This window comes from Podarcis tiliguerta, assembly GCF_965153285.1.
Source record: "Podarcis tiliguerta genome assembly, chromosome: 4".
Classification (NCBI taxonomy): domain Eukaryota; kingdom Metazoa; phylum Chordata; class Lepidosauria; order Squamata; family Lacertidae; genus Podarcis; species Podarcis tiliguerta.
The window spans coordinates 8668124-8789512 of record NC_139537.1 but is presented as its reverse complement, the minus strand read 5'-3'; the positions used below and the strand labels follow the sequence as shown (position 1 = coordinate 8789512).

At 46.4% G+C, this 121389-nt stretch overlaps 2 protein-coding genes and 1 long non-coding RNA gene across 3 annotated transcripts; 1 reads left to right on the top strand and 2 right to left on the bottom strand.

Annotated features, from left to right (window-relative positions):
* Positions 1-5067: 5067 nt before the first annotated feature.
* CAPN5 (calpain 5) lies at positions 5068-102154 on the bottom strand. Its single transcript, XM_083436500.1, has 13 exons — positions 102051-102154; positions 77696-77872; positions 57279-57410; positions 30323-30531; positions 27979-28171; positions 27107-27300; positions 23022-23099; positions 15555-15750; positions 12442-12564; positions 11107-11303; positions 9134-9255; positions 8723-8859; positions 5068-7523 (listed from the first exon to the last, which is right to left on the bottom strand). The coding sequence occupies exons 2-13, from the start codon at positions 77855-77857 to the stop codon at positions 7341-7343; spliced, it is 1926 nt and encodes a 641-aa protein (XP_083292626.1). The 5' UTR covers positions 77858-77872; positions 102051-102154; the 3' UTR covers positions 5068-7340.
* OMP (olfactory marker protein) lies at positions 43834-45715 on the bottom strand. Its single transcript, XM_083436927.1, has one exon. It carries the CDS (start codon positions 45189-45191, stop codon positions 44712-44714), a length of 480 nt encoding a protein of 159 aa, XP_083293053.1. The 5' UTR covers positions 45192-45715; the 3' UTR covers positions 43834-44711.
* On the top strand, positions 50850-103722 carry LOC310675924. Its single transcript, XR_014510322.1, has 2 exons — positions 50850-51117; positions 103608-103722. It is a non-coding gene; the product is annotated as an uncharacterized lncRNA (long non-coding RNA).
* Positions 103723-121389: the final 17667 nt, after the last annotated feature.

Here is a 121389-nt window from a genome sequence, read left to right as displayed (position 1 = left end):
AACAGGTGCTGCTGGAAGTGCAGAGAGGAGGGAAAACCCACTTGTGAGCACGCGATCTGGATCAGGCCCAAGGGGGATCCAGCTCAGGGTCCTGGTCTCACAGTGGCCAGACAGAGGCTCATTGGAAACTCATTGGGCAGGGCCTGATTTCAAACAACTGTGTTCACATTGTATTAGATCCACATTTTGGGATTACTTGAACCCCCTGGTTCCTTTCTGTTATCTTAATTTATGCACGTCAATAAAGTCTTCATCTCCGATTACCTCCAAATTTAAACATTCTCCACAATCTTACGTTTTAAAAATCCTGCTAATGTATAACTTCTTTACAATGCTTTTGTACATATGCAATAAACATTGTCCATTATATATATATATATATATATATATATATATATATATATATGTTGTCGTCTTGATTTCTAGGTTTCCTAGTTAATTTGGCCATTTCAGCATACTCCATTAATTTGATTTGCCAATCTTCTTTAGTGGGGACGTGTTGGGCTAGCAATATCCATGCGGCCATTGTAGCCCACATGAACAGATTCTTCTATTCTTTAGGTATATTATCCATACCTGTAATACCTAATAAAAAAGCTTCTGGTTTTTTGACAAAGGTCATTTAAACATTTTTCTCAATTCATTATAGGTCATTTCCCAGAAACTTTTAATAACCTTGCATTGCCACCACATATGATAAAATGCACTTTCTGCTTCTCTACACTTCCAACACTTGTTTTCTCTTGTTTTATACATTTTTGCCAATTTAACCGGTGTTAAATACCATCTATACATCATTTTCATGTAGCTCTCTTTAAGTGACGTACAGGACGTGACTTTTATATTAATCTTCCATAATCTTCCCCAATCTGTCATCTGAATATTATGTCCCACGTTTTTTGCCCACTTTATCATAACACATTTGACCTCTTCATCCTTGGTTTCCCATTCCAACAATATATTATGCATTTCTGATAATAATTTAATATCACTTTCTATTATTTCTCTCTGAAAATTTGAAGTTTCAAGTGTAAATCCTTTCTTTTTTCATTCTTAAGTACTTCATTTAATTGAAAATATTGTAACCAATCTCTTACCTTTCCATTTACTTCTTTAAATTCTCTGAAAATCTTTAAATGAAGCGAGGTACCAAACTTTGTACAATGAAAGATAACCTGTGGAGCTTTGTGTATTCAGCAAATATAATGTCTCTGCATCTTAAAAAGCAGAGACATCATCTTGCCAACAAAGGTCCGTCTAGTTAAAGCAATGGTTTTCCCAGTAGTGATGTATGGAAGTGAGAGCTGGACCACAAAGAAGGCTGATCGCCAAAGAATTGATGCTTTTGAATTATGGTGCTGGAGGAGACTCCTGAGAGTCCCATGGGCTGCAAGAAGATCAAACCTCTCCATTCTGAAGGAAATCACTGGAAGGTGATATGTCATGCAGGTCATTGTCTGTAAAATTTTATTTTCAGTTTTCAGTTTATGAAACAATTCTATATTCTCCCACCATGCTGACGAAGAATTCTATGAAACAGGAGTCAAAATCCGGACTCTCTGTTCAGTGTTGGACGTTGTTGTTTAGTCATTTAGTCGTGTCCGACTCTTCGTGACCCCATGGACCAGAGCACACCAGGCACTCCTGTCTTCCACTGCCTCCCGCAGTTTGGTCAAACTCATGCTGGTAGCTTCAAGAACACTGTCCAACCATCTCGTCCTCTGTCGTCCCCTTCTCCTTGTGCCCTCCATCTTTCCCAGCATCAGGGTCTTTTCCAGGGAGTCTTCTCTTCTCATGAGGTGGCCAAATTATTGCAGCCTCAGCTTCAGGATCTGTCCTTCCAGGGCTGATTTCCTTCAGAATGTTGGTAGCCAGTCATTGGAAAGGAAATTATATCCCAACAAAAGGGGAATGGTTAATTAAACTATGTGACTAAACTATGTGACTACCTGGAGTTATCAAAATTGACGGATTTAATAAGGCATAAACCCCAAACTATAATACAGAAACAATGGGAATGCTTAAATGAATATTTATACAAGCAGGGCTCAAATACGAAAGTTTGGTTGTGCTTAGACTAACCTTGTGGAGAATATAGAGAACATAAAGATTTGATGGATTATGAAAGAACCTAAGGAAGAGAAATGATTGGAGAACAGATGGAAAGGCGAGCAAGATAACTAAGAGACGTGCGGTGAATGCGGTGGAAGTCTTTTATAATGTTTTAACTAGGATTTATATATTGTAATGTTTGAAGCATGAATTTGGTAATATTGGTTATGAAAAGTATTTTTTTCCCTTTCTTTTTTTTTTTAGTCTGCATTTTGGAAAACATGTACATAAATGTGTTTACAGTGTTATGTATTGTTCTTTGTTTCTTTGTCTTTTCTTGTAAAATTCAATAAAAAATAAAATAATGACTTTTCGGCCGCTGTTAGATCTGCATTCGGACAAGGAGGAAGGCCAATGTTGGGTTCAGACCGAAGCGATGGGCAAATGCAAAACAAAAACAGAACCATCTCCTCCCAACAAGCAATATTCCAAGCACAATAGCTCCACAGTGTGGGCAGAAGTGGGAGACACTACAAATTGAGATTGACTGCAATGGTTGGGCTCTTTAACCATTTTTAAATTATGACTCTTATTCTTGTTGAGAAGGAAGACAGCATGGTTGCTGTTACAGCCCACCTCCGAATCCCTGGAAATGCAGAGAGGAGTTTTCTGTTGCTTTGCAAACAGCGCTGTATATATTGGACAAACAGGCCAAACCCTACGCCAAAGGATTAAGGTAAAGGGACCCCTGACCATTAGGCCCAGTCGTGGCCAACTCTGGGGTTGCGGCGCTCATCTCGCTCTACTGGCCGAGGGAGCCGACATACAGCTTCCAGGTCATGTGGGCCAGCATGACTAAGCTGCTTGTGGCGAAACAGAGCAGCGCACGGAAACGCTGTTTACCTTCCCGTATGCGGAAAAAGGCCGGCTCCCTTGGCCAGTAAAGCGAGATGAGCGCTGCAACCCCAGAGTCGTTCGAGACAGGACTTAATGGTCAGGGGTCCTTTACCTTTTTTATATATAGAGTGCCTCCATTCTGCATGGACTGGTTGCATGTCAACATGTGCAAATGGCTTGAGATACCTCTTAGGTCCATAAATTACCATCTAGCATATAAAGGTAAAGGTAAAGGGACCCCTATTAGGTCCAATCGCAGACGACTCTGGGGTTGTGGTGCTCATCTCGCTTCATTGGCCGGGAGAGTCGGCGTACAGCTTCCGGGTCATGTGGCCAGCAGGACTAAGCCGCTTCTGGCGAACCAGAGCAGCGCACGGAAACGCCGTTTACCTTCCCACCAGAGTGGTACCTATTTATCTACTTGCATTTTGACGTGCTTTCGAACTGCTAGGTTGGCAGGAGCAGGGACCGAGCAACAGGACTCACCCCGTCGCGGGGATCCAAACTGCCGACCTTCTGATCGGCAAGCCCTAGGCTCTGTGGTTTAACCCTCAGCGCCACCCGTGTCCCTCATGCCAAAGGATAAATGGACACAAATCTGACATCGGGAATCACAATACAGAGAAGCCAGTAGGAGAACACGTCAATCTCCCAGGACATTCAATACAGGATGTCAAAGCAGTTGTCGTATTACAAAAGAATTTCAGGAATAGACTTGAAAGAGAAGTTGTTGAATTACAACTTAACACTAAAGTGAAAACTATGGAGAGACTTGGTCTGAATAGAGATATTAGATTCTTGTCTCATTACATATGCGAAAGCAGGGGTCAGCAAACTTTTTCAGCAGGTGGCCGGTCCACTGTCCCTCAGACCTCGTGGGGGGCCAGACTATATTTTGAAGGGGGGGGAAATGAACGAATTCCTATGCCCCACAAATAACCCAGAGATGCATTTTAAATAAAAGGACACGTTCTACTCATGTAAAAACACCAGGCAGGCCCCACAAATAACCCAGAGATGTATTTTAAATAAAATGACACGTTCTACTCATGTAAAAACAGGCTGATTCCTGGACTGTCTGTGGGCTGGATTTGGAAGGCGATTGGGCCAGATCTGGCTCCCAGGCCTTAGTTTCCCTAAAGTAAAGGGACCCCTGACCGTTAGGTCCACTCGCGGATGACTCTGGGGTTGTGGCGCTCATCTTCCTTTATTGGCCGAGGGAGCCAGCGTACAGCTTCTGGGTCATGTGGCCAGCATGACTAAGCCGCTTCTGGCGAAACCAGAGCAGCGCATGGAAACGCCGTTTACCTTCCCGCTGGAGCGGTAGCTATTTATGTACTTGCACTTTGACGTGCTTTTGAACTGCTAGGTTGGCAGGAGCAGGGACCGAGCAACGGAAGCTCACCCCGTCTCGGGGATTCAAACCGCCAACCTTCTGATTGGCAAGTCCTAGGCTCTATGGTTTAACCCACAGCGCCACCCGCATCCCTTAGTTTGCCTACCCGTGCGCTAAAGCTATTTTTGGTCATTTGCATACTATCCCTTGCTTTTTCCTGTAGGTCTACAGTCATCAGCAGGTTTAACATTCCCATTGAGTCAATCACCCATCTCCTACTACCCTCCAGAGAAAACCCACGCCCCACCCTCCCACTATATATATATATATATATATATATATATATATATATATATATATGTAGTTTTGTAGTAGTTTTATGCAGTCTTTATGTAGTTTTATGTAGTTGTATGTAGTTTTGTGGTAGTTTTATGTAGTTTTTCAATTTCATTGTTCCGCAAGGGACAATGACAATAAAGATATCGTAATCGTATCGTAATCGGTCTGGTGACTTCTGTTTCAGTGTATCTGAAGAAGTGTGCATGCACACGAAGGCTTATACCCAGAACAAACTTGGTCTCTAAGGTGCTACTGGACATTTTTTATTTTTTTATTTTGACTGAGTCAGACCAACATGGCTATCTATGTGAACCCAGTGCTGCAAAGTTGAGGGGGTGATTTTAGCTCAGCCCTATTCACACATCCGTCTTGAAACACTCTTCTTGTGTGCGTGTGAAAATGATGTGTGAAAGCGTGGAGGGGAAGAAAGAAAAAAAGAAAACTCAAAGTCAAGTAATTTATTGATAAGACTCAGCGATTTTTTGGCTTTTAATTGCAAATCTCATACAGCCAGTCAATTTCAACATTTTCTAAAATTGCAACTTCTCATTAGCACATTTCCTCAGTTTGCATTCATACACGTCACGGGGCATTTATTGGATAAAGTGCGAGTGATAAGACTTCATAGAGTACAAAAAACAACTGATGGAACCAGCAGGCCTTAAATCAGAAACATCACCTATGGATCACACGCCCGATCCCGATTGTCATTCTCCTCTCTGAAAACAATCTCAGTTTTACTAAGAAATGACAGCTTCCAAGTACCAAAAGCCCAAATCTTATGTCCCTAAAGAATGGGCGGAAACAGCGAAGGAAGTTTTGGCTAGAATAATAAACATTTGAGCCGCTCTTTTCATTTAAAAACAAACAAACCCCAAAGTAAACATCTGAAGGTATTTTTGGTCCCAATAAACAGATTAAATTGAAAGCCCTATTGATGTTATGGCTTATTTATTACGGGCAATATTCCCACCACACACACAAACACACCACCCTGAAATGCACAAGCTGGAATTAAATCTGTGGTTGATTTCTCCAGATGGAATTCCCTCCCATTTCAATGCAGAAGCACATTTTGCCAAGGCTCTCCAAAATGATCACCTTTTAAAAAAAATCAAAATCAAACCTTCCTTGCATATAGAAATCTAGCACGCAGAACATCAGAGAGATAGCCATTCTTGCTCATGAGGCTAGTTTTCTACAAGCAGGGAGTGTCTCTTATATGGGAAATGATCCCTCTACTGCCCTGGTTTTGCTGCCGTCTGAAATCAACAGCAGGCACGTTCCATATGGTTGCAGTATGCGACACCAAGGGCGCACAGGAAGATGGGAAGGTCTATCTAGATCAGTATTGTCAACACTGACTTGGCAGCTGCTCTCCAGGCAGGGATATTTCTCAGCCCTGCCTGGGAACTGAACCCGAGACCTTCCGCATGCAGAGAAGATGCTCTAACCACTGAGCCATACCACCGCTTGCTATGTTAACTGTAAGTGGTAATGGAAGTTCAATGTTTTTTGGAAGTCAAGTGCAAGCCACACAAGTTGGTGGGTGTCTCTGCACCTTGTAGTAGCGACTTACATAGTTCCAACTATGCACCGTGTGAAATACTTTCTTTCGCCTGGAACCTCTCTACATCCATCTTCATCGAATTGTCCCCAAGTTAAAAGAGAGGAGGAAAAACTTCACCCCATCCATTTTCTCCAGACTGTGCATTTTATACAAAAACTTTTCACCCCTCTCCCACACGGAGACTGCCAACAGGTCCTGCATATCCAGACCATTCTATATTCCCTTTATGAGACCCACCTCCCCCTTTTTGCTCAGGATTTCCCAGGAAATGGCGATGCTTATGTAGCCGGGCAGCTGAAATCCTGAACCAATTCTGCAACCTCTGGCAATCATGGACTCTCTGTCTAAATATTCACCTCTCGTTTTGTACAATTGCATTCTGGGTTTTTGCTACTCAACAGGTGCGACGGACATGAGCCACTAAAAGCTCCGCCGTTCTGCTACAGGAAATATGGCATTCTGGGATTTCAGTTGGCTTTGCTCGCACGTTTGCACCCATGAGGTCTAGAGCCTTGATCTCTTTTGGAAGAAAAAAACAGAAATCTAAATCAGAGTACGAGACTTTCCAGACTTATCGGCTTGCCACAAAATCACAACACAGATGCAAGTCCTGGGCAGAGAATTTGCCTGCCCCAACTTGTTCATGGAGGGAGCATCGAAGCAACAAATTCCTGGTGTTTCTTCCTGAGCATCCTTCAAGCGAGGCCTCGTCTCCTCCCTGCCTTTTCCCACCTTTGGGGACAGCACCCTCGGGGATATGGGAATTAAGAAATGAGCCCTTCGCCCAGGTTGGCAATATGTGGTTTTTTCCCCAGGCTGGGTACAAAGCCCAACCCCAGCCACGCATGTGCGCATGAGAGACAGATTTCTCTGTGTAAACATACAGCCCCGAGTGGGACTCCTTTATACTGCCCAGAGGCCCAGAGCTGGCAGTAAAATTACGCCCGGGACTTGTATTTGAAAACACTTCCCCACTTCTTGAAAAGGCACCGTTGTATAAAAATCAAAACAAAACTGAACGCGCTGGTCCCCTTTTAAAAGTGAAGGCATGCACAGTACATGATGCAGGTACAGATATAGATAAACGTATATGCTGCATATTGCGAGATCGGATGTACAGATGGCACGGAGGGAACCGTTCTTCTTTTAGATGTTAGTCAGGACGTTGCTGGTGAGCAACTGCACCTTGAGGGTCCCCGGAAGCTCGTTGACACGTTTGCTGCCTTTGTCCTCCAGGTGGAGGATGTGCATCGACAGAAGGTTGTTGGGGTCACCTGCAAGGCTCACCTGGCCCAGAAAGGTGTCGCTGATAAGGTTATGGTCCCAGACCTGGAGGGAAAGAAGCAAAGGTTGGTGGACCATCGGAGAAGGAAAGCTCCCACAGACCAGGGCTGCGTGCATCCGCTCGCATCCATGGTGGACCTAGCACACCTCGACCAACCAAACTCTAAAAAACTAAGCATCTGTTGGGTGTAGTGAAGGGTTAACCTTCTGTGCCTCGGAGCTGAGGGGAAGGGCTTACCAGGGAAGTAAGCCAGGATGTGACGTGAGCAGTTTGGAATGCTGTCTGAGTTCAGTGGAAATCGAAAGTGCAGTCTGCTAACTGCGTAGCCGAAGAGGGACGCAGAAACATGCAGTTGCATTCAGATGGAGTTTGATCTGTAAATACTTGTTTTTGGAACAATAAAGTGACTTTAGAAACAGAAGCAAAGTCTTGGAGAATCCTCTTTTCATCACACGCTGTTGTGCTATTCTGCTGATGATTTTACGACCTGCAGAGGCTCGCAAGAGGAGCGTGCTGGACGCCAGCAATAAAGCCATAAATCTATCGAAAGAGATTTATCGGAGCCAGGTCAATTCAAGAGCATCTAGCCCTCATGATTGAAGAGAAAAGCTACACATGGTTAAAGGTAAAGGTAAAGGGACCCCTGACCATTAGGTCCAGTCGTGGCCGACTCTGGGGCTGCGGCGCTCATCTCGCTTTATTGGCCGAGGGAGCCGGCGTACAGCTTCCGGGTCAAGTGGCCAGCATGACTAAGCCGCTTCTGGCGAACCAGAGCAGCGCACAGAAACGCCGTTTTCCTTCCTGCTGAAGCGGTACCTATTTATCTACTTGCACTTTGACGTGCTTTCGAACTGCTAGGTGGGCAGGAGCAGGGATCGAGCAACGGGAGCTCACCCCGTCGCAGGGATTCGAACCGCCAACCTTCCGATCGGCAAGTCCTAGGCTCTGTGGTTTAACCCACAGCGCCACCTGCGTCCCTGCACATGGTTAGGCTGCGATAAAAAGAACAGCCTTCTTAGTCCGCAGCGGAAGCTGAAAGAACTACAGTAGCCTAGGAAAGCAATGTGTTCGAGAAGGAAGAGGGTGGGGAGAGTGATGAAAATTAAAGGTTTTGGAAGCTGGATTCATTCTGTGGCTCATCGCCACTTCTGCGGAATCGTGCCACGGATGAACAGCCTTGGCTGCAGCTTCACGTGGATGTGCCTGCTATAGTACTATGATCCTTTGATAAAGGAAATCTCACCTGAATGACAATGGGCTGGCCGGGCTTCTTGCGGTAGAAGAGGCCTTTCACATCAAACTCTGGCGTCACAGTGCTTTTCACCACCGGTGAGCGGATCTTCTCGCCTTCACATTTAATGATCACGTAGGGGTCCGCGCCTGAATTAAAACGACGACAATGGTTGCTGAAGCCCCGAGTCCAGTTTGTCAGCAGCCCAAAGCTCCCCTGCTCTTTTGAAATGACTCTCCCCCTCTCCTAGCTGTCAACGTTTCCCTTTTTTCAAGGGAAATTCCCTTATTCCGAATAGGATTCCTCGCAAGAAAAGGGAAAGGTTGACAGCTGTGCCCCCTCTCCTCCTCCTCCCCCCCCTGCAGATTCTGGGCGTGTCGCGTGGGTGTGGTTGTAAATGGGGGTTGGATCGGGGCCCTGCACCTTCTTGCGAATCCTGGTTCTTCAGCCCGGAAGCCGAGACGACGTGGACTTGAGACACCATCTGCGGGTAGCCACACATCCCGCTCCAGCAGGTGTGGGGGGGCTCATCCAGGGTCAGCTCCCTACAGGGTGGATAAAAATCAATGATTTTTTAAAAAGAAAAATAAATAAAAATCGGATTTTTTAAAAAAATTAAATCAGATTTTTAAAATTTAAATCAGATTTTTAAAATAAAATCCTTTGGGGGGGGGGGGAAATCTTCCTAAAGATAGTTTTCTATTTAAGTTACATTATAGGCTATTCATCAGGAAATAAGGGTTTGTTTAAAGTTTTTCATGTGTTCCAAAACTCAGTCTAAGTATTTTTTTTCTGGGGGAAAAATCGTTTAACCACATCAGTTAACAAACATGGATACATGTGCTATAATTTTATTGTTTTAGTTAAATAAGTTGTTAAAATTGTTCTTAAGGAAATGGTTATTTTTCTCCTTCCAATCAAGCACAGCAGAAAAGTTGTCCAAATAGAAACAACAATTTCATAATTACCGTATTTTTCGCTCTATAAGACGCACCAGACCACAAGACGCACCTAGTTTTTGGAGGAGGAAAACAAGGAAAAATATATTCTGAATCTCAGAAGCCAGAACAACAAGAGGGATTGCTGCACAGCGAAAGCAATGATCCCTCTTGCTGTTCTGGCTTCTGGGATAGCTGCGCAGCCTGCCTTCGCTCCATAAGACGCACACACATTTCCCCTTACTTTTTAGGAGGGAAAAAGTGAGTCTTATAGAGCAAAAAATACGGTACCTGTCTTTGTGTTTCTAATAGCATAACCAAATCAGTAATTTTTGATAAAACCGTAAAAACTACTCTTTGGAAAATTTATTCTTCCAAAAATGAAACCTTCATCTGGTTGTAAATATTAAGATTATAGCAGCAAGAATGGGTCTTTCTATAAAAAAAATATGATTTAAATCAAGTCTTATTGACTAGTGATTTAAATCAAGTCTGAAAATTTATTATTCCAAAAACGAAACCTTCATCTGGTTGTAAATATTAAGATTATATAAAAAAAGATTTAAATCAAGTCTTACTGACTAGTGATTTAAATTGATTTGATTTAAATCCACTTTCTGTAAAAATAATAATAATTAAATCAAGTCTTATTGACTGGTGATTTAAATCAAGTCATACTGACTAGTGATTTAAATCAAATGCATCCATGGAACTGGCGGAAATGACTGGCAGAATTCGAGACCAGGGAGAGGAGTCGGTGGAAGAAGACTGGAAAAAGTTTAAAGATTATTTACAGAAATACTGTAAAATTAATGAATGTTAGAACAAAGTTGGAATGAAGTTATGTGGCTTTAGTAGAAATGTTATAAGGATTTAAGTATAAATAGATTAATGGAACTTTAAAGGTAAAATAAGGTTAGAATGTGTTATATATAATTATATATAATTATATATAATTATATATAATTGTAAGATAGATAACAGAGGAAGATGGAAAGGAATTGCTGAAACATTTGACAGAAGTGGAATACAAAAAGGGAGGTGTGAGGAGGTCGGTGAAATAAGTGAATGAAAGATAAGATATTGAAATTGTTTGAGTGTTTTAAATTGGTTTTGTTTGGTTTTGTTAGTTTAATGTGTTTAGTGTTATGTAGTGTCTTTATATTGTATTGTTCTTTTTTTGTTTTTGTTTGGTTTTGTAGTGTTTAAATTGTTCAAAAAGCAATAAACATTATTTAAAAAATAATAATAATAAATCAAATGCATCCTGGTTCCCTGGAAAGAGGAAGGAGGGGGAAGACACCTGACAGATGTCAGTGACTTTGCCCCAGAACTCCAAGAATCCTCTATTATCAGAGTCCCACTAAGTGCTGGGTGGGCAGGCGGACAGGTGCAAATATGGTCCCAGCCAGGATCAAATGGCTACAGGAATCCTCCGCTCCATCGAGAGCAGCTTACTGGCAATCGGAAGGCACATCTGTGAACACCCTGAGGAGGAACTCTCCCACGTGGCCGGCCTCGAAGGTGGTGGGGATGATGACGTAGCGCCCTTCCTTCAGGTCTGTCCTCAGGAAGACAATGCGGGAATTGATGTAGATGGAGCTGGCAACCTTGGGCTGCAGCGTGTGCATCCGGTAAGTCCGATTCAGCTCCACCTGGGCAGAATAAAGCACAGGAAAGAAAAGAAGAAGAAGAGAGTGTGAAACTACGGAACTCACTGCCACATGAGGCAACCCAGGTGGCTTTGAAAGAGGACCTTTTATCTACCAATCAGCAGATAAGGTTAAAGAAGAATGGGAATGTCATAAAAATTATTTGATGGAATTTGGTCCCAATAATAACACTTGTCTGTGTCTATATTCATTTCACAGACAGAAAAATAATTTCATAGCCCAAGGTGGGGACGAATAATGAAACATAGATTAAAAACAGTAATACTCTAGTTGACGTGAAACAGCAAAGTGTAGACGGAAGTCAACAAATCAACAAATCTGAATATATTGAACACTGCTTACTGTCGATTGATATTTTTATTTTTTAAATAGTTTTTTGGTTTTGCTGTTTGTTTGTTTTTCCTTTCCTTATCTCTCTCCCTATCTTTTGATGTTTATTCTTTGTGATGTTATTATGTTTTTATATATACAGTGGTACCTCGGGTTAAGAACTTAATTCGTTCCGGAGGTCTGTTCTTAACCTGAAACTGTTCTTAACCTGAAGCACCACTTTAGCTAATGGGGCCTCCCGCTGCCGCAGCGCCACCAGAGCACAATTTCTGTTCTCATCCTGAAGCAAAGTTCTTAACCTGAAGCAGTATTTCTGGCTTAGTGGAGTGTGTAACCTGAAGCATATGGAACCTGAAGCGTATGTAACCCAAGGTACCACTGTAATATGGAACACCCTTCCACCTGATGTCAAAGAGAAAAACAACTACCAGACTTCCAGAAGACATCTGAAGGCAGCCCTGTTTAGGGAAGCTTTTAATGTTTAATAGACTATTGTATTTTAATTTTTTGTTGGAAGCCGCCCAGAGTGGCTGGGGAAACCCAGCCAGATGGGCAGGGTATTAATAATAATAATAATAATAATAATAATAATAATAATAATAATAATACATATTTATATAGTTATCATAGATTTCTTTTATTATGTACACTGTAACAATTATTTCAGTCTAAGAATATCCAATGTAAAATAAATCCATCTTTTTGATGTTCTTCTTCTTCTTTTTTTACTAACGGTGAGAAGCAACAAGCAGAAACAGGCCAGCGGTTCACACAAACACACCCTGCTGACCTTATAGATGTCGAATCCGATAGCCAGGTTCTCCCCCTTTCCCTCCTTCCGATTGGTCTGTTTCGGCTTCTGTTGGATGCAAATGAGCACTTCGTCTTCTGTTTTCTTCACGTCAAAAACGTACTGGGCGGGAAAGAAAAGCAATGGAATATGAGACGGGTTTAATTTTGAGAGGGGGGCAGTTGGTTGGCAACCTCCAAGCCAGGGGCTCCAGCGCCCACCGTTCCCTGGCGCGCCTTCTTGGCTAAGAGTAAAGGTAAAGGTAAAGGGACCCCTGACCATTAGGTCCACTCGCGGCCGACTCTGGGGTTGCGGCGCTCATCTCGCTTTATTGGCTGAGGGAGCCGGCGTACAGCTTCCGGATCATGTGGCCAGCATGACTAAGCCGCTTCTGGTGAACAAGAGCAGCACACGGAAACGCCGTTTACCTTCCCACCAGAGTGGTACCTATTTATCTACTTGCACTTTGACGTGCTTTCAAACTGCTAGGTTGGCAGGAGCAGGGACCAAGCAACGGGAGCTCACCCCGTCGCGGGGATTCAAACCGCTGACCTTCTGATCGGCAAGTCCTAGGCTCTGTGGTTTAACCCACAGCGCCACCCGCACTTGGCTAAGAGGCTGAGCTACAAATCGGGGAATTCCCGGTTCAACGGAGGTCTCAGGCCGTTTCCCTGTCTCTACCCAGCCTGACCTCCGGAAAGGGTTGTAGTTCAGTGGCATAGCCTTCGCTTGGCATGCAGAAGGTGCCAGATTCAATACTTGGGTTCTCTAGGCATGGCTGGCATAGATCTCCGGCCTGAAACCCTGGAGAGAGCTGCTGCCAGTCTGTGTGGGTAACGCTGAGCTAATTGGGCCAATGGTCTGATTCTGTATAAGGCAACTTCCTACGTTCTCACGTTCCTTGCTTAAGCTGGCCCCAGGCTCTCAGTCCCAAGCATAGGCAAACTCGGCCTGCCAGACGTTTTGGGACTACAACTCCCATCATCCCTAGCTAACAAGGATGATGGGAATTGTAGTCCCAAAACATCTGGATGGCTGAGTTTGCCTATGCCTGCCCTGTACTTTCTAATAAGCTGAGAGCTGTTAGGAGACTCCTGTTTCTCTCCCAGATTTGCGATTCCTAGGGTAGTTTCACAGCCAATCCGCCCTCTCAGCACCCTTCAATCAATCAATCAGTTTATTACGGTCATAGACCGGCGGTCTAAAAATAGCTAAAATACAAAATTATAAAAGCAAAATACAATCAATATAAAAGCAAGCCAGAATTAGAGCAGGGAGATAAGAATTGGTGACCAGCAGGTTAAAACAACTAGAATTACAAAATAAAATAAAAATATAGATTACTACATAATAATGTACCCATGTGACTTCCCTCTCATCATCTCTTAGTCTTAGAGTTGTTGTTTACATTGCATCTTACATAGCTCATCCTTAATGTTCTTAATACGGTTAATTTTTTCCAGATTTTCCTCTACAAACTTAATCTATACAGATTGAGGTTGAATCCTGACAAGAAAGAAGTACTGTTCTTGGGGAAAGGAGGCGGGTGGGTGTGGAGGACTCCCTGGTCCTGAATGGGGTAACTGTGCCCCTGAAGCACCAGGTGTGCAGCCTGGGAGTCATTTTGGACTCACAGCTGTCCATGGAGGCACAGGTCAATTCTGTGTCCAGGGCAGCTGTTTATTAGCTCCATCTGGTACACAGGCTGAGACCCTACCTGCCTGCAGACTGTCTCGCCAGAGTGGTGCATGCTCTGGTTATCTCTCGCTGGGACTACTGCAATGCGCCCTATGTGGGGCTACCTTGAAGGTGACCCAGAAACTACAACTAATCCAGAATGCAGCAGCTAGACTGGTGACTGGGAGCGGCCGCCGAGACCATAAAACACCGGTCTTGAAAGACCTACACTGTCTCCCAGTACGTTTCCGAGCACAATTCAAAGTGTTGGTGCTGACCTTTAAAGCCCTAAACTGCCTCAGTCCAGTATACCTGAAGGAGCGTCTCCATCCCCATCGTTCTGCCCGGACACTGAGGTCCAGCTCCGAGGGCCTTCTGGCGGTTCCCTCACTGCGAGAGGCCAAGTTACAGGGAACCAGGCAGAGGGCCTTCTCGGTAGTAGCGCCCGCCCTGTGGAACGCCCTCCCATCAGATGTCAAAGAGAAAAACAACTCCCAAACTTTCAGAAGACATCTGAAGGCAGCCCTGTTTAGGAAAGCTTTCAATGTTGAATAGGTTATTGTATTTGTGGGATGTAAACACAGGAGCGGTCAATAACAACATTCCTAGAGTGTACATGTTAGAACACAGGGAGGGATGTCTGTATAGCAAGCAGGTAAACTTCCTGGGGACGGACTTCCTCCGCATGTGACCAGAGGTGGGTGTGGCCTCACCTGTGCAGGTAAATGATAAAAGCACAGGGCAGGCAGCCATCTCTCTCTCTCTGCCATCTTCCTTCGATGAGGAAACATCTAAGGATGCTCTCTTGGCTCTCAGCCAAGAGAGGAGATAAGGATTATCTTGCTACAAGATAGATTCTAAGTTTATGTAACTTTTTTTAAAGCTGCCTGCCTTCTGGGATCACATTGTGAACAGAACGTGAGTAAACTCTTTTATGCTTTTATGAAGACTGTGTTGTGTCTTGTATTTTAAGAGGGAACAAAAGGGGAAATTACCAGAGTAATTATTATGGAGGTTCTAGCGAACCTGTGCAGACGTTACTGTTGCGAACTTAAAGGGGAATGTCATAAACTCAGCTGATATTTTGGGAACTTGTTAGCACAAGTTGGATTAGGACATAATCTCACAATGTATCCTCTCCTGCACCCCTGAACATTCCCACAGTATTTTAGTGTTTTGTTGGAAGCCGCCCAGAGTGGCTAGGGAAACCCAGCAAGATGGGCGGGGTATAAATTAGAATTAGAATTAGAATTATTATTATTACTATTATATTATTACATACCAATGTGAGCTGCGGAGAATCCTGCTGCCTTCTTTGCCCTTTGCAACCTGAGTCGTTGCAGACAGCGGAAGGTAGTCTCAGTGGCAGAGACAAGAATTTCCCCCCTTAGGAACACCTTGCTCCCCCTCTCACCTGCCACTCACTGCCGCCTCACCTGTGGGTTCTGCAGGAAGGTGTCCCTGTTGTTGACGCAGCCCCCACAGCGGTTCTTCAAGGGGTCTTCGTGCTTCGTCCAGGCCCCCCGCAAGACCACCTCTTCCCAGGTCTTATGGATGCTCAGGTACGACGTGTTGATGAGGCGGCACTTGATGATGTCGGTGAAGTACCTGCAGAAGTCTTCGAACGTCATCCTGCGGTGGGGAAGAGTTCGAATCTCGACTCAGGACCGCAATACCTCAAGCACAGCCTCTTCCCATAGGAACCTACCCGGACCCTGAGATCATCTTCCGAGGCCCTCCTTCGTGTGCCTCCTCCTCGAGAGGTCCAAGAGGGTGGCAACACAAGAACGGGGCCTTATCTGCAGTGGCTCCCCGTCTGTGGAATGCTCTCCCCAGGGAAGTTCGCCTGGCACCTCCATTATACGCCTTTAGGCACCAGGCAAAAACATTCCTTTTTAACCAGGCCTTTGGTTGATTTGATTGACATCGTATGCCCTTTCAAAATTTAGGGTGTGTGTTTTTTTGGGGGGGCTATTGGGTTGTTGTTTTTATTTTCATTAGGTATTTTGTGGTTTTATATCTTGATTTTATTCCGTGAACTGCCCTGAGACCCCCGGGTATAGGGCAGTATATAAATTCAATCAATAATAAGTAAGTAAGTAAAGAGTTCGAATCTCGACTCAAAGCCTGGCCAGGTTAAACGGGCCTTGTATCCCTTACTTCTGGTGTGGCGCCACCTTTAAGATACTTCAGCTAGCTGAATCTGACCCAGAAACACTATCTGAGGACGATTGCATGAGAGTCTTCATCTTGAGGTCGTGGGTTCGAGCCCCAGCATGGGCAAAAAATTCCTACATTGCAGGGGGTTGGACTAGATGACCCTCGTGGTCCCCTCCAACTCTACAATTCTATGATTTTGTGACCTGCAAAATGGCTATTGATGGCTAGAAGCCACAATAGCTCTGCACTGCTTCCACAGCTGGAGGAAGCAATGCTTCTGTATACAGTAGTACCTTGGCTCCCAAATGCCTTGGTTCTCAAACACCGAAAACCCAGAATTTAGTGTTTCAGTTTTCAAACGTTTTTCGGAAGCCGAACATCCGATGCGGCTGTCAGCAATTGTTTCCGGGGCGCCTGCACCAATCAGAAGCTGCGCCTTGGTTTTCGAACATTTCGGAAGTCAAACGGACTTCCGGAACGGATTACGTTTGGAGCTTTGTTTTTGCTATTTATTTTGCGTTTTTGTTTTTGAGGCATTTTCGGTTAATTTGTTTTTGTGACTGTTTGGAGCCCAGTTCAGCTACTGATTGATTGATTATGTGACTACAGAAATGGATAAAAGCCCCCCATCCAAACAACGACTATCATCAGTGAGGGTAGGAAAAATACTGAATTTTAGTTTTTATCATCTACAACACTGTCTTATTTATCTTATAGCACAGTACGTTGATTATTGCTTTCATTTTATGGATCAGTGGTCTAGTTAGATAGTAAAATTCATGTGAAATTGCTGTTTTAGGGGTTATTTTCAAAAGTCTGGAATGGATTGATCCGTTTTGCATTACTTTCTATGGGAAAGCGTGCCTTGGTTTTGGAACGCTTTGGTTTTGGAACGGACTTCCAGAACGGATTAAGTTTGAGAACCAAGGTACCACTGTACCCGTTGCTGGAAATCACAGAGCCCTCCTGCACTCAGGTAAGCTTTTTATAGGCATCTGGTTGGCTACTGTGACCGAGTCTAGCCCTCTAACCACTGCTCCGCGCTGTCCTATTTTGCGAGAGGGAAACCTCCCTCTATCCACTTTCTTGACAATGTACATCATTTTTGTACATTTCCGTCACATCTCCCTTTAATCATCCTCCCCCCGCAACCTAAATTAAAAAGCCCCGACTTTTTAACTTCTTAACTTTTTAAGAATGGAGTGGAAGTAATTTGAAGACTATATGTCAAAGTATTGTGCGAAAAACTGTTGGTTAAAGCAGAGTTCCGTGCCCAGCGGAAGGATGAGGAGTACGTGCTGCATACTCTTGGTTGCTTTATTTACAGTTCAAAGCAGTTATATTACAGAAAGACATCTTGCCTCTGCCGGAGCAGAGGAGCATCCTCTCTCCTCGACAGCTTGGAGAGAAAACAACACAGTGAAAAACAGGAAACCAGTGTACGTCACATCCAGTCTCCCTTTCCCGTGAGAAACTCCAACAGTACAGTACAGACTGTGGAATGTAAACACCTGTCTCGTGACAAGCCCTTTCGCTGCACAGTGAAGGAAAACAGAAACCAACATCCTCCCCCTTTCTGTGAACATCACTGGGCAGCGTGTTCGTACAATATCAGTACAAACCCAACTTCTGCACATAGGTACAGTGTTGATCCCTTGATACAATCTTGGATAATACATCAGCAGGAATTTTATTACCTGGCATATAGGACACCGTTACGAGTCCCTTCTGAATACATTCCTTAGCATGCTGCAATTTTAATTGCAAGTGCTTCGTGCTTTGCTTACAACCTTCAGACTTCAGCAAAGCCAAACATGCTTTGTTGTCCTGGTAAACCTGGATTGGACATTTGACAGGAATTTTCATATCTTTGCACAATTGTATCAACCATTCACAATCCTTAAGTGAATAAGACAGTGCATTCAGTTCAGCTTCACAAGTACTTAAGCTAACTGTTGTTTGCTTCTTGCATGACCAATCAAACAGACCCTGATTGTACATGTAGCAAACTCCAGACGTACTTTTCCTGTCTTCAGTGTCACTTCCAAAACTTGCATCTGCAAATATCTCAAGACCACCAGACTTCTGATTGTTAAATCTCAGTCTGTAATGCATAGTGCCTTTCAAATACCGCGCTATGCGTTTCAGAGCTTTCCAATCCTTGACACTAGGATTGTTGACTTGTCTGCTTAGCAAATTACAGCTAACAGCAATGTCTGGTCTTGAACATCTGGCAATGAAGTTTAGCTTGCCTAGCACACTTCTGTACAGTGTAGAGTCAGAAAATGCTTCTCCAGTGTCATCTACCTGATAACCTGTTGTCATCGGTGTGTCTACAGGGTTAGCATCCATCAGGTTTAGTTTGCTTAACACATCAGCAATTTTCCGTGACTGGTGTACTAGAATGTTACCATCTTGATCTCTTTCTATTTCCAGAGATAGGTAGTTGTTTACCTCACCAAGATCTTTCATGTCAAAGTGCTCTTTCAGTTGAGCTAGGGCGTTATTGTACATTGCGACATCTTTCCAAAAGAATAATAAATCATCAACATAAAACAAACAGTACAGTTTCTTTTGCCCCTCCTCTTTGACAAATACACATGGATCAGCTTTCCCTTGCTGAAAACCTAGAGAAAACAATACTTCAGTGAGTTTTGTGTGCCAACACCGTGCACTTTGTTTGAGACCATAAAGGGATTTCTTCAGAGCACAAACAAATCCCTGTTTTACCTGTACGCCATCAGGTGGAAGCATATAAAGTGATTCATCCAGAGATCCGTACAGAAAAGCTGTATTAATATCATGGTGACTAATGTGTAGATTTTCCTCTGCAGCTAGCTTGAGCATAAGCCTAATGCTTTCATACCTCACTGTGGGTGAGTAGGTCTCGTGATAGTCTTCACCTGGTACTTGTGCAAAACCTCTGGCTACCAATCTGGCTTTGTGTCTGACTATCTTGCCATTTTGATCAGTCTTCGCTTTGAAGACCCATTTGCTTCCAAGCAGTTTCATTCCTGGAACTACTGGAACTAGCTCCCATGTTTTGTTCCTTTCCAAGGAATCAAGCTCAGCCTTCATGGCATTTAACCATGGTTCAGCTTCCTTTGAATCCAAACCCTGGATTTCTTGGAAACTTGAAGGTTCAAATACCTTCTTGGAGCTTTTAACAGCTGTTACTGCTATCGTAGCAAATTCATCAGCAAATCTCTTTGGAGGTTTGCCTTTTGTGGCTCTCTGTGACCTACGAATTAGCCTTAAGTCTTCAACACTCTCCTCTTCCTTCTTAGGAGAAAAGCGACCTATTGTGAACAATGGTTCTTCCAATTCTTGATCAGAGCTTTCAGAGGGTCGCATAGAGGCTTTCGCACTCTTGAAATCCTCTGAATCACCCGATTCAGTTTCAGATTCAGACTCAGAACCTTCATCAGTGGGTGTGGGTTGTTGTGGTTGCTTCTGACTATCCTCAGTCTCATCACTGTCATCAGGATAACATTGGAAAATTCCCACATTCTCCCCCCACTTTGCATTGTATTCAACACTTCTCGTGAGCTTAATTGTCTTAGAGTCAGTCATCATTATTCTGTAAGACCCTTTCTGATAACCTAGAAAGATACCATGCAATCCACGCTTGTCTAACTTTGAATTTTGTGGTGAATGAACCCACATGTCAGAACCAAAAATTTTCATGTGTTTGATGTATGGCTTCTTGCCAAACATCTTCTCATAGGGGGTACAACCAATCGCTGAAGATAACCTGCGATTGTAACTGTAAACAAAACACGAGAGAGATTCGGCCCAATAACTCTCTGGAAGATTGGCATCATGCAGCAAGGTTTTTAACCCTTGAAGCAATGTCTGATTTGCCCGTTCCGCAAGTCCATTCTGCCATGGCGAGCGAGGACTAGACAAATCGTGTTGAATTCCTTTCTCAGTCAGAAAAGCTTCAAACTGCTGAGAAGTGAATTCTCCCCCGCGATCACTGAAAAGAGTCTTTATCTTCTTACCATGCACATTTTCCAACCAAGCACAGAATTCCTTGAACCTAGGAAAAGCCTCTGATTTCTGCTTGAGATTGTACACAAAAATATATCTAGAAAATGCGTCAATGAGAACCATGAAGTACCTATTTCCACCCAAAGAGGGCGCTAGTGGTCCAACCAAATCAGCATGAATAATCTGGTATGGTTCCGTAGCTTGCCTACTAGACACCTTACCTTTCGCAGCCATTTTCACCTTGTTTGCTGCGCATGCTTTGCACTTCATGTGGTACCTGCAGGGTCTAATAGTCATACCTTCAACCAAGGCAGGCATTTTAGATACTGCCTCAAAATGCAAATGACCAAATTTTCGATGAAAATCATGAATACATCCTGCATGCAAACTTTTGTTAGAACCTGCAATGCAACAAGTGTCATCCTGCACAACATCATCATAATACAAAACAAACAAACGATCAACATATTCAGCATGCAATTCATAGTCATTTTTCTTTGTGATGATGCACTTCTTGTTCTTGAAGGAAACGTCAATGTTCCGCTCATTCAGTTGTCCAACGCTGAGCAGATTATGTTTGGCGTCTGGCACGTAAAGGACATTCTGTATCGATAAGTCCAAACTGTGAAGAACAACAGTTCCGTAGCCTTTACTGGGAATAGTGTGGTCATCCGCCTGGTGAATCGCACCTTCCTGCGGTGTAAAAGACACAAAAAGTCTCTTATCGTTGCACATGTGGTGGGTCGCCGCCGAATCAACAACGAAGAAAGATCTAGACGTCTTCTGGACCTCTGCAACCTTTGGAGTGAAGCGTGAAACCATAGCCTTGTGCTGCGTTGTCCTAGACACCGGACCTTTGCCTTTGCCTCGGCCTTTTCCACGCGATGAGCTTTCGCTGCGCTGCTCTGTCTTGGCCCTGGGATATCTGCATTCCCTCTTCATATGGCCTAGACGTCCACACGAGTAGCATTTCACTGCCTTCAAAGCTTTGGCGCCATCTGGTGGTTCCACTGCACTATGGGATGACGTCTGTGAAGACTCCCCCTTGCCCATGCAGCTAGCACCCCGGCGATCTGCTTCATTTAACACCACGGCAGTAACAAAGTCCACTGTTAGCTGAGCTGTTGGCTGCACAGCAATCTGGGTTGCAACAGACTCCCAACCTGAACCCAAAGATTGTAGTATCATGAAAGAATACACAGCCTCTGGAAAGTTGAGTCCTCTCTGTTGCAGCTCATGTCTCAGATTTTGCATCTCCATCAGATGTAAACGCACATCTCCACCTTCAGCAAGAGCCATATTATGCAGCTTGTTAAAGTAAAACATAGTAGATCCAGCTTCTGTCCTTAAGTGAGCCTCTCTCAAAGAATCCCAAATTTCTCTGGCTGAGGTCTTATCACGCAATAGACAGAGCTCTTCTGGGGATACTATCAATGTAAGTGTTCCCCGTGCTTTGGAATCCTTAACTTTCCATGCATCTGTAACTGGAGCTGGGGGGGTTTCTGTAATGACCTCAAACAAACCCTCTTTCCGCAGAATTGCCTCTGCATACAAAACCCAGTCGGCATAATTTTTCTTGTTGAGCTTAGGAATCCCACAAGCATCCTGAAGGGCCATCATGACTCTGGCATTAGCCTTCAGCGTCATATATGCTGCTTTAAATCTTGCTGCGTCACTGCTGCACCTGCTTTATTCCAAAAGCGCACTTAAAAGTTACTTTCGATTTCCCCAGCATAGTAACTTGAGCCTGGGAGCCATTTTCCTATTCCCGGCAAAACGGCTTTAACAGTTCAAAGTCCAGCCATAAAGCCATTAACTAGAAGCTGGCAGGCTGCCCGGAGCAGTAGCAACATACCTCATCAATCATGTTTATGCGCAGAGCAGATTCCAATCCGATCTGTCCCTCTGCATTCCGATCCTTTGCCGGCACTCCGATTCGACTTCTGGGCCCATAACCACGTGTTGGTTAAAGCAGAGTTCCGTGCCCAGCGGAAGGATGAGGAGTACGTGCTGCATACTCTTGGTTGCTTTATTTACAGTTCAAAGCAGTTATATTACAGAAAGACATCTTGCCTCTGCCGGAGCAGAGGAGCATCCTCTCTCCTCGACAGCTTGGAGAGAAAACAACACAGTGAAAAACAGGAAACCAGTGTACGTCACATCCAGTCTCCCTTTCCCGTGAGAAACTCCAACAGTACAGTACAGACTGTGGAATGTAAACACCTGTCTCGTGACAAGCCCTTTCGCTGCACAGTGAAGGAAAACAGAAACCAACAAAAACAACATGCTAATAGGCTTAGAATAAAAAAATGTTAGCAGTAACAAAACCCATAAAGAAAGAAGGAAAAATCAGAATTTAACAAAAATAATTTATTATGGAATGCAAGGGGAAAAGGTGGAAAGAAATATAAAGAAGTCAAATTGCTGTGGAGGAAAGTAGAGAGTTGGAGGTGGGATTTATAATTTAGTGTATAATTACGTAGCTGTTGTGATTTAGATATTATATTTTATGTGAGGGAATCATTGGGGATTTTGGTTATTATGTATATATGTTAAGTTTCAATAAAGACCTTTGGAAAAGAAATTTAAAAATTAAAAAGCCCGTTTCTGCGTCAAAACCCAGCACCCCCGTAACAAACTTAAATCTGGGATTGGCAGCTTTTGTACTGAGGAAAAGACCTGATAGTTGCGCTGGGCTATGATGAGAGAGATAAAGAATCATCCGCTTTTGCTTCATACGCACAACTCACCAAAACTCCCCATCGTCTTGGACAGTCATTCCCAGTTTTTCTCTTTCGCTGTTGCTGACTTTCTGCCATTCCTCCGAGCTGTGGAAACGACAAGAGGACGCATGAGGGGAAACACAGAAATCATATTAACCATGGTTACATATTTAGAAATCATATTAACAATGGTTACATATTTAGAAATCATATTAACCATGGTTACATACAGTGGTGCCATGCAAGACGAAAAGAATCCGTTCCGCGAGTCTCTTTGTCTTGCGGTTTTTTTCGTCTTGCGAAGCAAGCCCATTAGCGGATTAGCGGATTAGCGCTATTAACGGCTTAGCGGGCTTAGCGGATCAGCTGATAAGCGGCTTAGCAGAGCCCATAGAGAAATTCGTCCTGCGAAGCACCTCCAAAACGGAAAATCCTTTCGTCTAGCGGGTTTTCCGTCTTGCGAGGCATCCGTCTTGCGGGGCACCACTGTATTTAGAAATCATATTAACCATGGTTACATATTTAGAAATCATATTAACCATGGTTACATCTTTAGGTACCAGGCGAAAATGTTTCTTGTCGTGATTAAATGGGCACAAGATGTAGGTCACAACGCTATGGTGGAAGATTGGGAAAAAGTATGGAAAACTGATTTAAAATTTACAGATTGTTCCTATAGAAGGAGAATTACATGAAGATGATGTACAGATGGTACACAACACCAGGGCAGTTAGGGAAAATGTACAAGACTAGTTGAAATATATGTTGGAAGTGTAAGGAAAAGGAGGGGACATTTTATCATATGTGGTGGGATTGTAAGGTAATTAAAAAAATTTGGGAAATGATATACAACGAATTGAAGAAAATGTTCCATTTAACATTTGTTTAAAAAACCTGAAACATTTTTATTAGGGATTGTAGGGAATGATCTGCCAAAAAAGCTGAAAAACATCTTCATGTATGCGACAACGGCCACGAGAGTTTTAATAGCACAAGGATGGAAGACTGAAGAAACCCCAACTAAAGAATCATGGCAAGAAAAATTGATGGACTATGCAGAACTGGCAAAACTGACATATAAGCTACGGGACAAGGATAACTGTGACTTTAAAGAAGAATGGGAACCCTTTACAAAGTATTTGAAGACGCAACAAAGCAAACTGGACTCCTTGGCTGGCTTTGAATAAACATTCACAAACTTCTTATTGATAATAATCAGCTAAATAGTTTCAGGATCTATACAACTGTGTAACATGCAGAAAATAGCATTATTGGAGAAACCAAAGACTGGAACTGAGGGAAGTTGCGGGGTGGGGGTGGGTGGGTTCTGTGGGGGGAGGGAGGAAAAATGGGGGGGAAATAAGGATGATATGTTTCTGGAGAATACGTTTTGTTTTAATTTTGAATAAAAAAGTTATTAAAAAAATAGAAAAGAAAATGTTTCTTGTCAACCAGCCCTGTGGCTGATTAACATTCATTGTCCTTTTTCTTTTCAATTTTTTTTTACCAACAACCAAAACACAAACAGTGAAAACAAACAGTGAAAACCTGCAGGCGGCTGATACATTGAGTATACATAATCAATAATAACATATTCAAATCAACCATATGTACAATTCTATATACCTTAACACTCCTCCCTCCATAAGGTTTATTTAACTTTCAACATTTTAATTGCCCCAAATTGTTAAAGCCTGCCCGAATAATTCAGTATCTTCTCAAACCAATCCTCCTCCTTCTCACTGACCTTAAACCCTTTCATTTTATGTATCTTCGCAGTTAGATTCTAAGATTATAATATTTTTCAATTTTTCCCTCTGTTGGTTGATGCCTAGCTCTTCTGCATTTTTCCAATTACTCGCTATAACCTGTCTGGCTGCAATTATCATCAATTTTAACATTCATTGTCCTTTTAAATGTTTTTTTGGGGGGGAGTATGGGGTTTGGTTTGGTTATTGTTATGCATTTGGCCTTTTTATTTGGTGCATTTATGCGGAGAACTGTCCTAAGATCTTCGGATGAAGGGCAATATACAAATTTAAGTAAGTAAGTAGTTATGGGTTGTTTTTCTCATACATATTACTGTTTTTTCCCATGTATAAGACTATATTTCCCCCCAATTTTTTAAAGTTTAAAATTGGGGGTTGTCTTATACACGGAATGTTGCAATGAAATATATAAACAAATTTATTTCTTAATTTTGGGCTCAAAAAATAGGGGGCGTCTTATACATGGATGGGGTCGTCTTATACACGAAAAAATACGGTACATGTAATTTTTTATTGATTTCAATGAAACAATGGCTGGGTGTGTGTGTAGGTGTGGAAACAGCTTATATCTATAGTATTTATAATGTCTGAGGAACAATGAAGTTGGGGTCTGGGACCACCAGCAGTCCACAACATGCTTCCAGGGGGGCAGTGAGACCACAATGAAAAATATAATATGATGGGATGCCTCTCTCATGTCCAGAGGAGGGCAACCAAAATGGTCAAAGGCCTGGAAACGATGCCTTATGAGGAACGGCTAAGGGAGCTGGGCATGTTTAGCCTGGAGAAGAGGAGGTTAAGGGGTGATATGATAGCCATGTTCAAATATATAAAAGGATGTCACATAGAGGAGGGAGAAAGGTTGTTTTCTGCTGCTCCAGAGAAGCGGACACGGAGCAATGGATCCAAACTACAAGAAAGAAGATTCCACCTAAACATTAGGAAGAACTTCCTGACAGTAAGAGCCGTTCGACAGTGGAATTTGCTGCCAAGGAGTGTGGCGGAGTCTCCTTCTTTGGAGGTCTTTAAGCAGAGGCTTGACAACCATATGTCAGGAGTGCTCTGATGGTGTTTCCTGCTTGGCAGGGGGTTGGACTCGATGGCCCTTGTGGTCTCTTCCAACTCTATGATTCTATGATTCTCTCTCTCTCTCTCTCTCTCTCTCCTTCCACACAGCGAAATAAATGCCAGCGAGAGAAAAAAACAGCCCAGCATCATTTCTTCCCTGACAGGCTAGTCTTCTATGTGCGGGGAGGTCAATTTTTATTAATTTTTTTTTGTACGGAAGGACAGTGTGCTGCCATCTGAACTGGTTTGTCCCTCTGAGAAAGATTTATTGCTCAGAGAAATAAAGTCCAGCAGGCTTCCCTGCGCGTAGCCCGCATTCCAGACCACAAAGCAAAGCAGAGTAAACACACAGCGTTCAGGAGCCGGGCTTTCTGTCTCTGTGCATCGGTGTGCATAAATCAGGCTCTCAGGCAGTGTTACTAAACTAAAAGCAGTTTATTTACAGCGTAGCTTAACCATTATCTAGTAACGCACAGAACATCGCACAAACGTGTCTGTACATAGTTGTATATATAAGGGCTGCTGGTCCCTTATTTTCAAATCTGTAAGTTGACAGCTATGCTTCAAACCACCACAGAACTCCCCATGACGCTGGAAGCTCAATGGTTTAATGAACCCATCACCCAGGTTATTGAGGCTTGCACCGTATTTCAGCCATATCAAACCTGAATGGATATCAAACCTGACACACATACTGGAATCATATGTCTAGATGCTGGGTTCTGGCCTTAAAACTGCCCAGACTCTGCCAGCTTCAAAGTTGATTGTCTTCCCAAACAGTGATGGGCTCAAGAAGCTTTGTGAAAAAGATTGATTGAAATGTTGTTTGAAAGAAAGGTTAAGATTAAGAGTGGTAAAGTGCAATATAAATCTAAGAAATGTGAGATGTAGTGAGATTACGGAGAATTGTCAGATAGGCTGGTAGAAGTCCAAAAGATGTTGATGTACAAAGCAAATGTTAAATTTGGACAAAATATTTATTGGAAATTGAATAAAAATTATTTATTTATTTTTTAAAAAAAACCAGTGATGGGCAAGTTACAACCCCCACAGATTGGGGATTGCACCAGGCATCTATAGAACTCCAGTTCCCGGCACAAATCCGACAGTGCGCTGAACTCAGCCTCAGTAGAGGCCAGCGCAATGAGACTTTCTTGCTTACAGGAGAACCCTGCAAGCTCAGGTTCTCCTCATAGTCCCATCAGTAGGAACGTGGCCAAAGCCATTTAGACAAGGTGGCCCCCGTTTCAGGTAGACTTTCCCAGACATACTCACGTGTCACTCCAGGGTCCATTCCACTCTTTCTCCCCCCAGGGGTTTCTCAGCCTGATCATATCGAGCTTTTCGGACTTGAAGTAGGACAGCAGGCCGTGGCCCAGGCGGACTCTCCTCACGTCCGTCACAGCGTAGGCGTGTCCTTTGACCAGGCCGCAGTCCAGCCGGGCTTCCATGTCGGCCGCGGAGGTGGCCTTGCCGAGGGGACAAAGGAAGCACAAGAATTAAACGGTGCGCTTAGAAACATCCGCCCAAGGGACACTGGCATGGGGCTAGGGGATTTTAATGAGCCAGAATGAAAAAAAAGCTCGGCAACGAATTATTTCAGCAAATACCTCAGTGCCAAGGCGTCAGAAAAAGTGAGGCAGAAGAACAGGGCCTAATCAGTGGTGGCACCAAAACTAGAATGCCATTCTTGAAAGGGGAATAAATAGCATTCTGCCTTCTGGTGCCTGTTAAAGACTTCACCAGTCCCCTGCCTCTAATATATTTAAAGTTTTTTTGTTTGTTGGTGGTTTTTACGTTTCATTTTACTTTCGCAACATGCTACTACCAGACTTTTAGAAGACATCTGAAGGCAGCCCTGTTTAGGGAAGCTTTTAATGTTTAATAGGTTATTGTATCCTAGTAATCTTAGGGTTGCGGATTCGAGTCCCAGGTTGGGTGGAATATTCCTGCTTTGCAGGGAGTTGGACTAGATGGCCGCTGTGGTCCCATTCAACTCTACAATTCCGTGGTTCTGTGGACACCAGTCCTTATGGGTTAAGCAAGGCTTACATCTTGCGCCAGATTCTTGGGAACCGCTTAAGATTCAGGAGACGATCAGGCCCACCCTCCTGCGGTTACGGCAACAAGAACTGCCGGCTGCTTACTTTTATGGAACAGCTGATGAGACCTCCCCGGTTGTAGACCTTCAACACCCGCTCAAAGAGGATGTTGCGTTTGGCTTCGTCGTTCGCATAGCCGCCTTCCAGCAGGTCGATGGGTTCGGAGACACCGCCGGTGAAGTCCACCAAAGCGTCAGCTGTGTTGCCTCCGTCTAGGGCCTCGTAGCATCCCGAGAGTCTACGCAGTGAGGAAGAGGAGAATAAGTTCAATAAGTTCAATAAGACTAAGTTCAAGAAGGACACTGACAAACTGGAACGTGTCCAGAGGAGGGCAACCAAAATGGTCAAAGGCCTGGAAACGATGCCTTATGAGGAACGGCTAAGGGAGCTGGGCATGTTTAGCCTGGAGAAGAGGAGGTTAAGGGGTGATATGATAGCCATGTTCAAATATATAAAAGGATGTCACATAGAGGAGGGAGAAAGGTTGTTTTCTGCTGCTCCAGAGAAGCGGACACGGAGCGATGGATCCAAACTACAAGAAAGAAGATTCCACCTAAACATTAGGAAGAACTTCCTGACAGTCAGAGCTGTTCAACAGTGGAATTTGCTGCCAAGGAGTGTGGTGGAGTCTCCTTCTTTGGAGGTCTTTAAGCAGAGGCTTGACAACCATATGTCAGGAGTGCTCTGATGGTGTTTCCTGCTTGGCAGGGGGTTGGACTCAATGGCCCTTGTGGTTTATTCCAACTCTATGATTCTATGATTCTAAGAACACGGGGCGCAACAAAGATTATGCCCTGTTTGTGGAGTGGCATGATGTAAGCCAGGGGTCAGCAAACTTTTCCAGCAGGGGGCCGGTCCACTGTCCCTCAGACCTTGTGGGGGGCCAGACTATATTTTGAACAAAAAAGATGAAGGAATTCCTATGCCCCACAAATATCCCAGGGATACATTTTAAATAAAAGCACATATTCTACTCATGTAAAAACACCAGGCAGGCCCCACAAATAACCCAGGGATGCATTTTTAATAAAAGGACATATTATACTCATGTAAAAACACACTGATTCCCGGACTGCCCGCAGGCCGGATTGAGAAGGCAATTGGGCCGCATCCAGCCCCCAGGCCTTAGTTTGCCTACCCATGGCGTAAGCTCAAGACTATGCCACATAAAGGTAAAAGTTAAAGGACCCCTGGATGGTTAAGTCCAGTCAAGGTGATTATGGGGTTGTGGTGCTCATCTCGCTTTCAGGCCGAGGGAGCCGGCCTTTGTCCACAGACAGCTTTCCGGATCATGCGGCCAGCAGGACTAAACCGCTTCTGGCGCAACAGGACACCATGATGGAAACCAGAGTGCAAGGAAATGCCGTTTACCTTCCCGCTGCAGCGGTACCTATTTATCTACTTGCACTGGTGTGCTTTCGAACTCCTAAGCTGGCAGGAGCAGGGACAGAGAAACGGAAGCTCAATCCATCGCCAGGATTCGAACCGCCGACCTCCTAATCGGCAAGTCCAAGAGGCTCAGTGAGACCACTATGCCACATATCACGCCCTCTAATAGGAAACACAGCTGGCGGAAATGCTTAGAGGCAAGAGGCATTGCAAGTTCAGCAGCAGAGATCGTTCTGCACATTAGGGTTAATTCTAGTCTCAGGGAACCAAGAGGGAGGCGATGGCGATGCTTAATAGCCAGGCAGAGCAGCGTTCGGATTGGCTGCATCGTTCTGAGGGAGTCTTTCCTCTGTACGTCTGACTGAATGTCTTCCTGGCTACGTACAAGGCCTGAACCACAAAAGATAAAAACCTCTGTTTGGTTCTCCTCAAATTTTACTGTATATTGATTTGTTCAGTTTCCTCAGCCAAGTTGCCTTCGGGATTTATTTTCTTTCTGTGTCACTGAAGTGACTTTGTTAACAAGAGGGAAATATGAGTTTGCATCTTTTTAATTTTTGTCAACGGTGTATCCAGGGCGACACACTGTCAGGGCATGATGGTCTGGGTGCCGAGACAGGAATTGAGGTATTACAGAGAAACATGATGGCCAGAAAAGAAATAGCCAAATGACCTTTTTTTAAGAAAAGATGACTGGTGGGGCAGTGCGAGGGAGAGGGAAAGATACTAATGCCAATGTCCCAATAAGCCACCTGCCCCTCAAAATAGGGAGAATGCTGCCTGGTTTTCACAACCAGAGGAACACAACAGGTAGCTGCCAAGTCAGACCTCTGGTCCATCTAACTCAGTGAGGCCTACACTGACTGGCAGCAGCCCCCCAGGACTTCAGGTGGGAGTCCCTGGCCGGAAAGCTTCGTGATGGGCGATTGGGGATTTCAACCCTGGTCTCGCAGGTCGTAGCCCAGCTACTCTAATCACTAGTCCACGCTGCCTCACTCACTTGGCGTAGGCCTTTTCCACCAGCGCGCACCACAGCTCGTTCTTGGAGTTGGAGTGGCAGTAAATGAGCTGGTTGTGCAGCGTGGGCAGGCGGTCGTCAATCACCACGTCCACCCAGTCGCCGAACCGCCAGAACTGGAAGTGGAAGATGCCGGCATAGTTCTCCGGCTTCTCAGCTGACCACTCTTGCTCCTTCCAGTCTGGGATGACCTGCGTCGGGGAGAAGGAAAGAGACAGGTTAGGTACCTATGCCGTCCAGCAGAGTTTGCCAGCATTTTTTTTCGAATTAAAGTGCATGATATCACTAGAGTGGGGTACGTTTAACTGAAGGAGCGTCTCCCCCCCCCCGATCGTTCTGCCCGGACACTGAGGTCCAGTGCCCAGGGCCTTCTGGCGGTTCCCTCGCTGTGGGAAGCCAAGTTACAGGGAACCAGGAAGAGGGCCTTCTCGGTGGTGGCACCTGCCCGGTGGAACCCCCTCCCGCCAGATGTCAAAGAGAAAAACAACTGTCTAACTTTTAGAAGGCATCTGAAGGCAGCCCTGTTTTGTTGTCGTTTAGTCATGTCCGACTCTTCATGACCCCATGGACCAGAGCATGCCAGGCTCTCCTGTCTTCTACTGCCTCCCACAGTTTGGTCAAACTCATGCTGGTAGCTTCGAGAACACTGTCCAACCATCTCATCCTCTGTCGTCCCCTTCTCCTTGTGCCCTCCATCTTTCCCAAAATCAGGGTCTTTTCCAGGGAGTCTTCTCTTCTCATGAGGTGGCCAAAATACTGGAGCCTCAGCTTCAGGATCTGTCCTTCCAGTGAGCACTCAGGGCTGATTTCCTTCAGAATGGATAGGTTTGATCTTCTTGCAGTCCATGGGACTCTCAAGAGTCTCCTCCAGCACCATAATTCAAAAGCATCCATTCTTCGGCAATCAGCCTTCTTTATGGTCCAGCTCTCACTTCCATACATCCCATTCCATACTGGGAAAACCATAGCTTGAACTATACGGACCTTTGTTGGCAAGGTGATGTCTCTGCTTTTTAAGATGCTGTCTAGGTTTGTCATTGCTTTTCTCCCAAGAAGCAGGCATCTTTTAATTTCGTGACTGCTGTCACCCCTGTTTAGGGAAGCTTTAAAAGCTTGACGGACTATTGTATTTTAATATTTTGTTGGAAGGCGCCCAGAGTGGCTGGGGAAACCCAGCCAGATGAGCAGGGTATAAATAATAAATTATTATTATTACTATTATTATTAGTTGTTTATTTATTGCATTAACATTCCGCCTTCTTCTCCGAAGAGCTTGAGGTGGCAGATGTGGTTCTTCCTCCTCCTCACTTAATCCCCCGCAACAACAACCCTTCGAGGTAGGTCGAGAGGCAGCGTGACTGGCGCATGGTGTCTGAGTGGAGATTTGAACCCCGGCCTTAAAAGGTCCTAATCCAACACTCTAACCCAGGCATAAGCAAAATCGGCCCTCCAGATGTTTTGGGACTACAACTCCCACCATCCCTAGCTAACAGGACCAGCGAGCAGGGATGATGGGAGTTGTAGTCCCAAAACATCTGGAGGGCCGAGTTTGTCTAAGCCTGCTGTAACCACTACACCACATGGGGTCCTTAAGTTACAAGGGCAAGAGGGAATTCTATTAGTATGCTTCCAGAAAAAATCCCATTAATGGGAGTTGGAACCTTGCACAGTTAATATAGAATGTGCGAGGGAATGTGGAATATTTATCACATAAATTTACTTATTTTGTTTTTCAGATTAAAATTTTACAATCACATATCCAACATACAACATTAAAAACAAGATTCCAAAGAGTCACCTGGGCTTCCGTCCTCCCCTTTGTGGGTCCTGTTGATAATCATTTCCTCCCCCATCTTTTATAACAATCCAAATCTTTTACCTCTCCATTGTGTCCAAAATTCACCATTAAACTACAGTGGTACCCCGCAAGACGAATGCCTTGGAAGACGAAAAACTCGCTAGACGAAAGGGTTTTTCATTTTCTGAGGTGCTTCGCAAGATGGATTTTCCTAAGGGTTTGCTTTGCTAGACAAAACGGCCCTGCCTCTCCTGTCATGGCGACGGTCACCGCACGCACGCACGCACGCTCGCTTCCCCGCTCCTCCGGCTCCCTCCAACCTTCCGGCTGACGGCCGACCTTCCGGCTGCCTCGCGCCGCTGCCCACCCCCCTCGCGCGCTCTCCTCAGAGAGCCGTTGCCGCCAGCAGCCACGTTGCAGCCAGAGTCGCGCTCCTGAGCCCCGCCGCCCTCCAGCAGCCGCGTTGCGCGGTGGCCACAACGCGCGGGTGAGTCTGAGGTACCGGCTGCGGCAGCTGTCCTGCTTCTCCCCGCCCCTCCCCGCCGTTGTTAGTGTTTAAATGCAGTGGTGCTTCGCAAGACGGAAAAACTCGCACAACGAAAAAACTCGTGGAACGAATTAATTTCGTCTTGCGAGGCACCACTGTACAAGTGTTATTCCAATCCTACTAATGATTTTAACTGTTTACAATGGTTTTTAAGATAAATTCCATCAACTTGATCTGCCATTCTTCTCTGGATAGGGACTTTTTCTTCTTTCCAATGTGCAATATTTAAGGGAGCATTCTTCCTTGCCCATCAGCCTTCGAGCAAATCATCTTCTACATTAATCCTATCAATCGATCGCCAGTGTTTCTTTCACATGCTGTACTTACTTTCTGCCTGCAGGTGGCTCCAGAAAGCCCCATTTGGAGGCTTGCTGGCAAAAGGACACAATTTGGGGAAATCTTAAAAACAATGGGGAACCGTGATAAAATTTGTGCTTCTTCTCAACGTGCTCCATTCCATCCCCAACACTGGTCAGCTGGTATTCTGTAGACACTGAGCACACTGAGCCTTCACTGTTTTCCCTAAAGATTTGTGTTTCTGTGTTCCTGCAAATTTTGGGGTTTGCTGACCCGTAACAATGCCTTCCTTTTGTGTGCTGATGGTGCTACAGAAGCATTGATATTCACCTCTATGTCAGAAATAAAAGGGGGGGAGTATATCTGTTTCTAAGAAGTATTTGGCTTCATAATAATAATAATAATAATAATAATAATAATAATAATAATAATAATAATTTATTATTTATAGCCCACCCATCTGGGGTATTTATTATTATTATTTATACCCCACTCTTCATCACTCTTCGTCACAGCTTCGTCACACTGGCCACGTGACCCGGAAGTGTCTTCGGACAGCGCTGGCCCCCGGCCTCTTTGAGTGAGATGGGCGCACAACCCCAGAGTCAGACACGACTGGCCCATACGGGCAGGGGTACCTTTACCTTTACTATACCCCACTCTGGGCAGCTTCCAACTGAATATTAAAAACAATACAGCATCAGACATTAAAAACTTCCCTAAACAGGGCCGCCTTCAATTGTCTTTGAAAAGTAAAATAGTTGTTTATTGCCTTGACATCTGCTGGGAGGGTGTTCCACAGGGCAGACGCCACTACCGAGAAGGCCCTCTGCCTGGTTCCCTGTAACCTTGCAGTGAGGGAACTGCCAGAAGGCCCCTGGGGGCTGGACCTCCGTGTCCGGGCTGAACAATGGGGGTGGAGACACTCCTTCAGGTCTACTGAACCGAGGCCATTTAGGGCTTTCAAGGTCAGCACCAACACTTTGAATTGTGCCCGGAACCGTACTGGGAGTCAATACAGATCTTTCAAGACCGGTGTTATATTGTCTCGGTGGCCACTCCCAGTCACCAGTCCGGCTGCTGCATTCTGGATTAGTTGTAGTTTCCGGGTCACCTTCAAAGGTAGGACTACTGCAATGAGGCATAGAGTACTCCAAGCAGGAGATAACCAGAGCATGCACCACTCTGGGAAGACAGTCCGCAGGCAGGTAGGGTCTCAGCCTGTGTGGAGCTAGTAAACAGCTGCGCTGGACACAGAATTGACCTGCACCTCCCTGGACAGCTGTGAGTCCAAAATGACTCCCAGGCTGCACACCTGGTCCTTCAGGGGCACAGTTATTCCATTCAGGACCAGGGAGTCCTCCACACCAGCCCACCGAATAGGACCATAAACTTCATGGACCACCTTAAGCCTGCCTTATCCAATCAGATCATAGAATTGTAGGGTTTGATGGGACCCCAAGGGTTTCCAAGCAGAGGTTGGGTGGCCATCTGTCATGGATGCTTTAGCTGAGATTCCTGCATTGAAGGGGGTTGGACTAGATGATCCTCAGGAACCCTTACAACTCTACAATTCCCCTATTCTATGATTCTATACCACCATCATCTGAAGTGCAGCTGGTCAGATTTAGTGAACAGTCTATGGCCGTTGCTGCAGCTGCATGGTGTAATTCCAAACCCCAGGGAATCCACTGGATCCCTCCCTCCAGGAAAGCATTTCACAGTAGGTGGGAGACCTTTTACGTTTCTCAGGAACTGATCTCGCTGGCCTCTATTTTTGTGACACTTTTAATCTCTTCCACCTGCCATGCTCGGCTTGTTAACTTGGTCTCTTTTTCCAGGCGGGTCAATTTTGCATTGTTTTTGCAAGATGCCTTGGGCTCGCGAAAGGCATTGCATTGGGGAGAAAAACAACCAAGCAGTATTGGAATTGGAATTGAACTGAAATACTTTATTGTCACTTGTACAACTTGTATACAGTGAGATTGCACAAGCACCCCCCACTCAGCTCTCTTAGTCTTAATTCCCCTCGTTTACTGATGCACACCCACCAAACCCAAAAGTCAGTTGCCCTGTTGTTATCTTTTCATTCAGCAGCCTAACAGCCCACGGATAGAAGCCGTTCTTTACCCTGTTGGTGCGACTATCATGCTTCTATATCTTCTGCCCGAGGGCAGGAGATCAAGAAAGTGCCGGCCAGGGTGTGAATCATCCCTGAGAATTTTCCTCACTCTCCTGAGGCAACGTTCTTCCGCTATTTCATCCAGCGGAATCATGGGACAGTCCATAATATTTTGTGCTGTATTCACCATCCTCTGTAGGCACTTCCTATCAGATGATGTCAAACCAGCATACCACCCTGTGATGCAGTAGGAAACGACACTTTCTATTGTGGACCGGTAAAAGGAGATCATCAAATGTTGATTGACATCGTTCTTCCGCAATACTCTGAGGAGACGGAGTCTCTGTTGGGCTTTCTTAACCACCTGGGTTGTATTTGTTTTCCAAGTAAGGTCTTCACTAAGGGATGCGGGTGGCGCTGTGGGTTAAGCCACAGAGCCTAGGACTTGCCGATCAGGAAGGTCGGCGGTTCGAATCCCTGCAACAGGGTGAGCTCCCGTTGCTCAGTCCCTGCTCCTGCCAACCTAGCAGTTCGAAAGCATGTAAAACTGCAAGTAGATAAATAGGTACCGCTCTGGCGGGAAGGTAAACAGCGTTTCCATGCGCTGCTCTGGTTCGCCAGAAGCGGCTTAGTCCTGCTGGCCACATGACCCGTAAGCTGTACGCCGGCTCCCTCGGCCAATAAAGCAAGATGAGCGCCGCAACCCCAGAGTCGGCCATGACTGGACCTAATGGTCAGGGGTCCTTTTACCTTTACCTATGCCTGATTGGCAGAGATGGCCTTGCTTGTTACTGAACTGCGAATGGCTCCAAGAATCTTTTTCAGCCGAAGGGCAGGGTAAAAACACTTTTCTTGACAGCGCCAGATGTACTAGGAATGACTGGCTGAAAAGTTCCCAGCCCTCTCTCAGGAAGATCTAGATAAAAGGAAATCTGGAATCGCTAATAGCTTCTGGCGGTCAGAGAAAGGGGGCAAATCGATTGTAAACGTAACCCCTGAAAGGTCCATTAGTCCATTAGCTACTGATGCATTGTAAATACAGAAGAAATATGCCCCACTCAATGCCAGAGAGAGGCATACGGAGAAGAAATCTGTTTAATATTGATGCCAATATCCAAGAGCCATATATTAATAAAGGGGGAGAAAGATGCACTGCATGGGTGGGTGTGTTTCAATTAAAAACAGAGCTCTGCACTCTTGCAACCGTTCGCTAAATGCAAAAATATTTGAGCTGTGTGTCAAAGGACAGCCTTAACACGGTGAAATGGAGCAAATCGCTAAAAAAAATCAAATCAAACATAAATTTAAAAATGATTTTTTGGTGTAAGAAAACAACAACAAGACTTTTTAAAGTATCGCTTTCTAAAAGAACCCCAATCTAAAATTAAAGTGAATTTAAGGCGTTTTTAATGTTTTAAGCAAACGACTACCATGTCCCAGGGAGGAAACCAAAACGTCATCTCAGATTGCTAAAGGAATTCCTCTCCTCTAGGAAGGAGAGTTTAAAGTGAATGCACTGATCTTTTTTTGCACGGCAATCGTTGCGTGGCGAGTTCCCACCTCCCCCTCAGAAATAAAGACACAAGACAGCAGTATTTTAGGTTAAAGGGCGAAATAGGCCACAACTTTATTGATTGCAGGAATTGAGCGGTATTGGCTTAGGCATTGGTCCTATTGACTAACCGGCTTCAGCCTGATTGCGTGAAGACCGGCAAGGGTTAACCACCAGTAGGGGGAGTCCTGCTGATGCACATCAACCAGACCTCCCCCGGGGTCACCGCTCGGGAGTGTGCCTTAGGCCCACACTCCCATAGGCTTCAGACGGGGCAACACCCCCCAGAATCCTTTCTCGGACTACCCTTCGATATGGGGGAAAGTGATGGCGCTTCCCCCCCCATCTGCATAACAATACCCTTACCAATGCCTAACCGCCAATGCCGAGAAAGTTGTGACAATTTGCTACGAGGTAGGCGAAAAACCCAATGGCCGATGCCAATTTGCCGAGTGGAAAAAAATTCGTACCAGGCCCCTTGATGGCGACCAACCGAAGTCCATAGCAAGGTCAAAGGGAAACCTTAAAGGCCGGGCGGGTGGGAAAACCTGATCAGCTGGAGCGTGGGAAAAGGCAAATCTTCGACCGCGCCTAAATAGCGCGGGCCACGCCTCCCGGGCCAGCCGATTGGCTGGCAAGGGAGATGAAACGTCCGAGGATTCCCCTAGTCTCGCGGGGGCTATGAGCCAGCCCCTGCACACGTGGGGAGGGCGTGAAGCCCGCAACCCCACCTCCTCTCAAGCTCGGAAGTGGCTTTGTGACCACGACCCCTAGAAACCCAATGAGCCACATCTGCATCTCAGGGGCAAATGTTGCTGCAGACCAAGGATGGGGCAAATCTGTGCCACTCCAGATGTGGGTGGATTACTAGAAATCCCATCCATCCCACCCCCCAAGCTAGCATGGTCAATGGTCAGAGATTCTGGGGCATGGAATTGGTGGAAATGACTGGCAGAATCCAAGACCAGGGAGAAGAGTCGGTGGAAGAAGATTGGAAAATATTCAAAGTATAATTACAGAAATATTGCAAAATTAATGAATGTCAGAAGAATGCTGGAATGAAGTTATATGGTTTTAGCAGAAATGTTATAAAGAATTAAGCAAAAACTGATTGTTAATAGGCCAAAGTGGAAAATCTAAGGTTAGATTGTGTTAAGATAAATTATAGAACAAAAAATTGAGAAAGATAGAAAGGATTTGCTGAAATAGCTAATTGAACTAGAATACAAAAAAGGGAGGTGTGAGGAGGTCGATGAAACAAGTAAATGAAAGGTAAAGATATGGAAATATTGGATGTGTTTTTAAATGTTTTTGTTTTTCTTGTTGTTTTGCTGTGCTGTTTTTTGTTTTTCTTTTTATTTTCGATGTATTGTAAGGTATTGTTTTGTTCTGTTAAATTTTCTATTGTTTCTTTCTTCTTTTTTCTGTAACTATTAAACCTCTAATAAATATTATTTTTTTAAAAAAAAGAGATTCTGGGGCGTTGCATTTATTTATTTAAATACATACCGCTTAGCACTGTGGCCTCTAAGCAGTGTGCAATAAGTGTAAAATCAGTTGGAGCCATAAAAAATACTTCTGCTGTCTTCAAGAAGTGTCAGAAGTTCAACAGGGAGAGAGGGCCTGTCAAGGCTTCCCCCCTCAAAATAATAATAATAACGGGAATTGCAGAATGCTGAGACTTGTTAGGTAACCCCTCACACGACTACAATTGCCGGGGGAAAACTGATTTTAATAAATAAATACAGAATATTTGTTACTTAAGAGAAGTGTTGAAGCTGCAGAGAGATCGAGGGAAGTCAACAAATATAGCAGGGATTGAAACTAGTTTTCCGGAACAGAGAGATAATGACTTAAAGAAAGAAAGAAAGAAAGAAAGAAAGAAAGAAAGAAAGAAAGAAAGAAAGAAAAGAAAGATTATAAATGCATTTCTTTCTGAGAACCTGGCATATAGGATCTTCAAATTACTGTTTGTATCCTTTGAATAATTTTGTGTACATGTTTTTTTTTGTGCTCTCCCTCCCCTTCCCCCCCTTTTTATATTTTCCCTTTTTATGTATTTTTTACTTTTGTTTTTGAATACTTGGATGTAATGTTTAATTGATGCTTTCCTTGTGATTTTTAAAAATGAAAGAAAGGGTTTTTTTTTTGTTTTTTAAATACAATTCCCGACATTCTCACATAAAAAATCTCTGAAATCTCTGGTGGAAGCTACAGCCGGAATGCTTCAACGGTACCATGCGGATGTGAGCTCAGAAGGGCTTTGGAAGCAAAATATCCCCCCCCCCATGCCCCCTCCCCTAATCGCAAACCTCTGCATTCAAGGTACCTGACTACCAGACAAAAAACAAATAAAATAAAATCTACATACAGCAGTGTTTTGTGTTTTGCAGGCTCCTATGATGTAAGTAATGTGCGCCACCTGCTAGCCTGTCCCCTAAAATATCACTGGTTTGCTCATGTCTTCCGTTCCTCCAGAGAGAACGGCTAGAATGGAAGGGCAGCGTTCAGTTAAGAAACTTCCCAGTGGCAAAAGTTGCCTGGAAGGTTGTGGTTCATGCCTGGAAGGTTGTGGTTGGGTCTCTGCTACCCAAGGTTTAAGCAGAGGCTGGACAGAACATCTTTCAGGCATGAACAGCAGCCTCGAGTGAATCTGCTCCCTTCCCGCTCTACGATATACTAAGAAAACCTATAGTTGTTACAGCCATGGTTGTTTTTCAACCACAGGACAATTCCAGTGTCATTTTTAAATACAGTGGTACCTCGGGTTAAGTACTTAATTCATTACGGAGGTCTGTACTTTACCTGAAACTGTTCTTAACCTGAAGCACCACTTTAGCTAACGGGGCCTCCTGCTGCCGCCGCGCTACTGGAGCCCAATTTCTATTCTTATCCTGAAGCAAAGTTCTTAACCTGAAGCACTATTTCTGGGTTAGCGGAGTGTGTAACCTGAAGCGTATGTAACCTGAAGCGTATGTAACCCGAGGTACCACTGTACAAAGGCAGCACGCCGATATTCTGAAACGAACAAGGGACAGTCAAAAGAGGATCTCACCCTTATAATAAAAAAAGACCACTAGCTGGAAATTGCGTTCCAAATAATAATATATATATATTTATCTTTTATTACAATATTTTTTTTACACAAAAAGGTCATTCTGAAGGAAGCTTTGAGAGTACAGGCTGGTACATTGCAGATGGGCGCATTTAAATGCAATGCCGATATATTTAAAAAGTGCAATTGCCATAGATTGTTGTGTCATTTGAGAGAGGATTGTGACCCCAAGGCAAACCACCCTCAGCACAGAAGTTAGCAGAGCCAAGCTTCACGGCGCCTTTCCTTTCCAATTATTTCCCGGAAGGGCTAATTGTTTCTCGAGCAAGCAAACGATGGCCGGCCGAAGACCGCGGAACTTTTCAAGGCACACGAAAGCCACCGGTTCATGAACGCCATTCCTTATAAAGCGATCTAGAAGCTCACAGAGACACTGGCAGAAATTGAAATCAGCAGCTGAGCTGCAGAAAGCCACAGATCTAGGAGGGCCCACACTCTGCGAAGGGAGGTGTTGAGCTAATGGCCTGCCGCCCCCCCCCCCCAAGCCACAGCACCAAAAAAAGTACCGTATTTTTTGCTCTATAAGACTCACTTTTTCCCTCCTAAAAAGTAAGGGGAAATGTGTGTGCGTCTTATGGAGCGAATGCAGGCTGCACAGCTATCCCAGAAGACAGAACAGCAAGAGGGATTGCTGCTTTCACTGCGCAGCGATCCCTCTTGCTGTTCTGGCTTCTGAGATTCAGAATAATTTTTTCTTGTTTTCCTCCTCCAAAAACTAGGTGCGTCTTGTGGTCTGGTGCGTCTTATAGAGCGAAAAATACGGTATATATACATCCAGGTGCACATATTGCAGCCGCATCTCGTGGCACCACAAGGCAACCAAGGACATGGTGCTACGGAAGCCCATTCAGGACAACTTTTGCACACACACAAAAAGCAAGGAGAAAGTTTTAGGCTCCTCCCCCTGGCCTTGGAAGACTCCGCCCCTAGGGGCTTTGCAAACAAACAAACAAACAAACAAAGCACTTGGGATGCAGGTCCATGGCGTAAAATTTGCATGTGTTAATTCAGGTTTCCCTAACCTCGGCCCTCCAGATGTTTTGAGACTACAACTCCCATCATCCCTGACCACTTGTCCTGCTTTGGGGGGAGAGGGCGACATTGCATTTTTGACATCCTGCCATTGTATGCAAGAGCATCGTGCCTCCTTCCCTAAGCCAGGCAGAAGCTTCCCAGGTTTGGGGAAGGAGGTGGAAGGCTTTAATACTTTCATACTCTAATTTGCTGGGAACATTTTGGGGCCTAGCTTAGTCCCCCTAGTTAACTGGACACACAGCACTGTTAAGAATGGTGTTGGCAAGCTGGAAAATGTGCAAAGACGAAGATGATGAAGGGTCTGGAAACAGAGCCTGATGAGGAACGGTCGAGGGAGGTGGGTAGGTTTGGCCCAAATAAGAGGAGACTGAGAGGTGATAAGATAGCCATCTTCAAATATCTGAAGGATGGAGCGAGCTTGTTTTCTGCTGCTCCGGACGGCAGGACTCGAACCCAGACCCGTGGATTCAAATTACAAGGAGATTCCGACTCAACATCAGGAAGAACTTTCTGACGGTAAGAGCTGTCCCGACGCTATAGTTCTACGACAAGGCAGCCTCCTGAGTTTATAATTATAATTTTTTTAAAGGGGGGCAGGAGATCTGGGGCCCTGTTCCCATGGGTCACCCCTAATAACTCCTCTGTTCCGAAGGCTCTTTTTACCATATGTGGTGGGAATGTAAGAAAGTGAAAGGCTTCTGGGAAATGATATATAATGAATTGAAGAAGATACTAAAATATACATTTCTAAAGAAGCCAGAGGTCTTTCTGTTAGGAATTTTAGGAAATGAGATAAAGAGAAAGGATAGCAATTTTTTTCAATATGCAGTGACAGCTACAAGAATGTTACTGGCTCAGAAATGGAAACAACAGGAAATAGCGACAATGGAAGAATGGAGAAGGAAGCTGTTAGACTATGCTGAGTTGGATAAAATGACTGGGAAGATTAAATACTTAAGAGACCAAAAGTTCACCGAGGACTGGGGAAAATTTGTGGAATACAGTGGTGCCCCGCAAGACGAATGCCTCACAAGACGGAAAACCCGCTAGACGAAAGGGTTTTCCGTTTTGGAGGTGCTTCGCAGAATGAATTTCCTATGGGCTTGCTTCGCAAGACGAAAATGTCTTGCGAGTTCCTGTGATTTTTTTTCGCTCCCCACCCCCTTTTTCTAAGGCACTAAACTGCTAATAGCCTTTTACCAGCTAATCCGCTAATCCCTTAAGCCTTTAATAGCCGCTAAACCGCTAATAGCGCTAATCCGCTAATCCGCTAATAGGGTTGCTTCGCAAGACGAAAAAACCGCTAGACGAAGAGACTCGCGGAACGGATTCTTTTCGTCTTGCGAGGCACCACTGTATCTGGAAAGTATAAGTGAGGGACAAATAATGCTAGAGGGATTTAAAGAAGCACTGTGAAATGTGAGAAGTATTGTTAAAAGGGAATAGAAAAAGAAAGGTTCAAATAATGACACTACAAACCTAAGAAATGTGTAAATTAATAATGACTATGAACGATTTACGGAAAAGCTGAAGGAAGTCCAGAAAAGAAATACTTTTTGAAAAATTGGGTGTGAAATTATTGTGTGTTTTTGTTTTTGTTGTAAATTAATAAAAATTATTTATATATATAAAAAAACAACTCCTCTGTTCCACCGTCTTTCTTTACTTTCCTTCGACCCACTCTGCACAAAAAGGGGGCAACGACTTTGTCACAACCTCACAGGAAGCAGAGCGGCAAGGATCTGCTTCCATTTGGCCTCAGGGAAGGATGCTCACGCACAGGGAAGCCTTGCTGGAAAAAACAAACCGCCACTGAGGCCTCGCGGGACAATGAAAGATCTTTGCTTTTGATATTTTGAAAAAACACGAGAGCGGAATATACATGCTCTTTTCCGTTTCTCCAACTGGGGAGGGGATCATATTCCAGTTTCTTCAAGGGGATTATCAAAAGCTTTGAGCGACTGAACACCTGCGGCCAGGGCGGTTGGGAAAATGTCTCAAAGATTAAGAACTTAGGGAGCCGCCTCATGGCAAGCCAGAGCCATCTAGCTCAGAAATGTCTGCACGGACTGGCAGCAGCAGCAGCAGCAACTCTGCAAAGGTGTCAGGGAAAAAGGCGGTCCCAGCTGTACCTGAAGAAGTTGAGGATTGAGCTAGAGCCGTAAGGAAACAAACAAACAAATAAAAAATAAATACAGCCACAAGGGAATGGATGAATGAATAAATAAAAACCCAGATTCCCTGGCAGAAGGATTCTCAGATGCACAGAAATATTGGTTTTTATAGCAGCAGGCTTCAATTTCTGCCGCCCGCCTAAAGAATAAATTTCCAGGAAGTTCCAACAGCTCCAATCTGCAAATGCTTTTAAAAAAGAAAGTAGTTTTATATTTATAAGATTTCATACACCTTATGCCCCTGGGGCAGGCTCTCCTGTTTCCAAAAGGCAGGGAATAATTTACTCTTAGGGGTACAGGAGAGGGGAAATGGGATCTTGGGGGGGGGGGACAACAGATCACCAGGAAACCAGGTTCTTTTCTCTGAGCCTCGGCTCCCAATTTGCAAAGCGGTACCTACTTCAAACCTGGACAGCATCTTAAAAAGCAGAGACATCACCTTGCCAACAAAGGTCCGTATAGTAAAAGCTATGGTTTTCCCAGTAGTGATGTTTGGAAGTGAGAGCTGGACCATAAAGAAGGCTGATCGCCGAAGAATTGGTGGTTTTGAATTCTGGTGCTGGAGGAGACTCTTGAGAGTCCCATGGACTGCAAGAAGATCAATTTCTGAAGGAAATCAGCCCTGAGTGCTCACTGGAAGGACAGATCGTGAAGCTGAGGCTCCAATACTTTGGCCACCTCATGAGAAGAGAAGACTCCCTGGAAAAGACCCTGATGTTAGGAAAGATGGAGGGCACAAGGAGAAGGGGACGACAGAGGACGAGATGGTGGGACAGTGTTCCTGAAGCTACTAACATGAGTCTGACCAAACTGCGAGAGGCAGTGGAAGACAGGAGTGCCTGGCGTGCTCTGGTCCAGGGGGTCATGAAGACTCGGACACGACTAAACGACTAAACAACAACAACCTACTTCATGCTAAACACTGCGGGGGTTGGGGGGGCTACATATCTGTAACACTCTATGTGATAAAAACGCTCTAATTGATGGTTGCCGGGGTGGGGGTGGGGAGATGAAAAGAAATACGTCAACAAGTCTTCATCACTGGACTCTTCCCCTTTTACCCCTTACTTTAAGCTATATCTGCCCCTGCATTTCGCCCAGAACCCATGAGGACTAGCAGCTTGCTTCAAAAGAGGCAAAAGGAAAATAAAAATCTGAACGGTCCCATGTATGAGGTCCTTAGCTCCACTGATATACCCTTTGCTCTGGAGGGTAGTCAGAGCTGTGCAGATGCGCAGCTCTCCCGGTGTAAAGAATCGGGGCAAGATGGGAGTCGGCCACCCAGGGGTGCCCTTCCTTCATCCAGCCCGGCTGCGTTGCCGTCTGAGATTGCCAAGGGGTCTTCTTGCAGCGGCGTTGCGTGGATTTCTCGACTCGGCAGTCTGTCTGCGCCCGTGTGCGCGTCCGTCCGTCCCAAAGCTTCAAAACAGAAAACGCACCTCATTTCCCGGCAGGAAACTTTGCCGCCTAAGCTGCTTCTCTGAATCCTACGTTGAAAGCGCGTCGAAAAAGCGTGACCTTCCAAGTTAGAGAAGCAAAGAAATAAATAGAAGGAAATGAGCAGACTTCCCAAATTGAGGCAGGCACCTGTGGCAAGCAGGAGAAAATAAGCTGTCACGGTCTCCAAGGTGCAATTTTGTTTTAGAAAACGAGAAAGCAGCCACAGAGTCGATAGCAGAGGGGAGCAAACAGGAGAAGTTAAGGAGGTTGGGAGGGCAAGAGAGGCCCGACTCAGACTTTGAACACAACTGAGCACTTGAGCTGGGCTGGTTCCAGGCCGTCTGTGTACGCCAGGAGGAAATACATGACTTTCCGGATCCTGGCCAGCTCCACCAGCCTCTCCCCAAACTCCAGAGCATCAGCCTCGTTCCAATCGACCTCCTGGGCGCCTGCCTTCTTCCAGAAGACGGCCACAGGCTCCAGGAGTTGCCTGCGCATGAGGTTGGTGAGATCCGGCGTCCAATGCTGGGAGGTGCCGATGACGGTGACCTTTCCGGGCTTCTCCAGGACCACATTCCAGCGCAGGAAGCGGAGGCCGTGCTGGCGTGAGAAGTCCAGCCGGTAGACGAACTCGTTGGCTTGCAGAAGCTTCTCCCCGTCTTGCGGTTTCTCGTTCCTCTGCTGGAGGCTCTCAACGCGCAGCCGCATGCATCGGGTCAATTCGACATCCTGCACCAAGTGCAGCTCTAGCTCGGCCGCCTCCGAAGCCATCGAGGCCCTCGGTTTGCCCTCTCCTCCCTTCCCCTCGGTCGTGTTCTTCAGCACTGCCTCTCTGTCTTACTCCAAGCGTCCGAGACGTACGAAGAAAAATATGACACTGTTTGCAAACTCTTCCCCACTCTCTCTCTCTCTGGCCGGCCCTCCCCTGTCCCAGCAGTGCTAGGCAACCTGCTTCGGTGACGCGAAGCACCCTCGGGGGCTTTCCTCTGGGTGCCCGCGCCTCATTTGCAGGCAAGGGACGGATCCCGACGCTGTGCGATAAATCTATAGGGGATGCAGCCTCTGATGTCAGCTTCCCTGGCAACGCGCCTAGTGACCGTTCCCAAATGAGGCATGTGGCATTCTCGGTCAGGTTGAAAAGAGGTCTCCTATGCGCCTGCCTCTCGGGATGGGGCAGGGGCTGGGGGCATATGCTGGAAATTCAGGAGGGGGTAGCAGGTTTCCTCTCTCCTCACCCCGTATGGCATCGAAGCATGTAAAGAAGCCTAGGCTCATGCTGGAAACAGCCCCATATTCTTTCCCCTGCGTCCCGTTCATCTGACGCTTTCCCCAGCATTGATAATTTTAGACTGCAGGCTCCTTATGTCAAACCCTGACATGAAACCAGAATTGTAATAATAATAATAATAGTAATAATATGAATGTTAGAATGACATCGGATTGAACGTAAAAGGTTATTAGCAACAAAGTGGTGAAGGAGAATAGAAAATTTGAAGGTTAAAAGGTGTAAAATTAAAAGGCTTAATATATTAAGATATTAAGAAGATCAAGATATATTAAGAAATTAAGATTAAGATAAAGATTAAGTTAAGATAGAGGGAAGGGATTTGCTGATTAAATATATGAACTGGAATACAGTGAGGGGAGGTGTGGGGAAGTCTGGGAAATAAGTAAACGCAAGGAATACTATGAAAATGGAATTGTTTTTATTTGTTTTTTTTCTTTTGTTTTTTTTTCTTTTTGTCGTTTTGTATTTTTGTATTTTTCTGTTGTTTTTTCTTTTTATGTAAAAACCCTAATAAAAATATTATAAAATAATAATAATAATAGTAATAATAATAATACCTTGGGTTACGGGTGCTTCAGGTTGTGCAATTTCGGGTTAGCTGAAACCTGGAAGTACCGGAATGGGTTACGGCGCTTGCACAGAAGCGCTAAATCGCACTTTGTGCATGTGCAGAAGCGCCGAATTGCGACCTGTGCATGCGCAGACACGGAGCTGCAGGTTGCAGACGTTGCAGGTTGCGAACGTGCTTCCCGCACGGATCATGTTCGCAACCCGAGCGTCCACTGTAATAATAATAACAATAACAACAACAATAATTCATTACTTATACCCCACCCATCTGGCCAGGCCTCCTCAGCCACTCTGGGCGGCTTCCAACAGGATATTAAAAACACAACATCAAACATTAAAAACTTCCCTAAACAGGGCTGCCTTCAGATGTCTTCTAAAAGTCAGAGACTTGTTTATTTCCTTGACATCTGGTGGGAGGGCGTTCCACAGGGCGGGTGCCACCACCGAGAAGGCCCTCTGCCTGGTTCCCTGTAACTTGGCTTCTCGCAGTGAGGGAACCGCCAGAAGGCCCTCGGCGCTAGGCCTCAGTATCCGGGCAGAACGATGGGGGTGCAGATGCTCCTTCAGGTCTATTGGGCTGATGCCGTTTGTATTGTAGAATATTGTTGAATTGTAGAGTTGGAAGGGGCTCTAGGGTCATCTAGTCCAACCCCCTGCAATGAAGGAATCTCAACTAGATCATACGTGACAGGTAGACGTCTAACCTCTGCTTAGAAGCCCCCCAAGGGAGCAGAGTCCACAACCTCCCACTATCAAACAGTTCTTGCTGTCAGAAAGTTGAAATAAATAAATAAATATTGTCCAGTAGCACCTTAGAGACCAGCTAAGTTTGTTCTGGGTATAAGCTTTCGTGTGCATGCACACTTCTTTAGAAAGTCAGAAAGTTCTTCCTGATGTTTCGTCGGAATCTCCTTTCTTGTAGCCTGAAGCCATTGGTTCGGGTCCAACCCTCTGGACCAGGAGAAAACAGGTTATGATGCGATAATCTTTATTGTAATTGTTCCATACAGAACAACAAAATTGAAAAATCTACATCAGACATTCAAAAACCAACAAGCCTGCTATCCCAGCTATCCCAACCTGGTTAGTCCCCAAAAAACTCTGATACCCCATTTTTAAATACAATATACTCCCATAAAGACTCCTTACACTGCATTTAAAACCAAAATCACATTTGGGTAGAAACTGTTTCTCAGGTGGCTAGTCCTAGTCTTTATAACCCTGGACCTTCTTCCAGAAGGCAGAAGCTGAAAGAGATCATTTCTGGGGTGCGCACTATCCTGCGCTATCTCTGCCGCTTTCTTATGGCACCTGGAAGCATAGATTTAATCTAAGGTGGGAAGGGTGCACCCAATTATTCTCTCCGCAGTCTTTACAACCCTGGACAGCGTTGTTTTTCCCCTGACCGTGCAGCTCCCAAACCACACACAGAGACCATAGGTTAATACACTCTGCACAGTACAATGGTAAAATGCCGTCAACAGGTCCTTTGAGAGATTGTTTTTCCGGAGGATTCTCAGAAAATATAACCTCTGCTGTGCTCTCTTCATCAGGTTAGGTCATCTCTCAGCTCCATCCCCAGAAATCGAAACACTGAGACCTGTTCCACGCACTTCCCCTCAATAATGAGTGGCTAAATATTCAAGAAGAAGAAGAGTTTGGATTTGATATCCCGCCTTTCACTCCCTTTAAGGAGTCTCAAAGCAGCTAACAATCTCCTTTCCCTTCCTCCCCCACAACAAACACTCTGTGAGGTGAGTGGGGCTGAGAGACTTCAAAGAAGTGTGACTGGCCCAAGGTCACCCAGCAGCTGCATGTGGAGGAGCGGAGACGCGAACCCGGTTCCCCAGATTACGAGACTACTGCTCTTAACCACTACACCACACTGGCTCTCAAGGTGTAGATCAAGGTGCTTGCTCAGTTGCTGTGCTTGCTACCGGACCAAGAGCAAATGTTTGGGAACATGTTCTACTGCAGGACAGTCCTGTGAGGCTGGGGGAAAAACAACTCTCGAAGCGGAAACAGTCTCTCGATCATCTCCATCATCATATACTTCTCTAGAGGCCCAGATGATGGCTGTGAGATAAGGAAAGTTGCATCCCTGAGGGAGGCGTGATGCAAAGGCTTTACGGAGAGAAATGTCTCAAACAGCCTCACCTGTTGCTCTCCAACACAGGCGCTCCAGATTGTCCTTTGGCCAGCGGGGCTTGCATTCGCCAAATTTAAATTTGGTGACCAGCTGATGGGTGCTGACTTCTAGCCCGGTTGGGAACCCACTGCATTCCGGATCTTCCAGGCAGCGATCCCAAAACAGGGGGCCGAATAGAATAGAATAGAATAGAATAGAATAGAATAGAATCATAGAGTTGGAAGAGACCACAAGGGCCATCGAGTCCAACCCCCTGCCAAGCAGGAAACACCATCAGAGCACTCCTGACATATGGTTGTCAAGCCTCTGCTTAAAGACCTCCAAAGAAGGAGACTCCACCACACTCCTTGGCAGCAAATCCCACTGTCTTGCTGTCTCTTACTGTCAGGAAGTTCTTCCTAATGTTTAGGTGGAATCTTCTTTCTTCTAGTTTGGATCCATTGCTCCGTGTCCGCTTCTCTGGAGCAGCAGAAAACAACCTTTCTCCCTCCTCTATGTGACAACCTTTTATATATTTGAACATGGCTATCATATCACCCCTTAACCTCTTCTTCTCCAGGCTAAACATGCCCAGCTCCCTTAGCCGTTCCTCATAAGGCATCGTTTCCAGGCCTTTGACCATTTTGGTTGCCCTCCTCTGGACACGTTCCAGTTTGTCAGTGTCCTTCTTGAACTGTGGTGCCCAGAACTGGACACAGTACTCCAGGTGAGGTCTGACCAGAGCAGAATACAGTGGCACTATTACTTCCCTTGATCTAGATGCTATACTCCTATTGATGCAGCCCAGAATTGCATTGGCTTTTTTAGCTGCCGCGTCACACTCTTGGCTCATGTCAAGTTTGTGGTCAACCAAGACTCCTAGATCCTTTTCACATGTACTGCTCTCAAGCCAGGTGTCACCCATCTTGTATTTGTGCCTCTCATTTTTTTTTTGCCCAAGTGAAATACTTTACATTTCTCCCTGTTAAAGTTCATCTTGTTTGGCCCAGTTCTCTAATCTGTCAAGGTCGTTTTGAAGTGTGATCCTGCCCTCTGGGGTGTTAAGACAGCGCTAACTGAGTACTCTGGAGCACAGCTGATCCCGCGAGGTTTGGTCCCCATTGATCACCAGTGCTTGGGTCTTCATGGTTATGTCAGGTGATTGACAGGTGGGCGCTCTGCTCAACAATAATTTATAACCTGCCCATCTGGCTGGGTTTCTCCAGCCACTCTGGGCGGCTTCCAATGGAATGTTAAAATACAATAACCTATTAAACATTAAAAGCTTCCCTGAACATGGCTGCCTTCAGATGTCTTTTAAAAGTTTGACAGTTGTTTTCCTCTTTGACATCTGGTGGGAGGGCATTCCACAGGGCAGGTGCCACTACTGAGAAGGCCCTATGCCTGGTTCCCTGTAGCCTCACTTCTCACAGCGAGGGAACCGCCAGAAGGCCCTCGGAGCTGGACCTCAGTGTGCGGGTAGAACGATGGGGGTGGAGACACTCCTTCAGAGCCACAGACTGAACCTGGGACCTTCTGCATGCAAAGCAGGTGTCCTAACATCTCAGCTAAGGACCATGCCTAGGCCAGAGAGATGCTTTTGTTCCCCCCGTTAGTCCGTTCTCACACACTGAAACCCTGCAGAGCTGCTTTTAATTAGAAACACTATTTATTTTATTTTATTGGTCGAGTTGTGTTGTGAGAGAGTGAGAGGAACTGTTAGGTGGAGTCAGATAGATAGTTGGGATAATCAGTTTGAAGTTGTTAGGAACAAATAGGTCAGTAAAGAAACTAAGATTAAGAAACTGACAAGAAGAATTAACTGAAACCTTAAACTTGTTCATGCTTATAAAAATAAACTTGATTATTTGTTAATGTTAACAACTGTCTGGACTCTGTGTGTACCCGAGGGAAACGGGTTGGTGGCAGCGAAGAGACAATCACAGTCGTGGCACAGGGATCAATAGACCGTCAAACGTCCGAGGACCCTGTGTGATCGCCACACAGAGCAAAAAGTTTCCAGCCTCAACCCCCTCCAGCAAGTAATACGAAAAGATTCCCGAGAGGCAAGCGATGCTCTCTGCTCCCACCAGGAGAGCGAAGGGATTGGAAAGTTAGCATCGAGCAAACAAACAAAACAAAACAAAAATCGGGTTGCCGGGGGAGGGACGGCAATGTCTGAAATAATGAGTTCCTCATGGGTCCTCTTCTCTTCTTTGAATGGAGTCTCCTAGGACCAAGAGACCGGAGCAGATTGGGAGGCAATTTGCGCAGCTGAACTCAATGCTCAGGAAGGAAGTCAAACAGGGGGAGGAGCCAGGCAGTGATTGGCAGCTGGCGCAGGAAGCGCATAATGTCACAAGTAGAGACAACACCTTGCCAACAAAGGTCTGTATAGTAAAAGCTATGGTTTTCCCAATAGTAATGTATGGAAGTGAAAGCTGGACCATAAAGAAGGCTGATCGCCGAAGAATTGATGCTTTTGAATTATGGTGCTGGAGGAGACTCTTGAAAGTCCCATGGACTGCAAGAAGATCAAACACATCCATTCTTAAGGAAATCAGCCCTGAGTGTTCACTGGAAGGACAGATCGTGAAGCTGAGGCTCCAATCCTTTGGCCACCTCATGAGAAGAGAAGACTCCCTGGAAAAGACCCTGATGTTGGGAAAGATGGAGGGCACAAGGAGAAGGGGACGACAGAGGAGGAGATGGTGGGACAGTGTTCTCAAAGCTACGAACATGGGTTTGACCAAACTGCGGGAGGCAGTAGAAGACAGGAGTGCCTGGCGTGCTCTGGTCCAGGGGGTCACGAAGAGGCGGACACGACTAAACAACTAAACAACAACAACAACAACCCTGCTAAACGATAATAACTCGGCCTTCCAGAGTCAAGCAGCTCTACTCCAGAGATGGCCAATGTAGGAACATAGGAAGCTGCCTCATACAGAGTCAGAAGCTAAAGGGACGCGGGTGGCACTGTGGTCTAAACCACCGAGCCGCTTTGGCTTGCCGATCGGAAGGTTGCCGGTTCGAATCCCCGTGACGGGGTGAGGTCCCATTGCTCTGCCCCAGCTCCTGCCAACCTAGCAGTTCAAAAGCACGTCAAAGTGCAAGTAGATAAACAGGTACCACTGCAGCAGGAAGGTAAACGGCATTTCTGCGCGCTCTGGTTTCCATCACGGTGTCCCGTTGTGCCAGAAGTGGTTTAGTCCTGCTGGGCACATTACCTGGAAAGCTGTCTGCGGACAAATGCTGGCTCCCTTGGCCTGAAAGCAAGATGAGTGCCACACTTCATAGTCGCCTTTGGCTGGACTTAACTGTCCAGAGGTCCTTTACCTTTTCTTTTTTTTACAAAAAACAGACCACTGATAACGTAAAGGACCCCTGACCATTAGGTCCAGTCGTGGCCGACTCTGGGGTTGCAGCGCTCATCTCGCTTTATTGGCCGAAGGAGCCAGGATACAGCTTCCGGGTCATCTGGCCAGCATGACTAAGTCGCTTCTGGCGAACCAGAGCAGCGCACGGAAACGCCGTTTACCTACCCGCCAGAGCGGTACCTATTTATCTACTTGCACTTTGACGTGCTTTCAAACTGCCAGGTTGGCAGGAGCAGGGACCGAGCAACGGGAGCTCACCACATCGTAGGGATTCGAACCGCCAACCTTCTGATCGGCAAGTCCTAGGCTCTGTGCTTTAACCCACAGCGCCACCCGCGTCCCTAGACCACTGGTACATCTAGCTCAATGGTGTCTGCACTGACTGCCAGCAGTGGCTCTCCATAATTTCAGGGATAGAGCAATTCTAGAAACACTCCCCTCTCGCAAAGGAGGGCATCAGGTTGCCAAAGGATGATCACAACCAGTGGCTCTCAAACTTTTTCAAGCCACCATAAATTCATCCCCGGTGCCTCCAACCCGTAATAAGAAGCATTATTCGGAATAGAGTGACCCACTAAGGCATGGGTAGGCAAACTAAGTCCGGGGGGGGGGGATCTGGCCCAATCACCTTCAAAATCCGGCCCACAGACGGTCCGGGAATCAGCGTGTTTTTCCATGAGTAGAATGTGTGTTTTTATTTAAAATGCATCTCTGGGTTATTTGTGGGACGTAGGAATTCATTCATTCCCCCCCCCCAAAAAAAAATATAGTCCGGCCCCCACAAGGTCTGAGGGACAGTGGACCGGCCCCCTGCTGAAAAAAATTGCTGACCCCTGCACTAAGGTAATAACACAAAATAATTCAAAACAGTAACAATGCATTGGGCATTTATTCGAAAGCCAGTTAAAGTTGTTTAGGTTTACTCAGCAAAACTGATGAACTTGATTTGGCAGTAGCAGGTTTTCAAAGTCTGCTAGTCATCTGCACGTCCCAAGATTCTTAATCTCAGCATCGTGGCTTCAAGACCCACGTTGGGTATAAGATTCCTACATGTCAGGGGGTTGGACGAGACGACCCTCGTGTACAATTCTGTGATCTGACGGACACATCAGAATCACAATTTGCTAAGTGCGGACAGGCAGAAAACCAGCGTTTGTCCACTAGAGGGCAGCAGCTGCCACAAGCATCTTTTCCAGTGGGGGTGAAGATAACAAGCAGGAACAGGCTTTTAAATTATATTTTTGTTCGGGCGCCTTGGGCACTTCAATTTCTGGTGCCGGAGGTCATTGCAACCTCTAGTCCTTGGCAGCCTTTTGACTCTGTGTGAATCCGTCTGTTTCCTTTGAAAGCCCTTGCAAAGTTCGAAGGCTGAGGCTCGAAAATTAAACAGTGAAACAAAGAATAATCCACCGAGCCTCCGGCTCTCAGTTTGGCCAACAAGACGCCCTTGTGGGAATCGCACCATCAGGACCTGAGCACAACAGTGCTCTTCCCTCCGGCGACAGCTGGTAGAGAATCTCAATCTCAGGGCTGTGGGTTCGAGCCCCAGATGGGCAAAATATTTCTGCCTTGAATGGGGTCGGGATAGATGATCGTAGGGGGTCCCTTCCACCCGATAATTCTATGATTCCCAGCAAGAAGTAAAGCTTTCAGGAGGGGGCACGTTCCTTCCTCTTCCCCCTCTCTCACATACAACCCAGCAAGCAAACAATTCATACAGAGTCCTGTGGGATTTGGGGGCTGTGAGTTAAACCACAGAGCCTAGGGCTTGCCGATCAGAAGGTCGGCAGTTCGAATCCCCACGACGGGGTGAGCTCCCGTTGCTCGGTCCTTGCTCCTGCCAACCTAGCAGTTTGAAAGCACCTCAAAGTGCAAGTATATAAATAGGTACCACTCCAGCGGGAAGGTAAACGGCTTTTCCGTGCGCTGCTCTGGTTCGCCAGAAGCAGCTTAGTCATGCTGGCCACATGACCTGGAAGCTGTACGCCAGCTCCCTCGGCCAATAAAGCGAGATGAGCGCCGCAACCCCAGAGTCAGCCACGACTGGACCTAATGGTCAGGGGTCCCTTTACCTTTACCTGAATATTCCTTAGCCAAGAAGAAGAAGAAGAAGAATTTATTGTTTATAACCCATTTAAACTGTTTATATGGCTGAGGAAACAGGGGCTGCCTTCAGATGTCTTCTGAAGGTTATACAGTGGTAAATTGGGTTACAAACTTAATTCATTCTGGAGGTCTGTTCTTAACCTGAAACTGTTCTTAACCTGAAGCACCACTTTAGATAATGGGGCCTCCCGCTGCCGCTGCATGATTTCTGTTCTCATCCTGAAGCAAAGTTCTTAACCTGAGGTACTATTTCTGGGTTAGCAGGAGTCAGTAACCTGAAGCGTCTGTAACCTGAAGCATCTGTAACTCGAGGTACCACTGTATAGTTATTCATCTCCACGACATCTGATGGGAGGGCGTTCCACAGGGCGGGTGCCACCACCGAGAAGGCCCTCTTCCTGGTCCCCTGTAACCTGGCTTCTCGCAATGAGGGAACCGCCAGAAGGCCCTCGGAGCTGGACCTGTGTCCGGGCTGAACGATGGGGGTGGAGACGCAACTTCAGGTCTACTGGGCCGAGGCCATTTAGGGCTTGAAAAGTCAGCACCAACACTTTGAATTATGCTTGGAAATGTACCTTATCTACAGCAGTCTGGAAGGGCGCAGTGTCTGAGCAGTGCATAATGAAGATTGTAGTGCGTGTGTTCATGTGCTGATGTGTATCTGCGTAGCCCCCACTCCTTCGGCACATGGCTCACGCAGCGGCAGCTGTGGGCAGCCGGCCAACAAACAGCCAACAGACAAACGGAATAATCTAGTTGATGGGATTCAGGGCGGATAATGTGGAGGAAGGGCAAAACAGAAAGCCTGGCTAGGATAGGCATTACAGGAAGAGCAGGAAAAGCATAACTCTTTCATCGAAACCACGGGAGACTCTGAATCCGGAAGACCCATCGCAGGCAGGAAGAGAAGGCTTAACTTTTGGCATCAATGCAGTCGCCTCCACTGGAACGGTCTTTGCCAGCCTGGGCTTTTCCGGGTGTTTTGGATAACAGCTTCCATCGGATCCAGGCAGCACACTGAAGAAGAGTTTGGATTTGATATCCCGCCTTTCACTCCCTTTAAGGAGTCTCAAAGCGGCTCACATTCTCCTTTCCCTTCCTCCCCCACAACAAACACTCCGTGAGGTGAGTGGGGCTGAGAGACTTCAGAGAAGTGTGACTGGCCCAAGGTCACCCAGCAGCTGCATGTGGAGGAGCGGGGAATCGAACCCGGTTCCCCAGATTACGTGACTACCGCTCTTAACCACTACACCACACTGGCTCTCTCTGATGGCTCACTGCTGATGGAAGTTATGGTCCAAAATTTCTGGACGGCACCGCTTTGGCGAAGGTCGCATTCAAAAACAACAACCTCCGAACTGTTCTTAAAATCTGTTGTTTTTATCTGTATTTTATCCCCTCTGGTGAAAACAGGAAAGTCCTGTTCCATCCCTTTCACAACATTTCTCTGATGCAAATAGGGACATCCTATTCCATCCCAGCCAATATTTCTCCAGTGAAGGAAAAGCGGGACATTCTGGGATCAATCAAGAAACTGGGATAATAATAATAATAAAAATTTATTATTTATACCCCACCCATCTGGCTGGGTTTCCCCAGCCACTCTGGGCAGCTTCCAACAAAACACTAAAATACAATAACCTATTAAACATTAAAAGCTTCCCTAAACAGGGCTGCCTTCAGATGTCTTCTAAAAGTTTGGTAGTTATGTTTCTCTTTGACATCTGATGGGAGGGCGTTCCACAGGGCGGGGGCCGATACCGAGAAGGCCCTCTGCCTGGTTCTGCCTGGTAACTTGGCTTCTCGTAACGAGGGATCCGCCAGAAGGCCCTCGGAGCTGGACTTCAGTGTCCAGGCAGAACGATGGAGGTGGAGACGCTCCTTCAGATATACTGGACCGAGGCCGTTTAGGGCTTTAAAGGTCAGCACCAACACTTTGAACTGTGCTCGGAAATGTACTGGGAGCCAATGCAGATCTCTCAGGACCGGTGTTATGTGGTCTCGGCGGCCGCTCCCAGTCACCAGTCTAGCTGCCGCGTTCTGGATTAGTTGGGATGGCTTTTGTAATTCTGGGGCTGTGCCTGGAAAATTGGGGCACTTGGAGGGTCTGGTATTTCAATAATTTCATTGGGTCTTTGGATGCTGGACAACACGGTCCTTTGGTCTGATCCAGCCGCATTCTTCTTATGTCCAATTCCAAAATTCTGTTGCATCTTATCTGAAGGAGTCTGGGCCCAATCACAAAGCCATCAAAAGTAGGACAGGATTGCAGGGAAGCTAAAAAGAGGGCAGAAGTCTTTCAGACCCTGTCTTTCCTCCCCTGGCATTGTTCTGGCTTTGGAGAGCCTTCAAAACATTTCCAGACTTTCCTTCCCACTCATGAGGACTAGAGACTTGTGTTTTCAAAACAAGAAGCGGTGGAGATTTGCAAGGAGCCGGGTTTTGTGGGCTTAAGCCCACACAGCTCGGCTTTGCAAGAAGTGAAATGTGCCTTGACAATGAATCATAGAATCATAGAGTTGGAAGAGACCACAAGGGCCATCGAGTCCAACCCCCTGCCAAGCAGGAAACACCATCAAAGCCCTCCTGACATATGGTTGTCAAGCCTCTGCTTAAAGATCTCCAAAGAAGGAGACTCCACCACACTCCTTGGCAGCAAATTCCACTGTCGAACAGCTCTTACTGTCAGGAAGTTCTTCCTAATGTTGAGGTGGAATCTTCTTTCTTGTAGTTTGGATCCATTGCTCCGTGTCCGGTTCTCTGGAGCAGCAGAAAACAACCTTTCTCCCTCCTCTATGTGACATCCTTTTATATATTTGAACATGGCTATCAGATCAGCCCTTAACCTCCTCTTCTCCAGGCTAAACATGCCCAGCTCCCTTAGCCGTTCCTCATAAGGCATCGTTTCCAGGCCTTTGACCATTTTGGTTGCCCTCCTCTGGACACGTTCCAGTTTGTCAGTGTCCTTCTTGAACTGTGGTGCCCAGAACTGGACACAGTACTCCAGGTGAGGTCTGACCAGAGCAGAATACAGTGGCACTATTACTTCCCTTGATCTAGATGCTATACTCCTATTGATGCAGCCCAGAATTGCATTGGCTTTTTTAGCTGCCGCGTCACACTGTTGGCTCATGTCAAGGAGTCTGGGCCCAATCACAAAGCCTCCCCTGGCATTGTTCTGGCCTTGGAGAACCTTCAAAACATTTCCAAACTTTCCTTCCCAATCATGAGGACTAGAGACTTGTGTTTTCAAAACAAGAAGCGGTGGAGATTTGCAAGGAGCCGGGTTTTGTGGGCTTAAGCCCACACAGCTCGGCTTTGCAAGAAGTGAAATGTGCCTTGACAAGGCTCCTAAAGTGAACAAGCAACACCCCAATTTCCAAGGTTACCTTTTGCCACAGGGCTTCTCTCGATGCCAGGGAGGAGCAAGCAGCCACAAACCAGCAGTTCCCCACCTGGCCCTGGTGCAAGTCGTGAGAGCTGATTCCATCCACAAAGAGGTGGGGGTCGTCGCAGATGTCCTGCACGGAGAGAGGAGAAAGAAAACACGAGATGAAGAAGAGGCACGGCGGCCCAGGGTCAACAATACTGAGCTGCAGTGGCGTAGCGTGGGTTGTCAGCACCCGGGGCAAGGCAAGTAATTTGCGCCCCCTAACCTGTGGATTTTAGTAGGGGCAGAGAGCTGCGAGTGCGAGCGCCCCCCCAGATGTTGCGCCCGGTGTGGCCAGCCCCCCCTGCACCCCCCACGCTACACCACTGCTGAGCTGGGAGGATCAGCTTCTCTCCCAAATATTTGGAAGACCCTGAAACATCCTGTGCCAGAAACCAGATTCCTGCGCAATAAATAAAAAAGCATCATCTCAGCACAGAGCAGGGAACATCTGCTTAGGAAAATGCCGAGCAGGGAACCCAAGTCGCCGTTTGACCTCCCTTCCTCCGCTTTCCGGACAGTTTTGACAAAGAACGTAAGTGAGCAGAGACGCAACATCAAGGGACTGAACTAGGCTCATTTGAAAAACGTCGTATACATATGGCTGTATTTCACCTCATCCATCCACTGTAATTATTAAGTTTGCAGATGATACCACCATAATGGATCTAATTACAGGTGGAGATGAATCAGCGTACACGGGGGAGGTTCAAAAAGTGTCTAAATGGTGCCTAGAGAATAACTTGCACCTGAATATTAGCAAGACAAAGGAGATGGTGTTGGACTTTCGGAGGAAGAGAGGGGAGCTAGCCCCGTTGTATATCGGGGGGGGGGGGGCTGTGTGGAGACAGTCTCTTCCATTAAATTCCTGGGTGTTTACCTTAGTGAGGACCTGACTTCGAAATATTTTTTTGCTCTATAAGACGCACTTTTCCCCTCCTAAAGAGTAAGGGGAAATGTGTGTGCGTCTTATGGAGCGAATGCAGGCGGGAGGCTCAGTGCTCCCTTTAAAGAACCGTGTAGAGGGTGTGTGTGGCTCTTGGGGCTTAGAGCCACACACTCCACCTGCTCTTTAAAGGGAGCGCGGCTATTGGGGGAGCCTTAGCCGCGCGCAGCCTCTCCCAGGTAGGGAATGAAGGCTCCCCTTGCCCAGGAGAGGCTACGCGCGGCTAAACAAGAAGCCAGAACAACGAGTGGGATCGCTGCGCTGTGATCCCGCTGGCTGTCCTGGCTTCTGGCTTAGGTGCGCGCAGCCTCCGCAGAGTATGGGGAGCCTTAATCCCCGTGCCCTGCGGAAGTTTGCGGGGCTATCCAAAAGCCAGAAGAGCTAGAGGGAGCGCTGCGCAGTCCACTTTCTCAAGTTCTTGCCCGTTAGTTTTTAGCTGAATTGGTGAGCCACTAACAATTTAAATTTAAATTTTGCACCTCCACGAAACCTCAGCGCAGGCGATGGATACTTAAGGGAGATTACCGTATTTTTCACCCTATAGGACGCACTTTTTCCCCTCCAAAAATGAAGGGGAAATGTGTGAGCGTCCTATGGGGCGAATGCAGGCTTCGCGCACCTCTCCGCAAGCAGCAGGAGCCCAGCGCTGGGCTCCCGCTGCTTGTGGAGAGTTGCCTGCATGCTGAAGCCTGCGTGCGCTGAGCTCAGTGCGTCCAGGCTTCGCGGACCTCTCCGTAAGCAGCGGGAGCGCTCCCGCTGCATGCGGAGAGTTGCCTGCATGCTGAAGCCTGCCCACGCTGAGCTCAGCGCGTCCAGGCTTCGCGGACCTCTCAGCAAGCAGCGGGAGCCAGCGCTGGGCTCCCACGGCTTGCAGAGAGCTGCCTGTTTGGGGGCTGGGGTCGGGGGAAGCTCGGGCTTCTCCCGCCCCAACCCCGCGCCTGGGGGGGAAATAATTCCCCCCCCCCTTTATTCCCCCCCCCAAAAAAACTAGGTGCGCCTTATGGGACGGTGCGTCCTATAGGGCGAAAAATACGGTAATTCAATCCCTTCCTCATTTGCTTAGCCTTCGATTCTTTGCTCCATGTCACAGGGATGCAGCGAAACAAGCCAATAATATTTTGCAAATTAATTAGCAGCCCGCCAGCTGACATCAGCCAAGTTTTAGGCAATTTATCCACCGATCAAAGCTTGCAGCCCTAATAACTGGCATTCCTCTTTACAAGACCTTCCCCTTTGCAACAAGGATTGTCTTACAGGTGGCAAACTAAGGCTGGGAGTGGACCTCCCACCCAATGCCATACAAATAAACCCTGCGATGAATTAATTTCCAATCTAGGCCATAGCGGCTCTGAATGACAGAGAAGTCACTTTCTAACAGCAGACACTGCAATCCAAACCACGCACCACGAATGATGAAGAAAAAAATTTGCCCTCTCCAGGATATTCTCTTCAAGCATAAAAAAACAACAACAGAAAAACCAGCCCCTGCCCAAGTCCAATTCAATCATTCTCTTGCTGGCTTGTGTCAAGGTCTCAGGTCGCAGAACAAGACAAACAGACGAACACAGAGATTGCATATTAAGTTTGGGATGCTCGGAAAGAAAGCTCTGTTTTCCATCAAGCAGGCATTACGAGATGCAAGGCTCTTCCAAGCACCGCAGCCAAGATGGATCGCCTCCTCGGAACCACACAAGGCTAATTGAAAGAGAAATGTTATGATCTGGCAGCAGAAGGGTTGCGCAGCTTTATTGCACTGATAGTCACTCCCCACCGGTGCAAGAAGGGAGCATTTAGGCTGCCTGAATTTCCTTAAGGATGTAAACCGAGCCGGCTGGATTAGGCCCATGGCCTATCTGGTCCAGCATCCTGTCCAAAGGGATTGCCTGCATTGCAGGAATTTATGTCTAGGTTGGAGGGGGGTTGCCCCTCCAGCAGATATCGTGCACATGCAGCCCACTACCAAAACCAGCACAATCACCTTTGTGACTTTTGTGATTTGTCCCCACAAAACACTTCACCACAGTTTCTTCCTGTCTATTCAAAGGGCCTCTGCCGCACGATACCAAATGTAAGAATTCACTGATAAATGTATTTGTTTACTGGCTCACTGGGAAAACTTCAGAAATTCATATAGACATGTGAGCTCAGCTACTCAGCAGCCCCTCTGCCTGAGTGATAATCCCTGGCATCCTGATACCTGAGTGCCATACAGGTAGCCATTCCAGAAATAACAAACCCAGATGAAGACAAAAGAGCGTGATTAACTTGACTGGGAAACAGGGAAATGTAAATATCTTTTTTGTTACACTTGATGAGTGTTTGGTGGAGGGCAAGGAGAACCATGGGGCAGGGTCCAGGATGCTCAGATTACTGCCACCAGATCTCCCCTTTCATGATGTAACCGTGATGTAGTTTTTTTTGGGGGGGGGTAACATGGGGACGCGGGTGGCGCTGTGGGTTAAAGCCTCAGCGCCTAGGGCTTGCCGATTGAAAGGTCGGCGGTTCGAATCCCTGCGGCGGGGTGCGCTCCCGCTGTTCGGTCCCAGCGCCTGCCAACCTAGCAGTCCGAAAGCACTCTCAGGTGCAAGTAGATAAATAGGGACCGCTTACTAGCGGGAAGGTAAACGGCGTTTCCGTGTGTGGCTCTGGCTCGCCAGAGCAGCGATGTCACGCTAGCCACGTGACCCGGAAGTGTCTTCGGACAGCGCTGGCCCCCGGCCTCTTTGAGTGAGATGGGCGCACAACCCTAGAGTCTGTCAAGACTGGCCCGTACGGGCAGGGGTACCTTTACCTTTACCTTTAACATGGGAATTAGCAGCTAATAAAAGTTTGGGGGCTCTTTTGTTCAGGGCTTCCATCTTGTTCCACCTTGTGGCAAGTGGGAGTCCTGTCGCGACAGTCTTCAATAAAGACCAAGCCTACTGGCTGCTGTTTTGCTCTGGTATTCCTGGCTGGTGTCCTTGTTTTTTGTCCAAGGGAGCCCTCAGATTTCTCCGTTAACACCTGTGGGAAACCATCAAGCAGGATTCATAGAATTGTAGCGTTAGAAGAGACCCCGAGGGTCATCTAGTCCAACCCCCGGGAGGAATCTCAACGAAAGCATCCATGGCAGATGACCATCCAGTCTTTGCTTAAAAACTTCCAGGGAAGGAGAGCCCACAACCTCCTGAGGGAGCCCGTTCCACTGCCGGACAGCTTTTAGTGTCCGAAAGTTCTTCCTGATGTTTAGTCAGAATCTCCTTTCTTGTAACTCGCAGCCACGGGTTCGAGTCCTACCCTCCAGAGCTGGTGAAAACAAGCTTGCTCCATCCTCCATGTGACATCCCTTTAGATATTGAAAGATGGCCATCATATCTCCTCTCAGTCTATGTTTACCAGATTTTTTCCCAATGAATCCGGGACACTTTTTTTTTTAAAAGTAGCAACAGGGAGTCAGTAGTGGGGATGGTGAGGCAAAAGACCCCGGGCCCAAGCACACATGCATATTGTATAAAGGTGCACAGCCCTTCTTTCGCACCCTGTGAAACATAAACGCGCAGAGTTTTAAAAAAACTGGACAAAGGGACGCAGCTTGCTCTGGACCGTGTCCAGAGGAGGGCAACCAAAATGGTCAAAGGCCTGGAAACGATGCCTTATGAGGAACGGTTAAGGGAGCTGGGCATGTTTAGCCTGGAGAAGAGGAGGTGAAGGGGTGATATGATAGCCATGTTCAAATATATAAAAGGATGTCACATAGAGGAGGGAGAAAGGTTGTTTTCTGCTGCTCCAGAGAAGCGAACACGGAGCAATAGATCCAAACTACAAGAAAGAAGATTCCACCTAAACATTAGGAAGAACTTCCTGACAGTAAGAGCTGTTCGACAGTGGAATTTGCTGCCAAGGAGTGTGGTGGAGTCTCCTTCTTTGGAGGTCTTTAAGCAGAGGCTTGACAACCATATGTCAGGAGTGCTCTGATGGTGTTTCCTGCTTGGCAGGGGGTTGGACTCGATGGCCCTTGTGGGCTCTTCCAACTCTATGATTCTATGTGACTCCTGAGCCTTCCCTGATCTCCTGCCCCCTTCCCCCTTTGTTTTGACAGATCGGGGGAGGCTCAGGAGTCGCGGGAGGGCGGGCGGCCATTGCCCAGGAGGGGCACAAGGAGCGTGGTTTCTGTGCCAGGCAAGGTGCAAAGCCCTTCTTTCCCACCCTGTGAAACATAAATGTGCAGTTTTTAAAAAACTGGGCAACGCCCGCCTGCCCACAACTCCTGAGCCTCCCCTGATAAGTCAAAACAAAGGGGGCGCAGACACATCATATGGGGACTTCTTGAGAGGTAAAATGGCGGGCACCACGGCAGCAAGCAGCTCCTGAAGCCAGCCAGAGCCAACTGCGCTACCAGGCTGGCTCCGGGCTGCCGGGGCTGCCACTGCCACGTTTTCCGGGGACAGATTTGCAAATCCGGGGGCGTCTGATAACCCTATCTCAGTCTCCTCTTTTCCAGGCTAAACATACCCAGCTCCTTCAACCGTTCCTCATCAGGCTTGGTTTCCAGCCCTTTAACCATCTTGGTCTCCTTCCTCTGCCCACCTTCCAGCTTGTCAACATCCTTCTCAAATTGTGGCACCCAGAACCGGACACAGTATTCCAGGTCTGGTCTGAGCAAGGCAGAATAGAGTGGGACTATACCTTCCCTTGATCTGGACACCAGACTTCTGTTGATGCAGCCTAGAATAGCATAAGCTTTTCTTTGCTACTGCACAAGAGCCTTCTCCATCCTTTGTGGCTTTCAGAAAATGGTACCCAGAAGCACTGTTGCCTCCAAATAAGGAGGCGGCAAAACATAGCCTCTGTGCATGGAGGTTTTATTGAACTACCCTGGCCCTGAGCTTCACAACTGGGCGGAGAATTATTGATTTATTCTGGCATTTCTCTCTCACCTTTTCCTCCAAATTACTCAAGGGAGTAAAACTGGTTCTCCCACTCCCCAATTAACCCCACCCCCCGCCCAACAACCCTGCCAGGTAGGTTATAAGCTGAGAGGCAGTGGCTGGCCCAAGCTCAACCAGTGAGCTTCATGGCCTGCAGGGTGGATAAAAATCAATGAAATTCATTTGGCAAAGAAAGAATCTGTGGGATTTTCATCCCAGAGGGAGACCCAAACCTTTGGCTGCTGGTCTACAAATTAACACAAAAAGTTGTGCCCTTTCCTTTTGCATCGGAAAACATCCCTTAAAGTAATTTCACGTGGAAAAGATGCTGAAGGATGATGTATGTGTGCCTCCTGCGAGCGCATCTGTTTTGAGCATAATGGAAAGCCAAGCAGAGGAACTGCAAGGAGGAAAATAAGGAGGAAATATGAAAACCAGGAGCCAGTTCCTCCTACGCAGCCTCAAAGGATGTACACTGGGGAGCGTAGCAATCGTTTGGCCCGACAGCTTCAAAGTCTGCCATGGGGTCCTTGCAAGGACGGGCTGGTCTTCTTTTGAAAGCATTTCTGCTGCTTTCCTTTTTTTAAAAAATAAATAAATAATGCTGTATTTTAATGTATTTTTAATCTTTGTTGGAAGCCGCCCAGAGTGGCTGGGGAAGCCCAGCCAGATGGGCAGGGTACAAATAAATTATTATTATTATTATTATTATTATTTGGTTGAAGACTTTATAACAGAAATATGCAATAGATGTTATTCATTCTTTAACTAAATACGCGCTTAAACTTTACTTTCTCTTAGAATGTTAAGAAAAGTGAATAAGACGGACTATAGCTGGAAATTGTTTTAGTTTAATAATGATATTGGAAAGCTGTTACTTTTAATTACAAGGAAACTCAGAAGGGAGGGATTTGAGGAAGTCAACCAGGATGTTTAAAAGGTTGGATTTGTGAAGAATTAAGTTTGTTGTTATTGTTTATCTGTTTGTTGTTCCTTTTTTCTGTTTTTGTGTATCATTTTGCTTTGCGGTTTGTGTTATCATTGTGGAAAATCTAATAAAAAAATTTATTTAAAAAAATAAATAAATAAACTTCACTTTCTCTGTGTTATTTGACTGACTATAAATTTCATTTTATAAAAACATCCTACTTATTACACTGAAGCTCAGTCAAGACCTGCCAACGTATTGATCTTTTGACAGTGTTCTTTTACATGCGCTTGGTATATATCCCACACTCTGATAAATTTTACATCTGCAACGTCTCTTAGCCCCGCTGACAGTCTCCCCAGCTCAGCATACTCTCTGATTTTGTTTGGCCATTCTGATTTAGATGGAATATCCTATCCCTTCCAGCCTTTTGCGATTAGAATTCTGGCAGCAACTGTAACATACATAAAGACCCTCCTGAAGTTTTTGGGGGATTTCATTACCCATAATTCCTAGCAGGAAGGCTTCAAGGGTTTTTTAAGGGCATTTGAACATTTCCTTAAACTCGTTATAAATCATTCCCCAAATTTTGGGGAAATGGGTTTCTGCTGCTTTCCGGCACCCGTTCCAAGACTTTGAGACGGGGCAGGGTGCAACCCAACGTTTGCAAAGTGTCCTCACTGCCGCACACCTGCCTGCAAACCATAGCTGTCAACTTACAGATTTGAAAATAAGGGACCAGCAGCCTCAAAAATAAGGGATCAGCAGCCAAAATAAGGGATTTTCCAAGCACAGGTATGTTCAACTTCTGAGCCCCTCCAAGCCAAAGGCAGAAAGCCCAGCCAGCAGCCAAACGAAGCCTCAAGCGGTGGTTCCCACAGCACAGCAACCCGGCAAAGGGGATGCAGCAAGGAAAACCACCATCACCTCTCCGCTGGGAAGCGCTGAGCAAAGGCGAGTCCCCAGGCAACGCGGCCGATTTGATCGGCACAAGGCATGCAAGCTCTACCCCCCCAGTCGTTCTTAGACTCCTTATTGGGTGAGCAACGCAGCCAAGCAACACAGTTGGAGCCTCCCTCCTCCCTGGCCGGCAGGGAGGGAGGGAGAGGAGCTGCTTCCTTTGAAACCCGGGAAATTTAAGGGACATCATCAATAAGGGACAGCAGCGGGACACGGCGTTGGGATATGGGGCTTTCCCGCCCAATAAGGGACGGTTGACAGCTATGCTGCGAACATGAATATACCTGTCTTGTTTTTAAAGTAGGCTTTCTGAACCTGCTGTTAACTCTGCTCCGCTAGGCGGGTTGCACACCTCGGCAGGTGTGAAATGCAGGAATTCATTTCGCTCCGGGCCTCTGATCCTCTTCTTTGCTCTCATCCATGCATGAAACCACTCAAATTAACACCCTGCACAGCCCTTCGCTTGGCTGAGCCGTGCGCCTTTGCTGATAACGCTGCTCCGCTTTTGCGGCTGTGCATCTCACCTTGGCTTCTCACCAAGGCATGCACAGCTGGACGGCAAAAGGATGTTCGGCACACACTCGATTAGCAGCAATGCGCCCTCCTCCCCACATCGAGGTCCCCGAATGACCTTCACTCTCAGGACGCCGAGCTCGCCTTGCCAGAAAACGCAGCTGCAGCCGTTTAGTGTGAGCTGTCCATCAGTCCCAGATTTACATCACAGAATCGTAGAATCGTCGAGTCGGAAGGGAGCCAAGGGTCCATCTAGCCAAACCCCCGACAATGCAGGAAGAAGAAGAAGAAGAAGAAGAAGAAGAAGAAGAAGAAGAAGAAGAAGAAGAGTTTGGATTTGATATCCCGCCTTTCACTCCCTTTAAGGAGTCTCAAAGCTAACATTCTCCTTTCCCTTCCTCCCCCACAACAAACACTCTGTGAGGTGAGTGGGGCTGAGAGACTTCAGGGAAGTGTGACTGGCCCAAGGTCACCCAGCAGCCGCATGTGGAGGAGCGGAGATGCGAACCCGGTTCACCAGATTACGAGACTACCGCTCTTAACCACTACAACCACACTGGCTCTCAGGAATCACAGGCTCAGTCCACTGAGTTTTTCCCTTTGATAAACAACCTGGGGTTCCCCAAAACAACTCATACCAGACAAATCTCATTTTGTAATGATGGTGTTACAAGCTTGGTGGATCAGGGGGATGCTGTATCTTGATTTCAGTAATAATAATAATAATAATAATAATAATAATAATAATTTATCATTTATACCCCGCCCATCTGGCTGAGTTTCCCCAGCCACTCTGGGCGGCTCCCAATCAAGTGTTAAAGACAGTACAGCGTTACATATTAAAAACTTCCCTGAACAGGGCTGCCTTAAGATGTCTTCTGAATGTCAGGTAGTTGTTTATTTCCTTGACATCTGATGGGAAGGCGTTCCACAGGGCGGTTGCCACTACCAAGAAGGCCCTCTGCCAGGTTCCCTGTAACTTGGCTTCTCGCAGGGAGGGAACTGCCAAAAGGCCCTCGGCGCTGGATCTCAGTGTCCGGGCAGAACGATGGGGGTAGAGACGCTCCTTCAGGTATACAGGACCAAGGCCGTTTAGGGCTTTAAAGGTCAGCACCAACACTTTGAATTGTGCTCGGAAACGTACTGGGAGCCAATGCAGATCTCTCAGAACCGGTGTTATGTGGTCCCGGCGGCCGCTCCCAGTCACCAGTCTAGCTGCCGCATTCTGGATTAATTGCAGTTTCCGGGTCACCTTCAAAGGTAGCCCCACGTAGAGCGCATTGCAGTAGTCCAAGCGGGAGATAACCAGAGCATGCACCACTCTGGCGAGACAGTCCACGGGCAGGGAGGGTCTCATCCTGCGAACCAGATGGAGCTGGTAGACAGCTGCCCTGGACACAGAATTGACCTGTGCCTCCATGGACAGCTGTGAGTGCAGAATGACTCCCAGGCTGCGCAGCTGGTCCTTCAGGGGTACAGTTACCCCATTCAGGACCAGAGAATCCCCCACACCTGCCCGCCTCCTGTCCCCCCAAAACAGTACTTCTGTCTTGTCTGGATTCAACCTCAATCTGTTGGCCGCCATCCATCCTCCAACCGCCTCCAGACACTCACACAGGACCTTCACCGCCTTCACTGGTTCTGATTTAAAGTAGAGGTAGAGCTGGGTGTCATCTGCATACAGTAAGGCTTTTGACAAAGTGCTCTGTGATATTTTTGTGAACAAGCAGGCAAAATGTGGGTTGATTTGTAGCTGGTTGACTGACCGAACCCAAAGAGCACTCATTGATGGTTCGTCGTCTTCCCGTCTTATGGGCAGTGCTGCGTACCGTACTTTTCCGTGTACCTCGGGTTACAGCCGCTTCAAGCTGCATTTTTTCGGGTTACGGACCCGCCGAAACCCAGAAGTACCGGAACGTGTTACTTCTGGGCTTCAGGGGTCATGCATGCGCAGAAGCACTAAATTGCGCTTTGTACAGGAGCAGAAGCACCAAATCCCAACCCACGAGTGCGCAGACGCGCCACTGCGGGTTGTGAATGCTGCAGGTTGTGAACGTACATCCCGTACAGGTCATATTCGCAACCCGAGCGCCACGTAATAATACTAGGCTTTCCCCCTTTAAAATCATGCTTAAAAAGTGGGGGTCATCTTATATATGCATAGGGCGGACGTTTAATTGGTTGCTGCCGCGGCTGCCAGCGGCTGTTGTGCGTGTTATTGGTTGCTGCGTCAATGGGTGTTGTTGATTGGCCAAGGCTGCGGCAATTGGGCGGGCGATTGGCGAGGGGACAGATGAGAGGCGGAATTCGCAACATATGCAGGTGAGCATTCCCACCTAATAAAAGCTCAACAACCCCCCCCCCAAAAAAAAAGGTCAACAACTTTTTGCCCTCTCCCCCCATTTTCTGAAATTTCAGTCCCCCAAAATAGGGGGCGTTTTATACATGGGGGCGTCTTATAGACGGAAAAGTACGGCATAGCCTGCTCTAAAACAACCCCCAAAAAGAATTTGGCACACAGGCTCTCTGAGCTCTCGAGCCAGGAAAAGCTGAATTGGATCAGCCTCTTTAATAAAAATTATGCAAACTGAACAAGTTTGCAGAACTAATGCTATAACTTTTTTTCGGGTGCCATGGTTTCCTGCCTCTTCCTTTTGGTGTGTGGAGCAGGGAGGACACTGGAAATCTGCAAATAGATTTCCCGTTCTCTGTAAAACTTCTTTTCGAAGGAGCTGAGGGACCAGACGGGGATGGAATCAAGGGCCTGTTCGGCTGTAGCACCAACCTTGTGGAATATCCTCTCCAAAGAGAGATTCTGTAAGCTCCACCTACTGGATATCTCAAGCATCTCATAAAAACCTCATCTGTTTACCCAGGCCTTTGAGGGGATTCTTCTGTCCAGTCGCTGGTTTGCTGCTTTACAACAGCACTTTTAAAAACAGCGCGTTCGATGGCTTCTTCCATTTCTTATGTTGGATTTTATTGCATTGCATTTTGAATTCTATGCACCACAGAGTTTGGGAATCGCTGCTCTGGTGTGTGTGTGATAATGCAGTTTAGTTACAGGATAAAATCTAAACTGTTCTTTAGATTAGGGGAGTCTCTACAGTACATGGCCGTGGAATGAACCAGTTATCTCCTTGGAACATCAAGCACATGGTCTGTCCTGCGTCTAAGGCTGTGTAAAATAAGCAGCTCTGTCCCTGAAGGAAAAACTCTCCCAAAATTATGCAGGTTTTGCCACCACCACACTTATACACACACACACACAAAAAAAAAATGTTATTTTTTATTATTTACTGTAACTTTTTTTATTATTATTATTATTATTATTATTATTATTACCTGCCTTTTTCCCTAACAGGAAAAGATAAAAACAAAAAGAGGTAAAAACAGGTAAAAAACCCCCACCACACTTATACACAAATAAAAAAAAAATATTATTACTGTAACTTATTATTATTATTATTATTATTATTACTATTATTATTATTTACTGTAACTTTTATTATTATTATTATTATTATTATTATTACCTGCCTTTTTCCCTAACAGGGAAAGATAAAAACAAAAAGAGGTAAAAACAGGTAAAAAACCCCCACAATAATTGAAAAGCAATTAAAACACACACACCTATACACACACACAATACAAATAATCACAATGTAAACAGCACGGCCCCCATCACCAGCCCTGTCATTAAAAGCAGTCCATTCGCAACTGTCTCAGAAAAAAAACAGGGCATCCCATTTTCCCACACGCGATCATGGCAGCCATTTTGGGTGTTGCGATCCCACTCCTCAAAAAAGCACTTTTCCCAGGGCGAGATCATGGAGTGGGTCACGTGACTCGTCTGGAAGCGCGTCCCGGAAAACACGTGTCCCAGTTTTTGGTGTGGAAATGTTGGAGGGTGTGCAAGGCAGTCTTCACCTGCTAGCAGAAGGACAAGAAGGAGGGAAGGTCTGGCTTTTACAGGGAGGGAGTTCCAGAGTTACCTGGGAGGAGCCACCACCAAGAAGGCCCTGCCTTGTGTCCCTAACAAGCATGCCTGTGAGGGTGGTGGGACCGAGAGAAGGGCCTCCCCATGAGATCTCAAAACCTGGGCCGGTTCGTATGTGTGAATACAGTTTCTCCCCTCCCTATATATCTACACTTGCCTTGATAAGGAAGAAGCATGGCCCAAACTGTTAACCTTTTTAAAGTTAATCTTCCTGGGACAGTTGTTCAAGGCAAGGTCTCCCAGCGAAAAGGACGTGAGCTGTTTTCAGCAGTTCCCAGAAACTGCCCCTCCTTCCCAAAGTGGTGGAAAATTTGCAAGATGACAAATGTGTTTGGCTTTTCCCTGCAGGGCGAAAGCAGACTTTGGTCCTTCGGTTTGTATCAGCCGAGGTTCCGAGAACTGTGCAGGCTCCACGTTCTCAGGTATGTTGAAAATCCTGTTAGACCTGAAGCTGAAGGAATGGGCAGAATCAACTGATCCCTGTGGGAGGTACGTGCCCAACAGGTCATCCTTATCCATTTCTGGACATCGCCGGGTTTCGTTTGTTTTGGCAACTTTCTCCTTCGTTATTTCAACACCAGTATTGGCAACACTGAGCCGCTTAATGCTCGGTCAGAGGATTTGTCGACCTAGAATCATAGAATCATAGAATCATAGAGTTGGAAGAGACCACAAGGGCCATCGAGTCCAACCCCCTGCCAAGCAGGAAACACCATCAGAGCACTCCTGACATATGGTTGTCAAGCCTCTGCTTAAAGACCTCCAAAGAAGGAGACTCCACCACACTCCTTGGCAGCAAATTCCACTGTCAAACAGCTCTTACTGTCAGGAAGTTCTTCCTAATGTTTAGGTGGAATCTTCTTTCTTGTAGTTTGGATCCATTGCTCCGTGTCCGCTTCTCTGGAGCAGCAGAAAACAACCTTTCTCCCTCCTCCATATGCCATCCCTTCATATATTTGAACATGGCTATCATATCACCCCTTAGCCTCCTCTTCTCCAGGCTAAACATGCCCAGCTCCCTTAGCCGTTCCTCATAAGGCATCTTTTCCAGGCCTTTGACCATTTTGGTTGCCCTCCTCTGGACACGTTCCAGTTTGTCAGTGTCCTTCTTGAACTGTGGTGCCCAGAACTGGACACAGTACTCCAGGTGAGGTCTGACCAGAGCAGAATACAGTGGCACTATTACTTCCCTTGATCTAGATGCTATACTCCTATTGATGCAGCCCAGAATTGCATTGGCTTTTTTAGCTGCCACATCACACTGTTGGCTCATGTCAAGTTTGTGGTCAACCTAGACCAGTCTAGTCCTTCAAAAGGGGGAATGAGGTCTACCTCACCCTTGGCCAGCTTATTTCCTCCTGCTCTGGAGGGCAGGACTCGAACCCATGGCTTCAAGTTACAAGAAAGGAGATTCTGCCTAAACATCAGAAAGAACTTTCTGACAGTAAGAGCTGTTTGACTGTGGAACAGACGCCCACAAGAAGTTGTGGACCTTCCTTCCTTGGAGGTTTTTGAGCAGAGGCCTTCTGCCATGGATGCTTGAGTTGAGATTCCTGAATTGCAGGGGGTTGGACTAGATGGCCCTCGGGGTCCCTTCCAACTCTACAATCCTATGAATTCACCTTCAGCACTTGATCGTTCCTTCACAGCCACAATGGTGTGTGCCCCAAACCTGACGCCCACATCAAATTTCAGGTGTGGTGAAGGTGGGTATCAAGTTTTGGACCTGGGACCGTCATGCAGCATGTAAAACACGAGCGCTGCTTGAAGTTGCAGCCTGCAACTGCTGGAGGTCACTAGGTAAGCTGAGCTAACAGACAACCTCCACATACCCATGCCACCCCGATCTCTGAGCTGCCCCCCTCCTGCCCCCAAGAGAGCCACTTTCCAAAGACACCATTTGCCTAGGGCAGGGGTCTGCAACCTTTAAGACAAAAAGAGCCACTTGGACCCGTTTCCAAAGAAAAACAAAACTGGGAGCCGCAAAACTCGTCATTATAAAAATAACTTTTTGTCACTTTTTTTTATTATTTCTTTGTTTGACCCCTCAGAATTACTCCTCCTCATAGAAATAAACGTTAAATTAACAAGTTGTGTGTGTGTGTATTCTTCACTCCCCTTCAAAACAGTGACCAGCGTACATGCCCCCTTTCAATGCAGTGACCAGTGTACATGCCCCTTACAATGTAGCGAGCGGGAAGGTGACGTCAGGACGGTGCGCGACTAACGCACGCACCGCCCCCATGCGACGTCACAGCCAGTACAGCGCCCGCCACAGTGGGGAGTGTCGGGGCGCACAATGCGCCTCCTCCCCTCGCTAGTATCCACCCCGGAGCCGCAGCAAAGGTGTAAAAGAGCCACATGCGGCTCCGGAGCCGCGGGTTGCAGACCCCTGGACTAGGGAGCTTATAGCCAGGGCTGCTGCAACCAACAGCTGTTTACGATTACGATTACATCTTTATTGTCAATGTCCCATGCAGAACAATGAAATTGAAAAACTACATAAAACTACTACAAAACTACATAAAACTACCACAAAACTACATAAAACTACTACAAAACTATATAAAACATTCAAAAACCCCTAAAAACTCTAAAACCCCATTTTAAAATACACTATACTACAGAGACCCCTTATGCCGCGTTTAGAACCAGAATTGCATTTGGGTAGAAACTGTTTCTCAGGCGGCTAGTCCTGGCCTTTATAACCCTGTACCTTCTTCCAGAAGGCAGAAGCTGAAAGAGATCATTTCCGGGGTGCGCACTATCCTGCACTATCTCTGCAGCTTTCTTATGGCACTCGGAAGCACAGATATGATCCAAGGTGGGAAGAGTGCACCCAATTTTTCTCTCTGCAGTCTTTACAACCCTGGACAGCATTGTTTTTTCCCTGGCCGTGCAGCTCCCAAACCACACACACAGACCATAAGTTAGTACACTCTCCACAGTACAATGGTAAAATGCCATCAACAGGTCCTTTGAGAGGTTGTTTTTCCGGAGGAGTCTCAGAAATAACCTCTGCTGTGTTTGGGAAGCAGAGACATGAGAGGGCATCGAGGAGGGCAGGAAAGAGCAAGGGACAGAGGCTAGAATTTCCTGTGGCACGCCTGAACACCATTCAAGGCACCCCAGGGTTGAAAACCACTGGGCTAGACCAACTCTGTGTTAAAAAGATGCCTGAAAACGTGACACAAAGGCTGGAAACGTCAGTGCTTCCTTGTGGAAATCAGTTGCAGATGACCACAGCAGTGACACAGCTGGTAGCTTCGAGAACATTGTCCAACCATATCGTCCTCTGTCGTCCCCTTCTCCTTGTGCCCTCCATCTTTTCCAACATCAGGGTCTTTTCCAGGGAGTCTTCTCTTCTCATGAGGTGGCCAAAGTATTGGAGCCTCAGCTTCAGGATCTGTCCTTCCAGTGAGCACTCAGGGCTGATTTCCTTCAGAATGGATAGGTTGGATCTTCTTGCAGTCCATGGGACTCTCAAGAGTCTCCTCCAGCCCCAAAACACAAATATGGCCAGAAATAAGGATTTTCTGGTCGGAATGTGGCATGTAGCTCCCACAAGGGCCAGTTGATTCTGCCCACTCCTTCCGCTGCAGGTCAAACGGGATCTCCAGCATACCTGAGAACGTGGAGCCTACACAATTCTCAGAACCTCGGCTGACCAAAACAACAACAACAAAAAACAACGCTTGCTATCGCCCTGCGGGGAAGAGCTAAGGACATTTCTCATCGTGCAAGCTTTTCAAAGCTATGGGAGGTGCGGGGAGGGGGGAGAGATTTCCTAGAAACGACTAAAAGCAGTTCATGTCCTTTCGTTGAGAGACCTCGCACTGCACAACTGACCCTGGAAGATTAATTAAAGAGGTTAAGACAGAAAGGCGCTTGCCACTGTTATCAACGCCAGTGTTATCAATGGTGGAGCGGAAAACACGCTACTTTAACAATATATTCAAAACTATCGCTGGAACCGGCTTTCCTTTATCAAAGTGCTGGTACGAGCTCGAAAAATTCAACGATCCCGTCGAAGATACTGCACGAAGAGGGCTTCTGCTAATAGTCTTTTGGCCGCGAAACCTCGTGATTCTGTTCATCTTTATCCCCCCCTTTTTTTGCATTTTAAGAACAGTCTGCGGTGGCTAATCTACTCCAGAGGCCTGTTCTCACAGCGGCCTCTGTTTCTCATCTTTCTCAATACCAGTCACAGCAGGAGTGCGCTGCCTTCCCAGTCTCAACACATGCCCAGAGGCGCTCTGCTCTTGCATGCCAGTTTCTGAAAGCAAAACATCAATAGCTCCAGAAATGCCACAAATTATCCTAGCCCTTACAGTGCCGTGAGTAGCCCAGAGACTCGGAAAACCAGGTTCAAAAATCACCTTGCCGTTGGTCACTGTCTCTTGGCGTGATCTACCTCACAGAGTCGTGAGGGAGTTAAAGCGCCACACGTTCCTAAGCTTCTTCAACATGTTGCGAAAAAGACAGGGGACCACGTTGTCCTAAGAAATTTGGCTTCATTTTGCCCTCCTGCCTTCCCAGATATCCTTAATATTTCAGAACTGTCGTCATTTTTAATCTTGCCCCACCTCCAATAATAATCGTCTTTTCTTTGGCCTAAACAGTGGTTCTCCACCTGTGGGTCCCCAGATGTTGTTGGACTACAACTCCCATCATCCCTGAGCTCTGGCCTTGCTAGCTAGGGGTGATGGGAGTTGTAGTTCAACAACACCTGGGGACCCACAGGTTGAAAAAGGCCCTAACACGTAGCACTTTTTATCTCCTCGTTTATTTTTCTCTTCTTGGCCAGCAGCTCCCCACATCAACACTGGGGAACAGGTTTCCGTACTACAACTCCCATCGGTCAGTTCTGCCAGCTGTGGATGATGGGAGATGTAGTCCAGAATACCAGGAGGCAGTCCTGGACCTCTCTTTTGCTATGGCTCTCCCTCTGAACCCTTTCCAAGACTTTGGCAACGTCCACAGTGGCACGGGGAGCCCCAACGGCGGGGGGAAACCCCGAAACGAAAACCATCCTTGAGAGAAGAAAAGGGGTTTCTTCACAGCCACGGGAAACGCTCTGACGCACCAGTCAACAATGAGGCAAAAAGTGACTCCAATTGCTCCAGCTTCCACTTCCCTCCGTGCTCCCTCTCCTATCCTTCACCAAACCAGACAATTATTGCCTTGTCCTTCTTGAAATTCAAGTGCTTTGTTCGTCTGGGCGAATTTTGCAGCTGAGGCAAGAGGAGGGGGGGGGGAAGAGTGTCTCTCTTGAGAAATGCACGTTTATGCAGTTTGCCGGAAAGCACATCAATTCAGAAATCAAATTAAAGCACTAAGCTCATTTAGAGACACCCAATTGGTGCCCAAATGACCCATCCTAGGAAAACGTAATGTGAGCAATTGTTTTGTACGGTTTCACTATTAGGCCCAAGAGACTGCCTGAAGAAGCAATCTTTTCCAGGTTGGTACCCTGCAGATATTAAGGGACGCGGGTGGCGCTGTGGGTTAAACCACAGAGCCTAGGGCTTGCCGATCAGAAGGTCGGCGGTTCGAATCCCCGTGACGGGGTGAGCTCCCGTTGCTCGGTCCCTGCTCCTGCCAACCTAGCAGTTCGAAAGCACATCAAGTGCAAGTAGATAAATAGGTACCTCTCCGGCGGGAAGGTAAACGGCATTTCCGTGCGCTGCTCTGGTTCGCCAGAAGCGGCTTAGTCATGCTGGCCACATGACCCGGAAGCTGTACGCTGGCTCCCTTGGCCAGTAAAGCGAGATGAGCGCCGCAACCCCAGAGTCGGCCACGATTGGACCTAATGATCAGTGGTCCCCTGTACCTTTACCCTGCAGATATCAAGGACTACAACTCCCATCAGCCACAGCCAGCATGGGCAATGGTCAGGGATGATGGAAGTTGTATTCCAAAATACCTAGCCAGGTTAAGGAAGGCTGCCCTATGGTCAGGATCCATCATCATATCCATGTGGTGGAGAGGCAAGATTGCTGAAGAACCCTACAGCACACAGCAAAACGCCAGAAGAGATTCACATGCATTGTCAGTAATATGCTAGGTCAGTGCTGCCACCCCATACTGCAGGTGGCAAGACTGAGGTTGAAAGAACGACGGCTACTGCAGGGGTCTGAACTAGGAAGTTTTTAACGTCTGATGTTTTATCATGTTTTTAATATTCTGTTGGGAGCTGCCCAGAGTGGCTGGGGAAACCCAGCCAGATGGGCGGGGTATAAATAATATATTTATATTTATACAATGGTAGCTCCAGTTGCGGGATCCATTCCAGAGCTCCGGACGGATCCCAAGGAATTTGCAGCTGGAGGTGCCTGTTCTGCGCATGTATGTGCAGCGAAACCCGAAAAAGTAATTCTGGGTTTGCTACGTTCGCATCCTGAAGTTAATGTAACCAGAGGGTTACGTAACGTGAAGTACTATACAGTGGTGCCTCGCAAGACGAAAAGAATTCGTTCCGCGAGTCTCTTCGTCTTGCGGTTTTTTTCGTCTTGCGAAGCAAGCCCATTAGCGGCTTAGCGGATTAGCGCTATTAGCAGTTTAGCGGCTTAAGGGATTAGCGGATTAGCTGCTAAAAGGCTATTAGCGGCTTAGCGGGCTTAGTGGATCAGCTGATAAGCGGCTTAGCGATCAGCTGTTAAGCGGCTTAGCGATCAGCTGTTAAGCGGCTTAGCAGCTTGGGGAAAAGGGGGGGAGGGGGAAAAACCCCACAGGAACTCGCAAGACATTTTTGTCTCGCGAAGCAAGCCCATAGCAAATTCGTTTTGCGAAGCACCTCCAAAACGGAAAACCCTTTTGTCTAGCGGGTTTTTCGTCTTGCGGGGCACCACTGTATTTATATTTATATTATTTATATTTATATTTATATTTATATTTGTTCTTTAAAACATAAAGCAGTATAGAAATGGAAATAAATAATAATAATAATAATAATAATAATAATATTCCATTGGGCGGGTGCCACCCCCTAGACATTGTGGTGACCACAGCCTAGTTTTAAGGAGCCATTTGGCAATGAGATTATACACCTGAGTTTCTAACACTGACTGCGGAGCCAAATGTACCTTTCTGACAAATTATCTGCCATGTTGGCCTTTATGGCTTTGCATCAGCTTTGAAGCTCCCGCCGTCGTCGCCTGATGTTGCTGCGACACCAGGGGACCAACATGCCAAACCTCTCCCACGAGGAGTAAGGGAGGTCAGGATCAGGCCCACGAAGCAGGAGCGCCCATAGTATTACCGTATCTCTCTCACACAGACTTTCATGACACCCTGAACCATTTCCCCTTTCCCTTTTTTTAAAAAAAATGCTTTTTATTGAATTTTCTTTAACATAAACAAAACAAAATAAATACAGTAAAATTCTACAATCGTATGTCCGCTTATTTTCTCAGCATTCTGTTGAGCACAGACTTCCCTCCCTCCCTTCAACAGGCTTTCATATTAATCTTTATTTTTTCACATTCTTAATAACACCCTATTCACACCATAAGATTTATTTTAGTCCTACTACAGTCTTTAAACTTCTACAGTTGCTACTTATATATGCCACAAATTTACTCCACTCTCTTCTGAATTTTGTTTCCTCTTGGTTACGGATCTGTGGGTCAGTTTTGCTAATTCCACATATTCAACCATTTTTGTCTGTCACTCCTCTAATGCTGGCAGTTCCAGAATTTTCTATTTTTGGGCTACTAAGTTTCTGGCGACAGTCGTAGCATACATGAATAATCTCTGGTCTTCTTTTCTTATTTCATCTCCTATCAATCCCAGCAAAAAAGGTTCCGTTTCTTGGGGGGAAGTGTATCTGAACAATTTTTTCAATTCATTGTAAATCATATCCCCAATTTTTTTTCAATTTTCTCACATGTCCACCACATATGGTAGAAATCTCCATCCTTTACTTTACACTTCCAAAATGGTTTACTACTCATTCTGTACATTTTTGCTAGCTTGACAGGTGTTAAAGACATCATTTTCAAGGTAGTACACGCCGTAAATTTTAAGCCTTCATTCCACAATTTCACCCAAGCATCATATTCGATGTTATACCCATTTCCCCATTTCCTTTTAAAAGCATCCCCGCAAAGCTTCACCTTACCTTTGGCCGTTTCCATTGCACACCTTGAATTCGGGACTTGTAGAAGAGGGAGTCGTCGTTCGCCGGGAACAAGGGGTCCTCAAAGAGGGTTTTCCTCCTTTGGCAGTCTTTCTTCAAGGCAGCATAGCGCTGGTTCTCATATGGCTTTACGGACGAGAACATCGTTCCCGGCAGCCTCTGCAGGGAGAGAAGGAAGAGGGGGACCACGTGAGAGACGGGCAGGGCCGGATTTAGGTTTGATGAGGCCCTAAGCTATTGCTATTGAAGGGACGCAGGTGGCACTGTGGGTCGGACACAGCTAAATGACTAAACAACAATTATTTATACCCTGTCCACCTGGTATAGTGTCCCCGGATTCATTGAACAAAATCTGGTAGCTTTCATCTAGCGAGTCTGTTGGTAGAAGTTAGCCATTGTTTCCCAAACTCTGCTCAAAAACCAAACTAACCCAAAGCCCTACTTTAGGAGTTGGGGGAGAACTTTTAAGCCTTTCCTGAGACTTCTCTGATGAAGTTTATCTTTCTCCCATCACTACGAATTACGACATGTTTATAGCAACCAAGAGGCTTTGGCTGTTAGCTTCTGTGTGTATATGTGTGCCTTGCTCTGTTTGGAAACAGGGCGCCGTGAGTTTGTTCAGCGCCGTTCTTATTGATCTGGAAACACCCTGAGTTCGGGGTGTGCTCTTAAAAAAGATAACATTTCCCATGAAGAAGTGGAAGAATGCAGTGACTCAGTGCGGTGGACTGTCCTGTGTTTTACAGCGTGGGAGGGAAGAGGGCACACAGAGAACTTGTCTCTCTTGTGTACACTCCAAGTTTCCTTCTTTGTTGACCTGTGTTTGACTAGGAGGAGGGAACGGGGAGCCTCCAGGCAGTCTCTGCTTTTCTGCAGATCGGAACGGCAATATTTGCAGCCGGGGCTGAGCAAATGAACAAATAAATGATTGTAATCTCCCTCCCGACACTTTCTTATGGCGTAAAGAAATACAGTGGTACCTCGGGTTAAGTACTTAATTCGTTCCGGAGGTCCGTTCTTAACCTGAAACTGTTCTTAACCTGAAGCACCACTTTAGCTAATGGGGCCTTCCGCTGCTACCGTGCCGCCACCACACGATTTCTGTTCTCATCCTGAAGCAAAGTTCTTAACCCGAGGTACTATTTCTGGGTTAGCGGAGTCTGTAACCTGAAGCATCTGTAACCCGAGGTACCACTGTAGTTGCTTTGGAAGACGATCATCAGGCATCCGCACAACATGACCAGTCCAACGAAGTTGATGTTGAAGAACCATTGCTTTGACACTGGTGATCATTAATGAGCGACTCCAGCATCTCTGAGTAGGCTATGTCTACCCACTATTTAACAGTACTATTTCTGGGTTAGTGGAGTCTGTAACCTGAAGTGTCTGTAACCTGAAGTGTCTGTAACCCGAGGTACCACTGTATATCCATCGTTCGTTTTACATATCACAAATCCCTGCATATTTTACAAAAACCATACCATTCAGTATTCCATTATTGCATCCATCAAAACTTGTTTACCCTGTTGAATTTATCTTAATGCTGCCAGAGTTTTCAGCCGTACACAATTATTTCCCATGTACACAATAAGCGTTTTCCAATCTTCTTTAAATGTATGGTGTTCTTGTTCTCTGATTCTATATGTTAAGCCTGCGAGTTGGCTATTCTCTACCCTACGCTGTTGGACAAAGTCTGCCCAGTTGCCTGGGAATTGTGGTTGGGGAGATGGCTGCTTTGCTCAGCTCCTGCTTTTAGTTTTTGCACAGGGATCAGGAGGACAAAGGGACGCGGGTGGCGCTGTGGGTAAAACCTCAGCGCCTAGGACTTGCCAATCGCATGGTCGGTGGTTCGAATCCCCGCGGCGGGGTGAGCTCCTGTCGTTTGGTCCCAGCTCCTGCCCACCTAGCAGTTTGAAAGCACCCTTAAGTGCAAGTAGATAAATAGGTACCGCTTTATAGCGGGAAGGTAAACGGCGTTTCCGTGTGCCGCGCTGTTGCCGGCTTGCCAGAGCAGCGATGTCACGCTGGCCACGTGACCCGGAAGTGTCTCCGGACAGCGCTGGCTCCCGGCCTATAGAGTGAGATGAGCGCACAACCCTAGAGTCTGTCAAGACTGGCCCGTACGGGCAGGGGTACCTTTACCTTTACCTTTACAGGAGGACCAGTGTGAGAACAGGGTGCTGGGCTGGGGAGGCCATTGGCCGGATCCAGTGCAGCTCTCCTAATGTCCTTGTGACCTAAACATACCGTGCAACTACCGCGTTTTAAGTGTGACACCATGGAGCAACAGAAGCCTTCCTGGCTTCAGATCATAGCTGTCAACTTTTCCCTCTTCTTGTGAGGAATCCTATTCAGAATAAGGGAAACGTTGACAGCTATGCTTCTGATCCCAATCCCAGCTATCCTGTTCTGGCTTGACCAAAAGACGTACGTCATCCGCTTCTTCCCTGTGGCACGAGTCAGATTCTGACCAAACTAAGACTCCTAGAGCAAAATATACACCAGGAGGTTTCGTTTGGTCAGAATCAAGTGCACTGGAGCCGAACACTTACTTCTGGGTTTTCGGTGTTTGGGAACCAAGGCATTTGAGAACCAAGGTACCACTGTAGAAATACTTATAGCAGGACTATTCTTTAACTTACTAGTTGCCAAGTTAAACCTGTGGTCCATGTTGTGTGCTTGGACTTAAAAAGGTAAAGGGACCCCTGACCATTAGGTCCAGTCGTGACTGACTCTGGGGTTGAGGCGCTCATCTCGCTTTACTGGCTGAGGGAACCGGCGTACAGCTTCCGGGTCATGTGGCCAGCATGACTAAGCCGCTTCTGGCAAACCAGAGCAGCGCACAGAAACGCCGTTTACCTTCCCACTGGAGCGTTACCTATTTATCTACTTGCACTGGCATGCTTTCGAACTGCTAGGTTGGCTGGGACCAAACAAAGGGAGCTCACCCTGTTGTGGCGATTTGAACCACCGACCTTCTGATCGGCAATTCCTAGGTTCTGTGGTTTAACCCACAGCGCCACCCGCGTCCCTACAATAACCTCCCTGCTTGGGGTTATTCACCTGCAAATTCCAGCTGGCGTTTTCTGCAGCCGCCATTGTAGGTCAATGGCCTTTCGTAGAAACAAAAGTTTCCCAAGCCCTGAAACCTTGAGAAATGGAGAAGACGCTGGAGGCCTCATTGCTTGATTGGATCAAGACTCCTTCTTGTGCAATATTCTGTGGTAGGCAGGCAGTGTGCCCATCGAAGTTCCTCTTTGGGAATGTGTTCATTCGTTTTTCTTCCGCGGTGAGCTTGTACTGGAAGCTCAGGGCTGTGGCGAATGCAAGTGCAAAAACGTATACTCTTTTATTTTTGCATATTGGGGATTCTAACAGTTTTCTGCCCTGGCAGTTGCAGTATTCACATGACCGGGAGCCTGAATAAAATATCCAGCCAAGGTTTCAAACTTTCCAGTTGTAACAATCTGCATTCACTTAAACTGTTGCACTGGGCTTCAGCAGCAGCCAGCGGTTTTATCTGAGTCTTTGGCGCAAACATTTATGCTGTTCTCTTGGGCCTGTTATGAACCTTTTTGGATTAGCTGGCTGGGGCTTGCACGGTCTCTCGAATTTGCAATTCATGCCCCCCTCCCACCCCTGCTTTGTGAAGCAGAAAGACATACAATGAGGACTTTTCATGTCTGGAAATGGAAGGCTGATGAAAACTGCAGCTTATTTCTATGGAAATGAATAGAAAAATGAATAACTTTCAAAGTCCTCCATATAACCAATTCTTTTATATTTAGAGGGCATCTAATTCTTAAGGCAGGGTACTCACAGAGAACAGGAGGCTGATTTGCTTCAATTTAATATGAGAATTTCAGATTCCTTGCAAAGCCCCTCGCTTTCTTGTCCTGAGTTTACCCCCAAACCTCTTCGGGTATCAATTCTTACTTTTCTCCACCTAAGCTCATGCCTGTATCCTGACTGCATGTTACCACTTTGTGCCATAGCTGTCAACTTACAGATTTGAAAATAAGGGACCAGCAGCCTCGAAAAAAAGGGATCAGCAGCCAAAATAAGGGATTTTCCAAGCACAGGTATGTTCAACTTCTGAGCCCCTCCAAGCCAAAGGCAGAAAGCCCAGCCAGCAGCCAAACGAAGCCTCAAGCGGTGGTTCCCACAGCGCAGCAACCCGGCAAAGGGGATACAGCAAGGAAAACCACCGTCACATCTCTGCTGGGAAGCGCTGAGCAAAGGCGAGTCCCCAGCAACACGGCTGATTTGATCGGCACAAGGCATGCAAGCTCCACCCCCCAGTCGTTCTTAGACTCCTTATTGGGTGAGCAACGCAGCCAAGCAACACAGTTGGAGACTCCTTCCTCCCTGGCCGGCAGGGAGGGAGGGAGAGGAGCTGCTTCCTTTGAAACCCGGGAAATTTAAGGGACATCACCAATAAGGGACAGCAGCAGGGCACAGCGCTGGGATAAGGGACTTTCCCACCAAATAAGGGACGGTTGACAGCTATGCTTTGTGCTTCAAAACAGGGCACAATTTTTTATTCTTGCACCAGAGCCTTGCAAGTTGCAGGTGGACTGTCAATGTCATTCCAGTCTGGGTGATTTTTAAGGTGCTGGACAGATTGCACAGTCCAAATTTGTTGGCCAAATTAACATTAACAAGAAAGAAAAGCAGAAAATGTACAATAGGGAGGGGGAATAATATTAACTATATAGTTTGGAAAGCTGTATGTTTGGACAGAATCCATCAGTGGAAACCTTGCGCAAGATGAATAATATTGTTTTGGGTGGAAGACGAACTGCAGCAGAACAGAAACATTGCTGCTTGAGATGAATGTGGGATGGAATGGAGAACGATGCCTTCTTATATCCCTAGATGTGGGTACCCCATGATTTTGCCTTCTGTGAGGATGAGCTAGCAATAAATCTCACAAAGTGAAGCTGGTTCTTTCTTAGCAGCTACAGGATCTGCTCAGGAGTGCTAGGCCTAGTGAGTGTTGGTTTCTGTTTCCCTCACTGAGCAGCTGCTGGTAGCTACAGGACTATGTTTTCATTCCGCAGTCCAGATACTGTTGGATTCCCACGGGAAAGGGAGACGGGATGTGACGTTTACTGGTTTCCTGTTTCCTTTGTACTGTCGTTTCTTTGTTGGAGTTGCTCTCTGCTTCTCACAGAGACAAGATGTATGTTTGTATGCTCTCAGCATAGCTTAGTAAAAAAGCGTAGCAATGTAGCCATACCTGCCTCGTCCTTTCGTTGCGGACTCTGGGTGTTTTATACACTGCTGGGCTCAAGCAAAGATGAGCCGTATCAGCTCGGAGGACCAGAGCTGAATTTATCTAACAGTGAGCACAGCACCTGTTCCTGGTAGAGCTTGCCCCTATGAGGCAGCTGCAGAGACCAAAGGCCCCAAACTTCCCACAAGGGAGCTTGTTGCAGCAGGAGGGGGAGACTCCTTGGCATCTTCACCAGCCCGATTTATCTCTGCCTCTTGGCCTTCCTCCTCGCCAGCCTCTCCTTCTGTCTCTGCTTCTGGACTTCTGTCTGCCACAGACTCACCCCGCTCACTAAACCCCGTTACTTCTTTAGCTTCCGGCACCTCCTCCTCTCAATCTTCTCCCTCTGACCACTCATTGTGGTCCCACCACCACTCCCTAGGCCATGGGCCTTTCCCCCTTGGGGGTTCCCCAGCTGGAGGCTCCCTCCATCCCTCTGTGTCCAAGCCAGTCCGTGACACCCTCTGTGCTCCCAAAGCCATTTTTCTGCCCCTCGCAAGGTGAAGGATGCTTCCCCATCACCAGTTTGGGAACAAGATCAGTTGTCAGATTGGTCGCCTTCTGTCTCCAGGGCGGCTGTCTACCAGCTCCATCTGGTACGCAGACTGAGACCCTATCTGCCCGCAGACTGTCTCGCCAGAGTGGTGCATGCTCTGGTTATCTCCCACTTGGACTACTGCAATGCGCTCTCCGTGGAGCTACCTTTGAAGGTGACCAGGAAATTGCAATTAATCCAGAATGCAGCAGCTACACTGGTGACTGGGAGTGGCCGTCGGGACCACATAACACCGGTCTTGAAAGACCTACATTGGCTCCCAGTACGTTTCCGAGCACAATTCAAAGTGTTGGTGCTGACCTTGAAAGCCCTAAACAGCCTTGGCCCAGTAGACCTGAAGGAACGTCTCCACCCCCATCGTTCTGCCCGGACACTGAAATCTAGCTCTGAGGGCCTTCTGGTGGTTCCCTCCCTGTGAGAAATGAGGTTACAGGGAACCAGGAAGAGGACCTTCTCAGTAGCAGTGCCTGCCCTGTGGAACGCCCTCCCATCAGATGTCAAGGAAATAAGCAACTATCTGACTTTTAGAAGACATCTGAAGGCAGCTCTGTTTAGGGAAGTTTTTAATGTTTGATGTTTTATCGCTTTATTATTATTAATAATAATAATAATAATAATAATATTCTTTTGGGAGCTGCTCAGAGCGCCTGGGGAAACCCAGCCAGATGGGTGGGGTATAAAAATATTATTATTATTATTATTATTATTATGAGGGGAGGGGCACCATCTTCCCCATTGCCTCAGCAGCAAAATTTCAGGGTCAGTCCAAGCATTTGAGCTGGAACTGATGTCTTTGCATTGTGCATGCAAAAAAGCAGCAGCAGCAGCAGCAACAGGAGGTCAAACAGAGCCTGGACTTTTTGGTCCTACCGATGCAGAAATCACAGGTCTTCTGATTTCCTCTGGGCTGGGTAAAGCCATTTCTGTGTCTGCAAATTCCAGCTGCTCTTGAGAGAAAGTAATTAATCAGGAAGTCCTTGGCTCGGATCCAGGAGGCCTTTTTAATTAAAAGGCGGGGGGGAGAGCAGCTTGTTCAAGAACCGCTGCTAAATCTTAGTGTCATCCGTGCAGAGCAGAATATCTACATCTGTGGGACACAGAGTGGCATTTCGCTCTTTCAGCGGGACTTGCTAGCATCTGGAGTTTCTGCCTCTTTGCACCGAAGGCTCTTGTATCTGTGTAAAAACAAGCCACCTCCCGCTTTCGATTCTGGTCCCACTCACCAGAGGCATGTGGCCCTCTAAATATTATTCAGAGAGGAATACAGCCTTTCTCCATCCCTGCTCTAGCATTGGTGAGTCATTGAGGTGTCTAAGAAACCCTTTGCAGTGCCTGTCAGTGGAGGAAATGGGAGGAAACAGCCCTCTGCGCTTACAGTAGGCAGAGTCAATGTTGCTGTGCCTCCGGGAAAATTCATTTACGTGTTTGGCACTGGTTTGGAGTGAATCGAACAATGTCGGATTTTGGAGGGATACCCATGGCCTCCAGTTTGAGGATCAAGAACTCAGTTTGTTGGCAGAGGTTTAAAGACTGTCTCAAGGCAAATCTAAAAAAATGTTGTATGGTGGTACCTCTGGATGCAGACAGGATCCATTCCGAAGGGCCCGTTCGCATCCTGAGTAGAATGCAACCCACGACTGCATGGGTCACGATTCGCTGTGTCTGCGCATGCGCGTGACATCATTGTGAGCGTCTGTGCATGCATGAGTGGCGAAACCCGGAAGTAACACGTTCCGTTACTTCTGGGTCGCCGCGGAACGTAACCTGAAAATGCAAGGTATGACTGTACCTCGGGTTACAGACGCTTCAGGTTACAGACTCTGCTAACCCAGAAATAGTACCTCGGGTTAAGAACTTTGCTTCAGGATGAGAACAGAAATCGTGCTCCAGTGGCGCAGCAGCAGGAGGAGGCCCCATTAGCTAAAGTGGTGCTTCAGGTTAAGAACAGTTTCAGGTTAAGAACGGACCTCCAGAACGAATTAAGTTCTTAACCTGAGGTATCACTGTATAAACACTGACAACTGGGAAACACTGGCCTGTGAGCGCTCCAGTTGGTGAACAGCCTGTCCCAAAGGTGTCATGGGCTTTGAAGACACTCAAACTCAGGAGAAAGGGAGAAACGTGCTAAGAGGAAGGCATTCCTTCTCTTGGAGGCCCCCAAAAAAATTTAAGGGAAAAACAACAACTGGGTGTACATTTCCAAAATACAAGATAAAAAACAAATAAAATGAAACCTACATCCAGCAACAGTGTTTTGCATTGTGTAGGCTAATATGATGTAAGTCATGGGCCCCCAATAATTTTAAGTTAGAGCTTAATAATCATTTCACTATTAATATACTACTTCTTAATTGTATTTCAGTTCAACAATTACTTTGATAAAATACATATTTTGTTATGTGCAAATGGCTTGAGATACCCATGAGGTCCATAAATTACCATCTAGCACATGGGTAGGCAAACTAAGGCCTGGGGGGGGGGGGATCCGGCCCAATCGCCTTTTAAATCCATCCCGCGGACAGTCCGGGAATCAGTGTGTTTTTACATGAGCAGAATGTGTCCTTTTATTTACAATGCATCTCTGGGTTATTTGTGCGGCATAGGAATTCGTTCATCCCCCCCCCCAAAAAAATATAGTCTGGCCCCGCACAAGGTCTGAGGGACAGTGGACCGGCCCCCTGCTGAAAAGGTTTGCTGACCCCTGATCTAGCACACAAAACAGTGACCATTTGTTGTTGACAAAGGACAGGTGGACCTATAAAGGGCCCCATCACCTTCAATAGCTTAAAAAAAGGAAAAGGGACCCCTGACCATTAGGTCCAGTCGTGGCCGACTCTGGGGTTGCAGCGCTCATCTCGCTTTATTGGCCGAGGGAGCCGGCGTACAGCTTCCGGGTCATGTGGCCAGCATAACTAAGCCGCTTCTGGCGAACCAGAGCAGCGCACGGAAACGCCATTTACCTTCCCGCCGGAGTGGTGCCTATTTATCTACTTGCACTTTGACGTGCTTTCAAACTGCTAGGTTGGCAGGAGCTGGGACCAAGCAACGGGAGCTCATCCCGTCGCAGGGATTCGAACCGCCAACCTTCTGATCAGCAAGCCCTAGGCTCTGTGGTTTAACCTACAGCGCCACCCACACTGAAAAATGTTGCTCTTTCCACTTTATCTATCCACTGTGTGTCAAGTTTATTTTTTGGGAGTTTCTGCCAGGCTGAAGCTTCTCGGTTTTTTTCTCTGGGCACACCAACTTGCTCCGGCATGTGTGGGAACTGCAATTGTGAGTGCCTCAAAACATTGCAACAAGCTTCTGTTTTGCATCTAGCCTTAGGTTACCAGACGTCCCCGTTTCCCGCGATAGTTCCCGGATTTCCAAATCCGTCCCTATACAAAATCCATTGAAGTTGAAAATAATAATAATAATAATAATAATTTATTATTTATTATGTATGGAAGTGAGAGCTGGACCATAAAGAAGGCTGATTGCCAAAGAATGGATCCTTTTGAATTATGGTGCTGGAAGAGACTCTTGAGAGTCCCATGGACTGCAAGAAGATCAAACCGATCCATTCTGAAGGAAATCAGCCCTGAGTGCTCACTGGAAGGACAGATCCTGAAGCTGAGGCTCCAAGACTTTGGCCACCTCATGAGAAGAGAAGACTCCCTGGAAAAGACCCTGATGCTGGGAAAGATGGAGGGCACAAGGAGAAGGGGACGACAGAGGACGAGATGGTTGGACAGTGGTCTCGAAGTTACCAGCATGAGTTTGACCAAACTGCAGTAGGCAGTGGAAGACAGGAGTGCCTGGCGTGCTCTGGTCCATGGGGTCACGAAGAGTCAGACACGACTAAACGACTAAACAACAACAACAATAAAAGCAAGTACTTCTTTCTGCAGTGTGTATTTAAACTACGGAAGTTGCTTCCATGAGAGAAAGCTTGATGGTGACACTCTGCCTCCATGTTCAGTCATGCTTTTGGGTACCAGATTCTAGAAGCCACAGGGGGACAGAATGCTCTTGTGATCAGGTCATGCTTTCAGACTTCCCAGAGGAATCATCCATCCCTTTGAGGAGAGGATGCTGAACCTGATGGGCCATTGGCCTGATCCAGCAGCCTCTTCTCATGTTCTGAATTAGACCTCATGCTCGAGATCTGGGCCCTGGAGCTAGGAGAGGAGACTGAGACACGATCGCCATCTTCAAATATTTCAAGGGTTGCCATATGGAAAATGGAGCAAGCTTGTTTTCTCCTGCTCTACAGGTGGCTCTTGATGCACTAACTCCAGCCTCATCCCACCCCTTGTGAAAGTCCCCAACACATTTGAATGGTCTTTTCCTGACAATCCTCTTCTGCAATTACCTTTTGAGGCTTTCCCTCCTTATGGATGGTCTCAATGGTGGCTTTCTGAACAACTGTCAGGTCAGCAGCCCTCCCCATGATTGTGCTTCCTACTAAACCAGACTGAGAGACCATTTAAAGGCTCAGGAACCCATTGCAGGTGTTCTGGATTGAATAGCTACTGCACCTTCTCACAATATTCAAATTTTCTGAGATGGTTAATTTGGGGTTTTCATCAGCTGTACCCCATGATCATCAGAATTATAACAAATAAAGGCTTGACATATCTCGGTTTGCATGTCATGAGTCTATCTCACATATTAGTTTCACCTTTTAAGTTGAATTACTGAAATAAATGAACTTTTCCACGATACTCAAATTTTTCGAGTTTCACCTGTAGAGTCTATGACCTGAACCAATGGGTTCATGTTATAAGGAAGAAGATCCCGACTCAACTCTCTGACAGCGAGAGGAACAGACGCCCTCGGGAAGTGGTAGACTCTCCTTCCTTAGAGGTCTCCAAGCAGAGGTTGGGTGGCCATCTGTCCTGGATCCAGCACTGCAGGGGGTTGGACGAGATGACCCTTGGGTCCCTTCCAACTCTAAGATTCTAGGATTAAGACAGAGAACTTTCACGATGCAAAGTGGGAAGGGCTGGCTGGTGGAAATCATAGTCCAAAACATATTGAGGGCACCAGGCAGGTTGGCAAGGGCTGGCACAGATTTTTCCTCACCCAGCAAGAACGAAACTTGAAAAGGAGGAAGTACAGTTGTACCTTGGTTCTTGAACGCCTTGGTACTCGCATGTTTTGGCTCCCAAATGCCGCAAACCCGGAAGTAAGCCTCCCCGTTTGCGAACGTTTTTCAGAAGCCAAACGTCCGACGCGGCTTCTGCTTGACTGCAGTAAGTTCCTGCAGCCAAACGGAAGCCACGCCTTGGTTTCTGAACCGTTTCGGGAGACGAATGGACTCCCAGAACGGATTCAGTTCAAGAACCAAGTGTTACGGAAATTACAGGAGGGAGCAGATCTTTAAAGTTGTTAAATGTTACAGATATTATACATAAATGTATCCTTTCGACTTGGCAGCTCAGGGAAGTTACCTAGCTTTAACAATCATACAAAATCAACTCCTTTGCCAGTTTCCTCCATGTTTACACATCGCCTCCGCCAGGAAGTGCCCAGAGGTGACAATTGCTGAGCTGATTGTTGGCCAAGGAAAGCCTAATCCCATCACCGGACTTGCCAAGGGGTCCAGACACGCAAAGGAAGTTCTCTTGTACTTTGGGTGGTGGGACTTCAGAGGTGTTTGCCTAGGCTAATCTTATACCTGGGTCTTGCCCTGCCATGTCTGCTTATGCTAATCTTGTACCAAGGACTTGTCTGAACATGTTTGCCAAGGTTAAACCAGTGTAACCCCTGTCTACCCCTCCTCTTTTGTGACACGTCAGTGATGTATCAATGATGCTGTACGAACTGTATTCTGGGATATGGGGGAAAACTTTTTAAAGTCTTTGTCACCCCATCCTCGGGGTTCAAAATTCCTCTTTGAACCTGTTGCGCAATAAACTTTGGTCTACAGCTATTTGCTCCGGTTGGTGGCTGGACTCCTTCCTTTATTCCGCAGGGACCCACGGGCTCTGCCCAATGAGCTGGGTGACTGAGCAGCCTCACACCTAGATTTTTCGTAACACAAGGTAAAAGGTAAAGGGTAAAGGGACCCCTGACCATTAGGTCCTGTCGAGATCGACTCTGGGGTTGCGGCGCTCATCTCGCTTTATTGGTCAAGGGAGCCGGCGTACAGCTTCCGGGTCATGTGGCCAGCATGACTAAGCCGCTTCTGGCAAACCAGAGCAGCGCACGGAAACACTGTTTACCTTCCCACCGGAGCGGTAGCTATTTATCTACTTGCACTGGCGTGCTTTCGAATTGCTAGGTGGGCAGAAGCTGGGACCGAGCAACGGGAACTCACCCCGTTGCGGGGATCCGAACTGCTGACCTTCTGATCGGCAAGCCCTAGGCTCTGTGGTTTAACCCCCAGTGCCACCCGCGTCCCTTATAACAAGGTACCACTGTACAAAATCAGCAACCTCATGGGCTGGTGCAGGACTCCCCAGCCTAGATCAGATCCCCAAATAGCATGAAAAAACACACGATTTCAAGAAGGGAGAGGATTTTGTGTCGTATCCAAACTGGATCGTTGCGTTTGGGCCAGTGATGCAGGAAAGCTATGCTGATTCTCAGCATCCTCACCCTCATCTGACTTTTCCCTCTTTTAAACAATGGCTGTCTAGACCGCGGGCTTCTAAAATTGGCACCTACTCCACAGGACAGAAGTGCCATGTTCATATTTTCTGCATAACTGGTCGAAATTGCCCACTGAAGCTCTCCATGCCACCTCCAGCCGCTGAATCGCTGTGCTGGGAACAAGCTTGCCTGGGGATTTAAGCCTGTTACATTTCTGTGTTTAGCCATAAAAAGAAAAACAGCAAACCATCATTTACTGGTCCTGTGAAAGTATCACTAGCTGGCTCAGGAGCGAAGCCTGCTACACCCAAGAGGTGATATTTTCAGAGAGTGGCAACGTGAGAAAATTGTTTGGCAAAGGTGTCGGGCGTCCCAGAGGTGTTTGCTCCTCTGAATAGTTCAATAGTGTATTGACATTGGACATATTTTTTTTTTTAACATGTTCACTTTAAAGGAACTTTCTGCCATAGAGGTCAGTCACTTTGGTTGCAGCAGAACAAGCCACAACCTGGGAACACTGGGCTAACTCTTGTAAATACAAGGGTACACTTTCATGAACCTCATGATTATCTAGACTTCCTGATGAGCTATACTCAGTATTAGAAATTCAACTTCATTGGACTGGGTCATGGTTGTTCGGATATCTGATTATTGTCTTCCAAAGCAACTACTCTATCATCTTCCAAAGCAACTACAGTGGTACCTCAGGTTAAGTACCTTATTCGTTCCGGAGGTCCGTTCTTAACCTGAAACTGTTCTTAACCTGAAGCACCACTTTAGCTAATGGGGCCGCCTGCTGCTGCGCCGCCGCTGCCACGCAATTTCTTTTCTCATCCTGAAGCAAAGTTCTTAACCCGAGGTACTATTTCTGGGTTAGTCTGTAACCTGAAGCGTATGTAACCTGAAGTGTCTGTAACCCGAGCTACCACTGTACTCAAAGAAACTTAAAAATGGAAAGCGTAATCCTGGTGGTCAACAAAAGAGATTTAAAGGCTCTCTCAAAGCAAATCTAAAAAAATGTAGTATGAACACTGACAACTGGGAAACACTGGCCTGGAGGGCTCCAGTTGGAGAACAGCCTTTACCAAAGGTGTCATGGGCTTTGAAGACGCTCAAACTCAGGACAAAAGGGAGACATGTGCTAAGAGGAAGGCACACTTGGCAAACCTCACCGTGATCAACTCCTGCCCAGAAACCTATGTCCCCACTGTGGAAGGACGTGTGGATCCAGAATTGGCCTCCACAGTCACTTATGGACTCATTGTTAAAACCGTGTTTATGGAAGACAGTCTTACTCGGCTACAAGGGATCACCAAAGAAGAAGAAGACAAGCTAAACAGCTCCTTAAGCCAGGGTTACAGTCGCCAAAACAGTATGCATACTTGCCATTTTGGGACCAGATGGCTCAAAAGTCATATTTTTCAATGAGACTTTTTGGTTCCCGAAATTCGTTCTGATTGTGCAAATAAAATATCAAGGATAAAATGCTACAGGGTGTGTTTTTAATGTGTGAAAACAGACAAGATCCAAGGATTCCCGGGCATGCACCTCCAGATGGTGGAGACATCACGTGCCATCCTGGCATCTTCACTTGGTCGCAAGTGGCCGATAAAAAGGTAAAGGGACCCCTGACCATTAAGTCTAGTCGTGACCGACTCTGGGGTTGCGGTGCTCATCTTGCTTTATTGGCCAAGGGAGCCAGCGTTTGTCCGCAGACAGCTTCTGGGTCATGTGGCCAGCAGGAGTAAGCTGCTTCTGGCGAATCAGAGCAGCGCATGGAAATGATGTTTACCTTCCCGCCGGAGCAGTACCTATTTATCTACTTGCACTTTGACGTGCTTTCAAACTGCTAGGTTGGCAGGAGCTGGGACCGAGCAACGGGAGCTCACCCCGTTGCGGGGATTCGAACCACCGACCTTCTGATTGGCAAGCCCAAGAGGCTCAGTGGTTTAACCCACAGCGCCACCCGCGTCCCAAGTGGCAGATAGCCAGATGCAAAATGTGCCTTGCAAATTTCAAATGCTGGCTATACCTGTTGGTGCATACTACTTTTCCATAATTTTTTTTTTTTAGATATATAGTGAAGAGTTGTTGCTGCTTAAATGAATCTGATTTTAAAACATCAGTTAATTAAATTAAATGCCCATCTACAACACACACACAGGTTCATATTTGTCCACACTGCGGGGTTATTTTAGAGTACACACAAAGGATCTCTTCAAACTGACTCAAGAAGCCTTCTCTCTAGTTAAGGATTCCTTCCTGCATAAAAGATGGAACTACTGGGGACGGGTGGGGGAGAATATCTCTCTTGAAGTCAAGCGTTTTTAAAAAACAGCACTATGGGTCACATACTGTATTTTATTATTGTGGAAGGAGATGAATATTTATGACTCTGGCAACCGCAGAGCACAGACATTTATTTCCAACCTTGCAAGAGCACAGTAACTGCCAGCCCTTGCTTCTAGAAAGTTCTTACCACTTGGATTAGGAGCTAAAACAGGGGTAGGCAAACTAAGGCCTGGGGGCCGGATCCGGCCCAATCGCCTTCTAAATCCGGCCCATGGACGGTCCGGGAATCAGCGTGTTTTTACATGAGTAGAATGTGTCCTTTTATTTAAAATGCATCTCTGGGATATTTGTGGGGCCTGCCTGGTGTTTTTACATGAGTAATCATCATAATAATTTATTATTTATACCCCGCCCATGTGGCTGAGTTTCCCCAGCCACTCTGGGCAGCTCCCAATCGAGTGTTAAAAACAATACAGAAGAATTGTCCTTTTATTTAAAATGAGTCTCTGGGTTATTTGTGGGGCTTGCCTGGTGTTGTTACATGAGTAGGATGTGTGCTTTTATTTAAAATGCATCTCTGGGTTATTTGTGGGGCATAGGCATTCGTTGTTTTATTTCCAAAATATAGTCCGGCCCCCCACAAGCTCTGAGGGACGGTGGACCGGCCCACGGCTGAAAAAGGTTGCTGACCCCTGATCTAAAGCTACTCTGCTTTGTGCAAGGGGTACCAGGAGGTCACTGGTGTGGCACCCATAGGTGCCAACGTTTCCACCAACCGCACATACTGCCCATGAAATGTCTCAGGAAGTTATCACCTCAAGAATCACAGGACTGTGGAGTTGGAAGGGACCCCTACGGCCATCTAGTCTAGCCCCATGCAATGCAGGCATCCCAGCTAGATCATGAATGACAGGTGGCAATGTGACCTCTGTGTTTAAAAACATCCAAGGAAGGGACTGTTTGCAGTCAGAGATTCTTAGAAGACTGGAGTAAATATATGAACTATCTGAAAAGTAATTGTGATGAACTGATTACGCTAGTAGGACTGCAAGAAGTTTTGTAAAGTGGATTATTTGAAATACTGCAAGAAAGACTATGAAGAGAATTATTAGTTCAGGATAATTAAATGTAATATAGAAATTAAAAAATGCAGAATAAGTGATAAAGAATGGGAAATCATCAGAGGTATTGACGGAAGTCTAAAATATTGTATAAGATGAGAAGATATGTTGTATGACTGTTGGAACTGATATGTTAAAAAATCAATTAAAATATATTAAAAAGGTAAAGGTCCATTAGGTCCAGTCGTGACCGACTTTGGGGTTGCGGCGCTCATCTCGCTTTATTGGCCGACTAAGCTGCTTCAGGAGAACCAGAGCAGCGCGCGGAAACGCCGTTTACCTTCCCGCCAGAGTGGTACCTATTTATCTACATGCACTTTGAGGTGCTTTCGAACTGCTAGGTTGGCAGGAGCAGGGACCGAGCAATGGGAGCTCACCCCATCGCAGGGATTCGGACCGTCAACCTTCTAATCAGCACGTCCTAGGCTCTGTGGTTTAACCAACAGTGAAGGGACTGTTTGCATTTCCTTCTTACATTGCCTTGGCTTCTGCTACATTCAACACAATCCCTTTTCATTGGATGCCAGAATCGGACACCCACCGTCTCTTCCAGAGGTAAAATAATAATAAGAAGAATAACAATTCAGAAAGCTTGAGTGTTAAGAGGCAGAATACAGTGGTGCCTCGCAAGACGAAATTAATTCGTTCCACGAGTTTTTTCGTTGTGCAAGGTTTTTCGTCTTGCGAAGCACCACTGCATTTAAACACTGACAACGGCGGGGGGGGGGGAGAAGCAGGACAGCTGCCGCAGCCGGTACCTCAGACTCACCCGCGCGTTGTGGCCACCGTGCGACGCGGCTGCTGGAGGGCGGCGGGGCTCAGGAGCGCGACTCTGGCTGCAATGCTGGCTGAGGGGAGCGCGCGAGGGGGGTGGGCAGCGGCACGAGGCAGCCGCAAGGTCGGCCATCAGCCGGAAGGTCGGAGGGAGCTGGAGGAGCGGGGAAGCGAGAGTGCGTGCGTGCAGTGGCCGTCGCCATGACACGAGAGGCAGGGCCGTTTCGTCTAGCGAAGCAAGCCCTTAGGAAAATCTGTCTTGCGAAGCACCTCAGAAAACGAAAAACCCTTTCGTCTAGCGAGTTTTTCGTCTTCCGAGGCATTCGTCTTGCGGGGTACCACAGTTTTTCTTATAACCACTTCTGGCATAGCAAAGCTGCTAAGCGCATAATAATCCATGAAATCGCCAGCTTTTCCACCTTGGCACAAACAGGAAACGACTTTAGCAGTGAGGTTGCCCACTTTTGGGGGCCAAGGAGCACATCCGCAAAGGGGCAAAACTGTCGTGGACACCACACACAGAGAGCCCATGATGCGTTGGCTACAAAGAACGCTTCTTTCGCACGCAAATTCAGCAAAGGAGGAGGGGACTCAGAGGCCACCGCCCTAAAAGGTGCTGATTCGAATTTCTTTCTTCCCCAATGCCACCAAGATAACTGTACGACATGCCAGTGTTTTGTGAATTAAAATCAGGAGCTGAAAGACTTCCGGGAGAAGATTTATAATGGACTGAAAAAAATGTTGAAATATAGATTTATTAAGAAACCAGAGGCCTTTCTTCTTGGAATAACAGGTTTGGAATTTCCCAAGAAAGATGTTCAATTATTTTTGTATGCCACAACGGCCGCCCAAATATTACTTGCCAAAAATTGGAAAACACAAGAATTACCAACAGTGGAAGATTGGCAGATGAAGATGATGGGCTTTTCAGAGCTAGCTGACCTGGCTGGGAGAATCCACGACCAGAAAGAAGAGGAGTTTCAAGAGGAAATTCAAGGACTATTTGAATAAATATTGTAATATTAAAAAATAGAAATTACTTGAAAGAAACCAGGAGGCCTAGGATTAAACTAAGTTATAATTTAATAAATGGGATTTAGAATGTTAAGAAAAGTGAATAAGATGGACTATAATTGGAAATTGTTTTAGTTTAATAATGATATTGGAAAGCTGTTACTTTTAATTACAAGGAAACTAAGAAGGGAGGGATTTGAGAAAGTCAACCAAGATGTTTAAAAGGTTGGATTTGTGAAGAATTAAGTTTGTTGTTATTGTTTATCTGTTTAATGTTCCCTCCCCCCCCCCCCGGTTTTCTTTCTCTTTTTCTTTTTCGTGTATCATTTTGCTTTGTGGTTTGGGTTATCATTGTGGAAAATTTAATAAAAAGTTATTTTAAAATAAATAAAAAGGCGCACTCAAGGGAAGATGGGAGGAAGGGTGTGCAGAACAGCAACTCATACAGAGATCCAGCTCTGAGAGGCAGAATTCCACAGTCGCTCCCAACACGAGCGAGACATCAGCACAATTGCCTGAACTCATAAGCAACTGAGTGGAAGCAGGATTGCAAGAGATCTCCCAGGAGCCTCTAATTAAATTCCCATCTCACGACACCCTAGGGGCTCTGTCTAAGTGATATATGTGCAGCAGGGTTCAGGAATAAGTCTCATTTCTGTTCTCAGACCCCCATATCTGTACACACAAGATACACACACACACACATACCAGAGATGGGAACCTCAGGTTTGGGCGATTGTGATGCTGTCCACTGGCCCCAAGGAGGAGAGACTCATGGACTGCAAGAAGATCAAACCTCTCCTTTCTGAAGGAAATCAGCCCTGAATGCTCACTGGAAGGACAGATCCTGAAGCTGAGGCTCCAATACTGTGGCCACCTCATGAGAAGAGAAGACTCCCTGGAAAAGACCCTGATGTTGGGAAAGATGGAGGGCACAAGGAGAAGGGGACGACAGAGGACGAGATGGTTGGACAGTGTTCTCGAAGCTACCAGCATGAGTTTGACCAAACTGCGGGAGGCAGCGGAAGACAGGAGTGCCTGGTGTGCTCTGGTCCAGGGGGTCACAAAGAGTCGGACACGACTAAACAACTAAACAACAACAACAACAACAACATAAGGGGGTGCAGCCCTGGGGGGCAGGGGATTGGTTCCCCACTCTGCTCTAGGGGTTATACAATGAGGTCTTCCCATCTCACTTCCTCTCTGATCCCCTTAACCAAAGATGCCACTGGAGACTGGAGTCTCTCTGTTATCGAAACAATTTGGGCTGAATACTATTTTGCACACCGTAGACTTTCTCCCTTTTTGGGTTTCACACAGGGGCCTTTCCTCCCGAAAAAAACACCAGACGGGGAAACCTTTTAAGAACTGGATGTTGTTACCTTCTTACTGCTGACCACAAAGGCTGTTTGCAATTACTCTGCGGTGATTAGTATGGACAAAAATCAATGATTAAAAAAATAAGAATCAGATTTTTTTTTTTAAATCAGATTTTTTAAAATTTAAATCGGGTTTTTAAAATAAAATGCTTTTGGAGGAAAAATCTTTCTAAAGATAGTTTTCTATTTAAGTTACATTATAGTCCAAAGGCTATTCATCAGGAAATAAGGATTTGTTTTAAGTTTTTCATGTGTGCTAAAACTCAGTCTAGGTTTTGTGGGTTTTTTAAATTGTTTAACCACATCAGTTAACAAACATGGATACATCTGCTATAATGTTATTGTTTCAGTTAAATAAATTGTTTAAATTGCTATTAAGGAAATGATAGTTTTTTCTCCTTCCAGCAGAAAAGTTGTCCAAATATAAACAGTTAACGTCTTAAACCTCACAAAAATTTCATAATTATCTGTCTCTATGCATTTCTAACCGTATAACCAAATCAGTAATTTTTGATATAATTGTAAAAGCTGAAAATTTATTATTCCAAAAATGAAACCTTTATCTGGTTGTAAATATGCAAGGAGTCTTTCTATAAATGAAAAAATGATTTAAATCCAGTCTTGCTGACTAGTGATTGAAATCAATTTTATTTAAATCAAATCCACCCTGGCGGCGAGGAATGCACTCTGCCAATGCTCAGAGGCTCTTTCATCTTATCTAACTTCATGTCCTCCAGCAATAAAATTGCATGTCAGGGCTGACCCACAGACACACCCATCAGCCAGCATATTGAATATTCCTCAACTGGGGTGGGGATGGGGAATCAGGTCAGAAGCGAAGGGAAACCCATTTAATTTGCAATGGATTTTGCGCATGTTTCCTCCCTTGATGCATCATCAAGCAATGACTTGCATATGCCAACAGGGCCAGAGACCCCCTCTTAAAAGCATCCAGTCTGCATTTAATGGGAAGATTGGAGAATGCCAAGCTAGCAGAATAGAGAGCACGGCTCAGGGCTGCATACACACCTTATATTTAAAGCATATGACACTTCCCCCCCCCCGAATCTTGGGAACTGTAGTTTGCACCCGCACAGCGCTACAGTTCCCAGCACCCTCAAGGCACAACTGTTCCCTGAATTTTCTGGGGGGGAAGCCATGAAAGGCAAATGTGTTTCAAACCTTATATTTAAAGCATATGACTCCCCCCCCCCCGGCCCAAGAATCTTGGGAACTGTAGTTTGCACCCACACAGCGCTACAGTTCCCAGCACCCTCAAGGCACGACTGTTCCCAGCATTTTCTGGGGGGAAGCCATGAAAGGCAAATGTGTTTCAAAACTGCTTTCAATGTATCCAGAGTGCACACAACCCAGGAATGCAGATTGCCTGCTAGCTTCGGAAAGAAAAGAAAAAATTCTGCATAGTCTCAAGTCATGTGAAAGGACAGGAAGTGGTTTGGTGGGTTTTCAGAGGAAAACCCCTGAGGAAAGCTTTGAGATGGGCAAAAAGAGAACGAAAGCAGAGAGTTGATAATGCTTGGAACAGAGAAACTGCAAAACCCCTGTTAAGTAGGATAAGGTAAAGGTAAAGGAACCCCTGACCATTAGGTCCAGGCGTGGCCGACTCTGGGGTTGCGGCGCTCATCTCGCTTTATTGGCCGAGGGAGCCAGCGTACAGCTTCCGGGTCATGTGGCCAGCAGGACTAAGCCGCTTCTGGCGAACCAGAGCAGCGCATGGAAACGCCGTTTACCTTCCTGCCGGAGCGGTACCTATTTATCTACTTGCACTTTGAGGTGCTTTCAAACTGCTAGGTTGGCAGGAGCAGGGACAGAGCAACGGGAGCTCACCCCGTCGCGGGGATTCGAACCGCCGACCTTCTGATCGGCAAGTCCTAGTCTCTGTGGTTTAACCCAAAGCGCCACCCGCGTCCCTCCTGTTAAGTAGGATGCCATGCCGTAAATGAAGATGCTTAATTTCTTAGAATCATAGAATCATAGAATCATAGAATCATAGAGTTGGAAGAGACCACAAGGGCCATCGAGTCCAACCCCCTGCCAAGCAGGAAACACCATCAGAGCACTCCTGACATATGGTTGTCAAGCCTCTGCTTAAAGACCTCCAAAGAAGGAGACTCCACCACACTCCTTGGCAGCAAATTCCACTGTCGAACAGCTCTTACTGTCAGGAAGTTCTTCCTAATGTTTAGGTGGAATCTTCTTTCTTGTAGTTTGGATCCATTGCTCCGTGTCCGCTTCTCTGGAGCAGCAGAAAACAACCTTTCTCCCTCCTCTATGTGACATCCTTTTATATATTTGAACATGGCTATCATATCACCCCTTAACCTCCTCTTCTCCAGGCTAAACATGCCCAGCTCCCTTAGCCGTTCCTCATAAGGCATCGTTTCCAGGCCTTTGACCATTTTGGTTGCCCTCCTCTGGACACGTTCCAGTTTGTCAGTGTCCTTCTTGAACTGTGGTGCCCAGAACTGGACACAGTACTCCAGGTGAGGTCTGACCAGAGCAGAATACAGTGGCACTATAACTTCCCTTGATCTAGATGCTATACTTCTATTGATGCAGCCCAGAATTGCATTGGCTTTTTTAGCTGCCGCGTCACACTGTTGGCTCATGTCAAGTTTGTGGTCAACCAAGACTCCTAGATCCTTTTCACATGTACTGCTCTCAAGCCAGGTGTCACCCATCTTGTATTTGTGCCTCTCATTTTTTTTGCCCAAGTGCAATACTTTACATTTCTCCCTGTTAAAATTCATCTTGTTTGTTTTGGCCCAGTTCTCTAATCTGTCAAGGTCATTTTGAAGTGTGATCCTGTCCTCTGGGGTGTTAGCCACCCCTCCCAGTTTGGTGTCATCTGCAAATTTGATCAGGATTCTTAAGAGAGTCACACCCTTTGCTCAGGAGGAGATTCTTCCACAAGCCAGACATCATCTAGTCTAAAATCACCAGTTAGGGGTCAAGGGGGAGAGAATAACTCTATATATGCCTTTTATTATTTAGGAGAGAACCCTGCTTTTGTTTTTTTAACTCCCAGGGCTCTCTTTTGAGACACAATCCCTCTATCACAAGGACTAGAATCTCAAATTCCAGGACCTGCACAGAGTACAGTAGGAAACACTGGGATAGATATAAGATACCGTATTTTTCGCTCTATAAGACGCACCAGACCATAAGACGCACCTAGGTTTTGGAGGAGGAAAACAAGAAAAAAAATATTCTGAATCTCAGAAGCCAGAACAACAAGAGGGATCGCTGCACAGAGAAAGCAGCAATCCCTTTTGCTGTTCTGGCTTCTGGGATAGCTGCGTAGCCTGCATTCGCTCCATAAGACGCACACACATTTCCCCTTACTTTTTAGGAGGGAAAAAGTGAGTCTTATAGAGCAAAAAATATGGTATATGTTCAAAAATACAGTAAAGGTTCTCTCTCTATGCTGGCATTTGATTGACATTGGAATCGAATTGAGAAACAAGATTAAGGGTGCTATTTGATATACGAATGTAGTAGATAAAATGCAAAGAAATATATAACAATAAGAGTACATTGATCTGTAAAAAAAGGATTCTACAACATGATTGACAGGAAGTCTGTAGTGTTGGTATATATATGATCTGGGAATAGTTTTGTGTTTTTCTTTATAGATATATAAATTTTGTATATAAACTTTGTATACATGTTGGAAGTTATGCTATGAATAAGATATGCGATGTAATAAGAGAATGTATAGAGACGTAAAATAAGATGGTTAATAAACTGTTTTTTTAAAAAAAGGAAACACTGGTCTGTGGATTAAACGCATGGGAGGTATTTGTTAAATAGGGAGGGCTGTGACTTAATACTGCAGGCATTGATTCAGTCTTTTCTGTTGCCTTGCAGTTATTTTACTATCAAAACACACTCTTTAGAGACACATATGCCCTGTAGCTTCTAACAAAAGTAGGCTCATAATCGCCTAAGACAACAATTCGGTTCACATATCCGTAAGCAAGTGCTACTTCCTGCTCCCCCCCCCCAACAAAAAAAACACCCCAATTTTTCTTTGCATGCAGATGCAAGGGGGTTGCGCCAGATGACCACTGGTGTCCCTTCCGACTCTACAATTCTAAGGCAAGCAAACAAGCTAGACCTTTTCTGACTTTCTTTTTCCTTGTGAAGAGGCTGCACCCTAATGTTGTGTTTTAATCTTGTTTTTAAATTGTATTTTAATCAACTTGTTTTGATTATTGGTTGTTAGCCGCCCTGAGCCCGGTCTTGGCTGGGGAGAGCGGGGTATAAATAAATTATTATTATTATTATTATTATTATTATTATTATTATTATTATTATTATTATTATCAGAAACAGCTTCCAGGATATGGGTTTATCTTTTAGGTTATGTCTTTATCTGCCAAAGCACCATGTCAGCTACTCTATATAAAAGGTGATTTTAAAAAATGCTTTTGAACGAAATGAACGTGATGTTGATTGGGGGACAGAAGACATAGGCAGGTGGGCTCAACCTGAACACCTGGAGACAATTGTTATATAACGCGCCTCCTCCAGACGATACAGGACTTTTTCTGCCCAGGAGGAAGCAAATTAGACCCCCTGGAAACTCACTGCAATTCAGGGAAGCACAGAGCGTGTCGAAGACCTCAGAGTTTTGAGGGGAAAGCGATCTAAAAGGAAGCATGTTCCCAAAATCGCAGGTGTGTTTGTGTGGTTTTTGCGCGTGCACAAACGAGCAGCAGTGCAAAGAGATCGCAGGATCCCAGTTGCAAGCCTTCTGCTCTTCTTCCTGCAAGGAGAGCTTGCTCGAGAGTAAAGCACCACTGGACCCAGCAGAACTTCCTTCCAGGTAGATCGATTCCTCTTACCGATTGCTGACCGCCTTCCTCTCAATCAATCAATCAATCAATCACCAAGCAAGCAGGCACCAATATCCTAGTCACAAGACTTTCAAGAAAAAAGGGATGTTTTGTTTTTTTGTGGGCAAGGAAGTCTCTCCATCCTCTCCCGACATCAGCCCAACATCTGCATCCTCCCCGCTTCTCGAAGAACAGAAACCAAAGGCGGATGCGTCTCCGCAAACCCCGCGCTTTTCCCATTCGCTTTGTCTGCGTGTGCGCGCATACACACATGCAAGATGCGTGCACATGCATGCAGACGCAGGAGATTTCCTGCGGGTCCAGAGGGGGGAGAGAGAGCAGCTTTCTCTCCCTCCCTCGAGTCCCATGGCATTGACACGGGGGAGTGGGGAGCTTCTGCAAAGCTCACACACACCGCATGCACAAGAGGGAAAGCGGATTCACTCCGGATCCACCCTGCCCTGCCCGCTTCGCCTTACCTTCCTCCCAGGAAAGGCAGCTCCTGCAGAATCTGGTCTCTTTTCTCCCGAGCTCCCCTCTCTCCAGGACTTTGCTTGAACGGGGCGGGGCTTCGGGAGGCAATGGGCGGGGCATGGGGAGGGGGAGGGGCTGCAGTCCGCGCATGCGCCTGGCGCGCGGCAGCGGCGGTGCGTGGGAGTGTTTCCATTCACAGAATTCGTTCATTCAGTCCTTTGCTGGGGGAAAGTAACTCCGTGGGGTTTTTAACTTAGGCACGTGGAAGAGCGGGTCGCCCAGGGACTCTTAAGGGTACGCTCCCTCCTCGGGCTGCTTTTACTCGCGAGTAAGCCCTGCTTAGATCCCGAGGATGTCACGTAGCAATATTGCCACCTTCCACAGAATGGATTGCATTGAATTCTTCCGCGGAGTTTATGAATCTCGTGAAGAACTTTCGTTTGCCTTTCCCGATTGAATGCCCTGGCTCCCACCAGTGGAATCGTAGGATTGTAGAGTTGAAAGGGACCTCGAGGGTCATTTAGTCCAACCCCCTGCAGTGCAGGAATAAAGGAATAATAGTTAAAGCCAGGCATAGACAAACTTGGACCTCCAGATGTTTTGGGACTACAATTCCCATCATCCCTCCCTGGTCAGCAGATGAGTAATTTGGTGAATGCGGATCAGCTGATCTCTTTAGCTGATCTGCACAGATCAGGCATGGCAGGGCTGTGTGTTTGACGCGGGTGGTGCCGTGGGTTAAACCACAGAGAATAGGACTTGCCAATCAGAAGGTCAGCGGATCGAATCCCCGCAACAGGGTGAGCTCCCGTTGCTCGGTCCCTGCTCCTGCCAACCTAGCAGTTCGAAAGCACACCAAAAAGTGAAAGTAGATAAATAGGTACTGCTCTGGCGGGAAGGTAAACGGCATTTCTGTGCGCTGCTCTGGTTCACCAGAAGCGGCTTAGTCATGCTGGCCACATGACCCGGAAGCTGTACGCCGGCTCCCTCGGCCAATAAAGCGAGATGAGCGCTGCAACCCCAGAGTCGGCCATGACTGGACCTAATGGTCAGGGGTACCTTTACCTTTAAGTGTGTGCATAGGTGAATGTGGCCCTCTCAAACCTTAAAAAAAGGGTTAACTAACCCTGATTTAGGGATGTCATTGAATGGACCCTAAAGAAATTGTATTCTTTCACCTGGTGCTGTTAGCTAGGGATGATGGGAGTTGTGGTCCCAAAACATCTGGAGGGCCGAGTTTGCCCTATGCCTGGTTAAAACTATAGTTTTCCCAGTAGTGATGTATGGAAGTGAGAACTGGACCATAAAGAAGGCTGATCACCGAAGAATGGATGCTTTTGAATTCTGGTGCTGGAGGAGACTCTTGAGAGTCCCATGGACTGCAAGAAGATCAAACCGATCATTCTGAAGGAAATCAGCCCTGAGTGCTCACTGGAAGGACAGATCCTGAAGCTGAGGCTCCAAGACTTTGGCCACCTCATGAGAAGAGAAGACTCCCTGGAAAAGACCCTGATGTTGGGAAAGATGGAGGGCACAAGGAGAAGGGGACAACAGAGGACGAGATGGTTGGACAGTCTTCTCGAAGCTACCAGCATGAGTTTGACCAAACTGCGGGAGGCAGTGGAAGACAGGAGGGCCTGGCGTGCTCTGGTCCATGGGGTCACGAAGAGTCCGACACGACTAAACGACAATGTTCAGCAAGAGTCAGAGTCAGGCCACCATCCCTTCACTGTGCATTGCTGCAGAGGTTTCTCCACCCCTACCAGTTACTTTAATAAGAGAAGAAAAGAAAGCAAAACCAGCAACACTGTACCATGGATTTTGTTGCATTCATCTATTAGAAATACGCCCTGTGTAAACACACAAACTCCATTTGCAATGACGACATCCTTTATTATTGTGCAGCTCGATGTTATCTTTGTATGGCTTGACCACAGAATGCTGTTATGTTGCTGCTACATGCAATAAAAGAAGTTTAAAAATAGATGGAAGAAGATGACGCAACAGTTTCGGCTGAGATATATCCAGCAACTCTTACGGTCCAGTCAGTGATTGTGGAACGGGATAAGACCACAGAAGTCAGATCATGAGCACTGCATGTTCGGTGCATTTTCTTTCTTTTTTAATTTTTATTAACATATAAAACACATACATACGCATTTACACAATAGTAAAGGTAAAGGGACCCCTGACCGTTAGGTCCAGTCGTGACCGACTCTGGGGTTGCGGCGCTCATCTCGCTTTATTGGCTGAGGGAGCCGGCGTACAGCTTCTGGGTCATGTGGCCAGCATAACTAAGCCGCTTCTGGTGAACCAGAGCAGCGCATGGAAACACTGTTTACCTTCCCACCGGAGCGGTACCTATTTATCTACTTGCACTTTGACGTGCTTTCGAACTGCTAGGTTGGCAGGAGCAGGGACCGAGCAACGGGAGCTCACCCCGTCGCGGGGATTTGAACCACCGACCTTCTGATCGGCAAGTCCGAGGCTTTGTGGTTTAACCCACAGCGCCACCCGCGTCCCACCATTTACACAATACACATACACAAAAAAGTACCTTATTTTCATAACATAAAGCATACCTACATTACTCTATATAATACCTACCTATACTGTACATATCAACATAACTACACACCTACCCCACATGGACATGTTTTGTGCATTTTCATTTACGTGCATGGGCCTGAGGTTGCAGTCATAGCGTGTTGGAGTTGCCAAGGGATCTTGGAGGTCCTCTAGCCTGACCCCCATCCTCAATGCCAAATCTTCAATGCAGGATGCAATTACGGCATCCCTGGTGCCGATACAAATTGCCCCCTCCCTGGTCAGCTGACAAGTAATTTGGTGAATGGGGATCAGCTGATCTCTTTTAGCTGATCCGCACAGATCAGACATGGCAGAGCTGTGTGTTTGTTCACATGTAAGCGTGCGCATAGGCTGAGGGTGAATGTGCCCCCCCCCCATCTTTTAAAAAGGGGTTAAGAAACCCTGATTTAGGCATATCATTGAACGGACCCTGAATAAATTGTATTCTTTCACCTGCTTGACACTACACCAGTATAATGCCATGATTTGCTGTTTCTTGAAACCTGAGCAATTGGGATGGGTTTGGAGAACATTAAATGTTTTAGGATTTAAGAGTGTAATTTTGGCCGCGACCCACAAACCACTTAAGCCAGAGTATCTCTGCTTCGCCAAATTTGGCAGTGAGAAACTAGCTGAGGTTGAACTTCAGCCTACGTATATCTCTCCTGCGGTTTGCAAATTGATATTTTCAAACGCTGCGGGGACACCTGATTCAAGACAGCCTGAAAAATAGGTTGCTATAAAGAAGGAGAACGACAGATTTCAAAAGAACTCGTCAGGACGATTGAGGAACCTAGAAAGCTGCCTTCTGCAGAGTCAGACCGTTGATCCATTGAGCTCAGTACTGTCTGCACAAACTGGCAGCTGCTCTTCAGGATGAGTCCCACTATGAGAACAGTGTCCTGGACTAGATGGGCTATTGGCCTGATTCTGCTGAACTCGTCTCATGTTCTTCTCCCCCAGGCAGTCTCGGGTTAACAGTATGAGTGTGCGTCTTTAGTTTGCAGTACACCAGGAAGTAAGTTTGCATTTTTTCCAGTTGCATTCAACCAAATGAGCATTAGCTTACTATCACTTCCTGAAGCAAACGGCCAGGTTTAAATATAGATCTACAGTGGTACCTCGGGTTACATATGCTTCAGGTTACAGACTCCGCTAACCCAGAAATAGTGCTTCAGGTTAAGAACTTTGCTTCAGGATGAGAACACAAATCGTGCTCCGGCGGTGCAACGGCAGCAGGAGGCCCCATTAGCTAAAGTGGTGCTTCAGGTTAAGAACAGTTTCAGGTTAAGTCCGGACTTCTGGAACGAATTAAGTACTTAACCTGAGGTACCACTGTATAGCAGAGGACAGCAAACTTTTTCAGCAAGGGGCTGGTCCACTGTCCCTCAGACCTTGGGGGGGCGGACTATATTTTGGGGGGGGAAATATGAATCAATTCCTATGCCCCACAAATAACCCAGAGCTGCATTATAAATAAAAGGACACATTCTGCTCATGTAAAAACATGCTGATTCCCAGACTGTCCGCAGGTTAGATTTAGAAGGCAATTGGGCTGGATCCGGCCCCCAGGCCTTAGTTTGCCTACCCATGATCTATAGCTTTTTGGAGAGCTTCTTCCCTTCTGCTTGTAACTACAGCCCAACACATACACAACAGAACACAACACAACAACAGGTCAAAGAATAATAGAATTGTAGAGTTGGAAGGGACCCCAGGGTCATCTAGTCCAACCCCAGAATCCATGACAGATGGCCATCCAAACTCTGCTTTAAAACTTCCAAGGAAGGAGAGTCTACCACCTCTCAAGGGAGTCTGCTCCACTGTCAAACAGCTCTTACTGTCGGAAAGTTCTTCCTGGTGTTAAGCCGGAATCTCCTTCCTTGTAACTCAAAGCCATGGGTTCGAGTCCCGCCCTCCGAAGCAGGAGAAAACAAGCTTGTTCCCTCTTCCGTGTGACAGCCCTTGGCGATATCTGAAGGTGGCTATCCCATCTCCTCTCAGTCTCCCCCTTTCCAGGCTCAACACACTCAGCTCCCTAAACCGCTATTTATTATAATTATTCATTAAATTTATATACCGCCCTAGACCCGTGGGTCACAGGGCGGTTCACGAGCCCAAACCACAATATGAAAACACAAAATACATAATCAAAATATAAACAGAACCAGCTGAATAACACCCCCAACACATAAAAACAGTTTAAAACCATTTAAACAAACACAATTAAAAGCACTTTAAAAGAATGTGGACAGTACTGTCTGCTGGCAGCAGCAGCCCTTTTGGAGTCTGTCCGGCCCAACCCTGGTTCCTTGTAAAGCTTCGTTCCCAGATCATCTTGGTTGCCCTCTGCACATGTTCCAGCTTGTCCATATCCAAATTATTTTGTGGCGCCCAGAACTGGACGGTACAATAATCTTTATTGTCATTGTCCCATTTGTTGTCCATGGAGTTTTCTTGGCAGGGATACTGGAGTGGCTTGCCGGTTCCTGCTCCAGGTGGATCACGTTTGGTCAAAACTATCCACTATGACCTGTCCATCTTGGGTGGCCCTGCACAGCATAGCTCATAGCTTCTCTGAGTTATTCAAGCCCCTTTGCCATGGCAAGGCAGTGACAACAAAATTGAAAATCTACATCAGACATTCAGAAACCAACAAGCCTGCTATCCCAGCTATCCCAGCTATCCCAGCCTGGTTAGCCCCTTAAAAGCTCTGATACCCCATAATTAAATGTAATATACTCCCATAGAGACTACCTTAAAGATAAAGGTAAAGGGACCCCTGACCATTAGGTCCAGTCGTGACCGACTCTGGGGTTGCGGCGCTCATCTTGCTTTATTGGCCAAGGGAGCCGGCATACAGCTTCTCGGTCATGTGGCCAGCATGACTAAGCCACTTCTGGCAAACCAGAGCAGCGCACAGAAACTCCGTTTACCTTCCCGCCGGAGCGGTACCTATTTATCTACTTGCACTTTGACGTGCTTTCGAACTGCTAGGTTGGCAGGAGCAGGGACCGAGCAACAGGAGCTCACCCTGTCGCGGGGATTCGAACCACCAACTTTCTGATCGTCAAGTCCTAGGCTCTGTGGTTTAACCCACAGCGCCACCCGCCTTACACTGCATTTAAAACCAAAATCGCATTTGTATAGAAACTGTTTCTCAGGCGGCTAGTCCTGGCCTTTATAACCCTGTACCTTCTTCCAGAAGGCAAAAGCTGAAAGAGATAATTTTTGGGGTGTGCACTATCCTGCGCTATCTCTGCAGCTTTCTTATGGCACCTGGAAGCATAGATTTGATCCAAGGTGGGAAGAGTTCACCCAATTATTCTCTCTGCAGTCTTTACAACCCGGGACAGCATTGTTTTTTCCCTGACACAGGACACAGGACTCCAGGTGGGGTCACCCTCTGCCAAGCTGGCCTCTTCCCTGGTGTTTCTAGATTAAAACTCCCATCAGCGGAGCTAGCTGGGGCTGATGGGTTTTAAAAGTCAGCACTGACACTTTGAAACGTACTGGGAGACAAAGTGGATTTGTGTGTGTGTTCGTGTGTGTGTGTGTGTGCATTTTGATTCATCACTGGGAGCTGAACTTTTGGTATGCCTGTGTGGTTCATTATCTGTCTGAAGTGCCATTCAGATGTCCTTGGGCTGAGGTTGTGGCTTCTAACACAACACAACACACAACAAAACACACAACACAGAGAGGAAAATTAAGGCAGGAGCTGCTGTGTGTTTCTGGGCTCGCAGCAAAGCCATTCTGTTATGTACTGAGTTGAATAGGATCCAAAAGGCGGCAGTCCTATTGGTCCTAGAACAATAGGATTCAGAATGCAGCAGTCTGATTGGTCCACAGGAGCCACCCAATCCAGCTCCAGGTGGAAGTGAATCCGCAACCCGATTAGCCTACAGGTGAATCCCGGAATTAGCCAATCACGTGGGGCCCATTGTGTTAAAAATGTATATAAAGCAGACATTCTGGGGGAACTTCCATTCCTCCTCACCACTATGAGCTGAATAAAGAGCATGAAATCCACACTCGACTCCGAGTATATTTCACATTCCTTCGGCAAGGGCAAAACAGTTTCCCTACCCTCTCCGCTATAATAGTAGGGAATCTGATAATAATACTTTCCTTCTTTGTTTGAGTAAGGTTCACCTAAAAGGGGAGATCCCAGCCAAGGGGGGAAGGGAGGGAAAGCAGGAAGCAATGGGGTAAGAGGCGAAGGTTAATATTCAACCTGTTTCAGACCTCAAAGGGAGTTTCTCCTACATCTTTGTTAAGGGCTGACAATTGACCAGGAAAAAAGAGACAACCTGACCTGTACATTTAAGAACACCTTGATCTGGAGAAATCAAGAGGAAAGTATTTGCAGGGAAAGGAAAGAAGCGCCGCTGCCTGATTAAAACGAGGAAACAAAGCTGCTGTTAAAGGCAGAGGAGCAGGATCTGGTAAATAAGTTAGCAACCTCGTGAATAACTCTTTGGAAGTGCTGGATAGCAGGGGCTTGTGCTAACATTTCAACCCCAGCTGTGCCCATGTTTACTCAGGTGTGTTATTATTGATAAAATTCTGGGGTGAGAGACTACTCAGCAGCCCAGCTCATCGGGGTGGAAGTCCCCTGCGGGTCCATGCGGTCAGTAAAAGAAGGAAGTTCCAGCCAAGTAATTTGGAGCAAAACAACAGTCAGGAGACCGTGATCTTTATTGTTGCTCAACAGTAAGAACCAAAACATGGGGCGACATCCTCTTTTAAAAATTACTGCAATCACCCGAAACACAGCTTGTGCAGCATCATTGATACATCATCTGTACATCACTGGCATGTCACAAAAGAGGAGGGGTAGACAGCGTTTAACAAGATTAGCATAGGCAAACATGTCCAGACATATTCTTGGTACAAGATTAGCATAGGCCAGAGGTCTGAAACCTTTAAGACAAAAAGAGCCACTTGGACCCGTTTCCGAAGAAAAAAAAACTGGGAGCCGCAAAATTCATTATTATAAAAATAACTTTTTTGTCACTTTTTTTTATTATTTCTTTGTTTGACCCCCTCAGAATTACTCCTCCTCATAGAAATAGACGTTAAATTAACAAGTTACCTTTTTGTGTGTGTGTGTTCTTCACTCCCCTTCAAAACAGTGACCAGCGTATATGCCCCTTACAATGTAGCGGGCGGGCGGGAAGGTGACGCCGGGACGGTGCGTGACTAACGCATGCACCGCCCCCATGCGACGTCACAGCCAGTACAGCGCCCGCCACAGTGGGGAGTGTCGGGGCACACAATGCGCCTCCTCCCCTCGCTAGTATCCGCCCTGGAGCCGCGGCAAAGGTGTAAAAGAGCCACATGCGGCTCCGGAGCCGCAGGTTGCAGACCCCTGGCATAGGCAAAACATGTCCAGGCACCTCTCAAGTACCCATCATCAAAGGACAATAGAACTCCCTTTGCACATCCATAAAGGTAAAGGTAAAGGGACCCCTGACCGTTAGGTGCAGTCGTGGCCGACTCTGAGGTTGAGTTGAGGACCCTCCACCCGCATAGGATTAAGATAAGACACACAGACACATTATTTTATGTTAATGGGCAAAATTAGGCCACAACTTTTACTGGTTACAGCATGTGAGTAGTATTGGCTTAGGCATTGGATGAAACAGCAATACCAGACTCCACCCTGCACAGCTGGGAGTCATATCAGGGTTAACAACCAATGGGAGGAGCTTGTTGATGCAAATACAACTGGAAGCAACCCCATGACGTCACCGGGGTTTCAGTCAAAATGGTTTCAGGATTGCTTTCCTGTACTATCCTGAAGCTGAGGCTCCAAGACTTTGGCCACCTCATGAGAAGAGAAGACTCCCTGGAAAAGACCCTGATGTTGGGAAAGATGGAGGGCACAAGGAGAAGGGGACGACAGAGGACGAGATGGTTGGACAGTGTTCTCGAAGCTACCAGCATGAGTTTGACCAAACTGCGGGAGGCAGTGGAAGACAGGAGTGCCTGGCGTGCTCTGGTCCAGAGGGTCACGAAGAGGCGGACACAACTAAACAACTAAACACCAACAAATCCCATATGAAGTTCTGGTGTTATGTGAGAGGGAGGAAAAATGTTTCTCTGTGGGCTTTCTGCCATGCATAATTTTATAAACACCTATCTTGTCACTTCTTACTCGCCTTTTCCCTACCCTAAAAAATCCCAAATGTTGCAACCTTCCTTCATAAAGGAGCCGTTTGAACTTTTGGGTGAACCTTTTCTGAACTTTTCCCTATCCAAATCTCTGCAGTGACAGAAGGGAGAAACCAGATCCCAGAGGGATTTCTTGGCAGATGAAAATGATGGATTTTTTGGAGCTGGCTGATCTGACCGGAAGAGTCCAGAAGGAGGAGGAGTATCAGGAAGAATGGATGGAATTTAAAGACTATTTAGTTAAATATGTTAAGTTAAATTAATTGGAGATGCTTGCAAAAAACAAATAGGCTTAGGATTGAAATAGGTAATGTGATGAATTAATATGTTTAATGCGGAATTTGAAAGAAAGAAAGATGTTAAGTGATTTTAAGTTAATTTTATAAGAATATTGGTTTTGGAAAACTGTCAGAATGATATCCACTGAAATTCAATCAGGGGGATACGAGGAAGTCACTTAACAATGTTACTAAGTTTGGGTTAAATATGGCTGAGATTTATGTTTGTTTGTTTGTTTAATTTTTTTGGGATAAAAAAACTTGAAAAAAGAGAGGGATTTCTCCCTCCCTCCCTCCCTCCTGCAACCCTTAAAGGAACAGACACTCCCTGCCCCCCCCCATGTCCACCCCCCCCCCCGGGGGACCCAGCCTTGGCAGCAAGCCTTCCTCACACTTCAGCTCTCAACAAGAAATGACCAGCTTCTTCCAGGATTTAAAGCATGCAATTCTCAGCAAACAGTCCATTGTGAGCCAGAAGGCAGCTCAGAAACTCGGCTTCCGGTTGCTGTTTTGGCACAACAGCTTTGCAGGCTGGATTGCTCACTGGGCAACTTTTTTTGGTAATTCTCCGAAGGCCGGAAGCAGTGGGCATCACAGCAGCTGGTTCCGGGCAGCAAAATTTAACAAGCTGGATTATCGATGTCAAGTCACTAGGTATACTGGAAAATCTCACCTCTGCGCTACCACAAGGGGATAAGCATCAGACTGTGGCAAAACAAAACGAGTTCCGTTTGATAGCTCAGTCAGTAGAGCATGAGAATCTCAGGGTCACGGGTTTGAGCCCCATGTAATAATAATAATAATAATTATTATTATTATTATTATTATTTATACCCCACCCATCTGGCTGGGTTTCCCCAGCTACTCTAGGTGGCTCCCAACAGAATATTAAAAACACAATAAAACATCAAACATAAAAACTTCCCTCAACAGGGCTGCCTTCAGACGTCTTCTAAAAGCCAGATATTTGTTTATTTCCTCGACATCTGATGGGAGGGCGTTCCACAGGGCAGGTGCCACTACCGAGAAGGTCCTCTGTCTGGTTCCCTGTAACCTCACTTCTCGCAATGAGGGAACCGCCAGAAGGCCCTCAGTGCTGGACCTCAGTGTCTGGGCTGAACAATGGGGTAGAGACGCTCCTTCAGGTATACTGGGCCTAATGCAGGTCTTTCAGGACCGGTGTTATATGGTCTTGGTGGCTGCTGCCAGTCACTAGTCTAGATGCAAATCCCTCCAAGATAATAGAATCATAGAATCGTAGAGTTGGAAGGCACTCTGTGGATCATCTGTTTCAATCGCTTTCGATGCAAGAATGTGCAGCCGTCCCGTCTGGGGATCGAACCTGCAACCTTGGCATTATCAGCACCACATTCTAGTGTGGACGTGTTGTAAACAAAATCTGCCCCTTTTCCCTTGTGGGGTATCCAAGAGCCCATATAGAGTCCTTACATAGGTTCCCTATTGGTAGGAGAAAATAACAGAGGCCAACCAGAGAATATTGAGAAGCAAAGCAGTTAGTAAGCCTGATCTTTATTGATCTGTTGCAACAGGGTGCTCCCCTCACCCACAGGAAAGGAGGAGGAACCCAGAACAATGGCGTGCAAGGCCTTATAAAGACTTTTGAAATTGCCACCCTGTAGATCAAGACCACCCCCAGAAACATCATACCTACATCACAGAAAGGGCGGTCTACAGCAGAAATCTGAGTGATTTGTTTACCTTCTGTCTGCCAGGTTACCTTTTTAATGGTCACTTGATTGGATTGCCTGGGGAGCCTGGCCAGTCTATTGTAAGGATAAATACTTAGTTCCTGAGCCAGGTCACAGCCTCACACCCATGCATATCTTAAATGTGCCCTTAAGACAGGATTTGTGAAGGACAAGACAATAGGGAGGCTTTTCCATTTTCCTTTGACCTTGCAGAGAAAACATTTGCTCAGTTTGGGAATCAAAATGGCTTCAGGTCAGTCTTCCTGTGCTGATCTATGTACGTGCGGTTATGAACATTTCCATATATCTAAGACCACAAAATTCCTATCACAGATGATTGTATTAAGTTGCTACCTGTTCTACCCAGCCTCAGCATGCACAGCAGGCAGAAATTCAACAGGTAAAGCAGCAACAGGACCTGCCTCTGAACAGCCCCCCCCCCTTGGTGATGCTAGGCTGTTTGGTGGTGCAGGGAGAAGGTTACCGATCGGGAGGCGATGCAAGCCTAGCAGCTTGCAGGCGGAAACCCCACTTCAATTGCAAATGCGACGCCATTAATTCAACCCTTCCTGCCTCGTCAGCTGCCCCAGCGCCAACTGTGGGGACATTAAGATCAAATTAGCCGAGCGCTGTCAGGTCTCAAGCATCCTTGCGGAGAAGGGGGGTGTCACAGAGGTGAGGGTGAAAGGAAGGGGAGGGCAGGGGTGAAGCTGACTCAGCACTTGGGACCCTTTCAGATGAGTCGGCGTCACCAGATGTAAATAAGGAGGACCCTCAATTGACTTTTCTTAGGAAGGTCCAAGTTCTCATTGTTATTTGGTTTGGGGTGGTTGTTGTTTTTTGCTTGGCCAACAATATATGAGGGACACGGGTGGTGCTGTGGGTTAAACCACAGAGCCTAGGAATTGCCGATCAGAAGGTCAGAGGTTCGAATCCCCGTGACAGGGTGAGCTCCCGTTGCTCGGTCCCTGCTCCTGCCAACCTAGCAGTTCGAAAGCACACCAGTGCAAGTAGATAAATAGGTACCGCTCCGGCAGGAAGCTAAACGGTGTTTCCATGTGCTGCTCTGGTTCGCCAGAAGCGGCTTATTCATGCTGGCCACATGACCTGGAAGCTGTATGCCAGCTCCCTCAGCCAGTAAAGCGAGATGAGCACTGCAACCCCAGAATCGGCCACGACTGGACCTAATGGTCAGGGGTCCCCTTTACCTTTAACAATATATGAATACAAAATAGCATATGCAAAAGGAGAAAAGAAGAAAGGCTGTTATAGGCAGCTTCCTGGGAATAATCTCTCCTTTGCACTTGATGGTGGCTTACTGCTGACGGCATAGGTTCAAGGTATAAAACACGATGAGAAATAAAACCAACCTCGCAAAGAAGATTTCCTTTGACTCCATCAAAGGAAAGAAGTATCCACTCTGCTGGATTAATTTCATCGTTTCCAAATTCTTGGGTGCAGATGACCTTTCCCCTCGAAGTCTTAAGAACCCTCTTCTTGCTTCAGTTGTTGTTTAGTCATGTCTGACTCTTCGTGACCCCCTGGACCAGAGCACGCCAGGCACTCCTGTCTTCCACTGCCTCCCGCAGTTTGGTCAAACTCATGCTGGTAGCTTCGAGAACACTGTCCAACCATCTCGTCCTCTGTCGCCCCCTTCTCCTTGTGCCTTCCATCTTTCCCAACATCAGGGTCTTTTCCAGGGAGTCTTCTCTTCTCCTGAGGTGGCCAAAGTCTTGGAGCCTCAGCTTCAGGATCTGTCCTTCCAGTGCGCAATCAGGGCTGAGTTCCTTCAGAATGGATCGGTGTGATCTTCTTGCAGTCCATGGGACTCTCAAGAGTCTCCTCCAGCACCATAATTCAAAAGCATCCATTCTTTGGCGATCAGCCTTCTTTATGGTCCAGCTCTCACTTCCATACATTACTACTGGGGAAACCATAGCTTTAATTATATGGACCTTTGTTGGCAAGGTGATGTCTCTGCTTTTCTCGGTTCAGTATTCTCCTTCAAATGCACACAAATCAAATAGCTTAGTTCATTGTTCTTATAATCTTACAGGGTTAGAAAGGGGGGCAGGAATGCTGTATCCAAGTAACTGCTGAAGATCTGGTGCCCCCTACTGGCCACTGGAAAACATGAGCTGGTGGCCTGTATACTGTATGCTATATCTGTCTACTTTGAGAGGCAATGGAGTGTGCCTATGGGGGTGAAGTCAAACCACCGCATTAGCAGCACTGAAGTGAGTTCTCTGGGGCGCAAGCCTGGGCAGTGTATATAGACGTCCTGGGCTGTCCAGACGACAAGACCCCGTTCTTGGCCTCGCTGATGTGGTCCAAAGGAAAGCAGAGCAAGACGTTTGGCACCAGCTTGGCTCTCACTTCCCTCTACAGCATGTGCAGAAACCACCGTCTTGATGCTGATAATAATAATAATAATAATAATAATAATAATAATAATAATAATAATAATTTGTACCCTGCCGATCTGGCTGGGTTTCCCCAGCCACTCTGGGCGGCTTCCAACAAAGATTAAAAATACATTAAAATGTCACACATTAAAAACTTCCCTGAACAGGGCTGCCTTCAGATGTCTTCTAAATGTCAAGTAGTTGTTTATCTCTTTGACATCTGGTGGGAGGGCGTTCCACAGGGCAGGTACCACTACTGAGAAGGCCCTCCGCCTGGTTCCCTGTAACCTCACTTCTCGCAGCAAGGGAACCGCCAGAAGGCCTTCGGCACTGGACCTCACTGTCTGGGCAGAAGAGTGTATCCAAAAGTCTTGACTGTTGGACACACGCTTGGTCTCATCCGCTCCATCCATCAGAGCCTGTCTTTGAATGCAGGGATAGTCCTTAACTCACTGAGGGTTTGAGACCCATTGGCTACCCTCACCTGGTTTAGCCGGCCAGTCGAAGCCATTCCTGGGACGTGGCTGCTTCTATGAGCCGCAGGTGAGAGCTGAGTGCAAGGTGGGCACAAAAGGTGGACAATCTACCCCAGAAGGAACACGACGTGTCCCCCAGCAGAGGTACTACCTCTCCCCTAACCCTACCCTCCACCACCACATGCAAGCTACCATGTGCATGGTATTATTATTGTTGATCAGCAGGTGGCAGCATTGACCTAATAGTTAAGTGACTTGAAATCCCAACTCTGCAACTTAGCATTTTTTAAGCACATGCTCCTTGTCTTCTTTGCCGATCCCTCGTAGCCGAGTAAGATTGGCTTCCATAAAGACGGTTTTAACAGTGAGTCCGTAAGTGACTGTGGAGGCCATTTCTGGATCCACACATCCTTCCACAGTGAGGACACAGGTTTCTAGGCAGGAGTTGATCACGGTGAGGGTTTGCCAGACGTGCCTTCCTCTTAGCTCATTTCTCCCTTTCGTCCTGAGTTCGAGTGTCTTCAAAACCCACAATGCCTTTGGTAAAGGCTGTTCTCCAAGTGGAGCACTCGCAGGCCAGTGTTTCCCAGTTGTTGGTGTTTATACTACATTTTTTAAAGATTTGCCTTTAGAGTCTTTAGACCTCTTTTGTTGACCACTAGCATTACGCTTCTGTTTTTAAGTTCATAATAGAGTAGTTGTCCAGGGTTGTAAAGACTGCAGAGAGAATAATTGGGTGCTCTCTTCCCACCGTAGATCAAATCTATGCTTCCAGGTAACAAGAAAGCTGCAGAGATAGCGCAGGACAGTGTGCACCTCAGAAATGATCTCTTTCAGCTTCTGCCTTCTGGAAGAAGTATAGGGTTATAAAGACCATGACATCTAACCATGACATCTAACTGCCTGACATCTAAACGCAGTATAAGGAGTCTCTATAGTATATTGTATTTTAAAATGGGGTTTCAGAGTTTTTAGGGGTGTTTAAATGTCCTATGTAGATTTTTCAATTTCATTGTTCTGTATGGGACAATGACAATAAAGATATCATATCGTATCGCTAATCAGGCATCCAAACAACATGACCAGTCCAACGAAGTTGGTGTTGAAGAATCATTGCTTCAACACTGGTGATCTTTGCTTTTTCCAGTACTGGCATTAGTTCGCCTGCCTTCCCAAATGATGTGCAAAATTTTTCAGAGGCACTGTTGATGGAATCTTTTGAGGAGTTGGAGATGGCATTTATAAGTGGTCCATGTTTCACAAGCATACAGTAAGGTTGGTAGTACAATAGCTTTGTAAACAAGCACTTTGGTTTCCCTGTGAATGTCCCGCTAAGGCTGAGGTTCAAAGAAGAACCAGAAAACTAAAGAACACCTGGTGGATAAAAAAAAGTCCGAGAGATCCAGCACTTAGCTGACACTCACGACGCACAGACAGAGCCGTCTTTCCTCTTTCTTTTTTTTTATTAAAATTTTATTAACAATTTCAACATAACAAATTATCAAAACAAATCATCTTCATTATTTCCCCCCTTTCCCCCCCCCCTCAAGACTTCCCTCAGCTCCTCTCTCTGATTTCTCAACTCATGTTATTCTCCGCATACTGTAAAATTGTGCATATACTTTTATTATCTGTCATACTATATTAACCCTCAATAAACTTGTGTATGTTTATTCAAAACCTGCCGAGGAGTCCAGTTCATTTTGCTGTCTTTTTAAATAATTTGTAAAAAGTTCCTGTTCTTCTCTTAAGTCACAGTTGTCCTTATCTCACAATTTTGCCAGTTCTGCCTAGTTCATCAATTTCTCTTGCCACTGCTCTTTTGTCGGGGTTTCCTCATTCTTCCATCCTTGTGCTATCAAGACTCTTGCCGCTGTTGTAGCATACACAAGTTCTTTATTTTCCTTGGCAGGTCTTGTCCTACAATCCCTAATTCAGAGCCGTCTTTCCCATAGGGCTTAGTGGTGCGTCACGCCAGGGCGCCGGCTTCTCAGGGGCTTCCCAGCGAGTGGGGGAACTGCATGGCTTTGCCGGTGGCCTCCCCTTTCCCTCCTGCATGCCCGCCAGCTGCACCCCATCAACCATATGGTTGGCGGGTGTGCAGCTTGCGATCCCTGCAGAGGCTTGGGAAACGGTCAACAACTCTGGGAAATGTGTGTGTGTGTGTGTGTGTGTGTGTGTGTGTGTGTGTGTTTGAGGGATCTTTGCACCACAGTGCCGGATATGCTTATGACGGCCCTGTGCACAGAGTTTCTTTAAAGCCACAAAAACCCTCTATGGGCCAATAAGTCGTGGCCTATGCCCACTATGCTCAACAGACATGCTACTTTTGTTTTTTAAATATTTTTTATTAGTAATTTCAACATAACATTTTATTTAAAAAATATATCATCCTTGAAATCCCATTTTCCCCTCCCCCTGCCCAAAAACATAACCCCTTCCCCTCCCCCCCAGAGTTTGAGAACCAAGGTGCTACTGTACTCATAGGATGATGGGGATCAATGCACAGGAATCAGAGCAGCAGAACCCCTCACCAGAGCCACAGGGGCTCTTGTCCCCACAAACACAGCAGGCTTTGAGGTCCAGGGAGTAGGATGAGGGGCAAGCTAGGAAGCTGAGGCAGGCGAGAGCCCACAGCCCAGCTCCCTAGCTGGCCTCCCACATCTGGGAGAAGGTGTGCGATTCCTCAGTTGGAGTAGGTTCAGGACAGGTGAGGGTCACACCTGCCTCATCAAGCCCAGATGCTGCAATCACCACTCAAAATATTGTTACAAAAGTGGGGTGCTCTGCCAAGCGGCGGCAAGAGCCCATGGGGTCCCAGGCACTCAGACAGGGTCCAGGGCCGGATTTAGGTTTGATGAGGCCCTAAGCTACTCAAGGTAATGGGGCCCTTTATATGTCCAGCTGTCCTTTGTCAATAACAAAGTGTCGCTGTGTTTTGTGTTGAATATATGCTAGATGGTAATTTACGGACCTAATAGGTATCTCAAGCCATTTGCACATAACAAAGAATGTATTTTATCAAAGTAATTGTTGAATTGAAATACAATTAAGAAGTATATTAATAAAGGTACCCGTGCCCGTACGGGCCAGTCTTGCCAGACTCTGGGGTTGTGCGCTCATCTCACTCTATAGGCCGGGAGCCAGCGCTGTCCGCAGACACTTCCGGGTCACGTGGCCAGCGTGACAAAGCCGCATCTGGCGAACCAGCGCAGCACACGGAAACGCCGTTTACCTTCCCGCTGGTAAACGGTCCCTATTTATCTACTTGCACCCAGAGGTGCTTTCGAACTGCTAGGTTGGCAGGCGCTGGGACCAAACGACGGGAGCACACCCCGCCGCGGGGATTCGAACCGCCAATCATGCGATCGGCAAGTCCTAGGCGCTGAGGTTTTACCCACAGCGCCACCCGCGTCCCAGTATATTAATAGTGAAATACAATTAAGAAGCATATTAACAGTAAAATAATTATTAAGCTCTAACTTAAAATGATTTTTTATTTATAACAAACTTAATAATGCAAACACATTGGCATTTGGCAGTAACAAAAGTTCCTTTAGAAAGGCAGTTTGCAAAGATTCATAATCTAGTCTCTAGAAACAGGCCATAACATGAAATAACGTGTGTAAATATACGATGCAAACTACAGTGGTACCTCAGGTCAAGTACTTAATTCGTTCCGGAGGTCCGTACTTAACCTGAAACTGTTCTTAACCTGAAGACCACTTTAGCTAATGGGGCCTCCTGCTGCTGCCGCGCCTCTGGAGCATGATTTCTGTTCTCATCCTGAAGCAAAGTTCTTAACCTGACGCACTAGTTCTGGGTTAGCGGAGTCTGTAACCTGAAGCGTATGTAACCTGAAGTACCACTGTACTAATAATTATAAATAGCAGAATGTAGGCACCCTATATATAGAAATGAACAAACCAGTGATATTTTAGGGAGCAGGCTAGCAGGCGGGGCCCATGACTTACATCATAGGAGCCAACATAACAAAAAATGTAGGTTTTCTTCTATTTGTTTTTTAACTTATATTTTGGAAATGTACACCCAGTTTTTCCCCCTTTAATTTTTTTGGGGGCCCCCTAGAGAGTGGGCCTCTAAGCTATAGCTTGTTTAGCTTACATGTACTGTAAATCCGGCACGGACATTGTCCTGCTCCTTTGGACGACTGAGGGCATGGCGGAGACGGTCACTGCTTTAAGAAAGATGGTTCATTCACCTTTTCCCCCGCCTTCAGTCTGCATGGAGGGAGTCCAGATCTTACGCCATGGTGATTTCGAGAGGGGCTTGTACCCCACAGCAGTGCAAGCAGCCTTCAGCCAACCTGCCCAATATGGCTCTCCACTCTGTTGAATGCTTCTTCTTCCCAGCAACCCTTGCTCCTGTCACCTCAAACAGACACACCCTCACCGCCTTGGTAAGATCTCATTCCCCAGGCCAAAAGATTATTCCCTGATGGCCCATCCACACTTTTTGTCATGCTAACAGATTTGCTCTTTGCCAAGCCAACCAGGCTGGTTGGCATAAACCAGCTCAGGAATTCTGTCTGGGGCAGCTCTGCAGCTTGTACTTTAACCCATATCTCTGTTAATCAAAATCCTAGCATTTATTCATTTCTTTAATAATAATAATTTATTATTTATAGCCCGCCCATCTGGCTGAGTTTCCCCAGCGATTCTGGGCGGCTTCCAATCGAGTGTTAAAAACAATACAGCATTAAATATTACAAACTTCCCTGAACAAGGAAGTACAGCCTTCAGATGTATTTTAAAGATAAAATAGCTACTTATTTCCTTGACATCTGGTGGGAGGGTGTTCCACAGGGTGGGCGCCACCACCGAGAAGGTCCTCTGTCTGGTTCCCTGTAACCTCACTTCTCGCAATGAGGAAACCACCAGAAGGCCCTCGGCGCTGGACCTCAGTGTCCGGGCAGAACGATGGGGGTGGAGACGCTCCTTCAGGTATACAGAACCGAGGCCGTTTAGGGCTTTAAAGGTCAGCACCAGAGTTTAGGGGAGTCCCCCCCCCCAATCTATAACAATATAAAAGCTCAACTGCCCATGTTGGCAACTCTTTCTATGGGTGTACATACACCAGGCATAGGCAAACTCAGCCCTCCAGAAGCTCTGAGACTACAATTCCCATCATCCCTGACCACTGGTCCTGTTAGCTAGGGATGATGCCTATGCCTGACATACACACACAGAAACTACATAGGACAGGTGACTGACAATTTTTTGCAAACTTATGCCAAGTGGAGATGTTGGCTTTTGACCTTGACACAAGCCAAGGAGCTATTTGGATGTGATTTGGTAGGCAAATTGAGTTTAAGCAGCTGGAGAGCATTAGTCAATTGGTTTTTTCATTATACATACATTTTGATATTTTTTTTAGACACTGCGTAACAAAATAGGCCACTGAAGAAGGCAGAGCAGCTGAAACGTGTTTGGTTTTTAAGCGATCTAGAAAATTGGATTGATGGATGTTAAGAACATATTAAGCAGGCATCTTAGCTGTCTAAGGAATATGACTAAATATAGGCACATTTCATGCACCATACAGAGGTTTTCCTTTTATACAGTTTATTGCATAGTTCCTCACATGTTGTGGATATATTATTTTGATGTATGTAGAGTTTATTGATTTATGTTGATGTATCAATGTTTTATATTTAGAGTTACGTTTCCTGGATTTTTGTATATTC

What these genes read in the sequence shown, in the direction of transcription:
- CAPN5 (XM_083436500.1), bottom strand. Translation starts at nt 77,857, where the DNA reads ATGTTCTCGTCCGTAAAGCCATATGAGAACCAGCGCTATGCTGCCTTG. An exon ending in GTGGAAAAGGCCTACGCCAA is followed by an intron (nt 28,172 to 30,322) that starts GTGAGTGAGGCA and finishes CTCACTGCGTAG; the next exon opens with ACTCTCGGGATGCTACGAGG. An exon ending in GAACCAGGATTCGCAAGAAG is followed by an intron (nt 8,860 to 9,133) that starts GTGCAGGGCCCC and finishes GTTTTAATTCAG; the next exon opens with GCGCGGACCCCTACGTGATC.
- OMP (XM_083436927.1), bottom strand. Translation starts at nt 45,191, where the DNA reads ATGGCTTCGGAGGCGGCCGAGCTAGAGCTGCACTTGGTGCAGGATGTC.